General features: G+C 36.5%; 3 protein-coding genes across 3 annotated transcripts in view; 1 reads left to right on the top strand and 2 right to left on the bottom strand.

Annotated features, from left to right (window-relative positions):
- Nucleotides 1–42,665: 42,665 nt before the first annotated feature.
- LOC131659152 (uncharacterized) lies at nt 42,666–43,412 on the bottom strand. The gene is made up of 2 exons (XM_058928385.1): nt 43,045–43,412; nt 42,666–42,876 (listed from the first exon to the last, which is right to left on the bottom strand). Exons 1-2 carry the CDS (start codon nt 43,410–43,412, stop codon nt 42,666–42,668), a joined length of 579 nt encoding a protein of 192 aa, XP_058784368.1.
- A 37,099-nt stretch (nt 43,413–80,511) lies between these two features.
- On the bottom strand, nt 80,512–82,578 carry LOC131659151 (uncharacterized). The gene is made up of 3 exons (XM_058928384.1): nt 81,583–82,578; nt 80,797–81,192; nt 80,512–80,658 (listed from the first exon to the last, which is right to left on the bottom strand). Exons 1-3 carry the CDS (start codon nt 82,576–82,578, stop codon nt 80,512–80,514), a joined length of 1,539 nt encoding a protein of 512 aa, XP_058784367.1.
- A 13,472-nt stretch (nt 82,579–96,050) lies between these two features.
- LOC131659150 (uncharacterized) overlaps nt 96,051–138,639 on the top strand; it is a gene marked incomplete at its 3' end in the record, with an annotated part of 51,056 nt that continues 8,467 nt past the window's right edge. Inside the window, exon 1 of the mRNA XM_058928383.1 lies at nt 96,051–96,248. Coding sequence (XP_058784366.1) covers nt 96,051–96,248 — 198 coding nt within the window. The remainder of the gene's footprint in view (nt 96,249–138,639) is intronic.

The raw sequence follows: 138,639 nt of genomic DNA, 5'->3' as shown, positions 1-138,639 counted from the left end.
GGACATACAAAGGGTGCTAACACCTTCCCTTTGTATAACCTACCCCCTTACCCAGAATTTCTTAAAGGTCTTTTTTCTTGTTTCTTTTATAAACCTTTCTCTTAATTGGATAAATAAAAGTCGGTGGCGACTCTCTGATTTTCAAAACACAAAGCAGAAATAAAAAAGAGTCAGGTTTCGCGTATCTCTCCGCGAGAGGTATGGTAAAAAACGAGTGCATGACAGAACTGGCGACTCTGCTGGGGAATACTTTCAAAAAAAACAAAATGTCTTTCAAAGGGGTTACTTTTAGAGTTTAGATCACTTCAATGTTTTCAATTGCTTGACTTGATTGCTTTATTTTCCAAAGGTTTGTTTGGGTATATTTGCTTGTGTGAAAGATTCTAACCCGAATCTCGAGATACCTTAAGTATGTGGACAATAGACCAAGGAAACTGTACGCAATGTACCGATACGGTTGATCTGGTAGTCACCGTTAGTGCGATACTTTGGTTTATACTAATGTCCCTTAAAAACGATCAAGGAGTATATTAGGCTTCCGAAATGTCATTAAACACTAATTTGTCTTAGAAACCTTTTAGTTGAACTTGACTTGTGGCCTATTAAGTGGCTAGCTTTGAAATTGATCGAAGTTAGTTATCCTCGAGGAATATTTTTGATCGCCCGTCCGTAGCACCGTATTGAGAATGTTGTCTCCAAGGATCATAGAACTCGAATACTATTCTAGGACAGGTTTTAACCAACTCAACTTCAGTGGGGAGGGTATCACCTATGAAGCTTCATGCAAGAGCCTTTAAACTTAAGGCTATTGTTTGATTTGTTGTGTGTGCCACATGGTTTGACATCATAAGCATAATAAGCATCATAAGCATATCATTTTCTCACTAATCATTTCAGATCAAAGAGTTTACCTTTGTTCTGTTATTGCAGGTAATGGCTCCCGCCACCAGAGATTACATCGACTAATCAACATCTCAACGGTGCCATCTGAACTAAAAGACTTAGTATCAGAGTTCCCAGGAATGCTCAATTCATCGAAAAGCATGGTCACCTACTCCATTTGGTTACCTCAAAATTTGAAGAAGACATGATACGGGTCCCTGTTCCAGTTCTTTGATCCCGAACATCATTGCTTTACCTTTCCTGATTACCAGTTAGTACCCACCTTGGAAGAGTTTTCTGAACTAATTGGATTACCTGTTTGAGATCAATTACCTTTCACTGGTTTAGAAAGGATTCCAAAACCTGAAATCATTGCTGCTGCCTTACATTTGCGAAAGTCAGAAATCGAGTCCAATTGGGAAACAAAGAGTGGAGTCCAGGGTTTGCTTGCTAAGTTCTTAATGGAAAAGGCTCGATTACTACTAGAAAAAAAAAAGTTACCCAGCTTTTGAGGAGGTTATAGCTCTTTTGATCTATGGGTTGGTTTTGTTCCCTAATCCCGACCAGTTCATAAGTGTGCACATCATCAACCTTTTCTTAAACCCGTAACCCGGGTACCAACCTTGCTAGGAGACATTCTACACTCTCTATATACTCGTACATGAAGAAACGAGGAACTCTTATGTGCTGTATACCACTACTGGCTAGATGGTTTACATTTCATCTTCCCCGATTCAGTGTTGAGAAATGAACAAAGAATGCAATGGTCTCGCAGGATTATGTCTTTGTCTCATTCAGATATCCGGTGGAACAAACTTCTTTAAAAGAGACATTACTATCATTGACCATTGTGGAGAGTACCCTAATGTGCCACTACTTGGCATCAAGGGAGGCTATCACTTACAACCCCTCTCTAGCTTTACGCCAATTCGGATATGCACGGAGAAACAGGTCCTCATGACATGATTATCCGTGGCATTGTGTTTGATTACGAGAATGATTCCCACAGACACCGACGAAGGTTTATACATGCGTGGGTCAGTGTCTATAGAATAAGAAAGCAAAAATTTGGGGAAATGGAATTCTATTCCTATGGAACCTTACCTCAGATGGGGTGCGTACTCATGCTCAGAAGTTCATCATGCCATATCCCGCTATTCTACCTGTGACTATCGAGCCAGAAGTCGAAGGAGACGAACCTCGAGTTATTTTACATCCGGATATGCCAACTAATCTGGAAGAGTTGCAGAAATCTTGGGTTCAACTAAAAGAGGAAAGAGACACCTTCAAAGCACACTGTCAAGACTATGAGAGGAGATTATTGGAGCTCACCGGACAACTTCAAGAAGAGCAACAGATCAACACATTCCTGGGTGCAAAGAGAAAGCGTCCATGGGAGACCTGAGGGATCCTTCATTTTCTTTATTTTCTGTTTTGTAAGCCCGAATGAGACAAAGAAGAAAAAAAAGATAAATTGTTTGACTAACAAATGTTTGTTTTTCTTTTGTTTTAACAAATCTAAACTCTAAGATCCTTGAAAACATTGCATATACATTTTATTGCATATACATTTCATTCATAAACATTGCATATGCATTTCATTCATACACATTGCAATAACAGGTTCACATGACGGATTTCTCATCTCCTCGTTGTTTATTTCAGTTAGAAGAGATAGAATCTGAGACAAGCATCAAGAATCTAGAAGCACAGAACGCCCAAGTTCAAGTAGCAATTCTAGAATTGGCAAAGGGGCAACAAGAACTGAAAGCCCTAATAACCAAGAAGAAAAGAAGCCCAAAGGATCTGTAGGTTTGAGTCACCTGAAAAGGGAAGATCAAAATCCCAGTCAAAAAGTCCAAAAAACCACCGATCCCTGGAAATAGTCGGTGATGGTGAACAAGGGAGACAATCACAGCAACCAGGGTTCTGCTAAACCCTCCCTCTCTTCTAATGAAGAAGATTTTCATTCTGGAGACGAACAGGATGATGACAAAATACCAGCAGTTGGAAGAACGCATGAAAGCTATGGAGATACAAAAAATACCTGGTTTAGATTTTCAATGATCTGGGACTCGTCTCAGATGTTGTTATCCCTCCAAAGTTCAAAGTTCCTGTCTTTGCAAAGTATGATGGAGTTTCTTGTCCAAAACTACATCTGAGGTCCTATGTAAGGAAGATACAACCTCATACAGCAGATACAAATTGTGGATTCACTTCTTCCAAGAAAGCCTGCCGGGCTACACAACTCGAGTGGTATTACCAGTTGGAAAGTACAAAAGCTTCTACCTGGGAAGATTTAGCTGCTGCTTTTTACAAACAGTATCAATACAATGCTGATCTTGCACCAACCCGTACTCAACTAAGGGGCATGTCCATGGCACCAAAGAAAGTTTCAAAGGATATGCACAAAAGTGGAGAGATATGGCTGGAAGGGTACAACCACCTTTATCAGATCGCGAGCTAGTTGACATGTTCATGGGCACTTTAACTGGCCCTTTCTACAGTCATTTGCTGGGAAGCTCATCATCAGGTTTCACTGACCTGATATTGACTGGAGAACGTGTCGAAAGCGGCATTCAAAGTGGAAAAATTCAAATAGGCTCTCCTCTAGTACTACAAAAAAGGCCCATTAGTGGGAGGAATGAGGTCAATACAATGCAAAGTCTGAAAGGTCGCAAAAATGAGCATCACCAATCTGTAGGGGCAATTCTGATCTACGCATCTGCGCCTCAAAAAGATCAACCGCCAAAATATACGCGTCGACCAGATGCGCCAAGAAGAAATTTTACAGAATCAATATGCCAATCTCTCAAGCATTTGCAGCATTTGTTAAAAGCATATTTGATCACATTGAAAGACCCCTCTAAAGAACGTCGACACTCCCTCTCCGAGTTATCGCCCCGATGCAACATGTGCGTATCACTCCAACTGTCCAGGACATGACGCAGATCATTGTTGGGCCCTAAAAAAATAAAATACAAGACATGATAGATGTTGGGGAAATTGAGTTCGATCCCCCAGAAACGCCAAATGTCATCACTGCACCAATGCCGAAGCACGACAAGACCGTCAATGCTAATCATAGACACTGTTTACATCTATGATGTGAGGGAATTGTCAACTCCGCTCCTTGAAGTCAAAAGAAAGCTAATCCAAGCATGGTTACTTTCCAGGTTATGACCCTGATTGCTTTTACTGCACATACCTACCCAACGGTTGTGAAAAATCTGAGAATGGGAATTCAAAAGTGGATGGATCACCGTATCATTATGTTTGAGAGGCTCCCTTCTATGGACGTTTTATGCGAAAGTCTTTGCAAAACGGGATGAGAATAGAGGACGTCTCAGTGGTTTCCAACTTACCATTCAAAATCTCTGCCAAGGCTCCCTTCAAAATTTCTGCTACACTCAAAGTGGCATCAGTAATCATTGCTAGTCCAACTCCATTTCCATACTCACTCAGACAAAGCTGTCCCGTGGAGTTATGACACTAATGTTTATGTCCATGGAGTTAAGCAGGATACCTTGACTGAAGAGGCCACGAAGTTAACTGCTCCAACTGTTGATAATATTGTGGGTACCAGTAAGATTACGAGAAGTGGAAGGATCTTTTCACCAGAAATTTCTCCAAATGCTGCTGCTAATCCAGTCCAGGTCCCAATTCCTAATCAAGATGTCAACGCTCGAGGCAAAGAGCCACAAATTGAACCAGTTCAAATACCGGTGGAAGTCACTGTTGAGGATCCATCAAAGCAAGAAATGGAGGAAATATTGAATATCATCTGCAAGAGTGATTACAATATTGTCGAACAACTGGGGCAAACTGCTTCAAAGATCTCAATGTTGTCTCTGCTAAAGTATTCAGAAGCTCATGCCAAAGCACTAATGAAGTTCCTGAAAGCTGCCCATGTGCCTCAAGAGATTTCAATCGATCAATTTGAAAATGTGTGTTGCCAGTCTAACAGTAAATAATGGCCTCGGTTTCTCTGATGTTGATCTAACCCCTGCTGGAAAGAATCACAATAAAGCCCTACACATCTCCATTGAATGTAATGGCACCACTCTATCTCATGTGCTGGTAGATACGGTTCTTCTTTGAACGTATTACCAAAAATAGTACTAGAAAAGCTTGACTTCGAAGGAATTGTGTTACAACCAAGCGATGTTGTGGTAAGAGCCTTTGACGGGTCAACAAGAACAGTGTACGGAAAGGTGAATCTCCCAATCAGAGTGGGTTCTCAGATCTTTGATTCTACCTTTTACGTAATGGAAATTCACCCAGCATATTCCTGTTTACTAGGACGCCCTTGGATACATGGGGCAAATGCTGTAACTTCTACCTTGCATCAGAAGTTGAAATATCCAGTAAAAGGAAAGATTGTCACAGTTTATGGCGAAGAGGAATATGTGGTTAGTCACCTGAGTAACTCCAAGTACGTTGAGTTGGATGACGAATTCATCGAAACTCCCTGCCAAATCTTTTGAGGTGGTCTCTCCAGATGTCTCTACTACCAAGCCATACTTCTGCTACTCCAACTACAACTATGGCTTCTCTCAAAGATGCCAAAACTGTGATCGAAAAAGGTGGTTGCACAGTATGGGACAGCTCCCTCGATATACCTTACAAGTCCGACAAGTTAGGCCTGGGCTATGCTAATGGAAATCAAAAGAATGATAAAAGTCCTTGTTCTGGAGGATTAACGTCACATTTCATCAGCCAAGGAGTAAATGCTATTGAAGACGATGGAGTATTCTTGAACCATATCATCCAGCCATACCCAAATGAAGTTCCACCCCTTCCCATGGGAGTTTGGGATACTTTGGGAGAACCAAGCGGCAGATATAATTTTTCAGTATACCGCACCTCAGAGTTCTTTTATTGCTACGGAAGACATTACCCCAACTGGATGGGGGAAATCAATTTGAAAATGGCAAAAGTTTCACAAGTTTCCATCACTGAGCAATATCAAAGTCCACCTAAAGAAGTTTGGGATATTTTAGGAGAGCCAAGTGGCAAATATGACTTTATGGTGAAATATTCCGCTCCTCCGAGCTCACAAGTCGCCATTAAAGACATTGTCCCAACTGGATGGGATGAACATTACGACGACAATTTCACTCTTGAAGAAGCCAGGGAAACACCAAATAACGAGGGTTATTTTCCTGTCACAGTACACTACTCAGCAGAATGCATAAGTCTCCCTCAAAGACATCATCCCGACTGGATGGGACGACCTTATCGAGTATCTCGCTCAGCCAACAGAGGTACCTCAACCTGGATCCTCATATCCAACAGATCATCCTACTTATCCTGAAAGATCACCGACTCATTTCCCCACCAATGAAATCAATGCTGTGGAAGATGCAAAAGACAACTGCAACTGGAACAGCTGGATACTCCCTACTCACCACAATGGATTTGAACAACTGGAAGCTGAGGATGTGATCTCCTTTGATCAGGAGTAAATGCAATTCCCTGTTTTCGTTGTTTATATTGTGCAAAGATAAAAATGGTTCCTGTACTATCGAACCATGAACTTGAAAGCCGTGTGCCTTGCCCGAAGCACACTGGTCCTTTTATAAGGGTTTGTCATATCATGATCATGTGCATTCAATAAAATCATGGGACGTTTGCATATTCAAAATTTTGTGATCCTTTTTCTTTCTTTGTTTTCAAATAGCTATGTTTTCTTACACACACCCACATAAATAAATGCAGATTCACATTCACTTTGGATCTAGTCGATAAAGATTCTGCTATTGCCCGTCATGACTTTGAAAATCCGATCTACCAAACTGAGGACGAAAGTGAGGAAGATTGTGAGGTACCAAGAGAGCTTGCAAGGCTGCTAGAACAAGAAGAAAAGACTATACAGCCGCATGAAGAACCAATTGAGGTTATCAACTTGGGCAGCGACGAGAAGAAAAGAAAGAAGTCAAGATAGAGGCTGATCTAGAAAACAGTGGTCAAGCAAAGACTGATTCAAATGTTACAAGACTACGTTGAGATATTCGCTTGGTCCTATGAAGATATGCCTGGTCTTCGACGGACATTGTGGTTCATCGCCTGCCAATCAAAGAAGATAGCACTCCAGTCAAGCAGAAACTACGAAGGAGTAGGCCTGATATGTCAAAAAAGATCAAAGACGAGGTTGAAAAGCAATTCAATGCCGGTTTTCTGAAAGTTGTGAGTTATCCTCCTTGGATAGCTAACATAGTACCGATGCCCAAAAAAGACGGGAAAGTCAGAATGTGTGGTAGACTACAGAGATCTGAACCGGGCAAGCCCCAAAGATGATTTCCCTTTACCTCACATTGATGTACTGGTTGACAATACCGCACAATGCAAGGTATTCTCCTTCATGGATGGATTCTCAGGGTACAATCAAATCAAGATGGCACCCGAAGATATGGAAAAAACAACTTTTCACAACACCCTAGGGAACCTTTTGTTACAAAGTAATGCCCTTTGGTTTAAAGAATGCGGGAGCTACATATCAACGTGCAATGGTAGCTCTGTTCCATGATATGATTCATCAGGAGATAGAGGTGTATGTCGATGATATGATTGCAAAGTCCAACACCGAAGAAGGAACATCTGGGTCATCTACACAAGCTGTTTGACAGATTCAAGAAATACAGTTGCGACTGAATCCGAACAAGTGTACCTTTGGAGTAAGATCCGGGTAAACTCTTAGGTTTCATCGTCAGCAGCAAAGGTATTGAGGTTGATCCTGCCAAGGTCAAAAGCCATTCAAGAAATGCCTATACCCCGTACCGAGAAACAAGTCAGAGGATTCTTGGGACGTCTGAATTACATCGCCCGATTTATTGCCCATATGACTACTACTTGTGTGCCGATCTTCAAACTGTTGAAAAAAGATCAAGTAGAAAGGTGGAATGACAAATGCCAGTTAGCCTTTGACAAAATCAAAGAATATCTCCAAAAACCGCCACAATATTGTTACCACCAGTGGAAGGAAGACCTCTGATAATGTACCTAACTGTGTTTGAAGATTCAATGGGATGTGTGCTGGGGCAACATGACGAGTCCGGCCGAAAGGAGCATGCAATCTACTATCTTAGCAAAAAGTTTACCGATTGTGAAACAAGATACTCACTACTCGAAAAAACTTGTTGTGCTTTAGCATGGGCGGCTCGCCGACTAAGACAGTATATGCTAAATCACACCACTTTCCTAATCTCCAAAATGGATCCTATCAAGTACGTGTTCGAAAAACCTGCTCTCTCTGGAAGAATAGCACGATGGCAAATGATCTTAACAGAATATGACATTCAATACACTTCACAAAAAGCAATCAAAGGAAGTGTGATAGCTGATCATCTGGCTCATCAAGCAGTGGATGATTATCAAGCATTAAAACTTTGACTTCCCAGATGAAGACATTATGCTAGTCACTGACTACAAACAACCAGGACCGGAAGAAGGACCCGAGCCAGGATCCCGATGGACTATGGTTTTTGATGGAGCTTCTAATGCACTTGGCAATGGCATCGGAGCTGTGATCATTTCCCCTGCAGGAAGTTATACACCATTCACTGCCAGATTATGTTTCAACTGCACCAACAATATAGCCGAGTTCGAAGCATGTATTCTGGGTCTCAAAGCTGCAATTGATCTAAGAATCAAGTTACATGGAGGTCTACGGAGACTCGGCGCTTGTGATTTATCAAGTCAAAGAGGAATGGGACACGAAGCACCCGAACCTAATTCCATACAAAGAATATGTGCTGAGTTTGATTCCTTACTTTGAAGAGATCACTTTTGAACACATCCCGCGCGAAGATAATCAACTAGCTGATGCCTTAGCTACCATGTCATCCATGTTCAAAGTCAGGTGGGACAATGAGGCGCCAATGATCACCATTTACAGACAAGACGAACCAGCCTATTGCAATAAAGATCGATGCCGAAGGAACAGAAGACAAACCATGGTTCCATAAAATAAAAAGGGTATCTCGAAGCTCAGGAGTACCCTGAAGGGGCATCCATTAACGAAAGAAAGTTTCTAAGAAGATTTGCTGTCAAATTCTTCCTAAGTAATGGAACCCTATACAAACGCAACCATGACTCGACTTTACTTTGTTGTGTAAACAAGAAGGAAGCAGAACAGATTATGGAAGACATACACGATGGTGCCTTTGGTACTCATTCAAGTGGACATACGATGGCTAAAAAGATCCTAAGAGCAGGTTATTACTGGTCTACCATGGAGACAGACTGCCATCATCATTCCAGAACCTGTCACAAATGCCAGATATATGCCGACAAAGTACATGTACCTCCAGTCCCGCTAAACGTCCTGACGGCTCCTTGGCCTTTTGCAATGTGGGGTATTGATATGATTGGAGAAATCAAGCCTACTGCCTCCAACGGACATTGCTTTATCCTGGTCCCTATCGACTACTTCACAAAAATGGAGGTAGAAGCAGCTTCATTTGCTTCTGTCACCAAGAATGTTGTGGCCCGGTTTATCAAGCACAATCTCATTTGTCGGTATGGCATCCCTGAAAGGATCATCACAGACAATGGCACAAATCTAAACAACAGAATGATTACTGAACTCTGCACACAGTTCCAGATCAAACATCATAATTCCTCTCCATATCGACCAAAGATGAATGGCGCGGTGGAAGCTGCCAATAAGAACATCAAGAAAATCATACAAAAGATGACAGTAACCTACAAAGACTGGCATGAGATGTTACCTTTTGCTCTTCATGGTTATCGCACATCAGCGCGTACTTCAACAGGGGCAACTCCATTCTCCTTAGTCTACGGTATGGAGGCAGTTCTTCCAATTGAAATTCAGATTCCTTCCCTAAGGATGATGAAAGAAGCTGATCTAGACGAAGACGATTGGATTCAGACTCGGTTGGACCAGATAAACTTGATTGATGAAAAGAGGCTCGCAGCTATTTGTCATGGTCAGTTGTACCAGAAACGTATGATCAAAGCCTTCAACAAGAAAGTCAAAAGTCAGACATATCAAACCGGTGGCTTGGTTGTCAAACGCATCATCCTACCACAAGGTGACCCCAGGGGCAAGTGGACTCCCACTTATGAGGGACCGTTTGTAATCAAGAAAATATTCTCCGGCGGAGCCATGTTGCTTACCACTATGGATGGCAGGGATTTCCCACACCCTGTGAATGCGGACATAGTCAAAAAGTACTTCGCTTAAAGAACAGCTCGCTAAGTTGAAAACCTGAAAGGGCAACTTAGGCAAAAAATGAGCGTCTCAGTGGATTGAAAACCTGAAACGGCGATCCAGGAAAAAATTAGAGACTAAATAAATATTATCCCGGTAGGCTGAAAACCTGAAAAGGCGGCCTAGGCAAAAGTTAGGGAATAAAGTGTACAACTGTGTTCCGTTCAGCTGCCTACTCACCTTCAAGGTTCAACACATCAAAGACACCGATCAGTCCAACTACTTTCTTCCAACAAGTGAGGGATGAGATGCTCGAAGACAGATTGGCAATAGCATAATTGAAACTTGACTGGATTGTTTTCACATAGCTATTTCTCTTTATAAATCACTTTTCAAAGCTTTATGACAATTTTCCTACTACTAGGATTTTTGTCTCCTTGTACTATTCAGCCTATCATGGATCTTTTTCAAAATCAATGCAGCTCAATGCTCAAAATCAACATTTTCACTTTTTCTGTTTTGAATACGTAAACGTCCCAATGATAATTTTTGAATGAACATGTGCATTTGAATATGATTGATGTTTACCAGGAAAAAACAGAATAGCATTCAGGTAATGTTCCGATCATTTGGACATCATCCCGAAACCAGCATCAGAAGAAAAATCCCCAACAGAAATGCATTTCTCAGCAATTCCTCAATGAGATTTTTCCTCTCCCAACAAAGTGATTCGAGAAATCTTATTCCCCAGCAAGGCTGTTCCAGATTGCTATCCCCAGAAAGTGTGATCTCCACACCAGGACTTGGTCAAATAGTGCATCGGAGGGATTATGCATCTTCCTCATTTCCATTTTAAAAGGCATCAAAGTCAGAACTTTCAAATTACCTTTCATCCCCGAGCGGTAGTCAAAGATTCTTCAACAGAGCACCCTGGTTCTCAAAGAAGGTCCCCAGCCGAGTATACTCGAACAAGACGGCAAAGATCTTCCGCAATCACAATGCCATCGTTTCCAAAATGGCTAGCGGGGATTTATTTTCCCAACCAGAAGCTCTGATACGCTCAAGACGGCACAAGTCATACATAATACATCATACGCATATTCATACACATCATATAATGTTTCATGATAAACGCATACTGTGGACCGTCCTTTCGGGCCATACCCCTCCGTGGGTGGGATACGTGAACTGACTCTTTTTTGTCGATCGGACGCTTTCGCGTCTCTTTTGAAAAAAAGTTTACAGAGTCGCCACCGACCTTTTATTTTATCCAATGAAGGAAAGGTTTATAAAAGAAACAGAAAAAAGACCTTTGAGAGATTCGGGGTAAGGGGGTAGGTTATACAAAGGGAAGGTGTTAGCACCCTTTGTATCCATGGTTATCCATGGGCTCTTTAGTTTGCTTAGCTCATTTGCTTTACTTTTCAATTGATTCGGAATGCTTTACCTGTGTTTTTGAAATACCTTTGCAAATAGAATTTGTAATGATCCTTGTGCGGATATATACAAATGCTTGTTTATCTTTCGAAAGATGTTTTGAAAAGATCGTTAATTCTGTAATGATCCGTGTTTGGATGTATACAAAATATTGTCTTTTGGAAAATTCGTTTTAAAAAAACAACAGTGTATGAGAATTTTGTTTGTTTTGATTTTGAGCAAGCAAACTAGGAGGTCTACCCTGAGTTAGGAGGTCTTTATCCTTGTTCCCTTTAAAAATCTATCCATTCGTCGGATATAAACAAAAGGTTCGATTTTGTACTCGAAACAGTAGAAATGTAACTTTGATTTTGAAAAGAGTGAAAAGGGGTTACCCTAGGAGGTGCAAATGTGATTGTGATTGAATTCAGGTATTTATCTTTGAAGTTAGTGATCTGACGGTTCAGTTTTATCATTGACATACACGCAGTTTATATGGGTGCTGGAAATTAGAATGCGGAAATGTAAAGTGCAGAAAGTAAATCTACGCTATTACATCGATTGTGCGGGAAATGTAAACTAGCCTATTTACATGAATTTGACATCCTATACATTTATCTAGGAATTTTAAATTGCAAGAAATAAAAGGCATATTTTTTTGGATTTTTATGATTTATTTTAAATATAATTAATGCATGATTAATTAATTTTAAAATAAAGAAAAGATGAAAAAATGATCAAACTTAGAAAATAAGTTTAGAATATGTACAAAATGTTTGTTAATTGATTTTAGAACAAAACTAATTTTTTTTGGAATTTTTGAAATTGTTTTTTGGATTTTTTAAGTTAATTAAAACATAATTATATAAATAATTACACAAATAATTAAGACTTAATGATAAAATGATCCTAAATATGTACAAAATTAGTTTATGATATATAAACAATATTTAACACAAAGAAAATTTTTTTTATGATTTTTTGACTAATTAAAATAATTAATAAGCAAATATATAAATACATACTAATTAATTATGAAAAATATTGAAATTTTGAAGAAAAATAAAATATTTTTGTTTCATAAAATAATATATTATTTTAGAAGTTTAAAATATTTTTTGTGGAATTTTTGGAAGTTTTTAACTATTTTTAATTAATTTATCAAAGAAACTAAAATAAAAATAGAAAATAAAATTAAAAATAGAAAGGATACTGATTCAGTGTGGTGAGGAGCTGAGGCTCCATGGTGTGCATGCGTGTTATGATCATTGGATGTGTTTTTAGTGGAGATCAACGGATTAGATTGAGGAGAGCATGATAAGCTTGGGTGAGCTGTACGCGTGTGATCCACCAGAGTTTATATAAGTCAAGCTGGGACCCACATTTTTAAATGGCAACCAATCACGTTTTATCATTTTGCCACACAAGCGATGGACTTATTGACTAGCCAATGGAAATGCTGGAAAGAGCCACGCGTGCGCTGACCCTTGCCCTAAGACTCGCTGACTGCCGGAACAGTGATTCCGGTCGTCTTCTCCGGCGAGGTGGTTCCTCCAACTGCAAAAATACGTTAGCTAAACACCAAAGGAAGACCCTACCCCCCTAAATCGAGGTCTGGGAATCCATTGGTGGGGTTAGTTTGGACTAAAAATGCTTGTATTAAGAGATTCGAAGAGAAATATGAACACACGGTTGATCATGGCAACCTATGTTCTGGACGTTAGCACCCTCATGCTAGGGTTCAAACCTGGTCTAATGATCATTACAAGCTCAACCATAACCGTGAGACATGATAACAACAGATGAATAGAGAGTTTGAATTCAATGAAAATTTACCAAGTCGGAGAGTGAGAGAACTTGAGTTTCAGGCCTCTAAGAACTTGGTTATTGATCTGGACTTACTCAAGCAAGTACCAGGAGATGATTTAAGGACTTAGTTTGTATTGAAACTAGCTGCAAATTTGAATACGAATTTTTGAATTTTTTGATTATTTTTTGAAATATAAAGAGAGTTTATGCTATCTTCTTGCTATATTTCGTGTGTCTGTACATTGAGGAAGTATCCTAGCCTATTTATAAGCCAAAGGCTGCTTGGACACTAAGCTAAAAGCTTTGAAGAGCTTTGTTGAAATTTTGATTTTTAAAATATTAAAAATCTTTGAATTGTTGACCAAGCTTGACTCCATCCAATGCTCTTGTCTTGCTCTTCAATTCTTGCAGAAAAATGAAGGTTCCTTGAGGTGAGTCATACTTGGAGGCCAAGCAACCATTATCCATGCATTTTCTTTTAATTTTAATCTTAAAATAAGATAAAATTATGTCAAAAATGGATAATATAGATGTGGGCTTTGTCTTGGTCGTGGGAGGCCCATAGTAACATGGCAAAGATGTTTGGACCACAAAAACTTGGCATCTTTTGGAAAAAAAACATTTTTGAGCAATGTTGATTTCATGCATTTTCCCAAAATTTAGCCAACTTCAACAAGGTGTAAATCCTTCAATTTTTGTCATATGAAGGAGATCTTGCACTTTTTGGAAACCTCAAAGAGTCCTCTAACCAATGTCTTTGGTCTCATGTCAAAATGATTTTTGGTTCTCCTTGTGTGTCCATTTGAAAAAAGTGTCTTTTTGTTGACTTTGAAAATGACCTGTAATGTCTTTGGCCATATTTTTCAAATGGTGAATGCTATGACCATGGGATCAATTGCATTTGAAAGATAATTGAATTTCCTTCAAAATGAGCTTTGGTTGACATTTTTTGGATGAAGGATGAGAGAGTTATGATCAGTCAAAGTTGAGTTGACTTTTCAGGCAAAAACCCTAATTTTGAATCTTAGGGTTTTGTTGATTTTTGATCTTTCCTTGATGAATTGTGATCATCCAATGATCAAATGTTGAATCCTTTGACAAAATATGGACTTTGACAAAAAAATTCATTTTTGACTGTCAGTTGACTTTTTTGGTCAAACGGGTCGTCTGTTGACTGTTTGAGCTGCTGACGGTGCGTCTGAGTGAATTGAAGTTTGAAAATTTGTATGATGGTACTTTGAGATGTATGGATGTATATGAAATCCATTTGAGCTCTTAAAACTTGTTGCTCCTGTTAAAACAAGAAAAACCCTGATTAGGGACTGTCTGTATAGGAGGCAGTTAAGCGTACCTGATTTTTGTGCAGTGCTGAGTTTCTGCTAATCGCGTGATATTCAGAAGACTTCTAACACAAAAATCTTGGAAATTTGAATTTGTGAATGATTGATTTGATTGATTGTACAAATCACTGTGAATTGTACTGTCTGCAGTTTGTCTGTCAACTGACTGTTCGTGTACTGAAGCAGCAGTTAAAGTGAAAAATCAACCGTCAAAGTTAATTTTCTTTTTTTTTTTTGTTGTTATTTTTGTTTTTGTTTGGTGTGAAGCATGAAAATTTATTTACATGACTTGTTAGAAAACAGAAACATAATAAATAACTGATATTTACGGTATGCGGGCAAAATTACCGATAATAACCTGAAAATTATTTAATGCACAGAAATAGAAATATTTGACTGGCAGAAAATACACAAAATATTATCTTAGTAATTAAGCAATATTATGACAACTAGTACAACATTTAATACTGACAGTATAAATATTACACACTATATTGAACAGTACGACGAATAAACGGTACATTTAAGAAATAAGAAATACGGCAAATTTTAAGAATGACGATTGATGACCCATGCTATGAACAATAACATGTAGATGATTGGGAGCATAGCCATTGCAGGTCCACATTCCTCAAGACTATGTAGGCAGAAGAAAGTCATGATCACCGTAGCAATGGTGATGACTGTAAGAAACAGTGTCTCTATCCATTTTGCCATTCTTGTTAGGGAAGAAGAAATGATGGATTATGAGGTAGGAATTTGAAAGATGATTTAGAATTTGATGTGAGATTTGTGAAAAGAATGAGAGGTATTTATAGAATGGAAAGATGATAGAGACGTTGGGGAATGATGTGATTCCGTACAAATGGAAATTTTGAGTGGAAGTGAGATTTGAAAGAAAGTGTATGATATTGTTGGGAAAAGAGAGATGTGTAGAATAAAGTTGAGATTTGAATTGGAAAGAAGAGATTTGAAAAGATTTTGAAAATAATGGAATATAGTACAAAAGTTAGTGGGAAACCAAAAACAATTGTTACCAGTACAGTGTGAGTTTCCTGCTTTTGCGCCTGCAAAAAAGATTTAACCCTGCATGAACTGTGTTAGTACTATTTATCTGTAAAATAAATAAATAGTATTTGTGAAGTAAAGAACAGTATTTGGCGTTTGCGTAAGAATAAATTCCACTGTTAGCCAAGTTACTGTGTAAGAGAAATTCTGAAATTTAAGTACTTCATATGCTAGGATATTTGAAATAAAAATCCATGATTATATGAAACTCTTAATTTTCAGATTGGAGTTTTCTTGAAAAAAGATGTGGGCAAATTTTGGGGTATAACAGGGCCCAATGGTGACTGCATTCAAGATTGCGAAGAATCTGAATGAAGTTTCTTTGGAAGAGCTGATCAGTGCCCTGAGGAGTCATGAGATTGAACTTGACGCAAATGAACCTCAGAAGAAAGGTAAGTCTATTGCATTAAAATCTAATTTTAAAAAATGCACTAACGCTTTTCAGGCTGAAGAAGAAAATTCTGAAGAATCAGAATTGTCGCACGCTCGCGAAAAATGAACAGAGTCGCCACCAATATATTTATCCCATAAGGGAAAGGAATATCAGAAAACCTAACAAGGGAAGGAACAGGGTCTTGCGACCAGAGAATCAAGGTACGGGAGTCGGTTACGCGAGGGGAAGGTATTAGCACCCCTCGCACCCATCGTACTCGATGGTATCCACCTATGTTTGTTTCCAAGAGGTAAAACCTTTTGTCAATTTGAATAATCGGGAACTTGAAGACTTCAATTTCCAATGGTGTATTTCCTCCTTAACAGTGATAGGAATCTCAGCAATACTTCAGAAATTCTGATTCATAGGACCTTCTCTTGAGGTGAGTTTAACATTCCATTAGGCCTCTGAGGAACATGTCTCAATCATTCTTGTCAAAGAGAAAAGGCTTGAATAACCTCCATATACTGATTCATGTCAGTCTCCATTTATGTTCTCATCTCACTCAAAAACCTCACGGAGTTGTTCCAATGCTAACTTTCAAGCACATAACGGTGAGAAATCAAATCTGTTGTTGATGTCAAAGTCTGAATAGAAAGGGCTCCATAAGCTTCTGATAGAACCATGAAATGCATGATAGTATGTATGCATGTTTCATTTATGAGAGATCCTAAAGTCTTTTCATACACTTTCATTTTTCTTTTTTTCTGGAATCAAAGCTTCTCCTTTTTTGTATAGAATATCTTTTCTTTCTTTTTTTTTTATTTTTTTTCTATTTCCTTTTTTCTTTTTCTCTTTTTTTTGAAAATAGACTTTAGGATCCCCCATAAATGAAGTGGATAAAGAAATGATGTTATGCGATGCAAGCATGGGGTCAACGGTCCACATAATCTTAGTAACCACTGTACAATCCTCTGAATAACTGATATAGATTAGATGTCATGAGATCAAAGGTTCGGCCTTGTATCATGGAACCATAGGAACAATAGTCACCATCATAACAGAATAGTCACCAATGGTACCTGTCATGTATATCCCTCCCCACTCACAGGTGTGGTCTAGGTCAGGGTAGGTCAAAATGGCAACCAGCGTTATCAGTCCTCCTGAGGCACCAATGTTGTTGCATCTACATGCCAACAATGATACCCCATTTGGACCTCGACTGGGCGTGGGTCTCATGATCGCACTAGACAAGACCTGACATCTCATCGGCGTCATGACTATCCACTCTATCCTAGGTATCCTATGTGTCAACTCTGGCCTGGGTATTGGGCCTTTTACCTCATAGAACATCCCACCCAACCTGCAAAACAGAACAGAAGACCCCAAGGAACACAGAATATAATCCATATGCATGATGTGCAAACAGAAATAAACATGATATGCAAGCAGAAAAATAAACATGCAAACATATATACAAGGTATAGACATAAACAAATAAACACCCAGTAAATAAACAAACAAACGCAGGCTAGGATCGACTCACTAAGGATGGACCAGCAACAGGTCTAGCAACATCCCCAGCAGAGTCGCCAGCTGTCGCACGCTCGCGAAAAATGAACAGAGTCGCCACCAATATATTTATCCCATAAGGGAAAGGAATATCAGAAAACCTAACAAGGGAAGGAACAGGGTCTTGCGACCAGAGAATCAAGGTACGGGAGTCGGTTACGCGAGGGGAAGGTATTAGCACCCCTCGCGCCCATCGTACTCGATGGTATCCACCTATGTTTGTTTCTATCTAAAGGGTGTGTACTATGTCTATGTCTAAATGCGAAATGAATGCAAAATGTAGGGAAAATAAAGAATTGTACTCGCACGGGCCCTACCCCGCTGCCTACGTATCCTTTTCAGGAATCAGAGTTACCGTAGCTCGGCTCACGATTTTCTGTTTGTTTTTGTGTTTTTTAGTTGGGCGGCGTTAACGCTCACGCTCTGGCACAAGGGGACAGCCTAGGATGCAATGGAGCGGAGATAACTTGCCCTTAGAAAGGAGAAAAAGAGATTGGTTTGTATCTTTTAAGGGTAATTCCATGATGACGAGAACCCACTACAAGGTCTCGCATCACTTCCTCACTTTTGTTTTAAGTCTGAACATTTATTAGGTTTTTTGAAGTGTTTTTGGTTGGTGTTTTTTATGGGGATTTTAATTTGTGACTTAGATCATACCAAAAGAGTTTTGTTTTGCATATTTAGAGAACGCACATCGAGGCCTACGCCACAATCGTTTCTCTAAATAGCGGTTAAGAAATACACCGAGACTTCACACCTCAATCATTTCTTCTCCGCTAAGTAAACGAAATACAAAAAGAAGTTTTTGTGAATATTTAGAGAATGCACATCGAGGCCTACGCCACAATCGTTCCTCTAAATAACGGTTAAGAAATACACCGAGGCTTCACACCTCAATCATTTCTTCTCCGTTAAGTAGGAGAGAACATACATCGAGGCCTACGCCTCAATCATTTCTTTCCTACCATGAAATAAAGCAACGGTATGATCTTCATCGATATTTATTAAGTATTTTAAAAGTTGAAAAGAAAAAGGAAATGAGAAGGGAAACTAATTCTATGTTCTAATCTAAGTTGTCTAATTCTTATTTATGTACAAAAGGGATCTAAAAATAGGCCAAAAATATGGCCAAAGTCAAGTAACAAAGTTACACAAAATCAATCATACAAAAATAACATGGAACTAGCACAAAAACAATTCAAGCCTCAATGCAAGATTAAACTAGAAAACTACTAATTTTGTGAGTTTTTATGAGAATTTAAATGTCAAAATTAACCTAAAAAATCTACTATTTTTATGAGCTTTTTATGTGTTAAGAGAATTCTGATTCAAGTCAAAATTATACTAAAAAAACCTAAATGCCACTAAACAAAAAATGAATGATTCTAAATGTTATTATTATCTAAAAGTCTAACAAAAGATCGTGACTTCATACGCTTTTATCAACTAAAAAAATAGCAAAAAACTACGTGAAGAAAACTAAGATCTAATATGAAATAGTGTGGTCAGGGGGGTCCAAACCGAAATTAATGGTGCTGGAAGTAGTATGGGCGCAGGGCCCAATCAAACAGGCCCAAGATGATTATTCTTGTTATTCAGAAAAAAGGAAGTAGTGTGCATTGGCCAGAGGGGGTGTCAGCAGCGCTTTGGCCCAAGACTGTGTTATTTTTTATTTACAGATTTGCATATTGTCAAAAATGGATGAATGGGCCTGATGGGGTGAATTAAGAGATCCGTTCATGGCCTAATGCACATTGTTTGATCCACATTTCCTTCAATTACCAATAATAATGAAAAACAAATAAATGAAAATAAAAAAAAAAGAAATTGGAAAGGGATGTTAGGGTTACTCTGTGACGTTCCCAATTCTCTCTGCTTCTTCTTCACGATGAACGGCGCGGCTGCCTCACTCTCCCTCCGGCTAGAAGTCTCCACCGTGAATCGATAGGAAATGATCCATGTCTCGTATCTCTGTTTCGCTCTCCGCCTCAAATTTCAATCGCGTAATATCTCTGCAAACCGAGCGATGCCGATGATTCTTCGTTCTTGATGAAGACGAAGAAAGGAATCCGCGAGAAGTGCAAACATGGTATTCAATCGTTCCCTTCTTCCGGCTTCGTCTTCTTCTCTTCTAATCTGATGCCTCTATTTATGGCGTGAGGTTGATGTTGCGTTGTTGTCGTTTGCAGGTGAAGATGATGAATCAAGGTCTGAAGATTGAAGATGATGAACACGATTCAGAGGGAAGAGAATCAACCAAAGTTTGTTACACTTCTGTTAGAAGTTTGTTACTGATTTTTCTGCCAATTGAATGTTGAAGCTTGGAGAAGATGAAGGTGATGATTGAAGAATGAAGAGGACCGAGAGAGTTGAAGGTGTGGAGAGTGGATGAAGGTTCTGAGATGAAGAGTGGTTGAGAGAAAGTGGTGAATCCAGAAGAAAGATTGAGAGTGATGAAGATGGTATTATATAGGATCCTCAAGGTTAGCTCTGATTTTTGTTAATCGATTCTTTTCTGTTATGTATTAGAAAGTAGGTAGTTATGAATCCGTTTTGATGGTTACAGTCAGTTTTGACAGTTAGTTAGAACTGTTATGAGATGTTTGCAAGTTTGTTATAGGAGAATATGATTCTGTTTTCTGTTATGAGAGTTGGCTGTAGGTAGTTAGTAAACTGTTATGGTGGTTATGAGTTTGTTATGAATTAGTTCTGGCTGTTGGTTAAAGGGATTAGTTAGTATGAAAACAGTTAGACTGTTAGTTATAGGGCTGCGCTAGGTTGTTGGAAAAATGTGGAGTTAATAACAAATGGTTAATGTAGATTTTGAATGGGTTAAAGGTTAATAAACTGAAGCTAAAACTGTTAGTGGTTAGATTTTAAGAGTCGAACCGTTAACCTTTTCTGTTATTGGCAGCAGCTAGCCTAAATATTAGTAGACAATGTTTTGCTGTTAGTTGATGAGGTATGTTGAGTGTGAATGAATGATGTATGCAGGGCTGATTTAGTTAATGTGTGTGGAATTCTGAGTTAATGAAATGCTGTTAGGAGCTGTTTTTGGGATAGGTTTTTTTCTATGTAGGTGATGTGTATGATGCTGTTAATGTAGTGTCTTTTTGGTTTGATTTTGCAGCAAGGAGTTTGGACTGATATGAATTGTATGTTTTCTGCAGGCTTTATTTTGACTTGACGCAGGTTTGGAAACAGTGGGTTTGTGATTAGCGAATCAGCTTGGTAAGGGAATGTGGGCATGTATGAGGAGCTGGGGCAGGTTTTATGTACGCGGTCACGGTTCATTCATAAACATCACATTGTTATTTGATTGTCAACTTGCAAGGTCAGAAGGTTAGTTGAGAGTGAAGGCTGGATTGATAATATGTAGGGCTTGTTATTTTTCTTTGTATTTTGATGGTGTTTGAATTATGAATGCATTGTGGTTTTGGAACTGTTTCATTGTGTTTTTTGGGATGGAATTACAAGGCTGGTTTGAAGTATGTCAAGGAATTAATTGAATAGGCTGCAGTAGGTTTTATAGTGATTGGTTTGATGGTATGGACATGGTTTGAGTTGATTACTCTTTTTGTGACGCCCGTCTGTTTTGGTACTAAACTGAATTATGGACCGTTTTCCTTTACTTGAACTTCTTTTATTGCTGCAGGAATGATTTTGATCTGAAGTATGATGAAGTTGCATTGATGATATGAAGATGAAGAGGCTTGAAGATGGGGCAAGAAATGGAACCAAGGCTTGGCCACAAGAATAATGTTTAGAACAATTTTTTTGTATATAAATGGTGTAATGTGCAACTGAATATAGTTTTGATGTAACTGATTTTTTGGGTAATTTGTAAATGGATTTTGAGTGATATAATTTCTTTGGACATGAATATTCCTTTGATCCACACAATGTGCTCTAGATGCTTTGCCTCAATTGCAACTTCTCAAAATGAGACTTGGTATAAATGCACAAATGGAGAGTCAAGTAAGAGTACGGTCCACAAATGACTTTGGTCAAAAAGACAAAATTTCTATCAATATCTTTAAATCTCCAAAGTGATCCCACATGCTTCAACTTTCCCAAAATCTCTTGAATATCACTCCAGACTTGTATCATAGGCAATAAAACCATTCCTCAGTTGAAGACCATGTTTAAGCGTTAAAGGAAATTCCTTATAATGGTATGACCAGACACTTATTCTTCTGATACTCACGATCATAGAGAAATAAACTCTAATCCATGCTAGTCCACAATAACCATGAATCAGAACTTTAACTTCCAACCATAAGTGACGAAGAGACAACTCGAATCACTTTGAAAAGAGATGAGAGCCTCAAATCATCAGAGAAACCCTAACTCTTCAAGATCCTCGATCACGGTGCCAAGTTTATTGATGAATGCATGATGCGTTATATGACCTAATGGGAGGTATGTACATGAGATTATGAAATGGAAAACTAAAGCCAGTTAGAAATTAAAGGTAGGACAAATTTGGGGTATGACAGCTGCCCCTATTTAATCGTCTTAAACTTGAAGGTGAGATTGGCGTTAGCCTTTCGAACATTCGAGATAGAAGAAGATTAAATATCAAGACCTGAAATTTGTCCTGAATTGATGATATGATTGTTATCCTTATTTTTGTTTTGATATCTGCTGGGGAAAGAGAATTTTGTTTTTCTGGTGGAAATATTTACAGTGAATAATGGATTTGAATGGAGATAGCTTGTAACGTAGCCAAAGTGCCAATACAAGGTTCTCAAAGGAAATGTTTACTACATGGAAGTGGTCGGAGCAGAGGTATGTCTGGTAGGAAGGTAAGATAAGTGTTTTAAGGGGGATACAGACGAGTATCAAAAGAATGACACATACGAGCATCAAAAGGAGATACAGACGAGTATCGAAAGAATGACACATACGAGCATCAAAAGGAGATACAGACGAGTATCGAAAGAATGACACATACGAGCATCAAAAGGAGATACAGACGAGTATCGAAAGAATGACACATACGAGCATCAAAAGGAGATACAGACGAGTATCGAAAGAATGACACATACGAGCATCAAAAGGAGATACAGACGAGTATCGAAAGAATGACACATACGAGCATCAAAAGGAGATACAAACGAGTATCGAAGGAATGACACATACGAGCATCAAAAGGAGATACAGACGAGTATCGAAAGGATGACACGTACGAGCATCAAAAGGAGATACAAACGAGTATCGAAGGAATGACACATACGAGCATCAAAAGGAGATACAGACGAGTATCGAAAGGATGACACATACGAGCATCAAAAGGAGATACAGACGAGTATCGAAAGGATGACAGATACGAGCATCGAAAGATGATACAGACGAGTACCAAAGGAATGACACATACGAGCATCAAAAGGAGATACAGACGAGTATCGAAATAATGACACAGACGAGTGTTTGAGAAGCTTGGTAGATGGACTTACTGGGGATTGGGATTTAGTCTTGAAATGATTTGCCAGGACGGAAGGTAAAGGATACGCAACACGGGGGTTGGATCTGAAATATTTTCCCGTACGAGGGAAGGAATCACGGAGACTAGGGACGACTAGGCTCGGCAATAAGATGACAGTAACCACGGGCGATTACGGGGATATTGATGCTGACGAAGCATAAGAGTTACATTAATCCCTCAGGCCAAAGGCGGGGTGTAACTCTTCAAGAGTGGCAATCGTTCGAATCGCCACACACCAAGTATGATTATTCAAACGATTGAAAAATGAAATGGGTTGAATGCCCACCCTCATTCGCACTCTAATCTTCGCGCGGCACACGGGAAATAACCTCGGAGATAACGATTTTGACAAAGAAAGACATTGCATCCGATCCGTATTGGGGAGATTTCTTTTGGGGATTGAGAAAACCAAGTATCGGCACCGTGGATGGATGAGATTTGTAATGGAGTAGCAGATATCAATCGGAATTTGTAAGGACAACGTTTTATGTGGGGGAGTATCGTCGTCTTGAATGGGTGCGGATTTGTATTATCCGGCTTATGCTTTGTATGCATGTTTGAATTTTTCTATGGCGTAATGATCCGCTTTGACGGATATGCTACGCTTTTGAGGATGCAATGTTATATGCAGTGAACACTATATGCAGGATGCCAAATAAAGGCATTGGTGAGGTAAACACCAGGGAGAATCCCCTTAGTGTTAAGGATTATGTGGAGGTGCCAATAGAATATTGGACTTGGTGTTTGTAAGATGCTCTTTTCTTTGACTTGAAGAATGATTTATGACTTCTCACCATGTGCCACTGCTTGGAGGATTTTCAGTTTGAGGAGATCCCCTCGATTCACCATGTAGGGGATGAGGAATCCAGGTAATGAGCCTTGGTTAGGGAAGTAGGACGACTCCTAGGAGAAATAAACTCCTATGCTTGAGGAATGGAACAAACTCTCGGGAGAAATAAACTCCATGCTTGGGGAGAGACCAAGATTCTAGGAGAAATAAACTCCTATGGTCATGGAGCGACAAAAAAACTCAGAATTGTGCCCCAAGCTTCGTGACTTATGGAGGAATTTGCCCCAAAGGATCCTTGGAGAGATTTGTCGAATCTCGACGTAACTGCCCCAGATTGGTTGAATTTGAGAGATTCCTCGATATGATTGCCCCAGATTGACCAAAGCTTGAAGAGATTTATCGACATGATTGCCCCAGATTGATGGAATTTGAAGTCAAACAAACATGGAAACAACTTTACCACGCTCAACGGAGTTTTCAAACTCTTCCCTTCAAGGTAATCAAAGGAAGCATTAACTGTTCATGCCCAACGGAGTTTTTAGGGAATCTGCCCCTTGATGATCAACATTTGAAATGATTAGCTTTTACTCCTCGGAGTTCTCAAGTCTCTTGTATTTTGATATGATCAAGTTGCTCACTGATCCTCATCATGGTAATTTCCTTGATGTTAAGCACATATTTTGCATGCAAAAGAATGTTAATTCTAAGAATGATGATTCTAATGCAAAACCTATGTTAGTCTTGAAGTTGTAAAACTTTTTTATGAAAAGAGGTTGCGACCTCTTGTGACTGGATCACTAGTTGACACAACCTCGATTTTTGCATATAGAAGATAAAGCAAGCATACGATACCAACATGGAAATGAGTCTCGCTTCATTGGGAGTCAGTTAAACGCTATCTCATAGGAGTGTGCTTTCAAAATAACCCTACTTCAATTAGGACTTTTGAGGGTTGTAACTTGGCCAGGTTCACGGTTTTCAGAAAACAAAGGATTTTAGGCTCAAAATTATTTGGTACCCATCCCCTTCGTTATATTCTCCATTCCTAGGTTCAGTTAACTTGACACAAGTGTTCATTCCTCACAAGGAATTTGGGATGGTTGAGGAATCAACGAGGTTCTTTGGACGTGGCAGTCGCTCACCTTTCATTTTTGGTGTCTGATCACATGACTTTGTTCTTTTGATAAGGATTTTTATTTTGAAATCCTTATTTTTCGCTTCTGTTTTCCCTAACTTTTGCCTGGACAAATTCTCTTGAATTTTATTTTGGAGTCCAGCGGGATGCCCTAACTTTTGCCTAAGTCACTTATTTCAAGTTGTTGACTTAGCGGGCTCTTTATTTTTTTTTTATTCACCCTTTTTTTTTTGAACAAGTCGTGTGATCTTGAATCTGTGATTTGCGGGAGGTGATTGTGACTGCCTCGTTCTTTGATTGATGAGGGATAACCATCGTTGTTTTGATCTTTTTTTTTTGGGATCTTTTGACGGAATAAAGATAACCATTGCGGTTTTAAAATTCCTCAACCTTTTGAAGGATCACCATTGTTGTATCCTTAGATTCATACTTTTTGGTGAGTTCTGAACACTCGATCAAGTTAAATGAACACTACCCTGCCCCAAGGTTAAAATAAGGGTTTTTATGATTAGAAAAGAAACTCCTTCTCCAAGGCTCAAAGGGGTTAACGAGGGTCTATCTCCCTTATGTCTCCGGTGTTTGGGGATTTGAAATAATGCCTGTACATCCTCAGTAGGGTTTTTATTCAAAAACACATGATTAGAGATTTTGCATTTTTATTTTTCATCACTCTCCCTCAGCTTTTTGCATAAGCAAGCAATTAGTAAAGTTGGTATCGTAATGCCAAAACATTTTATGAGTGATAACGAATGGATTACTTCAAGACAAACATAGACAATGTATTATGATTTTCATTCAGAAATTAACAAGTTTTTTCATGCAATCAGTGCTTAAACAAACAATGAAATATTACAAGTGAGAATGCAATAAGAAACTAAATGAATGCCATTGTTGAGGAGACTTGACTCCGTCTGGACTTGTTGAGCTTGAATACTTTCTGCAGTTCCTTCCAAACACTTCAGATTACTTCAAAAGAGAACTCCAACGAAGTCACCCATGAGTCGTAAACTTTTGCCTTGCTTTAGGGATTCGAGCAATGCGAGAGACGCAATGCTCAAGATAAGAGGACGTCTTGCTTATCCCTCGTGCGGGAGCCCCAAGCATAGTTGCTAGAGTAGTAATCGCCATCATAAACGGGAAGAATCTTGTATGATCATCAACTCAAGAGAGCTACTTGTGGTGAAGAAGACCCAATACTAGAATCTTAACCAATTGTGATTCCAACAAACAAGGAAACGAATGAGCACAAGGCAATAGAATCACATCAATTTGTTTCTCATGTTCTTCTTGTCTCTGTTAACTAGCAAGGCCACTGAGAAGGAGATCCTGAGAAAAGGCAACTGATATATGAAGTAGAACCTTGAGAATGAGAAGCATTGTGAAAAACACTCTTGATTATCACACGGAAGAAGATTCTGACGAAGTCACCCAAGAATTTGTAATGCTTTAGGGATTCGAGCAAGGCGAATGATGCAATGCTCAAGATAAGAGTGCGTCTTGCTTATCCCTTGTGCGGGAGCCCCAAGCAACTTCCACATATGTACAAGATATGATTACCATTTTAGCTTCAATATCCATCATTAGGAGTGAGAGTGGATGATCCTTGCATTTCTTGATATCAGGCATTAGGCACAAACCAATAACATCTGAATCAGTGGAGTCACGACTTTTTATGGATTCCAAACTTTCTTCCAAGAGGTAAAACCTTTTGTCAATTTGAATAATCGGGAACTTGAAGACTTCAATTTCCAATGGTGTATTTCCTCCTTAACAGTGATAGGAATCTCAGCAATACTTCAGAAATTCTGATTCATAGGACCTTCTCTTGAGGTGAGTTTAACATTCCATTAGGCCTCTGAGGAACATGTCTCAATCATTCTTGTCAAAGAGAAAAGGCTTGAATAACCTCCATATACTGATTCATGTCAGTCTCCATTTATGTTCTCATCTCACTCAAAAACCTCACGGAGTTGTTCCAATGCTAACTTTCAAGCACATAACGGTGAGAAATCAAATCTGTTGTTGATGTCAAAGTCTGAATAGAAAGGGCTCCATAAGCTTCTGATAGAACCATGAAATGCATGATAGTATGTATGCATGTTTCATTTATGAGAGATCCTAAAGTCTTTTCATACACTTTCATTTTTCTTTTTTTCTGGAATCAAAGCTTCTCCTTTTTTGTATAGAATATCTTTTCTTTCTTTTTTTTTTTTTATTTTTTTTCTATTTCCTTTTTTCTTTTTCTCTTTTTTTTGAAAATAGACTTTAGGATCCCCCATAAATGAAGTGGATAAAGAAATGATGTTATGCGATGCAAGCATGGGGTCAACGGTCCACATAATCTTAGTAACCACTGTACAATCCTCTGAATAACTGATATAGATTAGATGTCATGAGATCAAAGGTTCGGCCTTGTATCATGGAACCATAGGAACAATAGTCACCATCATAACAGAATAGTCACCAACGGTACCTGTCATGTATATCCCTCCCCACTCACAGGTGTGGTCTAGGTCAGGGTAGGTCAAAATGGCAACCAGCGTTATCAGTCCTCCTGAGGCACCAATGTTGTTGCATCTACATGCCAACAATGATACCCCATTTGGACCTCGACTGGGCGTGGGTCTCATGATCGCACTAGACAAGACCTGACATCTCATCGGCGTCATGACTATCCACTCTATCCTAGGTATCCTATGTGTCAACTCTGGCCTGGGTATTGGGCCTTTTACCTCATAGAACATCCCACCCAACCTGCAAAACAGAACAGAAGACCCCAAGGAACACAGAATATAATCCATATGCATGATGTGCAAACAGAAATAAACATGATATGCAAGCAGAAAAATAAACATGCAAACATATATACAAGGTATAGACATAAACAAATAAACACCCAGTAAATAAACAAACAAACGCAGGCTAGGATCGACTCACTAAGGATGGACCAGCAACAGGTCTAGCAACATCCCCAGCAGAGTCGCCAGCTGTCGCACGCTCGCGAAAAATGAACAGAGTCGCCACCAATATATTTATCCCATAAGGGAAAGGAATATCAGAAAACCTAACAAGGGAAGGAACAGGGTCTTGCGACCAGAGAATCAAGGTACGGGAGTCGGTTACGCGAGGGGAAGGTATTAGCACCCCTCGCGCCCATCGTACTCGATGGTATCCACCTATGTTTGTTTCTATCTAAAGGGTGTGTACTATGTCTATGTCTAAATGCGAAATGAATGCAAAATGTAGGGAAAATAAAGAATTGTACTCGCACGGGCCCTACCCCGCTGCCTACGTATCCTTTTCAGGAATCAGAGTTACCGTAGCTCGGCTCACGATTTTCTGTTTGTTTTTGTGTTTTTTAGTTGGGCGGCGTTAACGCTCACGCTCTGGCACAAGGGGACAGCCTAGGATGCAATGGAGCGGAGATAACTTGCCCTTAGAAAGGAGAAAAAGAGATTGGTTTGTATCTTTTAAGGGTAATTCCATGATGACGAGAACCCACTACAAGGTCTCGCATCACTTCCTCACTTTTGTTTTAAGTCTGAACATTTATTAGGTTTTTTGAAGTGTTTTTGGTTGGTGTTTTTTATGGGGATTTTAATTTGTGACTTAGATCATACCAAAAGAGTTTTGTTTTGCATATTTAGAGAACGCACATCGAGGCCTACGCCACAATCGTTTCTCTAAATAGCGGTTAAGAAATACACCGAGACTTCACACCTCAATCATTTCTTCTCCGCTAAGTAAACGAAATACAAAAAGAAGTTTTTGTGAATATTTAGAGAATGCACATCGAGGCCTACGCCATAATCGTTCCTCTAAATAACGGTTAAGAAATACACCGAGGCTTCACACCTCAATCATTTCTTCTCCGTTAAGTAGGAGAGAACATACATCGAGGCCTACGCCTCAATCATTTCTTTCCTACCATGAAATAAAGCAACGGTATGATCTTCATCGATATTTATTAAGTATTTTAAAAGTTGAAAAGAAAAAGGAAATGAGAAGGGAAACTAATTCTATGTTCTAATCTAAGTTGTCTAATTCTTATTTATGTACAAAAGGGATCTAAAAATAGGCCAAAAATATGGCCAAAGTCAAGTAACAAAGTTACACAAAATCAATCATACAAAAATAACATGGAACTAGCACAAAAACAATTCAAGCCTCAATGCAAGATTAAACTAGAAAACTACTAATTTTGTGAGTTTTTATGAGAATTTAAATGTCAAAATTAACCTAAAAAATCTACTATTTTTATGAGCTTTTTATGTGTTAAGAGAATTCTGATTCAAGTCAAAATTATACTAAAAAAACCTAAATGCCACTAAACAAAAAATGAATGATTCTAAATGTTATTATTATCTAAAAGTCTAACAAAAGATCGTGACTTCATACGCTTTTATCAACTAAAAAAATAGCAAAAAACTACGTGAAGAAAACTAAGATCTAATATGAAATAGTGTGGTCAGGGGGGTCCAAACCGAAATTAATGGTGCTGGAAGTAGTATGGGCGCAGGGCCCAATCAAACAGGCCCAAGATGATTATTCTTGTTATTCAGAAAAAAGGAAGTAGTGTGCATTGGCCAGAGGGGGTGTCAGCAGCGCTTTGGCCCAAGACTGTGTTATTTTTTATTTACAGATTTGCATATTGTCAAAAATGGATGAATGGGCCTGATGGGGTGAATTAAGAGATCCGTTCATGGCCTAATGCACATTGTTTGATCCACATTTCCTTCAATTACCAATAATAATGAAAAACAAATAAATGAAAATAAAAAAAAAAGAAATTGGAAAGGGATGTTAGGGTTACTCTGTGACGTTCCCAATTCTCTCTGCTTCTTCTTCACGATGAACGGCGCGGCTGCCTCACTCTCCCTCCGGCTAGAAGTCTCCACCGTGAATCGATAGGAAATGATCCATGTCTCGTATCTCTGTTTCGCTCTCCGCCTCAAATTTCAATCGCGTAATATCTCTGCAAACCGAGCGATGCCGATGATTCTTCGTTCTTGATGAAGACGAAGAAAGGAATCCGCGAGAAGTGCAAACATGGTATTCAATCGTTCCCTTCTTCCGGCTTCGTCTTCTTCTCTTCTAATCTGATGCCTCTATTTATGGCGTGAGGTTGATGTTGCGTTGTTGTCGTTTGCAGGTGAAGATGATGAATCAAGGTCTGAAGATTGAAGATGATGAACACGATTCAGAGGGAAGAGAATCAACCAAAGTTTGTTACACTTCTGTTAGAAGTTTGTTACTGATTTTTCTGCCAATTGAATGTTGAAGCTTGGAGAAGATGAAGGTGATGATTGAAGAATGAAGAGGACCGAGAGAGTTGAAGGTGTGGAGAGTGGATGAAGGTTCTGAGATGAAGAGTGGTTGAGAGAAAGTGGTGAATCCAGAAGAAAGATTGAGAGTGATGAAGATGGTATTATATAGGATCCTCAAGGTTAGCTCTGATTTTTGTTAATCGATTCTTTTCTGTTATGTATTAGAAAGTAGGTAGTTATGAATCCGTTTTGATGGTTACAGTCAGTTTTGACAGTTAGTTAGAACTGTTATGAGATGTTTGCAAGTTTGTTATAGGAGAATATGATTCTGTTTTCTGTTATGAGAGTTGGCTGTAGGTAGTTAGTAAACTGTTATGGTGGTTATGAGTTTGTTATGAATTAGTTCTGGCTGTTGGTTAAAGGGATTAGTTAGTATGAAAACAGTTAGACTGTTAGTTATGGGGCTGCGCTAGGTTGTTGGAAAAATGTGGAGTTAATAACAAATGGTTAATGTAGATTTTGAATGGGTTAAAGGTTAATAAACTGAAGCTAAAACTGTTAGTGGTTAGATTTTAAGAGTCGAACCGTTAACCTTTTCTGTTATTGGCAGCAGCTAGCCTAAATATTAGTAGACAATGTTTTGCTGTTAGTTGATGAGGTATGTTGAGTGTGAATGAATGATGTATGCAGGGCTGATTTAGTTAATGTGTGTGGAATTCTGAGTTAATGAAATGCTGTTAGGAGCTGTTTTTGGGATAGGTTTTTTTCTATGTAGGTGATGTGTATGATGCTGTTAATGTAGTGTCTTTTTGGTTTGATTTTGCAGCAAGGAGTTTGGACTGATATGAATTGTATGTTTTCTGCAGGCTTTATTTTGACTTGACGCAGGTTTGGAAACAGTGGGTTTGTGATTAGCGAATCAGCTTGGTAAGGGAATGTGGGCATGTATGAGGAGCTGGGGCAGGTTTTATGTACGCGGTCACGGTTCATTCATAAACATCACATTGTTATTTGATTGTCAACTTGCAAGGTCAGAAGGTTAGTTGAGAGTGAAGGCTGGATTGATAATATGTAGGGCTTGTTATTTTTCTTTGTATTTTGATGGTGTTTGAATTATGAATGCATTGTGGTTTTGGAACTGTTTCATTGTGTTTTTTGGGATGGAATTACAAGGCTGGTTTGAAGTATGTCAAGGAATTAATTGAATAGGCTGCAGTAGGTTTTATAGTGATTGGTTTGATGGTATGGACATGGTTTGAGTTGATTACTCTTTTTGTGACGCCCGTCTGTTTTGGTACTAAACTGAATTATGGACCGTTTTCCTTTACTTGAACTTCTTTTATTGCTGCAGGAATGATTTTGATCTGAAGTATGATGAAGTTGCATTGATGATATGAAGATGAAGAGGCTTGAAGATGGGGCAAGAAATGGAACCAAGGCTTGGCCACAAGAATAATGTTTAGAACAATTTTTTTGTATATAAATGGTGTAATGTGCAACTGAATATAGTTTTGATGTAACTGATTTTTTGGGTAATTTGTAAATGGATTTTGAGTGATATAATTTCTTTGGACATGAATATTCCTTTGATCCACACAATGTGCTCTAGATGCTTTGCCTCAATTGCAACTTCTCAAAATGAGACTTGGTATAAATGCACAAATGGAGAGTCAAGTAAGAGTACGGTCCACAAATGACTTTGGTCAAAAAGACAAAATTTCTTTCAATATCTTTAAATCTCCAAAGTGATCCCACATGCTTCAACTTTCCCAAAATCTCTTGAATATCACTCCAGACTTGTATCATAGGCAATAAAACCATTCCTCAGTTGAAGACCATGTTTAAGCGTTAAAGGAAATTCCTTATAATGGTATGACCAGACACTTATTCTTCTGATACTCACGATCATAGAGAAATAAACTCTAATCCATGCTAGTCCACAATAACCATGAATCAGAACTTTAACTTCCAACCATAAGTGACGAAGAGACAACTCGAATCACTTTGAAAAGAGATGAGAGCCTCAAATCATCAGAGAAACCCTAACTCTTCAAGATCCTCGATCACGGTGCCAAGTTTATTGATGAATGCATGATGCGTTATATGACCTAATGGGAGGTATGTACATGAGATTATGAAATGGAAAACTAAAGCCAGTTAGAAATTAAAGGTAGGACAAATTTGGGGTATGACAAGAATCAGAAGAAGAAGAAGATGAATTGTCCATGATTTCCAGAAGAGTCAATCAACTCTGGAAAAGCAAGCAAAGGAGGTTCAGGAGCTTCAAAAGCTCAAAGAAGCCTGAAAGAGGAGAATCTTCTGGAGGCAAAAGAAATGACAAGAAAAAGGTCGTGTGCTATGAATGCAATGAGCCAGGACACTTCAAAAGTGAGTGCCCAAAACTTCAGAAGGAAAATCCCAAGAAGAAATTTCATAAGAAGAAAGGTCTTATGGCAACATGGGATGATTCAGAATCAGAATCAGACTCTGAAGATGAGCAGGCGAATCTGGCACTAATGGCCACAATGGATGACGGATCAGAATCTACATCAGAATCAGATTCTGAAGAGGTATTTTTTGAACTATCTAGAGAAGAGTTAGTTTCCAGTCTAACAGAACTTCTGGAACTCAAGTCTCAAATTAGTATCAAATACAAGAAGCTGAAAAAGCTATTTGAATTTGAAACTAAGAAGCTTGAAGTGGAGAATTCTGAACTGAAGGAAAAAGTTTTAAATTTATCCAAAAATACTGGATCTCCTTCTGTCTCTGAAAAATCTACTCCAAGTCTGAACAATATTCTGAAAGAATATGACTTAAGTTTCAGAAAGTTTTTATCTAGAAGTATTGGCAGAAGTCAACTTGCTTCTATGATATATGCTGTGTCAGGAAACAAAAGAGCTGGCATTGGTTATGAGGGTGAAATCCCATACAAGCTTGAATCTGTGGATGATATGAAAATATCATACAAGCCTCTATATAACCAATTTAAATTTGGCCACTCCCATGATATTAGGCACACATCACATGCTCAAAGCTTTCACATAACACACACCAAGAAGCATGTGACAAAACCTAAGAAATATCATGGAACTCAGAACATAAACTATCATTCTGTTCCTCCTATTTCATATAATGCTAAACCCAAGTTCAATCAGAACTTGAGGAAAACTAACAAGAAAGGACCCAAGAAGATGTGGGTACCTAAGGAAAAGATTATTCCTATTGGAGATATCCTTGGCTGCAAAGAAGGAAAAGCATAACATGTCATGGTACCTGGACTCTGGATGCTCGCGACACATGACAGGAAGAAGGTCTATGTTCCAAGACCTGGTGCTTAAATCTGCTGGAGAAGTGAAGTTTGGAGGAGATCAGAAGGGCAAAATTATTGGCTCAGGAACTATAAAGTCTGGTAACTCTCCTTCTATTTCTAATGTTCTTCTAGTAGATGGATTAGCTCATAACTTATTGTCCATAAGTCAATTAAGTGACAATGGTTATGACATAATCTTTAATCAAAAGTCTTGCAAGGCTGTAAGTCAGAAGGATGGCTCAATCCTATTTACATGCAAGAGAAAGAACAACATTTATAAGACAGATCTTCAGGATCTTAAGAATCAGAAGGTGACTTGTCTTATGTCTGTTTCTGAAGAGCAATGGGTCTGGCACAGAAGATTAGGACATGCTAGTTTGAGAAAGATTTCTCATATTAACAAACTAAATCTTGTCATAGGACTCCCTAATCTGAAATACAAATCAGATGCTCTTTGTGAAGCATGTCAGAAGGGCAAGTTCTCCAAACCTGCATTCAAGTCTAAGAATGTTGTCTCTTCCTCAAGGCCGTTAGAACTTTTGCACATTGATCTGTTTGGCCCAGTCAAAACAGCATCTGTCAAAGGGAAGAAATATGGATTAGTCATCGTTGATGATTATAGCCGCTGGACATGGGTAAAGTTCTTGAAACACAAGGATGAGTCTCATTCAGTGTTCTTTGAATTCTGCACTCAGACCCAAACTGAGAAGGAGTGTAAAATCATAAAGGTCAGAAGTGATCATGGTGGTGAATTTGAGAACAAATTCTTTGAGGAGTTTTTCAAAGAAAATGGTATTGCCCATGATTTCTCTTGTCCTAGAACTCCACAACAAAATGGAGTTGTAAAACGAAAGAATAGGACTCTACAAGAAATGGCCAGAATCATGATCAACGAAACCAATATGGCTAAGCACTTCTGGGCAGAAGCAATAAACACTGCATGTTATATTCAGAATAGAATCTCTATAAGACCTATTCTAAATAAGACTCCTTATGAATTGTGGAAGAACAAAAAGCCCAACATTTCATATTTTCATCCTTTTGGATGTGTTTGTTTTATTTTGAACACTAAAGATCATCTTGGTAAGTTTGATTCTAAGGCACAAAAGTGTTTCCTTCTTGGATATTCTGAACGCTCTAAAGGCTACAGAGTATACAATACTGAAACATTGGTTGTAGAAGAATCAATCAATATCAGGTTTGATGATAAGCTTGGTCTTGAAAAGCCAAAGCAGTTTGAAAATTTTGCAGATATTGATATTGATATCTCAGAAGTTGAAGAACCAAGAAGAAAAGTTTCAGAAGCTGAAAACCAAAGCAGCAAAGAATCAGAAGATCAAGTTGCTGCATCCTTGGAAAATATGAGAAGTTCTGAAGAACCAACTATCAGAAGATCATCTAGACTCACATCTGCTCACTCAGAAGATGTCATTATTGGAAAGAAAGATGATCCAATAAGAACCAGAGCATTCTTAAAAAGTGAGAATCATAATCTGCTCTCAGAAGCTAAAAACTAAAAGTCTTGTTGTTATCAGCATCTGAAAGCAAGACGACAACTGTAATCTGGTATCTTCTGGCTGTAAACTCGTGTTGGCTACAGGTAAAAGCGTGCATCTGAAGGGACGTCTTCCTAGGTAACTGTGTAAATCGTTTCAGAAGTCACTCTCTCACCTAACGTCATTCCTCATTAAATGCAATTGATTTTATTTGATTTTGTAACTGTTCACTGTCATAAAATGCATTACATTGTCTTTTCAAATTCGTGTCTATAAATTCATTTCAAATTCTTTTAGGGTTTCTTTTCGCTCTCTTTTCATTTTCCTTTGTGTATGCATTTCTGCAAACTGTTCTCTCTTTTGTCTAACCCTAAGCGAAAACCAAGTTCTTGTTCTTCTCTCAAAGTTGCTCAAATGGCTGCCTCATCATCTCTCAATGCGGGTCCCTCTGCACCCATTCATCCTCGCGAAGGAGAACAACCGTTGGTTCCGGTCATCACTTGCTCAATCCCTAAAGACAAGTTGGAAGTTATCTGTGAACTCATGGTTGATTTTGACAGTCTTGAAGAACATGAGTTTCGTCTTAAGGAGGACATGATTTTTCAGGGATGGACATCACTTTTTGCTGAGTTCTGTGGTCCTACTTACCCAGATTTAGTGAAGGAATTCTGGATTCATGCCGTCGTCACTCCTACCTCCATCCTATCTTTTGTTCATAAAAAATTTGTGGTGGTAACAGAAGCAATTCTGAGAATGATGTTTGATCTCAGAACCACTGAAGGAGCTTTTGAACTTAATAAAAGAGAAGACTGGGATGACGTTCTATCCACTCTCTATGATGGAGGAAAATACAACAAGCCTGTTAAAGATTTGAAGCTCATTTATCAAATCTGGACAAAGATTCTCTTGGGGTGTTTCTATCACAGGAAATCAACCCACTCTGCTGATTATGTGAACAAGGAGCAACAATACATTCTGTATTGTATTGCTACCCAGAAGAAAGTTGATGTTATTCACATCATTTTCAAACACATGTGTAAGGCTGTGAAAGAATCTAGGGATACTTTCAAATCGAAAAAGAGCTACATCATTCCGTTTGGAAGAATCTTTACAAATCTTCTGGTCCACTCCAAGATTGTGGAAAGTCTGGAATCAGAAGGAACCATTAAAGATCTTGCAGTTTGCTCAGGAAGCTGCTTGAATGCTCTTACCTTGAGAAAGATGAATGTAATCAGTTCTGTAAAGAATGTTCCTAAGCCTCTTTCTGGAGTTGAAGACAGAAGGGATCCTATTCTTGCTGAATTTGAATCCTTCTTCAGAAATGAGATTCCAGAAGAACTCTCTCAATGAAGAAGCTGTCCAAACTGTCCCTGAAAAAGGCAAAAGGAAAAGAGCTCCTTCTTCAAAAGCTGCTGACTTAGAAGAAGTCCCTGAACCTGCTCAGAAAGCTGCTGTCAACAAAGAAAGAAGGACTAAAAGGAAGCTTGACCGTTCCTCTGGTAGTCAGGATAAAGAAGTTCTTACAGAAGTTGTTCCTGTAGCTACTGACAGTTCTGCTACACTTGAAGCTATAGTTGAATCAGAAGCAGCGTCTGAGAAAACAGCAGAAAAGGAAGAAGATGTTGCTGTTGAGAAAAAGAAAAAGAAAAAGGCATCTAAAGTTGTTGTTGTTCAAAAAGTTGTTGAGAAGAAGAAGAGAAGAAGAATGATTGTGACTGATAGTGAGGAGGAAGAAGTTGCCTCAGAAGCTGTAGAAAAGGAAGAAGACAGTCAAATGGCTGCCAGAAGAAAAGAAATTGCTTCTGGAAAAGCAAAGGTAGTGGAAGAGAAGAAATCCAAGAAGCAGAAGCGCCGTGAAGCTGAACTTGCTGCTCTTCAGAATGTTTCTAAAGGTATTGTCTTCTCTGAACCTGTTTCTGCACCTGCTTATCAATCAGAAGTTGCACCAATATCTGTTGCCCCTCCTTCTGAACCTCTAAACCAACCAGAAACAGTCCCATCAGAATCACCCATTCTTGTCCATGCTCTCATTCCTCCCTCTCCTTCTCAAATAAACACTGTATCTGACCAAGTCATTGAACCCACTGTTCTTGACATACAACCCCTCCAAACTGTCATTCCTCTCACAACATCTTCACCCTCGTCTCTATCTCCTCCTTCTGAAAATAATGAACCCATTCTCTCCACCTCACTAAATAATGTTTCAGAAACCGTAGAAAATTTCCTTTTTCCACTTAACCGTGATCCGCAGCCCTACTCCATACTTAAACCAGATTTTGGTCTACACAAAATCAAACCTCGTCGTCCCTACAGTATTGGTGTACGCTTTACAATTGTAAAGCAGCTTGTAGACAGAGGTGTGGAAGTCCTTCGTGCAGCTCATCATGGTGGAATAGATGATGAAGCAATGCGAAAGATCTGGCGGTCCTTTAGATTCATGTCTGATGTAGCCTTTAAAGCCCTTCAGGAGTCTTGTGAATATCTTGCTCCAAGACCTAAAAGGTTTCTAAGGGATGCTGAAGATTTTTGGTTTACTAGTTGTAGTGGCCGATTCTGCTTTGAAGAGAAAAAATTCATTGATGAGCTTGAATTAGCAAGGCTCCTTGCAGAACTGGAAGCGAATCCCTGCAGAACTCTTGTGGTCTGGAGACCAAAGTTCATGGTTCTGACTGGTGACTTTCAGGGGCTGTTCAACTGGTTCAGAATGAACCCTTCTGAAAGTGCTCCTGATATGGACTTTCCAGTAGTGGTCTATCCTGCAGCTGCAGCTGGTCCTCCTTCTCCAACAAATCTTGCAACAATTCTTCAAGCCCTGGAAGATGGAAATTCTAAGTTCCCAGAACCAGAATATGCTGAAGCTATTTCTGAGTCTGACTCAGATGTAGAGATGGAAGATGCTGAAGAGATTGACTGTTCTCGTTCAGAAGATCATCCTGCTGAGAATGTGGTGGTACATTCTGATGATCTCCCTGAAAAGACTGCCATGGAAGCAGCAGTGGAGAATGATATGCCAGTCAACAGAAGTCTGGAAGTTTCTTCTTCTGGTGAACCCTCCTATCTGGTGTGGACTTTGGAGGCCATGCAGAAGAATCAAAATGACCTGGCTTCTCGTCTGGATAGGCAAGATGAGACCAATGCAGAGTTCAGAGCCTTCATGGCAAGGCAGACTGAGAGCAACAATGGGATCCATGAGACACTAGCCAAGATTTTGTCAAAGCTAGGGTCTTAGTCTTTGTGTCTTAGTTGTTTTCTGTTTGTTTGTTGCATCTGTTTTCTTTCTGCTTATTTTATCAATGACTATTTGGTTCTCTTTCCATTTGTCCTGTGGTTACATCTGAATCTTTTACATTCTTTTTGATGTTTTGACAAAAAGGGGGAGAAATAGTGATAAATGATTTGATTTATATTAGCAGTTGCTGGGAAGAAAGCCCCCACATTACTAACAGAAGCTGCAAGCTTCATATCTTTCTAAGTTGTTTTGCAGGATTGAAAGCTCAACATTAGAAGCAAAATCATGAGGAATCGCAAATTCTGTAAAAGGAATATGCTCATGGAAACTGAAGCAAGCTGAGTGCTATGAAGCTTCAGAATCAGAAGCAGGAAGAAAGAAGTGTGATGATATTCTGATAGAATATGCATTAACTTATTTTCTGTCCTTAACATGTTCTGATAATCCTATATCTTATCATATATAATCTGATGCATTGTGTATGTTCTGATATATATATGTGATAAGTTATGATTTATTCATGCTACAACGTTTGTTGTGGAGTTTGTTCTGTAACATTTCAGAATGTAGAAGATGCTCTGATGATGCTCAAATACATTCAATAATGTTATGATACAATCTAGCATGGAATAATTCAAGAAGAAATTCAAGCTCTGAAGCTGTCCGCTGGAAGCAAGAATCAGAAGCTGTGAATGTTCCGAGGATCAAAGAAATTCAAGTTCTGAAGCTGTTCGATGGAAGCAGGAATCAGAAGCTGTGAATGTTCTGAGGATCTAAAGAAATTCAATGTTCTGAAGTTGTCCTATGGAAGCAGAAATCAGAAGCTGTGAATGTTCCGAGGATCAAAGAAATTCAAGTTCTGAAGCTGTCCGATGGAAGCAGGAATCAGAAGCTGTGAATGTTCTGAGGATCTAAAGAAATTCAATGTTCTGAAGCTGTCCTATGGAAGCAGAAATCAGAAGCAGTGAATGTTCTGAAGTTCAAGCATATGTGAACGTCTCTACTGAAATACTCAGGGAAGTCTTTTATTTATAAAATTCTTCTAGTATTAATTTTAGGGGGAGATTATTCATCTCAGGGGGAGATTGTTAATCTCAGGGGGAGACACATTCACATTATGTTTATATGCTTATGCTATAACTGTGTAATTGTCTTTTGCCGTCTGTTATTCTGATTGCAAATTCATATCATTTATATATGTTTTTGTCATCATCAAAAAGGGGGAGATTGTTAGAACAAGAATTGTTCTGATCAATAATCTTAGTTTTGATGATAACAATGTATATGAATTTTGCTCAAGATAATGTGGTACTCTAATCCTATGCAATTTCCTTTTCAGGAAATATATAAAGAGTATGCACAAATCAGCGCTAAGAAGCTTTGACTCAGAAGGTTCAGTATGCAACTTCAGCACATGGTCTGGCAAGACATCAGAAGATGGTCAAGCAGAATCAGAACATGGTCTATTAGAAGCATCAGAAGAACTTGAGTTCAGAAGCAGAAGCACTGAAGTCATGGAATCATGCTCAGAAGCATATCAAGATCAGAAGATCAGAAGATGCTCTGCACCAAGCTGTTTGTACTCTGATGATATTCAACGTAGTATTTACAAAGAACAAATCAGAATCAAGTACTAGATGGCAAGCTACGCTGACTGACAAAAGGAACGTTAGAAGCTATTAACTGCAACGTCAGTAGTCACAGCAAACGCAAGGCTCGAGGTAGTTGACAAAAGAGTGAAACATTAAATGCAATGCTGTACGGAATATGCAAAGCATTAAATGCTCCCAACGGTCATCTTCTCAAAACGCCTATAAATATGAAGTTCTGATGAGAAGCAAGGTTACGAATTTTGGACGCACTTTGAACAAATTCTGAACTATCTCTGATACTATCTTGCTGTTCACTTCAAAAGCTATCAAACTTCATCTTCAACCTCACTACATTACTGTTGTAATACTTTAGTGAGTCGAAGCTTAAATCTGTAAGAGAAATATCACAGTTTGTGATTATCGCTTTTAAGAAGCAATTGTAATACTCTTAGAATTTGTTTACATTAAATTGTAAAGGACTAGAGTGATCGGGTTGTGATCAGTATACTCTAGAGAAGTCTTAGAAGGTCTCTAAGCAGTTGTTCCTAGAGTGATCGGGTTGTGATCAGTATACTCTAGAGAAGTCTTAGAAGGTATCTAAGCAGTTGTTCCTAGAGTGATCAAGTTGTGATCAGAAGACTCTAGAAGACTTAGAAGTTGTCTAAGTGAAAAACCATTGTAATCTCGTGTGATTAGTGGATTAAATCCTCAGGTGAGGTAAATCACCTTGTATAGGGTGGACTGGAGTAGTTTAGTTAACAACGAACCAGGATAAAAATACTTGTGCAAATTATTTTTATCTTACGAGTTTTTGAAACTACACTTATTCAAACCCCCCTTTCTAAGTGTTTTTCTATCCTTCAGAGCGACTAACCATTCATAATAAACTTCATTGTTCTCCAACAGACTTTCTTCATCATCTTGAGAAGGCTAACCATCTATTGGAACTTTTATAGTGAACTGTCTTCTTACACCGAGAGACTAACCATTCACACGTTTCTTTGATTGCTCCATAGAGACTGTCATCTTCTTTCAAGAAGGAAATCTGGGACATACAAGCTACTTAAATAAAGAAACCATTACTTGTCGTCAGGTAGTAATTGCAATAACAACTGTCGGGGATATAAATCCAACTTTCTGGGAACCACAAACTAGTTCTGGCTTGAGGATACCAAGTCTACAGTTGTGCAAAATAAATGCACTCTTAGAATCCAAGAAAGTTTATAGAGAATCCAAGATTTGCTTAATATCAGGCGTACACTGACGTCGGTTGAAAGTCTTCAGAAAGTATCTTCATGATGGTCGGGTTGCACTGGATGTGGTTACTTGCCATATTCCCTAATTTTTGCATGGATTATCTTTGCAGGTTTTCAATCCATCGGGGTAATCATTTTTTGTTTGTCTCTAATTTTTTCCTGGACCGTCTTTTCAGGTTTTTAGTCCATCGAGACGCTCATTTTTTCCTAAGTCGCCCTTTCAGTTTTCAACTTAAAGAGCCTTCTTTTTCTTTTTATTTAGGCAAAGTGATTCTTGACCATATCGGCATTCACAAGACGTGGGAATTCTTCACCATCCATAGTTGTAAGAGTCAAAGCACCACCTGATAAGGCTTTCTTAACAATATATGGGCATTCATAATTAGGAGTCCATTTAAAACTGAGATCTGGCTGAAGTGGTAATATCTTCTTGAGCACGAGATCACCTTCCTTGAATCTTCGAGGTCTGACTTTCTTTTCAAAGGCTCTTTTCATCCTTTCTTGGTAAAGTTGACCATGACACAAGGCGGTCATCCTTTCTTTTTTATTCAGCTTCTGATAACTTGGCTTCCATTAGGACTCTCATGGAGGGAATTTCAATCTCTATCGGGAGTACAACTTCTATGTCATATACCAAGGAAAAAGGTGTCGCCCTAGTTGATGTGCGGACTGTAGTACGATACCCATCAGAGCAAGAGGGAGCATTTCATGCCAGTCCTTGTAAGTCACAACCACTTTCTGGACAATCTTCTTAATATTCTTGTTAGTTGCTTCTACCGCTCCATTCATCTTTGGCCGATAGGGAGAGGGATTGTGATTCTCAATCTTGAATTCATCACACAGCTTTTTGATCATCTTGTTGTTCAGGTTGGTCGATTATCAATAATGATTCTGTTGAGTACGCCATAACAGCAAATGGGACTTTTTTTGATAAATCTTACTACCACTTGTCGAGTAACATTGGCGTAAGAAGCAGCTTCAACCCATTTGGTGAAGTAATCGATGGTGACCAAGATGAAACGGTGTCCATTTGAAGCCTTTGGTTCAATCATATCAATCATGTCAATTACCCACATGGAGAAAGGCCATAGGTAAGAGATGACGTTGAAAAGCGTCGGAGGCACATGGATCTTTTCAGCATAGATCTAGCATTTGTGGCACTTCTTCACATATTTTGTAGCAGTCAGATTCCATTGTCATCCAATAGTAACCAGCTCTTAATATCATCCTTGTCACTGCATGTCCTTTGGCATGAGTGCCAAAAGATCCTTCATGAATTTCTTGCTTTAACAGGTTTGCTTCGTGATTATCCATGCATCTGAGCAATACCATGTCAAAGTTTCTTTTGTAGAGCACATCCCCAATTAGGAAGAAATTACTAGACAATCTTCTTAAAGTTCTTCTGTCTTTGCTAGATGCCCCAGGTGGGTACTCTTGTTTCTGTAGAAAGATTTTGATGTCATGAAACTACGGCTTGTCATATGTGATAACTTCAACAATGAACACGTGAGTCGGCCTATCCAGGCGCATGATTCTAATGTTAGGAGCTTCATTTGGAAACCTCATTTGATACATGGAAGCCAGAGTGGCCAATGTATCTGCCATTTGATTTTTCCCATGAGGTATGTGATGGAACTCAACTTGGTTGAAGAAGGTCATCAGTCTTCGGGCATAATCTCTGTAAGGAATTAAGCAAGGATGACAAGTTTCCCATTCTCCTTTGATCTAATTAATAACTAGGAAGAAATCTCCATATACATCCAGAGTCTTGATTCTAAGATCAATGGCTTCCTTCAGTCCCATGATACAAGCTTCGTATTCTTCCATATTGTTGGTGCAATCAAACATCAGTCTTGCAGTAAATGGTACGTGAGATCCTTGTGGCATGATAATGATTGCCCCAATTTCTCGACCATAAGCATTAACAGCTCCATCGAATACCAGACCCCATCGAGATTCAGGATCTGGCCCTTCATCAAGTAAAGGCTCTTCATAATCTTTAGATTTCAAATACATGATCTCTTCATCTGGGAAGTCGTCTTGCAAGGATTGACCATCGTCAATGGGTTGATAAGCCAAATGATCGGCTAAAACACTTCCTTTAATGGCTTTTTGGGCACGATATTGGATATCGTACTCTGATAATAACATCTGCCAGCGGGCAATTCTTCCAGTCAAAGTAGGATTTTCAAATAAGTATTTAATCGGATCCATTTTGGATATGAGTGATGACACCGAATTGCACTATGTTTTTGACTCGAATATCACATGTTTTCCTTAGTTTTTATTATTGTTTTCTATCATTATGCCCTTGTTTCCTTTGTTTTCAGATCACATGTCCTTTCAGAGCCTTCCGTGAAGAAACAAGCAAAAACGCCAGAAAAATAGGATTTTCTCAGCAAAATACACACATGGCATCCAGCTCCTCCCCGGATACAGGGAACGTGATGACATGGCCCACTTTCACCCAGTGGCCAACTGCCACGTTCCCACGATCTTCATCTTTGTACACACCACACCTGCGATGAGGTGGCTGCGCCCGCAGCCTTCACAAATAGTTTCCCGCTCAAAAGAAGTTGAGGGGCATGCTGGTCTTTACATGGCTTCAAGGACCTCTATAAATAGCAAGTTCATTTCATTTTCGTTTTCCATCCAAGCTTAGTACTTCTTAAGCCATATACTATCAGTATCTATAAAGTGATAATCTCTTCACATCGGGGAGTTATTACGCTGTAGATTAAGTTTGTAATCTAGTTTGGAGCACTTTGGTTGAAGTTCATCATACCATCCTTTACTTTGTATCAGATTCAAATCTCCGATTGGAGTAAGGTTCTATTTAATCGCTTTATTTATTTATTTATCTTATTGCTCTTACCATAGTCTACACATTTTATAGACTTTAAATGCTCTTACCATAGTCTACACGTTTTATAGACTTTAAATGCTCTTACCATAGTTTACACGTTTTATAGACTTTAAATACTCTTACCATAGGCTACACATTTTATAGATTTGTACCTTTTACTTTCCGCTCTTACCATAGCCTTCATGTTTTACAGGCTCGCATTTATTTCTATGTCTGGCTAAATTTATAAGGATTAGAATGTAAGGACCGTATCACGATAGTGTTCCAATGTTTTATTAATGGAAGAAACTACTGAGGATGTTTTAACCTTTAATACTAGTTTACTGTATTTAATGTTTATGGGTAAGATCGAAAGTCGTTCATACTTAAGATCAAACTAGGTTAGTTCTTAACCAAACGGAAAGAGCGAAAGCCATTCGTTTGGTTAACTAGAGTCTTTTAACATATTTTTAGAAAATGATTTCGAAACTATTTTCGGACGCGTTTGTGGGTTTGAAATCCGATCTTTGGATAAACACCAAAAATCTCTTTAAGTTAAATTTCTCAAGTTAAAATCACTTTTCTACTAAGATAAGTAATTGATTTCTTAAAAATAGGTTCACTGCTTTAACGCAATGCGCACTTTTCATTACGTGACAAATGAAGAGATAGACTTAAAGGGTAAACTCGGTTCTTAGTACCCGAAAGCGACAAGTTCCCATTAAATCATTCCTTTCTATAAGTAGGAAATATTGCCTCAGAAGTAGCTCTATACATGTATAACTGGAACATTGTCTGCTTTACGTGATTTACATTCGATCCTGTTTGTCTTTATCTATTTAATTTAACTCATTTTTATTTCCTTATACTGCACTCATTCCCTTATATTGATATGCCTTAGATAAACACCTTAACAATTAAGTCGATAGATTGACGATCGGTCTCTGTGGTTCGATAATTTTATATATTACTTCAATAGGTTGTGCACTTGCAGTTCTAAATTTAGACTATACATAAACATCCCATCAATGAGATATGTCGTATGAGTCAACATGTACTGTCTTAGTCGGCGAGCAGCCCATACAAGAGTGCAACAAGTTTTTTCGAGCAGTGAATATCTTTTTTCATGATCGGTATACTTTTTGCTCAAGTAATAAATGGCATACTTTTTTCGACCAGACTCGTCTTGCTGACCCTGGACACACCCCATAGAATCTTTAAGAACGGTCAAATACATTATCAATGGTATTCCTTCTACCGGAGGGCTCAAAATTGGAGGTTCCTGCATGTATTCTTTGATATCATCAAAAGTTTTCTGACATTCTTTTGTCTATTTACATTCCTGGTCTTTACGGAGGAGCTTGAAGATTGTTCCATAAGTTGTAGTCATGTGAGAGATAAATTTGGAGATGTAGTTCAATCGTCTAAGATTTCCTCTGACTTGTTTTTCTGTTCTTGGTGGAGGTTGTAACACCCCTTTCTAATACCCCAAATATTTTAAACATATAATCAGAGTAAATAAGTATGCATATAAGCAAAGGGCGTCACATCGATGTTTCCAAAAACTAAAAGCTTTCAAAAACCAACATCATTCGTCATCAAATATACAATTACACATGGTCATCAAGGTAACACCTTTCACTTGTCATAATTCATCAAGAATATGCATTCACAGCGAAAATAATAAATACTCATGTATTTCATAAATGATCATATCACATACCATAATCATATCTCAATAATAATCCACAAGATAATATAACGTCATATCCAAGGTATTAGGCACTATGGCCTCTCAACAACAAATAATAAAACATACATGTTCATTAGATAATATCATAATACATATCCAAAATAAAATATGAGTTCAATACTACTAATCCCAACCCAGTGTTACATGACCAGAGCATTGACTCACTACCTAATCACACAACTAACAAACTCGGACGCTCTCCGGCTAAACCTCTCACGAGCTACTAAGCGGCTGAACCTGCACGCTACCAATAAAGGGCAACATTCAAACAGAAGGGTGAGAATTCAAATAATAATGAAGAAATTATAATCAAGTACATTGATTTAATTAACAATCATAGGAATTTAACACACTTCGCATAATCATGTAAATAGTATTATCCAATATAATTATCACCAAATCATATATCAAACATCACCAAATTAAATCATCACATCTCATACACACATAACAATCACACAATTGCATATATTCAAATATCACATAACACCAATGTGACTCGATGTAAGACATGTGACTCTATGCATGTGGTACCGAATGTGAACCCAAAGTTCCTCCGCTTTCCGATTCAATATCTAGAATCTAAGCCACGCTTCCGATCCGAACAAGACTGAAGTCCACCAAACGTAAACATATAGCTTACCGCTTCTATATCCATCTCAAGGATCAAGCCATCACTTCTATTTCAAAGCAAACCACCTCTATATCAAGGCAAACTATGTTATGAATATATGTACAATAATCACCAACACATATGCAATTAAGATCATCTCTACCATCTTAACATTCTGCATATCACGATAATTCAACTCTAAGGATTATCCACCATTTGTACATATACATATTTATAACAAATATACTATTCACATATATAGGCCAATTATTAAATACGAACATAAATTCCAATTAACACTAGTATCATACTATCTCATGTTAATTCACATTTGCCAAATATATATATGAATACACACCTTCACAATCAATCAACTAATCACTAGGATTCATGCCATACGGCTACCCATAGAGAAAAATATCAACACAACATCATTGACATAGAAATATATTATTCTCAATATAAATATTCAACCAAGACACAATTACGGTCAAATTCTCAAAATACCGTAATTTACCGATAAACCGAATAATCGATCCAAGTCCAAGTATATTTCAATCAATGTTATTCCCATTAATCACCAATTCTCAACATATATATACACACATACATCTCATTTTACACAATCACATAATGATTAAATCACCTACTACCAACAAAATTATTTTTATTGAAAAGAATATTGTGCTAGCTTTCTAACGCTTCGAACGGTACTCAAAACGGATTCACAGTTTGAAAGTTATGAATTTGTAAAGTTTAATTTCAATGAAAATGTAAACACCAACATCCTAAATAGACAACTCTAAACATGTCAGGGTTACACAAAACAATTAAAAGTATGACTCTTAATAACTTAAAAAAACTCTGACAACTTTGTGACAATTCTAACAACTCCATTCACAACTCTATCGGCAACTCTGACAACTCTATTAACAATTCTATCGGAATTGAAACTAACTAGTTAACCAGATAACTCATATTTATAACTAACCCAAAACTCCTAAAAATTATACTAATAATATTTATTATTATTATTAATAATAATTATACTAATAACATATTATATATAAAAACTTGAATGTGATTTTAATTTAATAATATTTATTATTATTATTATTAATAATAATTATACTAATAACATATTATATATAAAAACTTGAATGTGATTTTAATTTAAAAATATAAGTGCCTTATCAAATTGATTTCTAACATGATACATATTGTATAATTGGAACTTAGATTTTAATATGATGTTATCAAACTAGTAAACTTGAAACATACTATATATTTTGGTAAATTGAAACGTGAATGTAGTACCATAGCAATGATATATATATATATATAGGTAGACCTGAAACATATAATAGCAACTAGTTGCGCTACAGTATCAGCTCCTATGAATAAAGCTCTACAACTACAATATCAACTTTTATGAATGAACAATACATGGCATAGGAAATTTAACGCTACAATAATATATAATGAGGGTGATGCTGCAGTATTAGTTTTTAAACATATATTCCCCTCATTTACTTTATACTTATAAATCAATTTATAAATCAATTTGTGATTCTCAATCATCTCTCAATTTTACGCTACAATAATATATAATGAGGGTGACGCTGCAGTGGTAGTTTTTAAACATATATTCCCCTCATTTACATTATACTTATAAATCAATTTATAAATCAATTTGTGATTCTCAATCATCTCTCAATTTTACTAATGTACCAATTATTAACATCATAACATGTTTATAACATCAATTTCATGGATTATCAACAAAACCTACATGTCAAAAACTTAAAATTGAAGAACAAAATCCCTAAATCATGTAGCTACCCATTGACCCAATCATACTAACCCATAATAATAAGGATTCTCCCTCATACCTCTTGTTGATTTCTTGAAACTTTAGCTCTTTCTCTTCTCCTCTCTTAGTCTCCTTTCTCCTATTTCTCCTCTCTTGAAAATGACCAAATAAAATGTTATCTCTAACTCTCATCAAACCCTTACTAACTTATTTTCTTAATGGGTTTAAGAAAGTAACACCCCCAATTTACTTCTACTTCTAATAATTAGGCCCAATAGATATAATCCTCTAATAACTCAATGTCTCATATTTCCGGTCTAATATTAATTACTCGGAAAATTACCAAAACACTAAATATTAACTCATTAGTATTTCTAATACTAAAAAGATTAAAATTTTTGATTAAATATCGATCCGCTATCCCGAAATAATACCGACTAAATTGTCCCAAAACGCGAAAATTTCAATAAACATCACAAATGACTAAATTAAGCAAATAATTATTTTTTCGGGTGTTATAACTCTCCCCCACTTAAAATATTTTCAGCCTCGAAAATTACCTCAAACAAACAACTCCGGATACGATTCCTTCATCTTATCTTCGAGTTCCCAAGTGATATTGCCATCGGCGACTCCACCCCATATCACTTTCACCAAAGCAATCTCCTTACCACGAATCTTCTTCACTTCTCGATCTTCAATTTGCATAGGTGATGTATCAACCGTCAAAATATCTCTTACTTGAACATCATCTAATTGAACAACATGTGATGGATCCGCAATGTACCTTCTCAATTGAGACACATGGAATACATCATGAAGATTATAAAGAGACGATGGCAATGCAATCCGATATGCCACTTCACCTACCCTCTCCGAAATCTGATAAGGACCAATGAAATGCGGCATCAACTTATGCGACATCAAAGCTCTACCAACACCCGTTATTGGCGTAACTCGAAGAAACTCATGATCATCCTTCTCAAACTCAAGAGCCTCCCACCTCTTATCATGATAACTCTTTTGAAGACTCTGAGAAGCCTCCATCTTCTCTTGAATCATCTTAATCTTATTCGTAGTCTCTTGAATTAACTCGGGTCCAACCACGACATTCTCTCCCGATTCACACCAACACAAAGGAGTTCTACACCTTCTACCATAAAGAGCCTCACAAGATGCCATTCCAATACTTGAATGGAAATTGTTGTTATACGTAAACTCAATCAAAGGCAAGAAACTATCCCAATTTCCTCCTTGTTCCAAAACACAAGACCTCAAAAGATCTTCAAGTGACTGAATAGTCCTCTCCATTTGACCACCAGTTTACGGATGATACGCCGAAATCAAATGCAACTTCGTACCCAAAGCACTTTGCAAACCTCCCAAAAATATAGAAGTGATCCTTGGAACCCTATCCAAAACAATACTCGACGGAATACCAGGAAAACACACAATCTTCTAGATGTATAACTTAGCAAGTCTCTCCATCAAATAATCCATACTCATCAGAATAAAATGGGCACATTTTGTCAATCTATCCAGAATTACCCAAATCGCCTCATAATTACTCGATGTTCTCGGCAAACCCGAAAAAAATCCATAGAGATACTATCCCACTTCCACTCGGGAATAGATAACGGTTGCATCGAACCAGACGACTTTTGATGTTGAATCTTTGACTTTTGACAAGTCAAACATGAAAACAAAAATTCCGCTTATATCCTTCTTCATACCTTGCCACCAAAACATTTTCCTCAAATCTTGATACATTTTAGTAGCACCAAGGTGAATACTCAAACCACTTCTATGCCCTTACTCAAGAATCCTTTTTCTCAAATCCGCAACATCTGAAACACAAACTCGATCACGACACCTCATGACACCATTCTCATCAATCCAAGAGTCATCACCTTTGCCTTGTTTAATCAATGTCATAATATCGACCAATTTCAAATCTAATTTCTGACATACTCTAATCTCATCAAGAATGCCACACGTAAGCTTCAACATACCAAGCTTAACACACGAAGACGTCGCTTCACAAACCAAACTCAAATCTCTAAATTGTTCCAACAATTACAACTCTTGAATCATCAACATATACATATGCAATGATTTCCTACTCAATGCATCGGCTACAACATTATCCTTTCAAGGATGGTAATTCAAACCAAAATCATAATATTTAAAGAATTCCAACCATATTCTTTGCCTCATATTCAACTCTTTCTGATCAAACAAGTACTTCAAACTCTTGTGATTGTTATACACATCAAATCTAGATCCAAACAAATAATGCCTCCAAAGCTTCAACACAAACATAACGGCGACCAACTCTAAATCATGCGTCGGATAATACCTCTCATGAACCTTAAGTTTCCTTGAAGCATAAGCTACCACTTGTCGATTCAGCATCAACAACCTCAGCTCGAAATCACGTATCCAAGGAAACTCACTTCCTTCACTAAAACTCACACTTAGAAAACTTAGCAAATAACTTCATCTCTTTCAACACTGATAACACAATCCTCAAATGTTCAGCAAGATCATCCTCACTCTTAGAATCAAAATATCCTCAAGAAACGTCACCTCATAGAACCTTCTTTCTTCTTAATCGATAAAACAGGCGCATCCTACGGTTACACATTCAAACAAATGGCCCTCTTCTCAAACAACTCCTTAAGTTGACTCTTCAACTTCTCCTCCCTAGTCGCTTTATACACTACCAAGTTAGTAAGACAAGTTTATCCCATCCAATACGATTTCGTCTCCTATCAATAATAGATTAAGGTTGACCAGTTCCTTAATTTGTTAATAGTAGCCGACAAGCACGATGGAACATAAACCTTCGTTACTAAACTATAATAGTGTTCCTTTCAGAACTTGTACTCAAAATCACTTAAAGCACTAATGCCCAAAATCTCACTTAAGATTGCAATTACTCGATTTAACAACAAATAGTTCATACCAAGATTCTCATCAAATTGGTCTAACGGAAAATAAACTAAATCAATTCCCAAAATCTCTACCAAAGATAGTAAACGGACAATTCAAACACGCAAAAGAAATAGACACATAATCCATAGCAGGTGTATCAATAATCGTACTTCTACTCATAATAGGTCAAATAAGATCCAATCCCATAGCACAATCCAAAGAAATGAAAGAATGCGTTGCACCAGTATCAATAATAAAGCATGTACCTCATATTAACCTATCCTTAGCAGTGGTCTCAGCCCCAGACAACGCAAACACTTTTCCTTTCGCTTTCTCCTTCTTTGGCTTGTCGCACATGGCACTAATGTGTCCTTGCTCACCACAACTGTAGAAAATCCTACCCGAACCAACTCCATAATCAACAACCTTGTGACCCGACTTGTCACACTTAAAACACTTAATCGGAGTAGAATCTTCTCCCCCACTGTTTACCCAGAAAAATGGTAAACAAGCGCTAGTTTCCTTTTTAAAGGTTACTTTTGCGGAATCAACTAGAATACTCCAGGACTAATTGCTTTATTTTGTTATATTATGTGTATCTGGTTTGTATTGAATGCAACAGTAACTTTAAAGTAAAAGTAAACACTGAAATTAAAGGCTTTAAAGTAAATCAAAGCAATAAAAAAGCAGTAAATGTGCACTGAAAGATGAAATATAACGTAAAATGATTGCATTAATTAAACTGGTACGCATGCGTACATTCCAAAGTTGCACTCTTTACTCATTTTTGCACACAAATTTGAGTTTTACTTGTGTTTATGTAGAAAATGCGGACCCCTAACTATTCCTATGGAACTTGCTTAAATAGTAAAATAAAATAACTACTAATAACGGTCGACTGATTATCAGTCAACACGTGTCTTCGACATGCAAGATCTTCAACTGTGAGACCTCCACGAGTCTCTTGTAACTGCTGAAAACTGTCTCCTTTTAACTTCTAATACCTCTCGACTTCCACTTCAGTTTTTTCAGCAAAATTCTTAAGTCTTCGCATACTTCTGATCGAACACTGAAGCCTCTGATAATCTTTCTAGTCGAACAGCTTCGACTACTAAGCATTACTTAGTCGAACCACTTCGATCCAAATGGCAATGTAGTTATTTAATTGAGGCCCAATTACCAATTTAGGGCCTTTCTACCAAATTGAGGCCCAATTACCAATTTTGAGCCCCAGTTGCCCATTTATTGGTAAGTCGAAATCCTAGGGTAACAAATTGCCCCCAAGCGACTTCTTTCGACTGACTTTAGGAAAAAGAAAAGATGGCGTTTCATTTCTTTCTTGGGTTTCGACTTTTGTTAATTCCCATTACGCCATGATTACATTACATTTTCCCAGGCACTAATTATTACCTAAACACTAGGTAGTGGGCTGTTTACCTGTTCCCAACTTGCTTGTGTCAGTTTCCAAGATATTTAATATGACTCTTTGATTCTCTAACTTCCTTTCACACGTTTGTCTTGCTGAAGTAACTACATATTCTCTATATATATAGCCTCATTCCTTCCATTTCCTTTTGCCTTTCCCTACGCATAACATCTTAAACATTTTCATACCTCAATCTTTGTCTTCAAACCATGGCACAACCTTTAACAAATGCCCACATAAGATCCTGCATCAAGAAAGAATTTACACTTTCTGAAGAAGAGTTTGATGCGAACCACATCAATGTTCGTGCTCTCTATGCTGGTCAGGGACTTGAGTTTTATCCTGATATCTTAGATGGTAACATTTATCCCTGCATGCTGACTGAATTTTGGAGGTTTGCATCTTTGCGCATAGATCCAAAAGGGAGGACTACTATAACCTCCACCATTCGAGGGGCTCATGTCATCATCACTCCCTCAACAATCTCTGATTTGTTGAAATGCAGTGATACCGGTGAAACTTTTGGTGACAATATTTTCGACATGAACACTTCTAATATGTTAAGGGATCTCATGGACAATGACCCCTTTTGTGCCAAAGTAATCAAAATTTGGCACCAACTTTTGGTGGGCAACTTTTGTCCACGCAACCATGATGAAAATAGCATCATGGTGGAAGACTTGGAATTCATTTCCTATGCCCTTCAGGGGAAGAAAATCAACTTTCCTCTATTGATTTTTAAGCAACTTGTGGAAGCTGTCTCTTCGACTGCCTCTCGTCAAGGAGTGGTGACTTGTCTTCCTTATGGAAGATTCTTATCCTACCTATTCCTCAGGCAAGGTGTGGTGAGGAAAATGCGCAAGGCTGGACGTATGGATATGTTCGAAGCCGAAAGTCTGCCTCTACTATCCTTGAAAGACATCGACCGAAGGGTTAACTAATATTGGATATTTTAGTGACTTTGGTTTTTTTTTTATTGTATTCTTCGATCGCTCCACTTCTTTATGATTATCTTTGTAATAGTTGGCTACTTTTATAGCCATCTTTAATCTAATATTTCAGCTTCGGTCTATTATGCGTATTTCTTGAAGTGTAGGTTTATATTTTTTCAAATATTTACCATTCACCCTCAAAATTCGACCATCTGAATTTAATTCTTCAATTTCATATGCATTGTTTGAAAACACTTGCAAAATTTTAAACGGTCCTTCCCAACTTGGGGACCATTTACCCAATAACTTATTCCTTTGATCCATGGGCAGAATAACTTTCCATACATAATTACCTACCATGAATGTCTTTTCTTTGACTTTCTTGTTGTAAGCCTTCGCCACTTTTTCTTTTTGTCTTATTAACCTATCCAACGCTATTAGCCTTTCTTCGTCTAATTCTACTAATTCATCTAACATCATATTCCAGTATTCGTCAGACGAGAGACTATTTTGTCGTTGAATTCTTGTCGACTGTAGATGAATTTCTGCAGGCAATACAGCATCATTCCCAAAAGTCAAACGAAATGGGGTAGTATTTATTGCTTCCTTTGGTGACGTCCGACAAGCCCAAAGGATTTGGTCGAGCGTTTGATGCCAATTTCTTGGCTTTTTCCCCACATGCTTCTTTATCAAATTTATAATAACTTTATTAGCAGCTTCGACCTGACCATTGGCCTGAGCGTAATATGGAGTGGATGTTAGCAATATAAATCCTGTCTCTGCTGCAAAAGCTTGCATCTTTCGACCAACAAAAACTGATCCTTGATCAGTAGTAATAGTTTCTGGAATCCCATATCTGTAGATAATGTGTTTTTGTATGAAACTAATCACTGCTTCTTGATCAGCATTAACTAGTGGGATTGCCTCTATCCATTTAGTAAAATAATCTATTCCCACTAAAATGAATCTTTGTTGCTTAGAAGATGCAGGTTTGATTTCTCCTATTAATTCCAAAGCCCATCCTCTAAAAGGCCAAGGTTTGACAATGGCATGCAATTCACTGGCTGGAACATGTTGAATGCCTGAAAATTTCTGGCACTCTTGGCATCCTCTTGCATATTCAATACAGTCTTTTAGCATTGTCGGCCATTATAAACCTTATCTAAACAACAGCCATTTCATCTTATGGCCTGACTGATGAGCTCCACAAACACCACTATGAACCTCTGACACAGCCAAATATGCTTCAGCTTCACTTAAGCATTTCAACAATACACCCTCAGCTGTTTTCTTGTATAAATCATTTCCTAATATCACATAGTTTAGAGCTCTATATTTAATCTTTCGATCAGTTCCTCCGACTGGATTATTTAGGTATTGGACCAATGGGTTTCTCCAATCAGCATCAGTCATATTGTCGATGGCAAAAATTTCCAAGGCATACAAATCTTTACTTTCAACTTTGCTTTCAACATTATCACCTACCCCCTCGAATTTTGACGTCGACAATTGACCTAACTTGTCTAATACTTCATGGGTTTCTTTATTCTTGATCTCGACCATATCTTCTAACTTGTCTTTAGAAACTCTATACCCAGAAGCAATTTGTGCCAATTCATTGGCAATGCAATTGTTAGATCTTGGTACATGCAAGATCTCAACATGTTCAAATTTTTCTAATAAGCGTATCACAATTGCATAATACATTATTAGATTTTCTTTGATGCATTTATACTCTTTTTTGATTTGTCGAATTATTAGCTTAGAATCAGCTCGAATCTCAACTCGTTTTGCCCCTAAATCTATTAGTGCCTTCAAACCAGTTATCAAGGCTTCATATTCGACCTCATTGTTAGTGCATACTTCTTTCATTTTATAATGGAACTTTGTTGGAAGTCCTTTGGGAGAAATAATCAAGACTCCAATGCCTGATCCATTTTTGTGACTAGAACCGTCAAAAAACAGTTTCCAGTTAGTTCGTTCGACTTGATTTACAGACAATTCGACTAACCCATGGTCGACTATAAAATCAGCCACAACTTGTCCTTTCATATCTTTTAAAGGAACATATGTCAAGGAAAATTCAGTTAGCGCTAAGGCCCACTTACCAATTCGACTATGCAAAATTGGTTTAGACAACATATGTTTAACAACATCAAAATGAGAGGACACGTACACATCAACAGGCTTTATATATTGCTTAAGTTTATTACATGAGAAGTACAAGCATAAGCATAATTTTTCAATATCATTATACCTAGTTTCAGCATCTACTAGGGTTCGACTTAGATAATATATAGCTCTTTCGACGCCATTATCATCCTCTTGGGCTAACATACTCCCAATTGTCAAGCCTGATGCAGCTATGTATAATTTCATACTTTTTGTCCTATTTGGGGGTAACAAAATAGGAGGCTTAGTTAAATAAGCTTTTATTTGGTCGAACGCCTGTTGATGTTCTTGCTCCCATTTGAATTGATCTTGGTTCTTGAGCTTCACAAGTGGTGAAAATATCTTCGTTTTGCCACTTAGATTTGAGATGAATCTCCTCAAGAAATTAATCTTCCCCAACAATGACTGGAGTTGTTTCTTTGTTTCTGGCGCCTTTAGCTCCAAGATTGCTTTCGTCTTATTTTGGTTTATCTCAATGCCTTTCTTGTGAACCACGAAGCCCAGGAAATCCCCTGCATGTACACCAAAAGCACATTTTAAAGGGTTCATTTTGAGTCCATATTTCCTCATTCGTTCAAAAGATTGTCGAAGATGGTCTAAGTGACCATTTTCAGAGTTAGATTTTATTACAATATCATCAATATAAACCTGCATAAACTTGTCAATAAAATCATGAAACATGGAATTCATGGCTCGTTGGTATGTAGCTCCAGCATTTTTTAAACCAAAGGGCATTACCACCCATTCATAAGTTCCTAAAGCACCTGGGCATCGAAACGTCGTCTTAGGTACATCTTCGTCAGCTATAAAAATTTGGTTATAGCCTGAATATCCATCCAATAAGCTGAGATATTCAAACCCGGCTGCAGAGTCGACTAACATTTCAGCAACCGGCATGGGATATTCATCTTTAGGGGTAGCCTTATTTAAATCTCTGAAATCTATGCATATACGAAGGCTACCATTTTTCTTTATGACAGGCACTATATTAGCTAACCATTCGACATACCTTGCAGTTCGAATAAACTTGCTTTTCAGCAATCTTTCGATTTCTACTTTGATTTTTTCCATAACCTCTGGCGCAAATCTTCTAGGAAGCTGCTTGATAGGTTTCTTGCCTGGGTTTAATGGTAGTCGATGCTCCACCACATGTCGACCCAACCCAGGCATTTCATGATAATCCCAAGCAAAACAATCTTTGTAATCTTTTAGGAGTCGAATCAACTTGGTTTTTAAACAACTTGCAAGCTTCGTGCTCACATATGTAGGCCATTTAATGATCCCATCACCCAAATCAACTTCTTCCAGGGGATCTTGAGCTTGCATTCTTTTGACTGATCCTAATGGATCCATTTCGAAACCTAAAGGTTCGTCATCATATATTCCATCAAGTCGTTCGACTTGGTGATCGACTTCAGGATTGTCTTCATTTTTTACCAACATGGCCTCAATAGCCATATTTTTCTCTAATTCGGCTTCTAAAGCCATTCTTTCTTTGTTTTCGGCCAAATAAGCCGTTATTCGAGCCAGGTATTCTAACTCAGTGGTCATCATCTTTGACTGATGTCCTCTGCTCTGGAGGACTTTCATGGTTCAATGGTTCATTAGGATCTTCTTTATTCCAAATGAAACCATAATTTGGGTCTTAGTTCAGATATACTTAGACACACTTTCATCAGAAGAATACACCTCTTCTGCTTTGTAGCAAGGAGCTACATTTTCCAGATGTTGGTCGAAATGTCTACGACCACTTTCAGTTTTGTAATAACTTTGGTCAGCTTCAATATTCTCCACTATACCATCTGGCCTCCAAATGGCCACACGCTGATGTAAGGTCGAAGGAACTGCCCCTATTCCATGGATCCATTCTCGACCCAATAGTAGTTTAAAATTTGCCTGCGATGCAATCACCATAAAGATGGTTGACCTGACAGTCGAACCAACAACTAGTTTTACTTGAATCACTCCAAGTATTCCACTTGTCTTGCCCTCATAATTAGACAACACCATATTATGGGGCCTTAAATCTTTGTCAGATTTACCCACTTTCTGAAGTGAGGAATAAGGCATTAAGTTTACAGCAGCTCCACCATCGACAAACACTTTGTTTATTGGAACATCATCCACTTTCGCCCTTATGAATAAAGGCTTCAAACGATACATCATTCCTCGACCTGGCCTCTCAAACACAGCCTTTTGCTCTTCTACCACTCCTTTTCCCATTACATAGTAACAGACAGGAGTTTCTTCCACGTTCTCGTCAGGAAGAAAATCATCTTCGTTCTCAGATACCTCAGATACTCTGTCGAACTCTGCTGGAAGTACATAGACAATTCCACAGTCGATTAGCAACTCATCTTACTCTATGTCAAAGTTGTCGTCGACCTCTTCGTCCGACAGTGGAGAATACTCAGGCTCTTTTTCTGTATTGAGGATCGGAGCATCATCATCAACCAATTCTTTAATCAGTTTCTTTCCTAGGATCATTCCTGCAGCCAGTCTTTCATTTGCTATTTTAGCCTGCTCTTCAGTCAACTTCCTGTGAAAAGGCTTTGGATGATAGTGAGAAAATCCTGCCTGCACCATTTTCGAATTTTCCTGTCCATTCTTATGGCTTCTTTGGTAATGCCTCCACTGCGTTCGAGTCATGGGGTTCTTTCCTTTGTAGTTTGGAGATATGTAATCTTTTCTTTTAGATCCACTATCCATCCAAGAGCCTTCAGCATTGGTTCCATCGCCTTGAATCTGCCATTCTGGGCGTTTACCTCTGAAGTTAATGGGTTTCACCCATTTATCTTCAGGGACATCCGTCTTGGGACGGAAAGTCCTTGGTTTTTCAAACATCTTCCTGTATTCTCCAGCCCTTCGACCACTGTTTTCTCCTGTGTACATGAATTGACGATTCTTGCCCCGACGAGGATCGAACCTCACTTTGTTTGCAGCATCGACATTGAAAACAGCATCACACCTTGGGCATAATCCAACTTGAGAGTTGTTATTGTGGCATCTCTCAAGTAATTTCAAAAGACTTTCTTTTGGTTCATGATAAACCATGTTCAAAACTTTGCCATCAGTAGCGCCGTTTTGCTTTCTAACGAAACCATCAGTAGTCTCGACCATCATCACATCAGCAAGCTCAGTATAGTGAGCCTCTTCGACTTGCAAAGGATCAATATCAACTTGCATTGATGATTTTGGCTTTTCTCCAAACTGTAGCCTTCCTTCTTTCAAAGCTTTTTGCACCAAATCCCTGAAAAGGACACATTGAGAAGTTTTATGACCCAAGAAATTATGAAATTTACAAAATCCTCTTTTTTTCTTTTGTTCAAGAGGAGGATTTTTAAGTCCTGGGGGTACTATGATTTGTCCATCAGAAACCAACAAATCGAATATTTCATCACATTTTGTTATATCAAATGAATACGTTTTACTAGAAAATTTTTCATTTTTACTTTCAATCAGATTTTTATCTTTTGAGGGCTTGAGCAATTTACAGATATATGGTGGTCCTGGCTTTAATTCAGCCACGTTGACCTCTCCCTCTTCGTATTCACTGTCGCTATTAGAGTCGAACTCACTTGTAGTAACATAAGCTATCTTTTCTTTCTTATGATATTTACTAGCTCTGGCTTTTTCAGCTTTTAGCCTTTCGACCTGGCGTACTCTATCTGCCAGTTGTGCCATATCTCTCAAATGTTGGGTGTCTAATTTCTTCCTTATGGAATAATCTAACCCACCTGCAGCCATTTCGACTAACTCATGTTCAGGAATTTGTGTGAAACATCTAGCTTTCAGTAACCTAAAACGGTTTAGATAGTCATCGACTGGTTCTGCACCCTTTCGCCTAACTCCAGCTAATTCTTTCAAACTAATTTTCGACTGTCCCATATAAAATTGTTCATGGAACAATCGTTCTAATTGGTTCCATGAGAACAAAGATTGTGGAGATAAGGTCGTGAACCAAGTAAATGCATTTTTTTGTTAAAGAACTTGGAAAATACTTCATCTTTAGATTTTCATTGTTTGCTATTTCTCCAGCCTCTGACTGGAACCTAGCAATATGTTCGACCGTCGACTCGCCAGTCTCACCAGCAAATTTGGTGAATTTTGGGACTTTCCACCCCCTAGGCAATTCTGTTTGCCTTACATATTCTGACAACGGGGAAACGAAATTTGGTCTATGCAAACCTACATTTATTTTATTCTGAACTAAAATTTGTTCGACTACATTAGAGATATTATTGTGTCCAACATTGACATCTTGCTGGATGTTCCTAAGAACCTGGTCAGCATCTTGATGCCTTTGTACTATTCTAGAGATCTCTTTCTCAATTTGATCTCCTTGTCCTATAGGTTCGACCCCTCTCACATTCGACCCTTGAGTAGTCGAAAGGTTTGGTTGTGGGGGCGCTCCAAAGAAATCTGCAATTCTGGCCATTTGTCCAGCCAATATTTCATAACTTTGGTTCGTGTTATTTATCATGGGAGTAAAAACAGTTCCCATTTGTTGAGTAAGGGCATTCACCATTTCATGATTACTTTCGTCTATTTGTTGTCGAATTGACAACATTGACGTAGTACTTAAAGATGGCAAAGCCTGGTGATTATATCCTATGCCTATAGGTCGACCCCCTTGATTTGATGTGCTTGTAGCCATCATGCTGTCAGAATATAATGAAGGATTTGTGTGCAAACCTTGTATCATAGACGTGGGCATTCCAAACTGAGGGTTAAAACCTGGTGGAGGCATCATTCCATGAAACGGCGGTCGTAATGGATTAAACGGTGACCGTACATTCGTTGGTGATGATACCAATATTGCTGCCGTCGATCCACCAGTATTTGTTGTTCTAACTGTGGATGAATCTGCGGCACTTTGTGGTGTTGTTCCGGTCAGAACAACCCCTTGATTTCCAGAAAGATCAGAATTGTTTGTATTAACTTCAGCCATGTTAGTTAATTTCCGACCACTTCTTAATATCATACATAACTATTATACTAACAAATATAAAACAAACAGCAATTGACGGGTCCCACTGGGCGTGCCAATTTGTTTACCCAGAAAAATGGTAAACAAGCGCTAGTTTCCTTTTTAAAGGTTACTTTTGCGGAATCAACTAGAATACTCCAGGACTAATTGCTTTATTTTGTTATATTATGTGTATCTGGTTTGTATTGAATGCAACAGTAACTTTAAAGTAAAAGTAAACACTGAAATTAAAGGCTTTAAAGTAAATCAAAGCAATAAAAAAGCAGTAAATGTGCACTAAAAGATGAAATATAACGTAAAATGATTGCATTAATTAAACTGGTACGCATACGTACATTCCAAAGTTGCACTCTTTACTCATTTTTGCACAGAAATTTGAGTTTTACTTGTGTTTATGTAGAAAATGCGGACCCCTAACTATTCCTATGGAACTTGCTTAAATAGTAAAATAAAATAACTACTAATAACGGTCGATTGATTATCAGTCAACACGTGTCTTCGACATGCAAGATCTTCAACTGTGAGACCTCCACGCGTCTCTTGTAACTGCTGAAAACGGTCTCCTTTTAACTTCTAATACCTCTCGACTTCCACTTCAGTTTTTTCAGCAAAATTCTTAAGTCTTCGCATACTTCTGATCGAGCGCTGAAGCCTCTGATAATCTTTCTAGTCGAACAGCTTCGACTACTAAGCATTACTTAGTCGAACCACTTCGACCCAAATGGCAATGTAGTTATTTAATTGAGGCCCAATTACCAATTTAGGGCCTTTCTACCAAATTGAGGCCCAATTACCAATTTTGAGCCCCAGTTGCCCATTTATTGGTAAGTCGAAATCCTAGGGTAACACCCACTTGGCATCTTGCCAAAACAGATTTCTTCTTCTTGTCATCATATGGTCTCCCACTGGATTATCCTCTTTCTCGTTTCAACTTTAGAAATATCACTTTTTTCTTTCCACGCACATCTTCTAGAAAATAGTTTTCCAAAAATGCATCACGGAAAAGAGTCCAAGTAAATTCAATACTTTCCTCATCAAATCTCTGCACAACATTACTCCACCAATCCTCAGCTCCTTTCGTCAGCATGTGAGTGCCAAACCGTGCCTTATGCACATCAGTACAATACATGACTTGAAAGATTTTCTCAATTTCTCTCATCCATGCTTGTGCTTTGTTCGGTCCATACTATCCTTCAAATATCGGCGAATGATACCTTCAGAAGTCTCTAAAAGCACGGAACTCATCATTTCCTCCATTAGCAACACTCTCGTGCGGCGCTTGTCCAATCGCACCAGCCCACCTCGTTACTGCCTCGACATTAATGTCACCATTCCTTCCTACAACCATTGTCCTAAGACATCCAACAACCAAAACAGACAAAACAGTATTGATCGTGTCAGATACACAAATCTAATACAACAGGAATAAGGACATTAACGGCTTTGACCAAATGGTCGACCATGCTCTGATACCACTAATGTAACACCCCTTTCTAATACTCTAAATATTTTAAACATATAATCAGAATAAATAAGAATGCATATAAACAAAGGGCGTCACATCGACGTTTCCAAAAACTAAAATCTTTCAAAAACCAACATCTTTCATCATCAAATATACAATTACACTTGGTCATCAAGGTAACACCTTTCACTTGTCATAATTCATCAAGAATATGCATTCACAGTGGAAATAATAAATACTCATGTATTTCATAAATGATCATGTCCCATACCATAATCATATCTCAATAATAATCCACAAGATAATATAAGATCATATCTAAGATATTCGGCACTATGGCCTCTCAACAACAAATAACAAAACATACATGTTCACAAGATAGTATCATAATACATATCCAAAATAAAACAAGAGTTCAATACTACTAATCCCAACCCAGTGTTACATGACCAAAACATTGACTGACTACCTAATCACACAACCAACAAACTCGGACGCTCTCCGGCTAAACCTCTCACGAGCTACTAAGCGTCTGAACCTGCACGTTACCAATAAAGGGCAACATTCAAACAGATGGATGAGAATTCAAATCATTATAAAGAAAGTATAATCAAGTACAATGATTTAATTAATAATCATAGGAATTCAACAGATTTTGCATAATCATGTAAATAGTATTATCCAATATATTTCTCATGTTCAAGTATGCAACGAAACTCAATAGTATGAAATTCAAAAGGATTCAATACTATTATTCCAAATATGCACATAAACCATCATTATCACATATTCCCATTTATCACCGAATCATATATCAAACATCACCAAATTCAATTATCACATCTCATACACACATAACAATCACACAATTACATATATTCAAACATCACATAACACCAATGTGACTCGATGCAAGACATGTGACTCTATGCATGTGGTACTGTGATACCCCAATTTTTGACCCGCATATTTCATTCATCTTTGGTTTGTCGCATTTTTTTTATTTATTTCGTATGTATTCATCGTTAAAAAAATTGAATTTTATTAAAATCAACAAAAATGACTTGCATTTCGCATCTTTGCATATTTTTGTTTGGATTTAGTATTTATTCGAAATTTTCATTTTTTTAGACAGTAAGAATATATTTGTTTTTATTATTATTATCTTTTTCAAAAACCTAAAAAAAATGTTTTTTTTATTTATTTAGTTTAATTCTTATTAAAAAAGTATTTAAAAAATGATTAGTTTTAGATTTTAGTTTAATTTTTATTTGTTTTTTTATTTTTTTTATTTATTATTTTTGTTTGTTTATTATTAGTTTAGATTAATTTTTTATTTATTTCTTTATTAGTCAAAATGTATTAAGAGTTGTCTTTTTCTTTAAAAAATTTCACTCTTGGGTCCCTTTTAATCTTTGTGCATGTACAACAAAACTGTCCAAAAAAACTTGCTGTCAAACCAACCACCCTGTTGCATCAGCCTGCATATGGAGTCCAAAATTTACACTCAAATGTTCACACAAATCTGCTGCAAGACAAGTGAGGAAATCAGTTCCTTCAAATGTCACAGGAAACTTAATAGACAAGGTTTAATCATGGTCGTTGATGAATCTGTTTGAATACTGATTAATATTATATAAAGGGAGACTCGGCACAAGTGCAAGGGGAGAGGAAAACAGCCACGAAGAGGAAAGATACATACCAAAAACTATGTTATACATCTTCCTCCAAATGAATTTTCTGAGAAAAACTCTCCAAAACCTGCAAGAACAGAGCCACAACATCCTAACACCCTAATTGAACCATTCTCAAACATATACCTTCCATCTCCATTATACATCCATTCAATAACCTCAACTCACCATAACCTTCAGTTTCATCACCACCTGAAACCTCTTTCTTTCAAAACATATGGCAACATCACTTCATTGAATCAATTCTCCAAACTTCACCTCAAAACTCTTCCCCAAACCTCTGCACTAACCTTCACTCTTACAACACAAACCCTTCACACAACTTCACTCATTTGTCCTAGCACAAGCCCTCGACCTCACCACCAACCTCTAAACCAACCACTCACGCCACGGTTCATCACCCCAACGATACACACACATTCATTCTCAGATTTAATAAGGAATAGAAACATAATCATTCATCAACTCATATCATGCCATCATACCATCATACCTGAGAATCAAACTGAGCTCATAACGACATCTTTATAGCATCATCATCAACGATCAGATTCCATCGTTTTGATCAAGAGCTTCAACACAAACGTAACAACAACGCTCAATAACAATCCAGATTCAATAACTGATTTGAATCGCCAACACAAAGATCTTCGACTCCATAGATGTTCCGACTCAAGCGTTTCATAATTTCGCGTGGAATCATTCCTTGGTAACATCCGAGGCGGTATGCTTCTTTTACTTCCGATTGCCATTTCTTTTTCTTACGAGTTATTTGTTATCGGTATCTAAAATAATTTTTTTATTAGGACTTGTATTTTCTCTTTTATTGTTAAAAATACCAAAAACATAGATTAATCAATCTTTCAATCCAAAAACTAATAAATCTTGGTCCAACGCCAAGTCGTCACAATAAACTTCTCGATTCGACGTCGAGTCTCTTCTTTACGAAAAAAATCTTTTTTTAACTACACCGAAAGATTGAGTGACTATTGGTTAACACCTTTTGAATACCTCAATTCTTTTGGATTAAAATACATTAAACAACATTTTTTTTACAAAACCTTTCTTTAATCAAACCAAGAGATCAAGTGACAAGAGGAGTACACCTCTTGAATATCTCGATCTTTTGAATCAATAGCTTTTACAAAAATCTTTCTTTAAACCATACTGAAAGGTTGAGTGATAATTGGTGAACACCTCTTGAATATCTTGATATTTTGAATCAAAATACATTAATTAAACTTGGATAACAAGTGACAATTGGACTCGCTTCCTTTGGAATATCTTGGGTAAAGACGCGCTAGGTGAACACCTATGCTTAATCCTTTACTAAAAGTCCACGAATATCATTTTTATTAACTTGGATAACAAGTGACATTTGGACTCGCATCCTTTTGAATATCTTGGGTAATGACACGCTAGGTGAACACCTATGCTCATTCCTTTGCTAAACGTCCATAAATATCTCCTTACCAACTTGGATAACAAGTGACAATTGGACTCACATCCTTTTGAATATCTTGGGTGAATAACGCGCTAGGTGCACACCTATGCTCAAAAGGTTCACTGAACATCCCTTTAAAAAACAATCTTCGATTTCATTCAAACCTTTTTCCTTTTGGCCTTTTTCATATTAAAACCTCTTTTCATAAACGAGACACTTAATCAATTTCATATGCGAACATACTTCCACATGTGAAGATCGAATATCTTCCACTCGAACGCGATGATGGCAAAAATCTCGTCTTACTCTTGATTTAGTTATCCATTCTTGTAGTGATCCCATATCCATGTGCGCGTAGTATTGTTTCCATTTGAAAGCGATCGAATACCTCTCGCTAAAATCAACCAACAAACTTTTCGTGGTTCTTCGCCCGAACTATGATTGCTCTGACTTTCCCATTGCACGAGGGAATACGTAGGCACAAGATACATTTGTCTTGGCGGGCATACTAATAAAAAAAACCATTTCTTTTTCTTCATAATAATAAAAACCCTAAAAATCTTTTCTCTTATCTTTTCTCGATTAATAAGCTAAAGAATGCAAACATCACACTGACACTCAAACACGAAACTAACTAAATGAGTCCCATCGAGTACGATAGAGGTGAGAGGTGCTAACACCTTCCCCATGCTAAACCGACTCCCGAACCCTAATTTGGTTGCGATGACCATCTTATCCATTTCCTTTTTATTCGTGGGTTTTATCTATATTTTCCCTTTCCTTTTTGGAATAAATAAAATTTGGTGGCGACTCTGTTGTATTTCGAGCGTGGGAACAGCTCGAGTATTTTTTTACTGCTACAGTAAGTGGCGACTCTGCTGGGGAATATCCTAAGAGAGTCAACCCTAGTTTAGTTTGTTATATGTTTGAGTGTTTGGTTTTGTTTGTCTATTCCTGTGTTCTTTATGCTTTTGCTCTTTATATTTACTCTTATGTTATTTATGTTTCTTTACTCTTGCTTTACCGCTTTTTATTTATTTGTGTATATACTCATCTGTGGATATGGGAATAATACTTGAGTGAAGCTCTTAACCCGAGCTTTTGAAAAACAAGAGAAAAACATAAGTTAGGAGGTAGTTGTGTAGTGTTAGTCCCCAAGGTAAACACCTTTAATGGCTAATACGAAGACCCCACTTGGAGGAGATTTATTCATGAAATTTGTCATAAAATGGTTAGCCCATTGCATGACAGAAATCTGATTTGATCGTTAACTCCAAGGATCTTTAGAACCCGTTCCATCTAAATAATTTATGTATTGATCCTCAAGGTGCACACCTTGTACGATTTGTATGATAACCTCGCCTAGAGGATGCGTATTCATGAAATTTGTCATAAGATGGTTCACCTGTCGCATGATGAAATTTTGATCATGCTCAGATGCCTCTAGGAACCATTCTGATCAAGTTCCCAACTAAAATGTATACAATCGGCTTGTCTTCAACAATGCACAGCGGAAAGATAACGTCTGACGAGGTCTTCCTACCAATTACTTGTCCTTAGTCTTCAAAGCAATCCATCAAGCAATCTGTCTACTTCTAACCTGCTCCTGAAAAATAATAAGAGGATTGGGGTGAGATTTCTAAATCTTAGTGAGTTCCCCTATCTTACGAGTTCGCTCAGTTCTACAAGGCGCATGCAAATAAACGGATTCACCGAGAATCCAGGTTTACCTCACGGTCTTGTACAAATACACAACAAGGGCAATATCATTGTTGGTAGTCCCATAACTAGCCGACGAGATAGCAAACAAACAGGCACACAACCAACAACAAACAAATATGCAGACCCACACCCATGTACGAGGAATCCAGAAGTAAGTTTACTTGCCTGCTACATAGACTACGCATTCACACCCTCGGTGAGTTACACCCATGCATCGCATCAAGAGACTTGCACAAGCACATCGCAAGACCGATCAGATACTCCTCCTAAATGGAATTCATTTGAGATAGGTATACACCGTAACATTGCCTAAGTGGCGTCTGACCCTATCATGATCTCTACGCCGATGAGTTAACGTCGAGTGCAAACACGCCATCTTGACAACACGAGCCCACCGGGAGAAAGCCTAGTGATTGTCTAAGTGACATCACTAGAGGTGAGTTCCCCGAGAAGTGCATCCTATATGGTACCACTATCTCACCATACCAAGCACGCAGATGTTTACATGCTAGAGGAAACACCCTAGAAGACCCTCTCAGCGTCATTACAATGGTAGTGCAGGTGCGTAACACAATACCCGGATCACACAGCTAGGTATCCAAGATCACACAGCATGGCACGCACTAACGATCACACATCATTAGTCGTGGTCTTAAGCAATTTACCATCTATTGGCCAGGCCTACTCCGATTCAAGCATATACACACATCACCGAGATCACATAGCACGGTATAAGCCATCACACAGGCAATCACACCCGAATGTTCAACCGGAACAAACGGGAAACAATGCATAATTATACATAACATTACATGTAATTCATAACTCATAAAACATGCATACCAATGTCATAACCATAGTGTAATCATGCATTTAATCATCATAGAAACATATATCTAATCAAGTGATTCCATGATAATTTTCAGCCCATAATACGAGGCTTTTGATTCCCGATTCGGAACGAAACGGCACTCAAGAGGGAAGAATAAAAATTCTGTATCAGACAAGTTCGCTATGCGAAAACCAGCGAAGCCCCGATTCGCTACAGCGAGTAGTAGCGAGCTCCAGCGAAAAAATCAAATCAAATCCCAGACTTATTCGCTACCAGTTCGCTACAGCGAACCAAAGTTCGCTACGCGAACTTTGTTACACACAAAAGGTTCAGAACTTCTATTTACCTCTACCATTCCTAAATATGATCAATGGTCCAATACTCTGGTTAGGATGACATTATACAGCTTAATAGTTAAGGTAACATCCTGGTTTAAATTCAACACAAGGATAACATCTTATTGACATAAACTCAATGCTATGACGGTGCTCCGTTTCGAGTTGTAGAACTCAAGTTATGGCCGTTTTAGTGAAAACACAATGATGCCGTCTGCAGGCATTCGCTGCAGCGAACACATAGTTCGCTGTAGCAAACCTGACAGTGCAGAACACTGATTTTGAGTTCTAACATCCATTCTTTGCATTCCAATCCACCTCAATCAAACCCTAACATGTATCAACATACCAGAACATGCAAGGACATCAAAAGAACACATTTTATACTAATTGATCAAGCATGCAACAACAATCATCCAAACACTGACACATTCAGGCATGGTCTCACTAACCCAATCAACATGTAATTAATCCCCATTCCTACCCAAGTTCTATCTAATGGAACTCACCTGACTTAAATGGAGATTAGAAAGGCAAGCTTGCTGCATTAGAACTCCCATCAAGGCCATAACTCTTCTTCCATCATCACCAAATCCGTAGCACACCCTTATCCACTTCCAGCAATAATGCTCCATGTATAAACATGTTTTTCTCCATGATAAAGAACATGCAAGAGGCGATCCATGTATGCAAATTATAGAGAAATTCGTAAGCTTTCCAACAAGACCTGAATCAGCTCAATCGGAGTCACGAGTGAAAAGTTATTACCTGTTTAGTGAGGGTTGTACCATAGTTGCGAAAATGAAGATAATGATCAAGACTTCTTCCTTTTCTCTCTTGCCCCCAAGCTCTTCCTCTCTACTACTCAAATTCTGAAATTATGCAGCCAAACATCCCTTAAGTCACTCATACTTTAGGTGGAAATGACCATATTACCCTTCAATCATGCAATATTTATTGGTTTGCCATTTGGTCCAATACTAACTATGTCTTTACATTCCCAACTACCCTTTATTCCCATGCTTAGAGAAATTGGGATGTTACATTCTCCCCCCTTAAATCGAATTCACCCTCGAATTCCTTCCAATAACCATGATAACAAGTTTCTCGCATCTTCTTCCAACGAGGGGATGAATGTTCCTTACATTCCTCCTTTGGATAAACCTCACAACTTCCGTTGAAGGCCATTCCATCCAAGAGAACAACCCACTTATACACTTGTGTTCGAATATCCTTGACTGGGATCTTAGTCCTCACAAAACACATCTCTTCTGGTACTCCGCCTTAACATATTTCGGAACGATCTCTCCAAGGTTCACAACCTTACTTCTTTGTACTGAGTCTGCGTTGCTTCAAAATTCTTGGTAATTTATCTGGTTGGATATTCCTCGTCCTCAATATTTACCAAGTTCAACCTTGCTCAGCATCTCCCAATGGTTTCCTACTCTTGTCCTTGGTCTTGATTTCCAAGCCTAAATTCTTTGTATAAATAAGATGTTTGCTTTGATCCTTCATTCAGTCTTAGACCACATCACTGTCACTACAAACCACAAGGGAGTAGAATCCCATAACTACAACCTTAATATCCGACAATTTCCCATAAAGATCCACTGACAAAAGGGTGAACTTTAACAGCGGTCCTACAACCATCATCCAAGTGTTCACACACGCTCATAAGTGCACCAAACATATCCATGATGAATTTTCGTCAAGTAAAATCCTTCACTTGACTTCATCATTCCAAAGGTCATAATACTCACAAGTCCGATCGTCGACCAGGGGAACATCTGATCACACATCAATCATGAAGCCTCCTCTAAGCCAGTCCATCAACAGTACCTCTCAAGATTATGGTGGATCACTAAGAGATAGAAACAAACAAAACATTGCTCTAGTGAGTTCTCTTAGGAAGATATCTCTATTCCAACATAAAATCCTACAAGTAGTTCGTCCATACCCACTACATAATCATCTGGTTCTGCCTATCCGTTGCACTACTCTGATCTCCACCAGTCACACACTTCTTGGAATCCTCTAAATTACACTTTGTCCATGGTCCACTTAGTTCCTTTACTACACCATACTTAGTCTCTTAGTAGCAAAAAATCCTCCTCGGCATTCTTCCAAATACAACACACGCCAGAATCTTAAACACACTCATCGCCCACTACTCCTCGAGGTTGAGTGATTCAAAAAATCAAGTCACCAAATCTTCCATTATTCTGGATTAGATCTACTTGAACACAAATTAGTCCACATGCTTCGGTTCAAGAACTCCCAAAGCCAAATACTCTCTCTGATTACGAGTTTGCCTTATCTTACCGACTTCCACATCTTACAGCTGCTACGATAACTCTCCCCAACCATACGACTTCACACCGTTGGTGTAACAATACTTCTAATAACTCATGCGACTTGACTGATGTAATAATCCTTTCTCAGACGCGCTTCAATCACACAGTCATCTAATGCCTTTCGTCTCTGAATATGACACAAAACTGACCCCCCCTCAGTTGTATTCCCCAATGCGGCATTTCTAACGGCTAAGGTGCAATTACAATACAAGGGATCATACTGGGTGCCTTGGACATCTCTCTTCGAAGTCCACGACACTACCAAAACCAATGTGCCTCAACCTTTCCAAGTCCGACATTGTCTATGTTACTGAGGATCTACCAATACTCCTCTAGGTATGTCCCGCATCGAGCTAATCCAAGATACGCTTCATCCACTCCAACACTGTTCACCAAGGTTATAGAATTGCCACGCATTGTGCTGTCTAGGATACATTGTTCACACATATCTCAAATCTCGGACACTCAAGCGCAAAGGTTCACCAGTCTGACAGATCAAGGAACATGCACGATGTAGAAACCTAAAATTCTCACATGACCACAACCACCCAAGGTCTCCTCGTAAGCGTAGCATTAGAATCTAATCCATCTCATTCTCACCCGCTCGCATAATCCTGAATCATCGAGTGCGACATATGGATTCTTATTCCACCTACCTTATGAGAATTTTGGGTTCACGTCGCATGAGTACCAATCTGAATTCAACCTCGAGTTTCAGATCAGCATCGCCCCGTCACTGTCGGAAAATATGACTCACGCAAATCGTGTACGAAAGCGACACTATTACATCATACCTGTCTGGTAGTACTAACATAGTGGTCCAACTCCGAGGCCATGCATTCAAGTAATTTACCCAGTAGCGTATAACGATCTCCACTCGTATTCTATCACCACAACCGACAATAACAGGACAGGTCTCAACTAAGGTCATCATTCCTCAAGTTCTTCCAGTCACACTCCTCAGGATGCTGAAACTTTAAAGTGTTACACGTTCAGGGTTAAATTCCTCTAAATGTATCAAGCTAGATTTGACTTGATAAGAATCCATTTCAAGTTTCTATGCCATGTGGGGACTCATTCACACAGGGCACGTGCGAGATTTCCAAAGGTAACTCCCACCGTATAGGAATATCATGGCTACAACAACAATCACACACTGCGATCAACCCGCCAATGTTGTAGATAGCCACTAGTTCAATCCACCTAAGTACCCAACACTTAGCGTAGTTCTACGGCTTCACTTGGGGTTAGATGAATCACACTAGTAGAGAACAAGGATCACGGCACTCTGCATCTTCATTCATTCAGCTGCCTCCTAGCGTAGTTCTAGGACTCACGCATTTCAGAATGAGCATGGAGATGCAGTAGTTCCTTCCACAAGAATATACGTCCAAGACTTCCCCAATTGAAGATCACCATTTCCACTGTTCTATTAGCCCTTAATTGGGTAACTATATACTACTTATAGTACACCAGAACGAGTTAGAGTGTAGCTCCTTATCCATCAAAGTACTGCCCAAGCCAGAGTGACTAAAAGATATAATATCTCTGTCCAAACTCCCAGAAGTCTTCCATTCAACCGTTTCTCTATCCACATATGCTATTGACACCATGATAGAGCAACAAATTCCTTAACTGCCACAAGCTGGGCTTTATCACAGAATTACCCGACTCTATTCCTACACCAGTGCTTCGTGGATTTCCTTTACTACTACAAGAATCCAGAGAAAGTCTACTCCGTCTAATACAAATCCTTGGAACTTCCAGTTGTCTCAAACCCTTATATGACAGTTGGGTTGTCCACGATTCCTCGACACTCCTCCTACTCAACTGGCCTCTACCACTTTATGTCGAGTCGCTTCGGGTCTTACGCGTCCTCGTGGTGGCTCCACCGTGATCTCATCTATCGCATGTACAGTCAGTGAGCTGGCCAGGCTCAACGAATGGATACTACGATAGTAAGAATCAGGCGAGCAACACACACATGTGAGGGAGAAGAGTATTTCTAGTGATGTCTCATGGCTGGGACAAGAATTACCCTGCTTTGATACCAACTGTAACACCCTGTACATATTTGTCTAGAATAATATGCAGTGATGCTATAAATGGTACAAGAAACATACATGAGTGAGAAAGACAAGAAATTAAAATCATATACAATTCAAGTTCCCAACTAAAATGTATACAATCAGCTTGTCTTTAACAATGCATAGCGGAAAGATAACGTCTGACAAGGTCTTCCTACCAATTGCTTGTCCTTAGTCTTCAAAGCAATCCATCAAGCAATCTGTCTAGTTCTAACCTACTCCTGAAAAATAATAAGAGGATTGGGGTGAGATTACTAAATCTTAGTAAGTTCCCCTATCTTACGGGTTCGCTCAGTTCTACAAGGCGCATGCAAATAAACAAATTCACCGAGAATCCAGGTTTACCTCACGGTATGGTACAAATACACAACAAGGGCAATATGATCGTTGGTAATCCCATAACTAGCCGACGAGATAGCAAACAAACAGGCACACAGCCAACAACAAACAAATATGCAGACCCGCACCCATGTACGAGGAATCCAGAAGTAAGTTTACTTGCCTGCTACATAGACTACGCATTCACACCCTCGGTGAGTTACACCCATGCATCGCATCAAGAGACTTGCTCAAGCATATCGCAAGACCGATCAGATACTCCTCCTAAATGGAATTCATCTGAGATAGGTGTACACTGTAACGTTTCCTAACTGGCGTCCAACCCTATCATGATCTCTACGCCGATGAGTTAACGTCGAGTGCAAACACGCCATCTTGACAACACGAGCCCACTGGGCGAAAGCCTAGTGATTGTCTAATTGACATCACTAGAGGTGAGTTCCCCAAGAAGTGCATCCTATATGGTACCACTATCTCACCATACCAAGCACGCAGATGTTTACATGCTAGAGGAAACGCCCTAGAAGACCTTCTAAGCGTCATTGCAATGGTAGCTCAGGTACGTAAGACAATACCCGGATCACACAGCTAGGTATCCAAGATCACACAGCATGGCACACACTAACGATCACACAACATTAGTCGTGGTCTTAAGCGATTTACCATCTATTAGCCAGGCCTACTCCAATTCAAGCATATACACACATCACCGAGATCACATAGCGCAGTACAAGCCATCACACAGGCAATCACATCCGAATGTTCAACCGGAACAAACGGGAAACAATGCATAATTATACATAACATTGCATGTAATTCATAACTCATAAAACATACATACCAATGTCATAACCATAGTGTAATCATGCATTCAATCATCATAGAAACATATATCTAATCAAGTGATTCCATGATAATTTTCAGTCCATAATACGAGGCTTTTGATTCCCGATTTGGAACGTAACTGCATTCAAGAGGGAAGAATAAAAATTATGTATCAGACAAGTTCGCTACGCGAACTGCCAGCGAAGCCCCGATTCGCTACAACGAGTAGTAGCGAGCTCCAGCGAATAAATCAAATCAACTCCCAGACTTATTCGCTACCAGTTCGCTACAGCGAACAAAAGTTCGCTACACGAACTATGTTACACACAGAAGGTTCAGAACTTCTATTTACCTCTACCATTCCTAAATATGATCAACGGTCCAATACTCAGGTTAGGATGACATTATACAACTTAATAGTTAAGGTAACATCCTTGTCTAAGTTCAACACAAGGATAACATCTTATTGACATAAACTCAAGGCTAATTGTGCTTATTCTAATACCAAGCAACACCTAATCATGTGCCGTGATTTATATATGCATCAAAAGCATGTTATCTAAGCAATATCACATAAAGCACTGAAAGACCTTTCCAACGCTTCTTACTGTGCTCCGTTCGAGTTGTAGAACTCACGTTATGGCCGTTTTAGTGAAAACACAATGATGCCGTCTGCAGGAATTCGCTGCAGCGAACACAGAGTTAGCTGTAGCGAACCTGACAATGCAGAACACGAATTTTGAGTTCTAACAGCCATTATTTGCATTCCAATCCACCTCAATCAAACCCTAACATGTATCAACATACCAGAACATGCAAGGACATCAAAAGAACACATTTTATACTAATTGATCAAGCATGCAACAACAATCATCCAAACACTGACACATTCAGGCATGGTCTCACTAACCCAATCAACATGTAATTAATCCCCATTCCTACCCAAGTTCTATCTAATGGAACTCACCTGACTTAAATGGATATTAGAAAGGCTAGCTTGCTGCATTAGAACTCCCATCAAGGCCATAGCTCTTCTTCCATCATCACCAAATCCGTAGCACACCCTTATCCACTTCCAACAATAACGCTCCATGTTTAAACATGTTTTTCTCCATAATAAAGAACATGCAATAGGCGATCCATTTATGAAAATTGTAAAGAAATTCGTAAGCTTTCCAACAAGACCAGAATCAGCTCAATCGGATGTACGAGTGAAGAGTTATTACTTGTTTAGTGAGGGCTGTACCATAGCTGCGAAAATGAAGATAATGATCAAGACTTCTTCCTTTTCTCTCTAGGCCCCCAGCTCTTCCTCTCTACTACTCAAATTCTTGAAATTATGCAGCCAAACATCCCTTAAGTCACTCATACTTAATGTGGAAATGGCCATAATCCCATGCTTAGAGAAATTGGGATGTTACAAAAGAATACTCTAACCATAAATGAAACTAGATGAGACGAATTTCTATGTTTTAATGTATGATAATTGGAATGGAACGCTTACAAGATATACAGATGTTACTTATTTTTTAAAGATTTTTTTTGTTGGATATTTAAACAATTAAGAGAATTTTGATAAATTTTAAAAAAATATGACAAAAAAGAAAGTTTCATCATTAGCATGTTTTAATTTGTTAAAAAAACATATTTTAAATGAAATGATTGAAAGGTGATATGATTTTAGATGCTTTCATTTTATCATATTCTTTATAAACTTTGTGTGGTGGGTGTGTGAACTTTAAAATTAGTATAAAATGAATACTCAATATAATTTACAATTATACAATACTATAGGAATATTGAAAAATAAATATATAATGGTGTTCAACAAAGAACAAATTATCATATACAACGAATAGAGTGACCTTAAAAGTTATAGAATAAAAATGAGGTAAAGTTTGAAGTACATTACATTATGTTCATATTCCGAGATAAGTATAAGACGAGGGCGCTAGGTAGACCTGCAAAGATATCTTTTTGTATGAATATTTGATAAAAGATTTGATAATTTTACGGATTTGTAGATATATCGAAAGTGTGAGAAGAGTTTAGTTGGGAGTCTACAATTTTTTCTATGATCTCAAAAGGGAGAGTGAATATTATTGAATGGAGAAGTAAATCTTTGGCATTGTGTGATAATGTCAATTTGAGTAGTGTTTGCTACGAGGACGTGTAACCAAGAGAATGCTGAAGTAAACTGAAATGGTTTCAAATTAAAAACAAAGGGAGAATGACATTAAGGTAGTTAGAATTGGTGGAAAAGTAAGTTACATAAAAATAAGCCCTTTCAAGTTTTGTTAAAAATTATTTGATATTTTTCATACTAAGAAATCATTAAAATTTTGGTAAGAATTTTATTATATTTCTTTATGTTTAAATTTAATTATTTCATTTAACTTTGAAATATCTAAAAAATAATTTACTTAAATTATAAAATATTAATATAATAACTTTAATATGGTACCAAACCAATTTTGGTAATTTGAAAATAATTGTTTATCCAAAATTTAAAATTTATATATGGTAATTATTTTTTAATAATTTTAATGAAATTAACATGTTAAAATTCAATTTATTATCTTTTAAATAACTTTCCTATATGAATAAAGAAAAATTTATGGAAAATTAATTTTTAAATGAGTCAAATACGTGACTTAATTCAAATAATGTATAGGTTTTTTCTATTAAATGATAGTATAATATATAGTGGGAGGCTTTTTCAAAAAAAAAATTACAATTGTGTAACACCCCATACATACATTGCCTAAGATATACGTAAATGGCATTATAATGGTATACGAAAATCGTAAAAACATATGCAACGGAATAGATAATGTATAAATACAAGTACAAAAGCCCAAACTGTCATGGCCAAAATACATGAGTTCCAACTGGTACAAATACATATCCATGGTACAAAAGATCATAAACTATGACAGACGCATCACCAAGAAACATCAACTCGAAGCTAAGTCATCTTACCCTTGCCTCGATCCTGCCTCGAACCACCTGTGAAAAGAATAATTGGAATGGGGTGAGATTACTAAATCTCAGTGAGTCTTCCTATCTTACGGGTTCACTCAGTTCTACAGGGAACATGCAATCAGCGGATCCACCGAGAATCCGGGTTACCTCACGGCTAGGTACAAGTACAAACAAGGTACACCACCATTGGAAGTCCCATAACTATCCAATATGGCCACAAAGATAGTCACGTAGTCAAAACCACCATATGCAAACCCGTACCCATGTACGGGGAATCTAGGAGTAAGTTACAGCCCGCTCATTAGGCTACGCAATCCACACCCCCGTTGAGTTACACCCGTGCATCGCATTAAGAGATTTGTACCGGCACACGGCAAGATGGAACAAATGAGTCCTAAATGGCACACCGTTCGTGACGAGTTACAGCGGTGACCTTTCCTACGTGGCGTCACAGCCTCGTCAACCAACAAAACACACGTGTGAGGGACACATCCAGCTCAGTACAAAATGCCATCTCGACAACACGAGCCCACCGGGCGAAAGCCTAGTGATCTTGCCTACATGGCATCACTAGAGGCGAATCGAAAGTAATGTTACCTACATGGCATTACTTCTCCATCATACAAAGCACGTCGATGTGTAACCGCTAGTGGAGAAACACCCTATAAGACCTCCACATACACATCGCAATGGTAGCTCAGGTCTGTAGAACATACCGAGAACGCTGATGTGTATTGCAAGGGTGGAAGTGCCCCCTTCGGCCCTCACAAGCACATCGCAACGGTATCAAGTGTTCTATGTGGTTTACCCCCTAATAGCCTAGGCCCACTCCGATTCAAACATACCACAACACAATCAAGCCACACAGGCAAAGCGTCTCTGAACGTTCAATCGTAACGAACGAGAAAAACAATGATCACATCATAACACAATCAACAATTGCATCTCTCAAATATACATGCATACAAGTAAGATGGTGATCATATCATAGTCTCATACACTTAAAACATGTACTAGCATATCATACAAGTCATACGAGGCTTTCGGTTCTCGATACGTAACAAACTGCACTCGTTAGGGGAGAAATACCAATTCTGCATCAGACTAGTTCGCTACAGCGAACTTCTGTTTGCTACAACGAACTCAAACAGAAGCAACTTTCTTCAAATCCAGGTCAGTTCGCTATAGCGAACTCCCAGCGAAGCCCCGATTCGCTACAGTGAATGAAAGTTCGCTACAGCGAATAAATCAATTCAACTCCCAAGTTTATTCGCTACACAGTTTGCTACAGCGAATCATTCGCTACAGCGAATGAAAGTTCGCTATAGCGAACTCTGCAAAATCAGCAAAATGCAGAAACGCGTTTGGGGTCCCCAAACCCCAAAATTTCACATGCATTCATTCTTGATGGAGTAATAAGATATGGCAATAGTACATACACAAATTTCTACTAGAATAAAGTCTAAAAACATGCATGAGTATGAAACATATACTCTCAATCCCTTAATTCCCTCATTGACATAAACCCCAAAATTTCCCCCAAAGTTTCTATCTATGAGACTCACCTGAAAATAGGGAAAAAGGAAGCTGCTAACAGGTTGCCTGATGATGGATTAGAGCTGAGATGATGATCTTCTGAACATGCAAGGTGAATGATGAAGTTTTGATATGGGTTCTCTTCTTCCTTCTTCCTTGTTTCACGTTCTCTTCCTCTCCCTCCACAAAATTTTGTTTTTTTTACAAATGATCAAAGACAACACAAGCCAAACACTCCCTTAAGCCTTAGTTATTGGGTGTAATGACCAAAACACCCCCCAACTAGATTCTATTTACCATGATGCCACTTAGTTACATCTCAACTAAATGCAATTCCTATTATTAAATCTCTTGAAATAAAATTAGGATAATACATTCTCCCCCCCTTAAATAGAATTCGTCCTCGAATTCGAAAACTTACCAGAACAGGTGAGGATACAACTCCCGCATCTCTGATTCGAGCTCCCAAGTAGCTTCGTCAGGATGCGACTCTTCCCACAACACCCTGACAAGAGGTATCTCCTTGCTTCTCAAAGACTTACTAGCATACTCCAGAATACGACACGGTTTCGGTTGGAAAGAAAGATCTGGTTCAACTTCAATCATATCCGGTAGGATAGGATGAAACGAATCTGGCACAAACTTTCACAACTGAGATACGTGGAATACATCATGCAGCCCTGATAGTGAAGGAGGCAACGCTAACTGGTATGCGAATTCACCTATCCGTCTCATGATCTGATAAGGTCCTACGTATCTCGGGCTAAGCTTGCGCGTCTTAAACGGTCCTTTCAACCTCAACCTCGGAGTCACCTTCAAGAACACATGATCTCCTACATCAAACTCCAACGGTCTCCTTCGTTTGTCCGCATAACTCTTCTGTCGATCTTGAGCTTGTTTCATCTTATCTCGGATCATCTTAACCTTCTCCGTGGTTTCTTGAATTATCTCCGGTCCAACAATTCCCTTCTCACCAACTTCAGACCAACATAAAGGTGATCGACATTTCCGGCCGTACAAAGCTTCGTATGCTGCCATTCCGATACTCGCATGATAACTGTTGTTATACGCGAATTCTATCAAAGGTAAGTTATCTTTCCAACTTCCACCAATTTCCAAGATACATGCCCTCAGCATATCCTCAATGGTCTGAATAGTCCTTTCGGTTTGTCCATCTGTCTGAGGGTGGTTAGAAGTGCTCAAATTCAAATCTGTACCCATCTCTTGACGAAAAGCTTTCCAAAATCGGGAAGTGAACTTCGGATCTCTATCAGACACAATGCTAGAAGGTACACCGTGCAATCTCACAATCTCCACTACAAAAAGCCTCGCAAGGTGAGAAACCTTGTGAGTTGTCTTAACCGGTAAGAAATGTGCGGACTTAGTCAAACGGTCCACTATCACCCATATCGAGTCATGCCCACCTAATACCTGTGGTAGTCCCACAATGAAGTCCATGGATATACTGTCCCATTTCCAAACAGGAATATCCAATGGTTGTAACATACCACCGGGCCTTTGGTGCTCTATCTTCACTTGTTGGCAAATCACGCACTGCTCTACATAATCAGCCACATATCTCTTCATACCAGGCCACCAAAAATTTCCTTTCAAGTCTTGATACATCTTGGTCGATCCGGGATGGATGGTGAATTTGCTTTTGTGAGCCTCATCCAGAATTAACCTCCTTAACTCCGCGTCATTTGGCACACACATCCTTCGTCCAAAAAGAATGAGTCCATCAGATGTACGAACGAAATCTGGAAGGTTTGCTTTAGCCTGCAATTCAACATCATTCCACTGTGCTTGACGGATCCTTTCCCGCAACTCATTCTCAATACACAAGTTACTTATCAACACACCCGTTGGTGCCCACTCAAATTGTAAATCCAAATTTCTGAACTTCTCCATAAGGCCAAATTCCAACATCATCAGTTCTGCAACTTTAATCTCTTTTCTAATCAAGGCATCCGCTACCTTATTAGCTTTACCGGGATGGTACTTCAAATCAAAATCAAAGTCCTTCAAGTACTTCATCCATCTCCTCTGACGCATGTTAAGTTCCTTCTGATCAAAGAGATACTTCAAACTCTTATAATCGCTAAACATCTCAAAGTGAACTCCATACAAATAATGTCGCCACACCTTGAGCGGGAACACAATTGCAGCGAGTTCAAGGTCATGAGTAGGATAATTCTCTTCATGAGATCTCAACTATCTAGATGCATAAGCTACAACCTGTCCATCTTGCATCAACACTCCACCCAAGACTTTCTTAGAAGCATCGTAGAACACTTCGTAAGATCGGTTTGGATCTGGGATCACCAACACTGGAGCAGTAGTCAGTTTCTCCTTGAGTTTCTAAAAACTCTTCTCACATTCTGAATTCCATTCGAATGAAACTTCCCTCCTTGTAAGTCTAGTCAAAGGTAATGCCAATTTGGAAAAGCCCATAATGAACCTTCGATAGTAACCTACCAAGCCTAGGAAACTACGGACCTCAGTTGCATTCTTGGGTCGATCCCAATTTATCACTGCTTCTACCTTTGAAGGGTCTACAACTACGCCGCCGCCAGATATGACATGTCCAAGAAACTTAACTTCGGACATCCAGAACTCACACTTAATAAACTTTGCGAACAACTGCTTCTCTCGAAGAACCGACAACACAATCGTCAAATGCTCCATGTGCTCTTCGATAGTCTGAGAGTAGATCAAGATGTCGTCTATGAAGATTACCACAAACTGATCCAAATATGGTTGAAACACCCGGTTCATGTAATCCATAAAGATAGCAAGAGCATTGGTTACCCCGAATGGCATAACCAAGAACTCATAATGACTGTATCTCATCCTAAAAGCAGTCTTAGATACATCCGAACTCTTAACCCGAATCTGATAATATCCCGACCTGAGGTTAATCTTCGAGAACACACAGGCTCCTTTCAATTGATCCATGAGGTCATCAATCCGCGGTAGAGGATACTTGTTCTTTATGGTTACCTTGTTCAACTGACGATAATCGATGCACAAACGCATACTACCGTCCTTCTTCTTTACTAATAAGACTGGGGCTCCCCATGGAGAAACACTAGGACGAATGAAGTGTTTCGCCAACAACTCCTCTAACTGACTCTTTAACTATCTTAGCTCTGTAGGAGACATCCTATAAGGGGCAATCGAAACTGGAGCGGTACCCGGAACAAGATCAATAGAGAATTCAACTTCCCTTTCCGGCGGAAGAGAAGTGACATCCTCCGGAAAGACGTCAGAAAATTCACACACAATCAGAATCTCCAATACACCCTTCTTGTCCTTGGAGTCAGACGTAAGAACCAAAAGGAAAGACTTCTCTTGAGCAAAAAGGTAATTGATCATGTTAACCGTACCTTCAAGAAGATGTTTAATGGCATCGGTTGGTGTAGTCTCCTCAGTAGGGATGAAGATAGCCTTCTCTTTACAACCGATGTACACCGAGTTAGTTGACAACCAGTCCATTCCCAGCACTACATCGATCTTCTTAAGCGGCAGACAGATAAGGTCAATAAAAAATCTGTGACCATTGAAGGTAATAGAACACTCCTTACAAACGTCTCGAGCTTCTACTACATCATCAGTAGGCGAAGAAAAAACCATAGGATTTGGAAGAAAACTTGTTTCAAAACCAAGCCTCCGCACACAATGATAAGAGATAAAAGAATGTATCGCTCCACAATCTACTAATACAAACAAGGGTTGATTATTGACATAACACGTACCAGCAACAAGGTTGGGGTTTCCTTGAGCCTTCTTCGCATCCAAGGTGTAAACACGACCTTTAGTCTTCTCAGGAACATCTGGGGCAGTACAATCCCTCGCATAATGCCCTGGTTGATGGAACCTGTAACAATTTCCAAAATCCGGCCTACAATTCCCATGATGCTTCTTGTTGCACTTGCCACACCAAGGAGGTTGAGTTAAGTTACCACCATGGGTCTGTTTCTTCACCGCTGGAGAAGTACGGGGTTTCAAATGCTGTCCCGACCTTCCGTGATCCCTGCAAACCGGCCTGTTCTGCTCTCTCTCCTCTTGGACCCTCTTCAATGTGTTCTCAGCAACATAGCATTGTCTCAGACATTCTGCATAAGTGGTAAACTCCCTTTGAGACACACTGTGTACAATATCAGCATTCAGCCCCATGAGAAACTGATCAATCTTCCACAACTCATCTGGTGCATAAGCTGCTTGTCTAGAATAGGCAGCCATGTCTTCAAACTTCTCAGCATATTCAGACACCGACATGTTGCCTTGTTTGAAGGACTGAAACTCATGCTCCTTCAAAGCACGCACACTGTGGGGTAGTACTTCTCCAAGAAAGCTGTCTTGAAATGTTGCCAATCCTTTGGGATTCCTTGATTATTGAAATACGTAGATTCCGTATTCCACCATCTACCTGCCGGTCCCTTCATCTTCTGAGCAACAAAGATTACCTTCTCCTCCTCCGTACACTGGATGGCCTGAAATATCATCTCCATACCATATAACCAATCATGAGCAACCACAGGATCCAAGCCACCCAAGAACTCTGGTGGATCCATCCGGAAGAAAGCACGAAAGTCAAGCCATGCCGCAGCCTGAGGAGTAGGAGCAGGAGCGGTTGGTTGTTGTCCTTGCATGCCTTGTATCATCTGCATCATCATTTGATTCTGCTTTTGCATCTGTTGCATTATCTGCACCCAAGGCACACCCGCATTCTCAGTTTCAAGCTCAGAATCCACATTCCTCGTCCTGGGCCTTCTGGGACCTCTGCGTTGTTCAGCCATCTTCCTGTTTTTCCTACACACGGAATCAAGTTGATTAGGCTTAATGCCATAAGTAAGACATAAGGAATCATGCCGACACTACACATATGAGGCAGAATTATGCTGACTTATGATGTTTCATGGCAAAGCCAAGGTTCGACCTGCTCTGATACCAACTGTAACACCCCATACATACATTGCCTAGGATATACGTATATGGCATTATAATGGTATATGAAAATCATAAAAACATAAGCAGCAGAATAGATAATGTATAAATACAAGTACAAAAGCCCAAACTGTCATGGCCAAAATACATGAGTTCCAATTGGTACAAATACATATCCATGGTACAAAAGATGGAGATACAAAAGATCATAAACTACGACAGACGCATCGCCAAGAAACATCAACTCGAAGCTAAGTCATCTTACCCTTGCCTCGAACCACCTGCGAAAAGAATAATTGGAATGGGGTGAGATTACTAAATCGCAGTGAGTCTCCCTATCTTACGGCTTCACTCAGTTCTACAGGGAACATGCAATCAGCAGATCCATCAAGAATCCGGGTTACCTCACGGCTAGGTACAAGTACAAACAAGGTACACCACCATTGGAAGTCCCATAACTATCCAATATGGCCACAAAGATAGTCACGTAGTCAAAACCACCGTATGCAAACCCGTACCCATGTACGGGGAATCTAGGAGTAAGTTACAGCCCGCTCATTAGGCTACGCAATCCACACCCTCGGTGAGTTACATCCGTCCATCGCATCAAGAGACTTGTACCGGCACACGGAAAGATAGAACAAACGATTCCTAAATGGCACACCGTTCCTGACGAGTTACAGCGGTAACCTTTCCTACGTGGCGTCACAGCCTCGTCAACCATCAAAACGCACGTGTGAGGGACCCATCCAGCTCAATAAAATCGCCGTCTCGACAACACGAGCCCACCTGGCGAAAGCCTAGTGATTTTGCCTACATGGCATCACTAGAGGCGAATCGAAAGTAATGTTGCCTACATGGCATTACTTCTCCACCATACCAAGCACGCCGATGTGTAACCGCTAGTGGAGAAACGCCCCATAAGACCTCCACATGCACATCGCAATGGTAGCTCAGGTGTGTAGAACATACCGAGAACGCTGATGTGTACTGCAAGTGTGGAAGTGCCCCCTTCGGCCCTCACAAGCACATCCCAACGGTATCAAGTGTTCTATGTGGTTTACCCCCTACTAGCCTAGGCCCACTCCGATTCAAATATACCACAACACAATCAAGCCACACAGGCAAAGCGTCTCCGAACGTTCAATCGGAACGAACGAGAAAAACAATGATCACATCATAACACAATCAACAATTGCATCTCTCAAATATACATGCATACAAGTAAGATGGTGATCATATCATAGTCTCATACACTTAAAACATGTACTAGCATATCATACAAGTCATAAGAGGCTTTTGGTTCTCGATACGGAACAAACTGCACTCGTTAGGGGAGAAATACCAATTCTGCATCAGACTAGTTCGATACAGCGAACTTCTGTTCGCTACAGCGAACTCAAACAGATGCAACTTTCTTCAAATCCAGGTCAGTTCGTTATAGCGAACTCCCAGCGAAGCCCCGATTCGCTACAGCGAATGAAAGTTTGCTACAGCGAATAAATCAATTCAACTCCCAGGTTTATTCGCTACACAGTTCGCTACAGCGAATCATTCGCTACAGCGAATCATTCGCTACAGCGAATCATTCGCTACAACGAATGAAAGTTCGCTACAGCGAACTCTGCAAAATCAGCAAAATGCAGAAACGCGTTTGGGGTCCCCAAACCCCAAAATTTCACATGCATTCATTCTTGATGGAGTAATAAGATATGGCAATAGTACATACACAAATTTCTACTAGAATAAAGTCTAAAAACATGCATGAGTATGAAACATATACTCTCAATCCCTTAATTCCTTCATTGACATAAACCCCAAAATTTCCCCCAAAGTTAGGATATTACAAATTGTAAATGTATAGTAATAAATAAATGTTTACCATACGAAAATAATTTTATATGTTATATACATACAACATAACTAGAACACAATACATTCTTTACGAGTTATAAACAAATAATATCCTAATATTTTAATTTTTTTTACGCTCTCTACACATTGATTATATTTGATTACACTAAATGAAAACAAAAAAATAAATTTAACAATTTCCCATGTATTTAACAATACTATTTTAAAATACAATATATAATATCAATAAAAAACAGATTAAACAATATATTATACTTTCCCAAGTTTGAATTAATTTGTCTTAAAAATGATTTGATAAATTTCTCTATAACGTTTTAAATATTTTTAATGTGTAGCTATAATTTTACTAGAAAAAAATTTATAAAAAAAGTTATTATATATTTTATTTTTATACTATAACTTACTAGTTTTTAATATTATTTACTTTCTGATATTTACATAGATGAGGTTTATATAGCAAGTTCTAGAATGAAAAGGACCTCATTTTTTTGAAATGATAGATTCCTCCAATTTGAGTTTAATCTATATAATTTTTTTATTCTTTGATATATTTTATTGGGTTTAAAAAATATTATTACAAATATTTGAAATAAGAATTACTTATAGTGTATTTTATTGTGATAACTCTTGTTTTAAAAAGTATCATATTTCTCTTTTGTAGATGTTATTATATTTTTTATTTGGAGGCTTTGAAATTACACCTGATAACAATAGTGTTATTTTATGATGGTTAGTTAAAGGTATACTTTTCATATGAAAAGCTTTGGTGTATAATAAGATATTTTATAAGAATTAGGAAATATGGTTTAAATAGTTAACAAGAAAACAATATATTTCAAGATTTTCATTTCAATAGAAATAATGTAAAAAGAAGTCACTATCATTTTTCAGTTTTTCACTTAAAAATTATATGCGAAAGTATCTTGATATAAATAGTAAAACAAGTCTTTTATTGGGTAAATAAGAAAATGATTGGAGGGGTTTTCCCAAACAATTTAGACTCTTTGTTTTAAATATAAAAATAGGATCACTAGAAAGAAACAAAAATATATTAAAAGTCATAATTTATTTAAATTGAAAATAAAATTATTAATTAAAGAAAATAAGATATGACTTATAAGTGTTAAATTATAAATTTGACTCATATAAGTTTGACAATTCGTAACATTCTTCCCAATAGTTTTTTTTTTTTATTTAGTGTTTTCATTTCTCACCTGCATAACGCAAACTTTTAAACTCACGTGTACTATGATATATTTTTAATATACAAGCTATATTAATATTTATCATATAAATATACGTAAAAAAATTTAGGAATTTATATAGTAACATGAAAAGAACTTAATTAGTTTATAAACACAAGGTTATTTTAAATTTGATTATTCAAAAGAAAACATTAAGGGAAATTAATTTTCAAGTCTACTATCTATTTAGTTGGATTGATATAATCATAAAAAATAATAAGTTTTCTAATCTATTATTATTTTAATGTGAATTAAAATCCAAAAGTAAATTTATTAAAATATAACATATCTATATATCAAACAAATCAAAACACAAACAACAATGTGTAATATTTCTTCATGAAAAATGAAAACAAATAAGTAAAAAGTAATATAGGATTGTAAATTGTAAATTTTAAATTTTAATTCTAATTAAAATTCCATGATTTAAATACCTAATTTTTTAAACTAAAAAATTGAAATTTTTTAAAATTGAAAAAATAAAGAATACGTCAAATTTTAACAAATAAAATACTTCATTATCAAATTAGGAAATTGTTGCAACAATAACACGACTATTACTATTTGTAATAAAAAAATTAATGATAACGACGAAGCAATCATTGAAATATGTTATTAATAAAATGTTACAAATAAAATATTCCACCGTGTAGTTTTTCTTACCTCCCAGATGAAGAAAATAGATAATGAACAAAAACTCAATGAATTAAGCAAAATAACTTTCGACATAACCATTCTAGCTCCAAATCTATCCTACATAGTGGGCAAAAGTTTTTATAATTATTATCAAATTCATCTGTGCACCATTTAATTTCCAAATCTTTAAATGTGTATGTACATCCATTGCATGTAGATTTAGACTTGCACAAGGATGGTAATGCTTCTTCTTGGCTTTCCCTTAATCCTATATACCTCAAATTAAAGTATTTGTATACTTTTTCCCTACATGATGTGAAACAGAATCCATTTTGCAGTTGTATGAGAAGTTTTATGGCCATTGGTCTTGAATCTTCACGTCCTTTTATAATGAGTAATAGCGCAAACAAATAAGTGCATGCGGGGTGGCCTTTTTCGGCCCCTACCTTTAAATTTTCTAAATTATTCTTCAAATTTATGTAATTTTTCACACCGTTTTCCAACATTGCTACTGAGTCTCTCAATATGATTTCACTATTTTGACCCTCATGCATTCTTCCTTCAAAATTTAGTTGTGCTTCGTCATGAGTATAATTTACCACTCATTGATACAAATGAACATCGTCTATGACATTTACTTCATTGTACACTTCTGGTTCTTCTCCTACATTATAAAGGGTCTTGCATGTTGCCTTAAAAGTTAACATGTCAAGAATGGATTGTGAAGCAACCCTGCACATTATATTCTTCTGAATATCCTTTGGAATATCTTCAACAATTGACATTGTCAAGGTAATAGAACAAAATTCCTTTTATAAATTTTTTTGTTTATTTTTTAAGCCTTATGTCCATGAAAATCCAGTGGACCTTTCTTTTAGTATAGAGAACAGTTCTTACATACGTTGCCTTCCATTTCCATTCATTTCTTATGTCTTCGAACTTTAACTTTTGATATGTCTTGCTTCTCTGAAATTTTAGAGTCGATATGACCATTAACTTTAAATACTGTAATAATATTTTTTATAAATTAGTAATATATTAAAGAATACTCTAACCATAAATGAAACTAAATGAGACTAATTTCTATGTTTTAATGTATGATAATTGGAATGGAACGCTAACAAGATATACAGATGTTACTTATTTTTTAAAGAATTTTTTTGTTGGATATTTAAACAATTTAGAGAATTTTGATAAATTTTTAAAAAATATGACAAAAAAGAAAGTTTCATCATTAGCATGTTTTAATTTGTTAAAAAAACATATCTTAAATGAAATGATTGAAAGGTGATATGATTTTAGATGCTTTCATTTTATCATATTCTTTATAAACATTGTGTGGTGGGTGTGTGAACTTTAAAAATTGTATAAAATGAATACTCAATATAATTTACAATTATGCAATACTCTAGGAATATTGAAAAATAAATATATAAATGGTGTTCAACAAAGAACAAAATATCATATACAACGAATAGAGTGACCTTAAAAGTTATAGAATAAAAATGAGGTAAAGTTTGAAGTACATTACATTGTGTTCATATTCCGAGATAAGTATAAGGCGAGGGCGCTAGGTAGACCTGCCAAGATATATTTTTGTATGAATATTTGATAAAAGATTTGATAATTTTACGGATTTGTAGATATATCGAAAGTGTGAGAAGAGTTTAGTTGGGAGTCTACAATTTTTTCTATGTTCTCAAAAGGGAGAGTGGATATTATTGAATGGAGAAGTAAATCTTTGGCATTGTGTGATAATATCGATTTGAGTTGTGTTTGCTACGACGACGTGTAATCAAGAGAATGCTGAAGTAAACTGAAATGATTTCAAATTAAAAACAAAGGGAGAATGAAATTAAGGTAGTTAGAATTGGTGGAAAAGTAAGTTACATAAATATAAGCCCTTTCAAGTTTTGATAAAAATTATTTGATATTTTTCATATTAAGAAATCATTAAAATTTGGTAAGGATTTTGTTATACTTCTTTATGTTTAAATTTAATTATTTCATTTTACTTTGAAATATCTAAAAAACAATTTACTTAAATTATAAAATATTAATATAATAACTTTAATATGGTACCAAACCAATTTTGGTAATTTGAAAATAAATATTTATCAAAAATTTAAAATTTATATATGGTAATTATATTTTAAGAGTTTTAATGAAATTAACATGTTAAAATTCAATTTATTATCTTTTAAATAACTTTCCATTATGAATAAAGAAAAATTTATGGAAAATTAATTTTTAAATGAGTCAAATATGTGACTTAATTCAAATAATGTATAGGTTTTTTCTATTAAATGATAGTATAATATATAGTGGGAGGCTTTTTCAAAAAAAAAATTACAATTGTAAATGTATAGTAATAAATAAATGTTTACCATGCGAAAATAATTTTATATGTTATATACATACAACATAACTAGAACACAATACATTCTCTACAAGATATAAACAAATAATATCCTAATATTTTCATTTTTTTACGCTCTCAACACATTGATTATATTAGTTTACACTAAATGACAACAAAAAATAAACTTAACAATTTCCCATGTATTTAACAATACTATTTTAAAATAAAATATATAATATCAATAAAAAGCAAATTAAACAATATATTATACTTTCTCAAGTTTGAATTAATTTGTCTTAAAAATGATTTGATAAATTTTTCTGTAACGTTTTTAATATTTTTAATGTGTAGCTATAATTTTACTAGAAAAAAATTTTAAAAAAATTTATTATATATTTTATTTTTATACTATAACTTACTAGTTTTTAATATTATTTACTTTCGGATATTTACATAGATGATGTTTATATAGCAAGTTCTAGAATGAAAATGACATCATTTTTTTGAAAGGATAGATTCCTCCAATTTGAGTTTAATCTATGTAATTATTTTATTCTTTGGTATATTTTATTGCATTTAAAAAAATAATATTACAAATATTTGAAATAAAAATTACTTATAGTGTACTTTATTGTGATAACTCTTGTTTTAAAAAGTATCATATTTCTCTTTTGTAGATGTTATTATATTTTTTATTTGGTGGGTTTGAAATTACACCTCATAACAATAGTGTTATGTTATGATGGTTAGTTAAAGGTATACTTTTCATATGAAAAGCTTTTGTGTATAATAAGATATTTTATAAGAATTAGGAAATATGGTTTAAATAGTTAACAAGAAAACAATATATTTCAAGATTTTCATTTCAATAAAAATAATGTAAAAAGAAGTCACTATCATTTTTTCAGTTTTTCACTTAAAAATTATATGCGAAGGTATCTTGATATAAATAGTAAAACAAGTTTTTTATCTTGATATAAATAGTAAAACAAGTTTTTTATTGGCTAAATAAGAAAATGATTGGAAGGGTTTTCGCAAACAATTTAGACTCTTTGTTTTAAATATAAAAATAGGGTCGCTAGAAAGAAACAAAAATATCTTAAAAGTCATAATTTATTTAAATTGAAAATAAAATTATTAATTAAAGAAAATAAGTTATGACTTATAAGTGTTAAATTATAAATTTGACTCATATATGTTTGACCAATAGATTTTTTTTATTTAGTTTTTTCATTTCTCACCAGAATAACGCAAATTTTTAAACTCACATGTACTATGATATATTTTTAATATATCATCTATACTAATATTTATCATATAAATATACGTAAAAAAATTTAGGAGTTTATATAGTAACATGAAAAGAACTTAATTAGTTTATAAACACAAGGTTATTTTAAATTTGATTATTCAAAAGAAAACATTAAGGGAAATTAATTTTCTAGTCTACTATCTATTTAGTTGGATTGATATAGTCATAAAAAATAATAAGTTTTCTAATCTATTATTATTTTAATGTGAATTAAAATCCAAAACTAAATTTATTAAAATATAACATATCTATATATCAAAGAAATCAAAACAACAAATCAAAACACAAACAACAATATGTAATATTTCTTCATGAAAAATCAAAACAAATAAGTAAAAACTATTATAGGATTGTAAATTTTAAATTTTAATTCTAATTAAAATTCCACGATTTAAATACCTAATTTTTTAAACTAAAAAATTGAAAATTTTTAAAATTGAAAAAAATAAAGAATACGTCAAACTTTAACAACTAAAATACTTCATTATAAAATTAGGAACTTGTTGCAACAATAACACAACTATTACTATTTGGAATAAAAATATTAATGATAATGACGAAACAATCATTGAAATATGTTATTAATAAAATGTTACAAATAAAATATTCCACCGTGTAGTTTTTCTTACCTCCCAGATGAAAAAAATAGATAATGAACAAAAACTCATTGAATTAAGCAAAACAACTTTCGACATAACCATTCTAGTTCCAAATCTATCCTATATAGTGGGCAAAAGTTTTTATAATTATTATCAAATTCATCTGTGCACCATTTAATTTCCAAATCTTCAAATGTGTATGTACATCCATTGCATGTAGATTTAGACTTGCACAAGGATGGTAATGCTTCTCCTTGGCTTTCCCTTAATCCTATATACCTCAAATTAAACTATTTGTATACTTTTTCCCTACATGATGTGAAACACAATCCATTTTGCAGTTGTATGAGAAGTTTTATGGCCATTAGTCTTGAATCTTCACGTCCTTGTATAATGAGTAATAGCGCAAATAAATAAGTGCATGCAGGGTGGCCTTTTTCGGCCCCTACCTTTAAATTTTCTAAAGTATTCTTCAAATTTTGATAATTTTTCACACCGTTTTCCAACATTTCTATTGAGTCTCTCAATATGATTTCACTATTTTGACTCTCATGCATTCTTCCTTCAAAATTTAGTTGTACTTCGTCATGAGTATAATTTACCACCCATTGATACAAATGAACATCATCTATGACATTCACTTCATTGTACACTTCTGGTTCTTCTCCTACATTATAAAGGGTCTTGCATGTTGCCTTAAAATTTAACATGTCAAAAATGGATTGCGAAGCAACCCTGCACATTATATTCTTCTGAATATCCTTTGGAATATCTTCAACAATTGACATTGTCAAGGTAAAAGAACAAAGTTCCTTTTATAAATTTTTTTGTTTGTTTTTGAAGCCTTATGTCCATGAAAATTCAGTGGACCTTTTTTTTTTAGTGTAGAGAACAGTTCTTACATACGTTGCCTTCCATTTCCATTCATTTCTTATGTCTTCGAACTTTAACTTTTGATATGTCCTGCTTCTCCGGAATTTTAGAGAAGAAATGACGATTAACTTTAAATACTGTAATAATATTTTTTATAAATTAGTAATATATTAAAGAATACTCTAACCATAAATGAAACTAAATGAGACGAATTTCTATGGTTTAATGTATGATAATTGGAATGGAACGCTAATAAGATATACAAGATATGCATATGTTACTTATTTTTTAAGAGAATTTTGATAAATTTTTAAAAAAATATGACAAAAAAGAAAGTTTGATCATTAGCATGTTTTAATTTTTTAAAAAAACATATTTTAAATGAAATGATTGAAAGGTGATATGATTTTAGATGCTTTCATTTTATCATATTCTTTATAAATTTTGTGTGGTGGGTGTGTGAACTTTAAAAATTGTATAAAATGAATACTCAATATAATTTACAATTATACAATACTCTAGGAATATTGAAAAATAAATATATAAATGGTGTTCAATAAAGAACAAAATATCATATACAACGAATAGAGTGACCTTAAAAGTTATAGAATAAAAATGAGGTAAAGTTTGAAGTACATTACATTGTGTTCATATTCCGAGATAAGTATAAGACGAGGGCGCTAGGTAGACCTGCAAAGATATCTTTTTGTATGAATATTTGATAAAAGATTTGATAATTTTACGGATTTGTAGATATATCGAAAGTGTGAGAAGAGTTTAGTTGGGAGTCTACAATTTTTCTATGTTCTCAAAAGGGAGAGTGAATATTATTGAATGGAGAAGTAAATCTTTGGCATTGTGTGATAATGTCGATTTGAGTTGTGTTTGCTACGAGACGTGTAACCAAGAGAATGCTTGTAATACTCCGTTATTTTCGAGTATGCCCGACGCCTTACTGGACGAGAAATTAATGGCATTATATTAATCTAATGTTGATTAAGATAATTGATGCCAATCCCTTATTAGTTGGACTAAGTGGTGGATTAAGAAGTTATTAGAGATAATAACTCTAATTATCTAAGAGTGGCATCATTAGTAAATATGTATTAGAGGCAAGGGCAATTGAGTATTTGAGAATGGCATTATATAAACCCAAGACAAGACCAAGTCTCACTATATTTTCTCATTCTCTTACTCACTAGAATTCAGAATTTGGAGGAAGGGTTAGAGGAGAGGAGAGAAAATCAGAATAGAGCAAGAGAAAAAGGGAAAGACAGCTTGTGGAAGAGGGCAAGGAAGAGAGTAGTGCAGCATCTTCATCAACCTTGTCTTGCATGCAAGAGAATGGTGAATTTGGAAGGAGAATGATGAACAAGTGTGAGAGCCATCATCATCTTCTTCAACTCAGCCCTAATCAGCATCCGTTGTCATCATCAAACTCATAATATCCTCTTAATCAAGGTGAGTTCTATAGTTAGAACTTGGGTAGGATTTGGGCTTTTGAGAAATTGCATGATTAAGGGTTTAGATAGTGATAAATACCTTGCATGTTGATTTAATCGGTCAAATATCTGTTCTTTTGATGCAATTGTATGATATGGACTGTTAATATATGATGGGATTCATATTTGGATTGTTGAGGAACCTATGGATGAGTTAGAACACTTTTGGGACTGGTTTTATGCAAGAAAAATGTGATTTTTGCTTCTGGTTCAGTAAGCAATCGATTGTAGGGGTCAAGCAATCGATTGCACTGTGAAAATTTGGCATTCTGCGCTTCTGGTTCAGTGAGCAATCGATTGCACACCGGTGCAAATCGATTGCACCTGACAGAAAATCATCTCTTTATCGTTTTGACCATAACTAGAGTTTCGTAACTCGAAATTGGGCGTTGTCAGAGGCATTGGAAAACTAACGGAAAGGGCTATGAGATGCTTGAGCTTCCACAACCTTAGAATAATCTAAATTACCAATCAAATTCATGTGAATATCCTTTTACCTTGGTTACTAAAGATAATGCTCGGATAATGGATTCGTTAACCGTTCTAAAGGCCTTGGTGCCCAAGTGTTCCTTTAATTTGGTCATAGGCATCATGGAATAAGAGGTGATAGGAATCAAAACTAGCCTTGTACAACAAAAATGTCGAGGTCTTAATGCTTGTGAAGCTAAGCATGGGAACCAAGAGGCGAGGAGGTCTTACAACTTGGTGTAACTTGTGTACGTCGATTAACAAAATATGGATATGGTAAGGTGAACCTTAGGATACCTAAACCAAGAGGTATGAATGGATGTTAACCTGATATTCCTTTTTCCTTTCAAGCGACTACCTTCGAAATCCTATAGTCTAATGGTGTAGTAAGTATGAGACAAGGGGTTAGAGACCAGACTTAAGGATAGTAACTGCGAGTAGGCATGTTACATATATGTTGGCTATTTCTTGTGAATTATTTCCAAGGATGCCCCTGTGCCATATATATTGCAGGCATTCCTCGAGTGTGTGATCTCAGGAATGGGCCGTGCTCCATAGTCCAGGAGCTATTCTTCGGGGATAAACTCCCAGAGATGTGGGCCACACCTTCTCCTTTTGTCATCTCCTTGAGGGTGAATTTCTATGTGAGATTCGGGCCCTGGGATATTGGAGGAGTTGAATCGTGTGATGCGACTCAATGTCGATTCCATGGTTCTCTATAGTCATATGAGTTACTTACCATGTAGATTGAAAAGGTATGTTTTGGGGTCTTGTTTCGAGAGCAGATAGGCAGGTAAACCCAGAAGACCAGACCTTGAGGGTAGCTCCCGACAGAAGGTTGGCAGGTAAATCTGGAAGACCTATTCTGGAGGAAACATGTAACTGATATCCGAACATGTGATATGTTCTCATAGAATTCAATCGGGTGGTCAGTGAACACTCTATCGTGGTGCTACGAGTTAACATGCTTTCCTATATTCGGTAGTGAGGAAACCTTAGGATCTGAGATGGATTTTTAGTTTATGTATGTAACCTGTAGAGCCGAGAGGACCCATAAGATAGGGGAACTCACTGAGATTTAGTAATCTCACCCCATTCATCTTATTATTTTTCAGGTACCGTGCAAGATCGAGTTTTGCTAGATGCTTGGATTAAGGGCTTTTGATCGGATGCGGTGAAGACTGTGCCTGTTCTTTTCTTCTACTGTGTATTATTATCTTTGTGTATACATATTCATGGTATCCATCTTCAAAATTATTTTGAAATGTATACATCTTACGTCATTATTCCTGACTTTTGTATGTATTCAGTACCAATTATTAGTATTTCCTGATATGATTCTAGACACATATTGGTAGGGTATTACAGTTGGTATCAGAGCAGGTCGACCCTCGACCTAGCTATGAGGCATCATTAGCAAACCTATTTCTTCCTCATATGTGTGTGTTTCTAACTCGATTCTACTGTCATGTTATTCAGTTGCTGAACTTGATCAACTCACCAACTGGATATGTGATAGGCAGGATCGTGGTAGAGCCGCCATGAGGATGAGTTAGCCCCGAAGTGACTCGTGTGGTGACAGAAGTTTAGTAAGGAATTGTGGAGAATTGTCAGATGTGGATAATGCCTCATATGCAAGTTATTTGCGATAATAGTCTCCATGGGAGAAGTCAGGGGAGTCGGAATTTCTAAAACACCTTTTTGGACAAAGAGAATCTTTCAGACGAAGTGTATGTTAGAGGAATCACTTGAAGTGGTAGAAATCGGTTAAATTAGGACAATGTTGGGATTGTCAAACGTAAGAGAATAATTTTTTTGCAGAATGGTTGACAACTCAGCTGTCGTGGTAAAGTCTAAGACAACTAGAAGTTCCTAGATTTCGGTTGGATGGAGTGAACTTTATTTGGATCTCGATAGCAGTATAGGAAATCCATGAAGCACCTAAGTAGGAATGAAGTAAGGGAATTCCGTGATGGATTTGAGCTTGAAGCCGTTAGGAATTCGTTACTCGAACATGGTGGCAGTAGCAGACATGGACAGAGAAGTGGATGGATGGAAGACTTTGGAAGTTGGACAGAGGTGTTGGATCTTTCTAATTACTCTAGCCTAGGTAGTACTTTGAGGGACAAGGTTGTTAGACTCTGACTCGTTCTAGTGTACCTTAAGATGTGGGTAGCTAACTAGTGAATGGTTGATAGCACGAGTGGAAGTAGTGATCTCCAAATTGGGAAATCTGGGATTCCTGACTGAGTGAAAGGATTTACTGCATCTCTTTGTTTATTCTGAAATGTGTGAGTCCCCGACTACGCTAGGCGGAAACTGAATGGATGGATATGCAGAGTGTAGTAATCCATGTTCCCTACTAGTTGTGAATCATCTAATCCCGAGTGAAGTCGTAGAACTACACTAGGTGTTGGGTACTTAGGAGAACTACACTAGTGGTTGTCTAAAGCATCAGTGAGTTGACCGCAGTAGGTGACTGTTATTTGTAACCATGATATTCCTATATGGTGGGACTTATCATTAGGAATCTCTTGTGTGTGCCCTGTGTGAGTGAGTACACACCTGGCATAGGAACTCGAACTGGATATGTTGTGAGTCAGATCTAGTTTATTGCGCTCAGTGGAGGTTAACGTTAAACGTGACTAGAAGGATCTAAGTAGCGATGACCTCAGTTGAGACATGTTCAATCATCGTCAGTCATGGCTATAGGATACGGGTGGTGATCGTTATACGCTATTGGGTAGGTTACTTGAGTGCATGGCCTCGGAGTGGGACCAACATGCTAGTACTATTAGATAGGTATTGCGCCACAGTATCGCTATCGTGCACGAGAAGCGTGAGCCATTCTTTCTTACAGATGTGGGACAATGCTAATCTAGAACTCAAGGTAGGATGAAATTGGTATTCGTGAGATGTGAATCCGAGTTCTCATAAGGTAGGCAAGAAGGTATCCATATGTCGCACTTGATGATGGAGGATTATGCGAGCAAGAGACGTTAAAGTGGATTATATTGTAATGCTACACTTATGAGGAGACCTTGGGTGGTCAGAATCGCTTGAGAATTTTTAGATTCTACATTGTAGATGCTTCTTGTTCTGTTAGAGTTAGTGAGCCTTTTATGCGTAATATTCGAGATGGGATGACTGTGCGATCGTCATATCCCAACCAGCGCATTATATGACTATTCTTTAACATTGGTGATTAATGTTAGAATGGACGAAGTATGTCTTGGGTTATCTCAATGTGAGAAGTATCGAGGGGAGTATCTGTAGATCCTCAGAAGATAAATAAGGTCAGTCTCGGTAAGCAGAGACACATTGGTTTTGGAAGTGTCGTGGAATTTCAAAGGAGAATGTCCAAGGCACTAAGTATGATTCTTGTATGGTAACCATGCTTTTCCCATTAGAAACGCTGCATTGGGTAATGCAACCAAGGAAGTCAGTTTAGTGTCAGATTCGGAAACAAAAAGGCACTAGATGACTGTATGAGTAAATTGTGACTATGAAAAGATTGTTATATCGGTTAAGCCATGTGAATTATTGGGAGTGTTGTCACACCAACGGTATGAAGTCATATGGTTGAGAAGAAACTATGGAAAAGTTGGGAAGAGTTATCGTAGTTGTACAATGTGGAAGTTGGTAAGGAAAGACGAACTCCTGTTCATCAAGTATCAAGATATAGATGTCCTGTAACCGAAGCATGCGACCATGTTGTATTTAAATGGACCTAACACAAAATGATGAGGCAGTTAGTGATCTGATTTTGGGATACTACTCAACCTCAAGGAGTAGTTCGCGATTATTGTGTTGAGGGATGCGCGTAGTGTGGGTGGACGTCGAGGAAAGATAGTTGATGTTGAGAGAGTAAGGGTAAGAACGACTATCATTTGAGTCTACTACGGGATCAATTCAATTTACAATGGATGCACATCGATTTGGTCTTTGGGAAATGAGTTTTGGGCAATAATGCAGCCAGCAAATCGATTTGCATAAGGTGCAAATCGATTGGTGTCTGACTGGTAATGGAAAATCAGCAAGTTGTTGCTTATGATGACTTTATTGGTTCGACCCTAACTTGAGCAACACATCAAATTGGCATATGGTTATTATTTCAGCTCGAGGTATATGGTGGGTGTACTAGTGGTTACTCAGAAGGTAGAACGGTGCCACTGTAAGAGAGTTGAGGATGTACTCGGATTTTGGAATAACGAGGCTTCTATAAAGACTATTGTTGTAGAATTGTATACCCTTGTGCATTGCGATGGTAATTATGTCATTTCAGATTGAAGGACAAATCGAAGTAAGAAGCCTGATAGTACAAGAAGGTCGACATGGAACGAGTCAATTTGAGCATCTAGGAAGTAGAAGTTTGGGCGAAGGAATTCAACGAGCCATGTATGATACTATGTGGAATCGTGTAGAAGCAAATCTGGAATGTTGTCATTAGAGAGAGATGTTGCAGTATAAATGTAAGGGTTTGAGATAATGCAAGGAGCATTTCTCAAGTATGTCGAGACAGAATATCAAAAGGAGTATATGCTTGGAAAAGTGGTCGAACTTGTATTATGTGAGGGTTAAGGTTTCCGGTGAAGAGCGTTAGAACACAAGTGTAATGGTGGACTGTGTTTCTTTGGATGGAACAACTCTCAGACAGAATCGCGAGAATTATACATGTGAAGAGTGTAAGTAAAATTTCATTCCTCGCTGGAAGAGATATGGAGAGTTTTATTTCTTGGTGATTGGAAGGAATTCGAGGGCGAATTCTATTTAAGGGGGGAGAATGTAATACCCCGTTATTTTCGAGTATGCCCGACGCCTTACTGGACGAGAAATTAGTGGCATTATATTAATCTAATGTTGATTAAGATAATTGATGCCAATCCCTTATTAGTTGGACTAAGTGGTGGATTAAGAAGTTATTAGAGATAATAACTCTAATTATCTAAGAGTGGCATCATTAGTAAATATGTATTAGAGGCAAGGGCAATTGAGTATTTGAGAATGGCATTATATAAACCCAAGACAAGACCAAGTCTCACTATATTTTCTCATTCTCTTACTCACCAAAATTCAGAATTTGGAGGAAGGGTTAGAGGAGAGGAGAGAAAATCAGAATAGAGCAAGAGAAAAAGGGAAAAACAGCTTGTGGAAGAGGGCAAGGAAGAGAGTAGTGCAGCATCTTCATCAACCTTGTCTTGCATGCAAGAGAATGGTGAATTTGGAAGGAGAATGATGAACAAGTGTGAGAGCCATCATCATCTTCTTCAACTCAGCCCTAATCAGCATCCGTTGTCATCATCAAACTCATAATATCCTCTTAATCAAGGTGAGTTCTATAGTTAGAACTTGGGTAGGATTTGGGGTTTTGAGAAATTGCATGATTAAGGGTTTAGATAGTGATAAATACCTTGCATGTTGATTTAATCGGTCAAATATCTGTTCTTTTGATGCAATTGTATGATATGGACTGTTAATATATGATGGGATTCGTATTTGGATTGTTGGGGAACCTATGGATGAGTTAGAACACTTTTGGGACTGGTTTTATGCAAGAAAAATGTGATTTTTGCTTCTGCTTCAGTAAGCAATCAATTATAGGGGTCAAGCAATCGATTGCACTGTGAAAATTTGGCATTCTGCGCTTCTGGTTCAGTGAGCAATCGATTGCACACCAGTGCAAATCGATTGCACTTGACAGAAAATCATCTCTTTACCGTTTCGACCATAACTAGAGTTTCGTAACTCGAAATTGGGCGCCGTCAGAGGCATTGGAAAGCTAACGGAAAGGGCTATGAGATGTTTGAGCTTCCACAACCTTAGAATAATCTAACTTACCAATCAAATTCATGTGAATATCCGTTTACCTTGGTTACTAAAGATAATGCTCGGATAATGGATTCGTTAACCGATCTAAAGGCCTTGGTGCCCAAGTGTTCCTTTAATTTGGTTATAGGGATCATGGAATAAGAGGTGATAGGAATCAAAACTATCCTTGTACAACAAAAATGTCGATGTCTTATAGCTTGTGAAGCTAAGCATGTGAACCAAGAGGCCAGGAGGTCTTACAACTTGGTGTAACTTGTGTACGTCGATTAACAAAACATGGATATGGTAAGGTGAACCTTAGGATACCTAAACCAAGAGGTATGAATGGATGTTAACCTGATATTCCTTTTTCCTTTCAAGCGACTACCTTCGAAATCCTATAATCTAATGGTGTAGTAAGTATGAGACAAGGGGTTAGAGAACAGACTTAAGGATAGTAACTGCGAGTAGGCATGTTACATATATGTTGGCTATTTCTTGTGAATTATTTCCAAGGATGCCCCTGTGCCACATATATTGCAGGCATTCCTCGAGTGTGTGATCTCAGGAATGGGCCGTGCTCCATATTTCAGGAGCTATTCTTCAGGGATGAACTCCCGGAGTGTGGGCCACACCTTCTCCTTTTGTCATCTCCTTGAGGGTGAATTTCTATGTGAGATTCGGGCCCTGGGATATTGGAGGAGTTGAATCGTGTGATGCGATTCAATGTTGATTCCATGGTTCTCTATAGTCATATGAGTTACTTACCATGTAGATTGAAAAGGTATGTTTTGGGGTCTTGTTTCGAGAGCAGATAGGCAGGTAAACCCAGAAGACCAGACCTTGAGGGTAGCTCCCGACAGAAGGTTGGCAGGTAAATACGGAAGACCTATTCTGGAGGAAACATGTACCTGATATCCGAACATGTGATATGTTCTCATAGAATTCAACCGGGTGGTCAGTGAACACTCTATCATGGTGCTACGAGTTAACATGCTTTCCTGTATTCGGTAGTGAGAAAACCTTAGGATCTGAGATGGATTTTTAGTTTATGTATGTAACCTGTAGAGCCGAGATGACCCATAAGATAGGAGAACTCACTGAGATTTAGTAATCTCACCCCATTCATCTTATTATTTTTTAGGTACCGTGCAAGATCGAGTTTTGCTAGATGCTTGGATTAAGGGCTTTTGATCGGATGCGGTGAAGATTGTGCCTGTTCTTTTCTTCTGCTGTGTATTATTATCTTTGTGTATACATATTCATGGTATCCATCTTCAAGATGATTTTGAAATGTATACATCTTATGTCATTATTCCTGACTTTTGTATGTATTCAGTACCAATTATTAGTATTCTGCTGATATGATTCTAGACACATATTGGTAGGGTATTACAGTTAGTAATAAATAAATGCTTACCATGCGAAAATAATTTTATATGTTATATACATACAACATAACTAGAACACAATACATTCTTTACATGTTATAAACAAATAATATCCTAATATTTTCATTTTTTTACGCTCTCTACACATTGATTATATTAGTTTACACTAAATGACAACAAAAAATAAATTTAACAATTTCCCATGTATTAACAATACTATTTTAAAATAAAATATATATATATATATATATATATATATATATATATATATATATATATATATCAATAAAAAGAAAATTAAACAATATATTATACTTTCCCAAGTTTGAATTAATTTGTCTTAAAAATGATTTGATAAATTTCTCTGTAACGATTTTAATATTTTTAATGTGTAGCTATAATTTTATTAGAAAAGAATTTAAAAAAAATTTATTATATATTTTATTTTTATACTATAACTTACTAATTTTTAATATTATTTACTTTCGGATATTTACATAGATGATGTTTATATAGCAAGTTCTAGAATGAAAATGACATCATTTTTTTGAAAGGATAGATTCCTCCAATTTGAGTTTAATCTATGTAATTATTTTATTCTTTGATAGATTTTATTGGGTTTAAAAAACTAATATTACAAATATTTGAAATAAGAATTACTTATGGTTTACTTTATTGTGATAACTCTTGTTTTAAAAATTATCATATTTCTCTTTTGTAGATGTTATTATATTTTTTATTTGGAGGCTTTGAAAATTACACCTCATAACAATCGTGTTATGTTATGATGGTTAGTTAAAGGTATACTTTTCATATGAAAAGCTTTGGTGTATAATAAAATATTTTATAAGAATTAGGAAATATGATTTAAATAGTTAACAAGAAAACAATATATTTCAAGATTTTCATTTCAATAAAAATAATGTAAAAAGAAGTCACTATCATTTTTTCAGTTTTTCACTTAATAATTATATGCGAAGGTATCTTTATATAAATAGTAAAACAAGTTTTTTATTGGCTAAATAAGAAAATTATTGGAAGGGTTTTCGCAAACAATTTAGACTCTTTGTTTTAAATATAAAAATAGGGTCGCTAGAAAGAAACAAAATATCTTAAAAGTCATAATTTATTTAAATTGAAAATAAAATTATTAATTAAAGAAAATAAGTTATGATTTATAAGCTGTAAATTATAAATTTGACTCATATATGTTTGACAGTTCGTAAAATTATTCCCAATAGATTTTTTTTATTTAGTTTTTTCATTTCTCACCAGAATAACGCAAATTTTTAAACTCACATGTACTATGATATGTTTTTAATATATAATCTATATTAATATTTATCATATAAATATACGTAAAAAAATTTAGGAGTTTATATAGTAACATGAAAAGAACTTAACTAGTTTATAAACACAAGGTTATTTTAAATTTGATTATTCAAAAGAAAACATTAAGGAAAATTAACTTTCTAGTCTACCATCTATTTAGTTGTATTGATATAATCATAAAAAATAATAAGTTTTCTAATCTATTTTTATTTTAATGTGAATTAAAATCCAAAAGTAAATTTATTAAAATATAACATATCTATATATCAAAGAAATCAAAACAACAAATCAAAACACAAACAACAATGTGTAATATTTCTTCATGAAAAATCAAAACAAATAAGTAAAAACTATTATAGGATTGTAAATTTTAAATTTTAATTCTAATTAAAATTCCAAGATTTAAATACCTTATTTTTTAAACTAAAAAATTGAAATTTTTTAAAATTGAAAAAAATAAAGAATACGTCAAATTTTAACAACTAAAATACTTCATTATCAAATTAGGAACTTGTTGCAACAATAACACAACTATTACTATTTGGAATAAAAATATTAATGATAATGACGAAACAATCATTGAAATATGTTATTAATAAAATGTTACAAATAAAATATTCCACCGTGTAGTTTTTCTTACCTCCCAGATGAAGAAAATAGATAATGAACAAAAACTCAATGAATTAAGCAAAATAACTTTCGACATAACCATTCTAGTTCCAAATCTATCCTACATAGTGGGCAAAAGTTTTTATAATTATTATCAAATTCATCTGTGCACCATTTAATTTCCAAATCTTCAAATGTGTATGTACATCCATTGCATGTAGATTTAGACTTGCACAAGGATGGTAATGCTTCTTCTTGGCTTTCCCTTAATCCTATATACCTCAAATTAAAGTATTTGTATACTTTTTCCCTACATGATGTGAAACACAATCCATTTTGCAGTTGTATGAGAAGTTTTATGGTTATTGGTCTTGAATCTTCACGTCCTTGTATAATGAGTAATAGCACAAACAAATAAGTGCATGCGGGGTGGCCTTTTTCGGCCCCTACCTTTAAATTTTCTAAAGTATTCTTCAAATTTTGATAATTTTTCACACCGTTTTCCAACATTGCTATTGAGTCTCTCAATATGATTTCACTATTTTGACTCTCATGCATTCTTCCTTCAAAATTTAGTTGTGCTTCGTCATGAGTATAATTTACCACCCATTGATACAAATGAACATCATCTATGATATTTACTTCATTGTACACTTCTGGTTCTTCTCCTACATTATAAAGGGTCTTGCATGTTGCCTTAAAATTTAACATGTCAAAAATGGATTGCGAAGCAACCCTGCACATTATATTCTTCTGAATATCCTTTGGAATATCTTCAACAATTGACATTGTCAAGGTAAAAGAACAAAATTCCTTTTATAAATTTTTTTGTTTGTTTTTGAAGCCCTATGTCCATGAAAATTCAGTGGACCTTTTTTTTTTTTAGTGTAGAGAACAGTTCTTACATACGTTGCCTTCCATTTCCATTCATTTCTTATGTCTTCAAACTTTAACTTTTGATATGTCTTACTTCTCCGAAATTTTAGAGTCGATATGACGATTAACTTTAAATACTGTAATAATATTTTTTATAAATTAGTAATATATTAAAGAATACTCTAACCATAAATGAAACTAAATGAGACGAATTTCTATGTTTTAATGTATGATAATTGGAATGGAACGCTAACATGATATACAGATGTTACTTATTTTTTAAGAGAATTTTGATAAATTTTTAAAAAATATGACAAAAAAGAAAGTTTGATCATTAGCATGTTTTAATTTAAAAAAAACATATTTTAATTGAAATGATTGAAAGGTGATATGATTTTAGATGCTTTCATTTTATCATATTCTTTATAAACTTTGTGTGGTGGGTGTGTGAACTTTAAAAATTGTATAAAATGAATACTCAATATAATTTACCATTATACAATATTCTAGGAATATTGAAAAATAAATATATAAATGGTGTTCAATAAAGAACAAAATATCATATACAACGAATAGAGTGACCTTAAAAGTTATAGAATGAAAATGAGGTAAAGTTTGAAGTACATTACATTGTGTTCATATTCCGAGATAAGTATAAGACAGGGGCGCTAGGTAGACCTGCAAAAATATCTTTTTGTATGAATATTTGATAAAAGATTTGATAATTTTACGGATTTGTAGATATATCGACAGTGTGAGAAGAGTTTAGTTGGGAGTCTACAATTTTTTTTATGTTCTCAAAAGGGAGAGTGAATATTATTGAATGGAGAAGTAAATTTTTGGCATTGTGTGATAATGTCGATTTGAGTTGTGTTTGCTACGACGACGTGTAACCAAGAGAATGCTGAAGTAAACTGAAATGATTTCAAATTAAAAACAAAGGGAGAATGAAATTAAGGTAGTTAGAATTGGTGGAAAAGTAAGTTACATAAATAATAAGCCCTTTCAATTTTTGATAAAAATTATTTGATATTTTTCATATTAAGAAATCATTAAAATTTGGTAAGGATTTTATTATATTTCTTTATGTTTAAATTTAATTATTTCATTTTACTTTGAAATATCTAAAAAACAATTTACTTAAATTATAAAATATTAATATAATAACTTTAATATGGTACCAAACCAATTTTGGTAATTTGAAATCAAAAATTTAAAATTTAAATATGGTAGTTATATTTTAAGAATTTTAAGGAAATTAACATGTTAAAATTCAATTTATTATCTTTTAAATAACTTTTCATTATGAATAAAGAAAAATTTATGGAAAATTAATTTTTAAATGAGTCAAATATGTGACTTAATTCAAATAATGTATAGGTTTTTTCTATTAAATGATAGTATAATATATAGTGGGAGGCTTTTTCAAATAAAAAAAATTACAACTGTAAATGTATAGTAATAAGTAAATGTTTACCATGCGAAAATAATTTGATATGTCATATACATACAACATAACTAGAACACAATACATTCTTTACAAGTTATAAACAAATAATATCCTAATATTTTCATTTTTGTACGTTCTATACACATTGATTATATTAGTTTACACTAAATGGCAACAAAAAATAAATTTAACAATACTATTTTAAAATTATATATATATATATATATATATATATATATATATATATATATATATATATATATATATATCAATAAAAAGAAAATTAAACAATATATTATACTTCTCCAAGTTTGAATTAATTTGTCTTAAAAATGATTTGATAAATTTCTCTGTAACGTTTTTAATATTTTTAATGTGTAGCTATAATTTTACTAGAAAAAAATTTTAAAAAAATTTATTATATATTTTATTTTTATACTATAACTTACTAATTTTTAATATTATTTACTTTCGGATATTTACATAGATGATGTTTATATAGCAAGTTCTAGAATGAAAATGACATCATTTTTTTGAAAGGATAGATTCCTCCAATTTGAGTTTAATCTATGTAATTATTTTATTCTTTGATAGATTTTATTGGGTTTAAAAAACTAATATTACAAATATTTGAAATAAGAATTACTTATGGTTTACTTTATTGTGATAACTCTTGTTTTAAAAATTATCATATTTCTCTTTTGTAGATGTTATTATATTTTTTATTTGGAGGCTTTGAAAATTACACCTCATAACAATCGTGTTATGTTATGATGGTTAGTTAAAGGTATACTTTTCATATGAAAAGCTTTGGTGTATAATAAAATATTTTATAAGAATTAGGAAATATGATTTAAATAGTTAACAAGAAAACAATATATTTCAAGATTTTCATTTCAATAAAAATAATGTAAAAAGAAGTCACTATCATTTTTTCAGTTTTTCACTTAATAATTATATGCGAAGGTATCTTTATATAAATAGTAAAACAAGTTTTTTATTGGCTAAATAAGAAAATTATTGGAAGGGTTTTCGCAAACAATTTAGACTCTTTGTTTTAAATATAAAAATAGGGTCGCTAGAAAGAAACAAAATATCTTAAAAGTCATAATTTATTTAAATTGAAAATAAAATTATTAATTAAAGAAAATAAGTTATGATTTATAAGCTGTAAATTATAAATTTGACTCATATATGTTTGACAGTTCGTAAAATTATTCCCAATAGATTTTTTTTATTTAGTTTTTTCATTTCTCACCAGAATAACGCAAATTTTTAAACTCACATGTACTATGATATGTTTTAATATATAATCTATATTAATATTTATCATATAAATATACGTAAAAAAATTTAGGAGTTTATATAGTAACATGAAAAGAACTTAACTAGTTTATAAACACAAGGTTATTTTAAATTTGATTATTCAAAAGAAAACATTAAGGGAAATTAACTTTCTAGTCTACCATCTATTTAGTTGTATTGATATAATCATAAAAAATAATAAGTTTTCTAATCTATTTTTATTTTAATGTGAATTAAAATCCAAAAGTAAATTTATTAAAATATAACATATCTATATATCCAAGAAATCAAAACAACAAATCAAAACACAAACAACAATGTGTAATATTTCTTCATGAAAAATCAAAACAAATAAGTAAAAACTATTATAGGATTGTAAATTTTAAATTTTAATTCTAATTAAAATTCCAAGATTTAAATACCTTATTTTTTAAACTAAAAAATTGAAATTTTTTAAAATTGAAAAAAATAAAGAATACGTCAAATTTTAACAACTAAAATACTTCATTATCAAATTAGGAACTTGTTGCAACAATAACACAACTATTACTATTTGGAATAAAAATATTAATGATAATGACGAAACAATCATTGAAATATGTTATTAATAAAATGTTACAAATAAAATATTCCACCGTGTAGTTTTTCTTACCTCCCAGATGAAGAAAATAGATAATGAACAAAAACTCAATGAATTAAGCAAAATAACTTTCGACATAACCATTCTAGTTCCAAATCTATCCTACATAGTGGGCAAAAGTTTTTATAATTATTATCAAATTCATCTGTGCACCATTTAATTTCCAAATCTTCAAATGTGTATGTACATCCATTGCATGTAGATTTAGACTTGCACAAGGATGGTAATGCTTCTTCTTGGCTTTCCCTTAATCCTATATACCTCAAATTAAAGTATTTGTATACTTTTTCCCTACATGATGTGAAACACAATCCATTTTGCAGTTGTATGAGAAGTTTTATGGTTATTGGTCTTGAATCTTCACGTCCTTGTATAATGAGTAATAGCACAAACAAATAAGTGCATGCGGGGTGGCCTTTTTCGGCCCCTACCTTTAAATTTTCTAAAGTATTCTTCAAATTTTGATAATTTTTCACACCGTTTTCCAACATTGCTATTGAGTCTCTCAATATGATTTCACTATTTTGACTCTCATGCATTCTTCCTTCAAAATTTAGTTGTGCTTCGTCATGAGTATAATTTACCACCCATTGATACAAATGAACATCATCTATGACATTTACTTCATTGTACACTTCTGGTTCTTCTCCTACATTATAAAGGGTCTTGCATGTTGCCTTAAAATTTAACATGTCAAAAATGGATTGCGAAGCAACCCTGCACATTATATTCTTCTGAATATCCTTTGGAATATCTTCAACAATTGACATTGTCAAGGTAAAAGAACAAAATTCCTTTTATAAATTTTTTTGTTTGTTTTTGAAGCCCTATGTCCATGAAAATTCAGTGGACCTTTTTTTTTTTTAGTGTAGAGAACAGTTCTTACATACGTTGCCTTCCATTTCCATTCATTTCTTATGTCTTCAAACTTTAACTTTTGATATGTCTTACTTCTCCGAAATTTTAGAGTCGATATGACGATTAACTTTAAATACTGTAATAATATTTTTTATAAATTAGTAATATATTAAAGAATACTCTAACCATAAATGAAACTAAATGAGACGAATTTCTATGTTTTAATGTATGATAATTGGAATGGAACGCTAACATGATATACAGATGTTACTTATTTTTTAAGAGAATTTTGATAAATTTTTAAAAAATATGACAAAAAAGAAAGTTTGATCATTAGCATGTTTTAATTTTAAAAAAAAACATATTTTAATTGAAATGATTGAAAGGTGATATGATTTTAGATGCTTTCATTTTATCATATTCTTTATAAACTTTGTGTGGTGGGTGTGTGAACTTTAAAAATTGAATAAAATGAATACTCAATATAATTTACCATTATACAATACTCTAGGAATATTGAAAAATAAATATATAAATGGTGTTCAATAAAGAACAAAATATCATATACAACGAATAGAGTGACCTTAAAAGTTATAGAATGAAAATGAGGTAAAGTTTGAAGTACATTACATTGTGTTCATATTCCGAGATAAGTATAAGACAGGGGCGCTAGGTAGACCTGCAAAAATATCTTTTTGTATGAATATTTGATAAAAGATTTGATAATTTTACGGATTTGTAGATATATCGACAGTGTGAGAAGAGTTTAGTTGGGAGTCTACAATTTTTTTTATGTTCTCAAAAGGGAGAGTGAATATTATTGAATGGAGAAGTAAATTTTTGGCATTGTGTGATAATGTCGATTTGAGTTGTGTTTGCTACGACGACGTGTAACCAAGAGAATGCTGAAGTAAACTGAAATGATTTCAAATTAAAAACAAAGGGAGAATGAAATTAAGGTAGTTAGAATTGGTGGAAAAGTAAGTTACATAAATAATAAGCCCTTTCAATTTTTGATAAAAATTATTTGATATTTTTCATATTAAGAAATCATTAAAATTTGGTAAGGATTTTATTATATTTCTTTATGTTTAAATTTAATTATTTCATTTTACTTTGAAATATCTAAAAAACAATATACTTAAATTATAAAATATTAATATAATAACTTTAATATGGTACCAAACCAATTTTGGTAATTTGAAATCAAAAGTTTAAAATTTAAATATGGTAGTTATATTTTAAGAATTTTAAGGAAATTAACATGTTAAAATTCAATTTATTATCTTTTAAATAACTTTTCATTATGAATAAAGAAAAATTTATGGAAAATTAATTTTTAAATGAGTCAAATATGTGACTTAATTCAAATAATGTATAGGTTTTTTCTATTAAATGATAGTATAATATATAGTGGGAGGCTTTTTCAAATAAAAAAAATTACAACTGTAAATGTATAGTAATAAGTAAATGTTTACCATGCGAAAATAATTTGATATGTCATATACATACAACATAACTAGAACACAATACATTCTTTACAAGTTATAAACAAATAATATCCTAATATTTTCATTTTTGTACGTTCTATACACATTGATTATATTAGTTTACACTAAATGGCAACAAAAAATAAATTTAACAATACTATTTTAAAATTATATATATATATATATATATATATATATATATATATATATATATATATATATATATATATATATATATATATATCAATAAAAAGAAAATTAAACAATATATTATACTTTTCCAAGTTTGAATTAATTTGTCTTAAAAATGATTTGATAAATTTCTCTGTAACGTTTTTAATATTTTTAATGTGTAGCTATAATTTTACTAGAAAAAAATTTTAAAAAAATTTATTATATATTTTATTTTTATACTATAACTTACTAATTTTTAATATTATTTACTTTCGGATATTTACATAGATGATGTTTATATAGCAAGTTCTAGAATGAAAAATGACATCATCTTTTTGAAAGGATAGATTCCTCCAATTTGAGTTTAATCTATGTAATTATTTTATTCTTTGATATATTTTATTGGGTTTAAAAAAATAATATTACAAATATTTGAAATAAGAATTACTTATAGTGTACTTTATTGTGATAACTCTTGTTTTAAAAATTATCATATTTCTCTTTTGTAGATGTTATTATATTTTTTATTTGGAGGCTTTGAAATTACACCTCATAACAATAGTGTTATGTTATGATGGTTAGATAAAGGTATACTTTTCATATGAAAAGCTTTGGTGTATAATAAAATATTTTATAAGAATTAGGAAATATGGTTTAAATAGTTAACAAGAAAACAATATATTTCAAGATTTTCATTTCAATAAAAATAATGTAAAAAGAAGTCACTATCATTTTTTCAGTTTTTCACTTAAAAATTATATGCGAAGGTATCTTGATATAAATAGTAAAACAAGTTTTTTATTGGCTAAATAAGAAAATTATTGGAAGGGTTTTCGCAAACAATTTAGACTCTTTGTTTTAAATATAAAAATAGGGTCGCTAGAAAGAAACAAAATATCTTAAAAGTCATAATTTATTTAAATTGAAAATAAAATTATTAATTAAAGAAAATAAGTTATGACTTATAAGTGTTAAATTATAAATTTGACTCATATATGTTTGACAGTTTGTAAAATTATTCCCAATAGATTTTTTTTTTTATTTAGTTTTTTCATTTCTCACCAGAATAACGCAAATTTTTAAACTCACATGTACTATGATATGTTTTTAATATATAATCTATATTAATATTTATCATATAAATATACGTAAAAAAATTTAGGAGTTTATATAGTAACATGAAAAGAACTTAATTAGTTTATAAACACAAGGTTATTTTAAATTTGATTATTCAAAAGAAAACATTAAGGGAAATTAACTTTCTAGTCTACCATCTATTTAGTTGGATTGATATAATCATAAAAAATAATAAGTTTTCTAATCTATTATTATTTTAATGTGAATTAAAATCCAAAAGTAAATTTATTAAAATATAACATATCTATATATCAAAGAAATCAAAACAACAAATCAAAACACAAACAACAATGTGTAATATTTCTTCATGAAAAATCAAAACAAATAAGTAAAAACTATTATAGGATTGTAAATTTTAAATTTTAATTGTAATTAAAATTCCAAGATTTAAATACCTTATTTTTTAAACTAAAAAATTGAAATTTTTTAAAATTGAAAAAAAATAAAGAATACGTCAAATTTTAACAAATACTTCATTATCAAATTAGGAACTTGTTGCAACAATAACACAACTATTACTATTCGGAATAAAAATATGAATGATAATGACGAAACAATCATTGAAATATGTTATTAATAAAATGTTACAAATAAAATATTCCACCGTGTAGTTTTTCTTACCTCCCAGATGAAGAAAATAGATAATGAACAAAAACTCAATGAATTAAGCAAAATAACTTTCGACATAACCATTCTAGTTCCAAATCTATCCTACATAGTGGGCAAAAGTTTTTATAATTATTATCAAATTCATCTGTGCACCATTTAAGTTCCAAATCTTCAATTGTGTATGTACATCCATTGCATGTAGATTTAGACTTGCACAAGGATGGTAATGCTTCTTCTTGGCTTTCCCTTAATCCTATATACCTCAAATTAAAGTATTTGTATACTTTTTCCCTACATGATGTGAAACACAATCCATTTTGCAGTTGTATGAGAAGTTTTATGGCCATTGGTCTTGAATCTTCATGTCCTTGTATAATGAGTAATAGCGCAAACAAACAAGTGCATGCGGGGTGGCCTTTTTCGGCCCCTACCTTTAAATTTTCTAAAGTATTCTTCAAATTTTGATAATTTTTCGCACCGTTTTCCAACATTGCTATTGAGTCTCTCAATATGATTTCACTATTTTGACTCTCATGCATTCTTCCTTCAAAATTTAGTTGTGCTTCGTCATGAGTATAATTTACCACCCATTGATACAAATGAACATCATCTATGACATTTACTTCATTGTACACTTCTGGTTCTTCTCCTACATTATAAAGGGTCTTGCATGTTGCCTTAAAATTTAACATGTCAAAAATGGATTGCGAAGCAACCCTGCACATTATATTCTTCTGAATATCCTTTGGAATATCTTCAACAATTGACATTGTCAAGGTAAAAGAACAAAATTCCTTCTATAAATTTTTTTGTTTGTTTTTGAAGCCTTATGTCCATGAAAATCCAGTGGACCTTTTTTTTTTAGTGTAGAGAACAGTTCTTACATACGTTGCCTTCCATTTCCATTCATTTCTTATGTCTTCGAACTTTAACTTTTGATATGTCTTACTTCTCCGAAATTTTAGAGTCGATATGACGATTAACTTTAAATACTGTAATAATATTTTTTATAAATTAGTAATATATTAAAGAATACTCTAACCATAAATGAAACTAAATGAGATGAATTTCTATGTTTTAATGTATGATAATTGGAATGGAACGCTAACAAGATATACAAGATATACAGATGTTACTTATTTTTTAAGAGAATTTTGATAAATTTTTAATAAATATGACAAAAAAGAAAGTTTGATCATTAGCAAGTTTTAATTTTAAAAAATAACATATTTTAAATGAAATGATTGAAAGGTGATATGATTTTAGATGCTTTCATTTTATCATATTCTTTAGAAACTTTGTGTGGTGGGTGTGTGAACTTTAAAAATTGTATAAAATGAATACTCAATATAATTTACAATTATACAATACTCTAGTAATATTGAAAAATAAATATATAAATGGTCTTCAATAAAGAACAAAATATTATATACAACAAATAGAGTGACCTTAAAAGTTATAGAATAAAAATGCGGTAAAGTTTGAAGTACATTACATTGTGTTCATATTCCGGGATAAGTATATGCAAGGCATGTTCAACACTTCGATCAATACTCATTGGTGTGTTCCAATCAATACGAGTCTAGGAATGACAGCTACTATAACCACTGGGGGCAATATTCAACTCATCCATGCCTTCCCACAGAGCCGGTTTCAAAAGATCATATCCCCACAGAGTAATCCTCAAGAAGATATATTCAAACGTTCTTGTCCCAACAAGGACTTAGTTCCTCAACGGAGTTTACATCTTCGACATTGCCGGTTCCTCGACACTTTTCTCTTCTCCAAACAAGGTTATTCATCTCTTCTATCCCTATTCAGGGTACATCAGGATCAATCATTCAAATTGTTTTCATCCCCAAGCAGAAGTCAAAAATCCCCAGTTGAGCATCCTCGAGAAGGAAGCGGGAGTTCCTACTAAAAAGGGAGACCCGTACTTTGTATTCTCCACAACAGACATGGATTTATTTTCCGCGACAGACGCTACTACAATCTAAGATCATCATTAACAACATTTTGCATTCATACATCATACGCCTCATGGCATACACATAACATACATACGCCTTGTTTTGAAATTGTTTGGAAATAGGAGGTGTGAAAAGCATTTGATTTTTAGTTAAATGGAGCAAGCAATTAAGAACTAACTACCCTAAGTTCGTCTTTCTTGTTCTTTAAGTCTTTCGGGCGAAAGGATCTATCCATACCATGAGAGGGCAGGAAGTCTTTCAATTGGATGTGCGGGTCATCGAGAATAATCGTTCGCCATAAGATTGTTCCTACCATGCAGAGGGCAGGTAGTCTAAGGGAAGGATATAATAGTCATTAGGCAACAGTAAGGACTCCTTAGCATTTGAAGGGACGATCATCATTTATCGAGGCAACATCGAGGGACGAGATCATATTTATCGTAGGCAACTCGAAGGGACTATAATCTTTATATCGAGGGACTATGATGATTTTATCGAAGGCAACAGGCTAAGGAGTCCCTACGCTCGAAGGGACTTGACTATTTGATCGAGAAGGCAGCATAAGAGGTTTTACCTTAGAGGTGGGTGTGTGTAGCAATCACGTGAGTTAGATTCGAATATTTATCTTGAGTTAGTGAGCTACCGTTCGCTTAATTAGTCTTGTCATTCCCTAATTTACTAACCATGCAATTTAATATATACAGAAAATTAAAAGGCAGAATTTAAAAGTTCCTACGCTATTACAATAAACACCTGTGGGCAGAAAAATAAAAGGGCAAAAATTAAAAGGCAAATGATAAACCCTAATTAAACTATTACACCCTGTGAGCAGTTACATAATATAATAGCAAGCAATAGTATTGAGGCAAACAAGAGGATAAATAATATAAACCAGCATTAATAAAGAGAAAATAAAGGCATGCGACAATCATAGAGTATGGGATGAGAAGAGAAATTCGCGGTGATAAAGAAATTCAACGTTTGATTACAAAAGGTGTTTATGGTGATAAATCTTAAATCTTAAGGTTAAGAGAAAACCTAAAATTATGATTATAGTTAATTCTAACAAGCCTAAAAATAAAAAATCAAGGTTAAATATTATAAACCTAAAAATTAAAATAGTTAGCCTAAACCCTAATTTGATTAAAACCTAGTAACTAAATTAAAGTTAGCTAATTAAAAAAACTAATTTTAATTACTAATTAATTTAACTTAATTAACTAATTAATTAATTTAATTGTTAAATGAAATAAACAAAAAAAAACAAGGAAAGAAAGAAAAAACAACAAAAAAGCTGAAGGAGAAAAAAGAAACCTGGGCGTGGGATTTGGTGTGAGAAGCCCCTGAGGGTGTATGGAGGAAGAGCATGTCTGGAGCATTAGATCTTTGAAGCGGAGAGATCTCATGGTCAGCGTTGAAGATGTACCGTGGAGACGTGTGGGAGCATGCGTACATGACCTGCAAGTAAGTTAGTTCAAATAGGAAAATAAAAATACCCTGGGGAGCTAAGATTCGAACCCCTGTCCACTGGGTTGCTATATTGCTTACGTCTGCCAGTTGTGCCATGGTTGTTAATTGATAATTGCATGGAAACAAAACTTTAAATAAGAAGGAACATGATAAATGGAAAAGTCAAAAAGGCTGTCAGCGTGGGACCCGCTGTTATGCATACAGCCTATCGTGAATGGAGAGATAAAGAGGGACCGTTTCACCGTCCAATGAGAGCGGAGGGAGAACTTGAATGCGCTGACTGGCTAATGGAAAGAGGCCACGCGTCTGGTCCAATTCCAACTCATTAATCTTCATCTTCAACCTCTGCACCTGCGGATTTTCTTGCAGTATTAGCTGTGGAATTACCTGCGGATTTTCCGCAGGTTTTATTTCTAATTTTTTGACCTTTGAAACAACCATGGATGACGTTGCAGGGATCCCAATCGCGCCCAGATCCACTAACCTTGACCTTCTGAATTCAATGAAGGTGGTTTGGAGGTCTGGATCGATCTAGAAACCTGGATCCGAATGAGTCCTTTTTCAAACCCTAACCATGGTGTTTTGCATTCTACGCTCCAAAGCTCCAGTATATGAGTTCCAAACTGTCACAAACATTAACATGAATTCATACAAGGGGTTAGTTTCGATTAAGATATATTGAAACTTGGTATACGAATCAAACAAGAATGCGTGAACAATGTTAACGTGATGTAACCATCCCTGGGGTCATGGAGCCTTGTTGATGATTCAGCATCGTCCTAAACCATTCTGTGAAGAGGTTGAGATGATGTTTTGGACTTGAGAATGTCTGGAAATTGTTGTTGCAAATTACCCTAGAACTTGAAAATATATTTGGAGGCTTTGGAACCCTATTTTCTCTCCAATCTTCGTCCCCTAGGCTTGTGGTTTTATTGTGCTTATATAGAGGATCAAATTAGGGTAGCAAACTTGGAATGAAATCAATGATTGGAAGATTAAATTTTATATTGAAGATTTGATCCGAAAACTTCTATTTTTGCACCCAATCTTTCCTAAGCTAATTTCCACGAATTTACTTTGATTGATAAGTTATTTTATGGCACAAATCTGATGGCAAATCATGACCATGCATCTCTTAATTGATTTTCATGATTTAATTGTTTTAAATTGAATTAAAATGTATAAAATTCAAAATAAAATGAATAAAAATCATGAGAAGTGAAGATATGGATTTATGGGCCCTAAATATCATCACCACCATGTTTAGGAACGAAGACCTAGGCCCATTAAGTGAAAAATCCAATTTTGCTCAATATTCACTTCATACCCTACCCCGAAATTGGTCAACTTTAACAAATTTTAGCTCTCTTGATTCTTATCATATGGAGATATTCTAGGACTTTTTAGAAAGCTTAAAGAGTCCTCTAAAATCTCCCTTTGGTTTCATCTCAAAATGATTTTCCATGCTTCTTATCTGTCCTTTTGAAAAAAGTGACTTTTTGTTGACCTTTGAAAAGGACCTATAATGGTTTGGTCCATATCTCTCAAATGAAGCATTTTTAGACTTGGCATGTGAGAGACAAAAGTGTAGAAAATCAAATTTCCTTCAAAATAAGCTTTGGATGGAAAATTTCTGATGTTCCATGTGAGAGTTATGGCTGGTCAAAGTTCAGTTGACTTTCTCCTATGAAAACCCTAATTTAGAAACTTTAGGTTTTGTTGATTTCTGAACTTTTCTCGATGAATCACGATCAATAATTGATCAAATGATGAATGATACTTCATAATGAGGGTGTTAACCAAAAATCAGAAGTTTTGACTGTGGTTTGACCATAGTTTGACTTTTAGGTCAACCAGTCGATTATCGATCGTTTGGGCCATTGAGTGAGCAATCTTTCGAATCAGGACTTGAAACTTGGCATAGAGATTCTTTGAATAGTATGAGAGGCCATGGGATTCATTTGAGGCCTTAGAACTTGGCTTTACTTTGAGATATACAAAACCCTAGTTTTGGTCCTTATTGCTTAGGAGAGTGTGCATCCACTTAGATCTTGAGTTGTTGATACTTGGATGAGCTTGAGTATAAAAATGTGATGGGCAAATTTTGGGGTATGACAATAACACTCATTCATTTCAAAAAATAAACATTACAATACATGCATCACGACATTGCATAAAACTAATGTTGCTTTTTCAGTTTATTCCTATAAATCAAATGAACATTATCTTCTAGATATAATGCAGAGATAATCAAGTCAACGGTTTAATTCTGAAACTCATTCTAGACAGAGATTTAGTTCTGACACTTAATTTTGGATATCTTCCAAAGATAGTTCGAGATAATCAAGACATTGATTTAGTTCTGATACTTAGTTCCGGGTATTCTCCAGAAATAGTTCAGAGATAATCAAGACAATGATTCAATTCTGATACTTAGTTCCGAGTATTCTCTAGAGATAGTTCAGAGATAATCAAGACAGAGATTTAGTTCTGATACTTAGTGCCGGATATTCTCTAGAGATAGTTCAGAGATAATCAAGACAAAGATTTAGTTATGATACATAGTTCCAGATATTCTCCAGAGATAATTCAGAGATAATCATCTTCTAATATCTAAATTGGTTACCCCACAAGGTGCCGAGACGATCAACAATTCAAGATCTAAATTCATCAATACAAACGGCGGAGACGATCGACATTACAAGATCTAAATTGGTTACCCCACAAAGTGTTGAGACGATCGACATTACAAGATCTAAATTGGTTACCCCACAAGGTGCTGAGACGATCGACATCATAATATCTAAATCAGTTACTATATATAGTACTGAGACGATCGACGATCCAAGATCTAAATCTATCCTTACAACGGTAGAGACGACCATTTTCTTAAGATCTAAATCAGTTACTACAAAAGGTACTGAGACGATCGACATTCAAATTAATCTAACAAGTTAAGTGGCATCTTTAAGCCCATCTCTAACAAGACACTTCTCAACACACTGAGCTCAGATACAGCCTAACGTACTGCTCATTCTGGTACTTCTCAATACAAAGGATCTGGTCTGATGTACGACCCATCCTTCAGCCTAACATACGGCTTTCCAGACATTTATCAATGCAAATTGGATCCGGTGTAACGTACGACCCATTCCTTCAGTCCAACGTACGACTTTTCCAGACATTTAACAATGCAAACTGGACCCAGACTAGCGTATGACTCATCCTAAAAGTATAGTCTAACATAAGGCTTACTTTGACACTTATCAATATAGTGGATTCAGTCTAGCGTACGACTCATCCTAAGTATATCCTTCAGATACGGTCTAATGTATGACTCAATCAGACACACGTCAATACATCAACTGATGGCATTGGTAAGCCCATCTCCAACAACACTTTCCTAAATGGCATCTTTAATCCCATCTCCGACAAACACCTCTCAACATTTCAAGCTCGGATATAGTCTAACGTACGACTTATTCTGACTTTCGTAGTTATCCAGATCATATAGCATCTCTAATAGGAGTTGAACAGATTCCAGATAGAGTTGAACAGATTCTGATAGTTCTTCCTTGAACATCTGAGGGAAGTCAGCAACTGGAGTTCTTCTAGTCAGAATATCAGGAATCACCTTCGGAGTGGAGATCACCTTTTTAATCAACTGCATTCTTCTCAAAGACTGAGCAGTCTTAGTACTCCCATGAACAACAGTCAGATCTTGAATGGATCCAGCTGCTCTCAGAGTATCAATCAGACCACTCTCAGTCAGAATGTCTGATACCAATCTTCCCATAAGAATGGTATTCTTCTTAATTTTAGGATACGTCAAACGTTATGCCTCCCTTGATTCTGTCACATGAGTACACAGATGATTAAACAGAACTTGAGGCAAGTTTATTCTCATACCCTTTCCAATGCACTACAGAAGGAAGTGCTGATCTTTACTGATGTAGGTTGCAGAATTTGTAGCTTTTCTTTGATTGAAAGATCCTAGAATAATCTTCGCCCAAACTCTGTAGGAAGGCTTCAGATCTGTAGAGTGAGGTGAGCCTTTTCAAGAAGTAAACAACTCTGGATGAACTTTGTCCCAATCTGTTCTTCCAGGGAGAGTGTCATACCCCAAAATTTGCCTGCCACATTTTTATATTCAAGCTCATATGAATGTCCAAGGCTCAAGACTTGACTGAATGAGCACTCTCCCAAACAACAGCCCTCCAACTAGGGCTTTGATCTTCTCAAAGATCAAATAAAGTTCTAAGATCTCAAATGGATCCCATGGCCTCTCATATTCCTTAAAGAGTCCTCACATCAAGTTTCAAGCTCTGATTCACAAGATTGCCCAGACAAAAGCTCAAATAGTCAACAGTCGACTAGTTTGACCTAAAAGTCAATTGTGGTCAAAATACAGTCAAAATTCCTGATTTTTGGTCAACACCCTTATTTTAAAGTCACATTCATCATTTGATCAAGAATTGATCATGATTCATCAAGAAAAGATCAGAAATCCACAAAATTCCAGGTTACTAAATTAGGGTTTCTAGGAGAAAGTCAACCCAACTTTGACTGATCATATCTCTCTCATGCTTTAGCAGAAATGCCCCAACCAAAGCTCATTCTCAAGGAAATTCAATTCTCTACAACTTTAATGTTGGGTCCAAGGTCAAGAAATGCTTCCGCCTAAGAGATATAAGTCAAAACATTACAGGTCCTTCTAGAATCTCGCAAAAAGCTGGTTTTTATCAGGAGCCATATCATCAAGATAAAATCTCCGAATGCAAAAAAGGTTCCAAAGTGGCTTGTAGAGGACATCTTAGGCTTTCCAAAAAGTCCTAGATCATCTCCATACGACAAATATTGAATGAGTTATGGCTTGCACAAGTTGGGAAAAATTTGACAAATGCTTGAAACTATAATTGACAAAATTCATGTTTTGAGTATTGGGCCTATGGTTTTGGGTTTCTCACGTGGTTATAAGCTTAAAATTGGCCCAATAACCAATTATCCTTCATTTCTTGATTTTATGTTATTTTTATTTGAATTAAATCAAGTAAATTCAAATAAAATCAAATGAAATTAGGATTAAATGATAAAAGATTGAGAGATTAATTTTTCAATATTTGTTTCAATCTAATATTACCTAGGGGGTCCAAAAAATAAGCTCATGACATGCTATGGTTTTTATTTCCTTTATTTTTGAATTTATTCATATAAATTCAAAATTAAATCAAATAAAATCATTCAAAATCGTGTGATCAATTTTCTAAGATCATAATTAATTCTTGAAGGTAGTAACACGTGAAAGAAAGTGCAAAAATAGCTGGAGACTCAAAATAGTAAGATTGGGTGCAAATAAAATCAAATATTCTCTCAAATATTTTTCTCATCAATTACATGGCTTTCTCTCCAAGTTTATAACCCTAATATCACTATTATAAATATAACAACATACTCAGCACAAGGGTTCACGCAACCTTACTCTACTAAACTCGTTCCAAGCTTCAAAATTTCCTATAAACTAGGGCAAGGTTTTTTCTTGGCACGGACACTCTCCATCCAAACTAATCGTACCAATCTCTTCCTGAGATAAAAAGGGTAAGTACTGATTGTTAGACAGGTCCTGAAACACGCAGAACAAACACGCATGTTTCTTCGTGTTCCTCCATGTTCAATTTTCGTTTTGTTATCATTACCATGATTTAAGGTAAACTAATGTTTCTAACGTGTTCTTGGTGCTAATTAGAACAGGATAGAACCCTTAAATCAAAGCTTTAGCGTCCATAGCTTAAAACGCCATTGTTAGGGCACAGAAAAAGCTTGCTTCGGTTTGTACGACCCAGGCCGTTTTAACTCAAAACAACCTCACCATTGAACTCGCCATGTTTGTTTTAGTAAATCTGGGCATTTATGTTACTTATCTAACGTTGTTTCTTTGAGTTTCCTAATTATGCAAAGCTGATACAAGAAATCGCAGCAAATTCCAAAGGAAATTCCATTGCAAAATCCGCAGGTAAATTCTAGAAGATGATGAACAGTACTCCCTAGCCTTGACCGCATGCGTGGCTGCTCCTCACTCGTGGGTTAACTCTCACGATCTCTCTCCTCGTGCGTGTGCTAATCTGATTGGCTAGTCAAAGGTCAGTTATTCCTCTCTCCACGCGTGATTGGTTGAAGCGAAGTCCCTAGGCCCACGTTTGACTGGGGTTTGAATTCACGTCACGTTTTCATATCATATTTATTATTGATAATTCATTAACAACTAATAAACCATAGCATGATTGGTAAGACAGCGTTCAGGAATCTTTGAACCGGAGGACACAGGGTCGATCCCTGGCACTTGGAGAACTTTTTTGCCTTTTATTTTCTTCTAAGTACATTGCAGATTCAGCACAGGGGTGTCATACCCCAAAAATTTACCCAATACATCTATGTATATTTGATTCATCAGGATTAAAAAAAATAAGGGTCATAGGATCTAATACTGTACTAGTTAAATTCGACCTCTTATAAAGGTGTACTAAAAAATAATAAGGGGGTGTATTCAAGTATAGAGGGGTATCGCCATATTGGGTGTTTGGGCCGGCCAAAGTGTTAAGCCCATTCTGAAGAAAAAAAAACCTCTAATCCAAAAGTAGGATGCTGTTATACCCCAAAATTTGCCCACATCTTTTTTCAAGAAAACTCCAATCTGAAAATTAAGAGTTTCATATAATCATGGATTTTTATTTCAAATATCCTAGCATATGAAGTACTTAAATTTCAGAATTTCTCTTACACAGTAACTTGGCTAACAGTGGAATTTATTCTTACGCAAACGCCAAATACTGTTCTTTACTTCACAAATACTATTTATTTATTTTACAGATAAATAGTACTAACACAGTTCATGCAGGGTTAAATCTTTTTTGCAGGCGCAAAAGCAGGAAACTCACACTGTACTGGTAACAATTGTTTTTGGTTTCCCACTAACTTTTGTACTATATTCCATTATTTTCAAAATCTTTTCAAATCTCTTTTTCAAAAATCAAATCTTAACTTGTGTGTTTTCTGCCAGTCAAATATTTCTATTTCTGTGCAGTAAACAATTTTCAGGTTATTATCGGTAATTTTGCCCGCATACCGTAAATATCAGTTATTTATTATGTTTCTGTTTCTAACAAGTCATGTAAATAAATTTTCATGCTTCACACAAAACAAAGACAAAAATAACAACAAAAAAGAAAAGAAAATTAACTTTGACAGTTGACTTTTTCACTTTAACTGCTGCTTCAGTACACGAACAGTCAGTTGACAGACAAACTGCAGACAGTACAACTCTCAGTGTTTTGTACAATCAATCAAATCAATCATTCACAATTCAAATTTCCAAGATTTTTGTGTTAGAAGTCTTCTGAATATCACATGATTAGCAGAAACTCAACACTGCACAAAAATCAGGTACGCTTAACTGCCTCCTATACAGACAGTCCCTAATCAGGGTTTTTCTTGTTTTAACAGGAGCAACAAGTTTTGGGAGCTCAAATGGATTTCATATACATCCATACATCTCAAAGTACCATCATACAAATTTTCAAACTTCAATTCACTCAGACGCACCGTCAGCAGCTCAAACAGTCAACAGACGACCCGTTTGACCAAAAAAGTCAACTGACAGTCAAAAATGAAATTTTTTGTCAAAATCCATATTTTGTCAAAGGATTCAACATTTGATCATTGGATGATCACAATTCATCAAGGAAAGATCAAAAATCAACAAAACCCTAAGATTCAAAATTAGGGTTTTTGCCTGAAAAGTCAACTCAACTTTGACTGATCATAACTCTCTCATCCTTCATCCAAAAAATGTCAACCAAAGCTCATTTTGAAGGAAATTCAATTATCTTTCAAATGCCATTGATCCCATGGTCATTGGATTCACCATTTGAAAAATATGATCAAAGACATTACAGGTCATTTTCAAAGTCAACAAAAAGACACTTTTTTCAAAAGGACACACAAGGAGAACCAAAAATCATTTTGACATGAGACCAAAGACATTGGTTAGAGGACTCTTTGAGGTTTCCAAAAAGTGCAAGATCTCCTTCATATGACAAAAATTGAAGGATTTACACCTTGTTGAAGTTGGCTAAATTTTGGGAAAATGCATGAAATCAACATTGCTCAAAAATGTTTTTTTTCCAAAAGATGCCAAGTTTTTGTGGTCCAAACATCTTTTCCATGTTACTATGGGCCTCCCACGACCAAGACAAAGCCCACATCTTTATTGGCCATTTTTTGCATAATTTTATCTTACTTTAAGATTAAAATTAAAAAGAAAATGCATGGATAATGGTTGCTTGGCCTCCAAGTATGACTCACCTCAAGGAACCTTCATTTTTCTGCAAGAATTGAAGAGCAAGACAAGAGCATTGGATGGAGTCAAGCTTGGTCAACAATTCAAAGATTTTTAATATTTTAAAAATCAAAATTTCAACAAAGCTCTTCAAAGCTTTTAGCTTAGTGTCCAAGCAGCCTTTGGCTTATAAATAGGCTAGGATACTTCCTCAATGTACACACACACGAAATATAGCAAGAAGATAGCATAAACTCTCTTTATATTTCAAAAAAATAATCAAAAAATTCAAAAATTCGTATTCAAATTTGCAGCTAGTTTCAATACAAACTAAGTCCTTAAATCATCTCCTGGTACTTGCTTGAGTAAGTCCAGATCAATAACCAAGTTCTTAGAGGCCTGAAACTCAAGTTCTCTCACTCTCCGACTTGGTAAATTTTCATTGAATTCAAACTCTCTATTCATCTGTTGTTATCATGTCTCACGGTTATGGTTGAGCTTGTAATGATCATTAGACCAGGTTTGAACCCTAGCATGAGGGTGCTAACGTCCAGAACATAGGTTGCCATGATCAACCGTGTGTTCATATTTCTCTTCGAATCTCTTAATACAAGCATTTTTAGTCCAAACTAACCCCACCAACGGATTCCCAGACCTCGATTTAGGGGGGTAGGGTCTTCCTTTGGTGTTTAGCTAACGTATTTTTGCAGTTGGAGGAACCACCTCGCCGGAGAAGACGACCGGAATCACTGTTCCGGCAGTCAGCAAGTCTTAGGGCAAGGGTCAGCGCACGCGTGGCTCTTTCCAGCATTTCCATTGGCTAGTCAATAAGTCCATCGCTTGTGTGGCAAAATGATAAAACGTGATTGGTTGCCATTTAAAAATGTGGGTCCCAGCTTGACTTATATAAACTCTGGTGGATCACACGCGTACAGCTCACCCAAGCTTATCATGCTCTCCTCAATCTAATCCGTTGATCTCCACTAAAAACACATCCAATGATCATAACACGCATGCACACCATGGAGCCTCAGCTCCTCACCACACTGAATCAGTATCCTTTCTATTTTTAATTTTATTTTCTATTTTTATTTTAGTTTCTTTGATAAATTAATTAAAAATAGTTAAAAAATCCCAAAAAATTCACAAAAAATATTTTAAACTTCTAAAATAATATATTATTTCCTGAAATAAAAATATTTTATTTTTCTTCAAAATTTCAATATTTTACATAATTAATTAGTATGTACTTATATATTTGCTTATTAATTATTTTAATTAGTCAAAAAATCATAAAAAAAATTGTTCTTTGTGTTAAATATTGTTTATATATCATAAACTAATTTTGTACATATTTAGGATAATTTTCTCTTTAAGTATTAATTATTTGTGTAATTATTTGCATAATTATGTTTTAATTAACTTAAAAAATCCAAAAACAATTTCAAAAATTCCAAAAAAATTAATTTTGTTCTAAAATCAATTAACAAACATTTTGTACATATTCTAAACTTATTTTCTAAGTTTAATCATATTTTCATCTTTTCTTCATTTTAAATTAATTAATCATGCATTAATTATATTTAAAATAAATCATAAAAAATCCAAAAATATGCCTTTTATTTCTTGCAATTTAAAATTCCTAGATAAATGTATAGGATGTCAAATTCATGTAAATAGGCTAGTTTACATTTCCCGCACAATCGATGTAATAGCGTAGATTTACTTTCTGCACTTTACATTTCCGCATTTTAATTTCCAGCACCCATATAAACTGCGTGTATGTCAAAGATAAAACTGAACCGTCAGATCACTAACTTCAAAGATAAATACCTGAATTCAATCACAATCACATTTGCACCTCCTAGGGTAACCCCTTTTCACTCTTTTCAAAATCAAGGTTACATTTCTACTGTTTCGAGTACAAAATCGAACCTTTTGTTTATATCCGACGAATGGATAGATTTTTAAAGGGAACAAGGATAAAGACCTCCTAACTCAGGGTAGACCTCCTAGTTTGCTTGCTCAAAATCAAAACAAACAAAATTCTCATACACTGTTGTTTTTTAAAACGAATTTTCCAAAAGACAATATTTTGTATACATCCAAACACGGATCATTACAAAATTAACGATCTTTTCAAAACATCTTTCGAAAGATAAACAAGCATTTGTATATATCCGCACAAGGATCATTACAAATTCTATTTGCAAAGGTATTTCAAAAACACAAGTAAAGCATTCCGAATCAATTGAAAAGTAAAGCAAATGAGCTAAGCAAACTAAAGAGCCCATGGATAACCATGGATACAAAGGGTGCTAACACCTTCCCTTTGTATAACCTACCCCCTTACCCAGAATCTCTCAAAGGTCTTTTTTCTGTTTCTTTTATAAACCTTTCCTTCATTGGATAAAATAAAAGGTCGGTGGCGACTCTGTAAACTTTTTTTCAAAAGCGACGCGAAAGCGTCCGATCGACAAAAAAGAGTCAGTTCACGTATCCCACCCACGGGAGGGGTATGGCCCGAAAGGACGGTCCACAGAACTGGCGACTCTGCTGGGGAATACAAATTCAAAATGTTTTCAAAAGGGGTTACCTTTAGAGTATAGATCATTTCGATGTTTTCAATTGTTTGATCTGATTGCTTTACTTTTCACAGGTTTGCTTGGGTACTTTGCTTGTGTGAAAGATTCTAACCCGAATCTCGAGATACCTTAAGTATATGACAATAGACCAAGGAAACTGTACGGCATGTACCGATACGGTTGATCTGGTAGTCATCGTTAGTGTGATACTTTGGTTTATACTGATGTCCCTTGAAAGCGATCAAGGAGTATATTAGGCTTCCGAAGTGTCATTAACACTAATTTGTCTTAGAACCTTTTAGTTGAACTTGACTTGTGGCCTATTAAGTGGCTAGCTTTGAAATTGATCGAAGCTAGTTATCCTCGAGGAATATTCTTGATCGGCCGTCCGAGCGCCGTATTGAGATGTTGTCTCCAAGGATCATAGAACCCGAATACTATTCTAGGACAGGTTTTCAACCAACTCAACTTCAGAGGGGAGGGTATCACCTATCAACCTCATGCAAGCCTTTAAACCTAAGGCTATTGTTTGATTTGTTTTTGTGTGCCACATGTTTGCATCATAAACACATCATTTTTCACTACACATTTCAAGGATCAAAGAGTTTACTTTTGTTTTTGCAGGTAATGGCTCCCGCCACCAGAGATTACATCCGAATCAATATCTCAACGGTGCCATCTGAACTCAAAGTCTTGGTAGCAGAATTCCCCAGGAATGCTCAATTCACTGAAAAGCATGGTCACCTACTCCATTTGGTTACCTCAAAGTTTGAAGAAGACATGATACGGGTCCTGTTCCAGTTCTTCGACCCTGAACATCATTGCTTCACATTTCCTGATTACCAGTTGGTACCCACTTTGGAAGAATTCTCTGAATTAATTGGATTACCAATCCGAGATCAATTACCTTTCACTGGTTTAGAAAGAAAACCAAAACCTGAAGTCATTGCTGCTGCTTTACATCTGCAAAAGTCAGAAATCAAATCCAATTGGGAAACAAAGAGTGGAGTTGAGGGTTTGCTTGCCAAATTCTTACTGGAAAAGGCTCGACTACTGCTAGAAAACAAAAGTTATCCAGCTTTTGAAGAAGTTATGGCTCTTTTGATCTATGGGTTGGTTTTGTTCCCTAATTCCGACCAGTTCATAAGTGTACACATCATCAACCTTTTCCTAATTCGCAACCCGGGTACCAACATTGCTGGGAGACATCCTACACTCTCTACACACTCGTACCACGAAGAAGCGAGGAACTCTCATGTGCTGTATACCACTACTGGCTAGGTGGTTTACATGTCATCTTCCCCGATCAGTGCTAAGAAATGAACAAAGAGCACAATGGTCTTACAGAATCATGTCTTTATCTCATTCAGATATCCGATGGAACAACTTCTTTCAAAGAGACATTACTATCATTGATCATTGTGGAGAATACCCTAACGTGCCACTACTCGGCATTAAAGGAGGTATCACTTACAATCCCTCTCTAGCTCTACGCCAATTCGGATATGCAAGAAACAACGGTCCTCATGACATGATTATCCGTGGCATTGTGTTTGACTACGAGAATGACTCTCACAGACACCGACGAAGATTCATACAGGCTTGGGACAGTGTCTATAGAATAAAAAGCAAAACTCTGGGGCAATGGAATTCTATTCCTATGGAACTTTACCTCAGATGGGTGCGTACTCATGCTCAAAAACTCTTAATGCCCTATCCCGCTGTTCTACCTGTGACTATCGAATCAGAAGTCGAAGGTTACGAACCTCAAGTTATTCTACACCCGGATATGCCAACTGACTTGGAAGAGTTGCAAAAATCCTGGGTTCAACTCAAAGAGGAAAGAGACACCTTCAAAGAACACTGTCAGGACTATGAGAGAAGGCTATTCGAGCTCACCAGACAGCTTCAAGAAGAACAAAGAATCAACGCATTCCTGGGGACAAAGAAAAAGCGCCCACGGGAGACCTGAAAGATCATTTATTTTATTTTCTGTCTTGTAAGCCCAAATGAGGCAAAGAAAAAAGAATAAATTGATTAACTAACGTTTGTTGCTTCTTTAACAAATCTAGACTCTATGATCCTTGAAAACATTGCACACATGCATTCACATGCATTGCATACACATTGCATTTCATACATTGCATTTCATACATTGCATTCATATACATTGCATACACATTGCATACATGGCATCCAGTCATACACATTTCATAACAGGTTCTCATGACGGGTTTCTCATCTCTTCGCTGTTTATTTCAGTCAGAAGAGATGGAATCTGAGGCAAGCATCAAGAATCTCGAAGTACAGAATGCCCAAGTTCAAGTGGCAATTCTGGAACTGGCAAAGGGGCAACAAGAGCTGAAAGCCCTGATACTCAAGAAGAAGAAGAAGCCCAAAGAATCTGCAGGCTTGAGTCACCTGAGAAGGAAGATCAAGATCCCTGTCAAAAAGATCAAAAAGCCACCAATCCCTGAAATAGTCGGTGATGGTGAACAAGAAGATAATCAAAGCAACCAGGGTTCTGCTAAACCCTCTCTCTCTTCAAATGAAGAAGAAGATCATTCTGGAGACGAACAGGATGATGACAAATACCAACAGTTGGAGGATCGTATGAAAGCTATGGAAATACAAAAAATACCTGGCTTAGATTTCAATGATCTGGGACTCGTGTCGGATGTTGTCATCCCTCCAAAATTCAAAGTTCCAACCTTTGCAAAGTATGATGGAGTTTCTTGTCCAAAACTACATTTAAGATCTTATGTGAGGAAGATACAACCTCATACAACAGATAACAAATTGTGGATTCACTTTTTCCAAGAAAGTCTGTCAGGTACACAACTCGAATGGTACTACCAGCTAGAAAATACCAAGGTTCATACTTGGGAAGAATTAGCTGCTGCTTTTTACAAACAGTACCAATACAATGCTGATCTTACACCCACTCGTACTCAATTGCGAGGCATGTCTATGGGACCAAAAGAAAGTTTCAAAGAGTATGCACAAAAGTGGAGAGATATGGCTGGAAGGGTTCAACCACCCTTATCTGATCGCGAACTAGTCGACATGTTCATGGGCACTTTAACTGGCCCATTCTATAGCCATCTGCTGGGAAGTTCATCATCAGGTTTCACTGACCTAATACTGACCGGAGAACGTGTCGAAAGTGGCATTCGAAATGGAAAAATTCAAGTAGGATCCTCCTCTGGTACTACAAAAAAGCCCATCAGAAATGAGGTCAATACAGCGCAAATTCAGACAAGTCACAAAAGTGATCAGCATCAATCTGTAGGGGCAGTTATGATCTCCGCATCTGCACCTCAAAAAGATCAACAGCCAAAATATACGCATCGACCAGATGCACCAAGAAGAACTTTCACCAAAATCAACATGCCAATCTCTCAGGCATTGCAGCACTTGCTAAAAGCAGATTTGATCACATTAAGAGGTCCTCCGAAGAATGTCAACACTTCTTCTCTGAATTATCGCCCTGATGCAACATGTGCCTATCATTCAAACTGTCCAGGACATGACGCAGATCACTGCTGGGCCCTGAAAAACAAAATCCAAGACATGATAGATGCTGGGGAAATTGAATTCGATCCTCCAGAAACTCCAAATGTCATCACAGCACCTATGCCAAAGCATGACAAAACTGTTAATGCTATCATAGACACAGTTTACATTTATGATGTGAACGAAGTATCAATTCCACTCCTCGAAGTCAAAAGAAAGTTCATCCAAGCTGGTTACTTTCCAGGTTGTGATCCCGACTGCTTTTATTGCTCACGCCAACCCAATGGTTGTGAAAATCTAAAGATGGGAATTCAAAAATACATGGATCACCGTATCATTATGTTTGAGAGGCTCCCTTCTATGGACATGTTGGGCAAAGTCTTTGCCAACGGGATAAGAATGGAAGACGTCTCAGTGATCTCCAGCTTACCATTCAAAATCTCTACCAAGGCTCCATTCAAACTTTCTGCTACACTCAAAGTGGCATCAGTAGTCATTGCTAGACCAACTCCATTTCCATACTCCTCAGACAAAGCTGTCCCATGGGGATATGACACTAATGTTTACATTCATGGAGTTAAGCAGGATCCCTCGACTAAAGAGGACGCAACACTAACTACTTCAGCTGTAAGTAACATTGCAGGCACTAGCAAGATCACGAGAAGTGGAAGAATCTTTTCACCAGAAATTTCTCCAAATATTGCTGCTAGTCCAATCCAGGTTCCAATTCCTATTCCAGATATCAACACTCGAGGCAAAGAGCCACTGATCAAACCAGTTCAAAATCCGGTAGAGATCACTGCTGAGGATCCATCAAAGCAAGAGATGGACGAAATATTGAAAATCATCTGCAAAAGTGATTACAATATTGTCGAACAACTGGGGCATACTGCTTCAAAAATCTCAATGTTATCTCTGCTAAAATATTCAGAAGCTCATGCTAAAGCTCTAATGAAGTTCCTTCAAGCTGCGCATGTGCCTCAAGAAATCCCAATCGACCAATTTGAGAATTGTGTCGCCAGTCTTACAGTGCCCAATGGTCTTGGTTTCTCTGATGTGGATCTAACTCCTGCTGGAAGAAATCACAACAAGGCCCTGCACATCTCTATCGAATGCAACGGCACCACTCTGTCTCATGTGCTAATAGACAATGGTTCCTCTCTAAACGTGTTACCAAAGGTAATACTGGAAAAACTTGACTTCAAAGGAGTTGTGCTACAACCAAGTGATGTGGTTGTAAGAGCTTTCGATGGGTCAACAAGAACGGTGTACGGAAAAGTTAAGCTCCCAATCAGAGTGGGCTCTCAAACTTTCGATGTTATCTTTTCCGTAATAGACGTTCTTCCAACATACTCCTGTTTACTAGGACGCCCTTGGATACATGGGGCAAACGCTGTAACTTCTACCCTGCATCAGAAGTTAAAATACCCAGTAAAAGGAAAGGTTGTCACAGTCTATGGCGAAGAAGAATATATGGTCAGTCACTTGAGCAACGACAAGTATGTTGAGATGGAGGGCGAATCCATCGAAACTCCGTATCAAGCTTTTGAGGTTGTATCTCCAGATATCTCTACCACCAAGCATATTCCTGCTACTCCAGCTACAACTATGGCTTCTCTCAAAGATGCCAAAGCCATGATTGAACAGGGTGATCGCACAGTATGGGGACAACTCCCTGATATACCCTACAAGTCCGACAAGCTAGGTCTGGGCTATAATGGTGAAAATCAAAAGAATGATCAAAATCCTCGCTCTGAAGGGTTAATATCACACTTCGCCAGCCAAGAAGTAAACGCCATTGATGATGAAGGAACATACTTGAACCACATCATTCAGCCATATCCAGACGAAATTCCACCCATTACCATGGGAATGTGGGATGCTGTGGGAGGACCAAATGACGGTTACAACTACCAGTATATCACACCTCAAAATTCTTACATTGCTCTGGAAGATCTTACTCCAACAGAAGAGGGTAATCAAAATGACGGAAGTATCACAAGTCCCGTCACTCAGCAATATCAAAATCCACCCAAAGAAGTATGGGACACGCTAGGAGAACCCAGCGGCAAATACGACTATATGGTGAAATATTCCGCTCCTCCGAGCTTTTCAACTCCCATCAAAGACATTGTCCCGACTGGATGGGACGAACAGTACGACGACAACTTCGCTCTTGAAGAAGCCAGGAAGATGCCAAACAACGAAGGTTATTTTCTGTCACAGTACACTCCTTATCAGGATGCACAAGTCTCTATTCAAAACATCATTCCTACTGCATGGGACGGCCTTATCGAGCATCTCGCTCAGCCAATAGAGGGACCTCCACCTGGATTCTCATATCCAACAAATCATCCAACTTATCCTGAGGAATTACCTACGCATTTTCCCACTAGCGGAATCAATGCTACGGAAGACGAAAAGAACAACTGCAACTGGAACAGCTGGGTGCTCCCTGCTAACAACGGTGGATTGAACAACTGGAAAGCAGAGGATGTGATCTCCTTTGATCAGGAGTAAATGCCATTTCCTGTTTTCTTTGTGTATATTGTGCAAAGATAAAAGTGGTTCCTGAACAGTCGAACCATGAGCTTGAAAGCCGTGTGCCTTAGCACAACGGTCCTTCTATAAAAAGGGTTTGTCATATCATGATTATGTGCATTCAATAAAATCATGGGATGCTTGCATGTTCAAAATTTTGTGATCCTTTTTCTTTCTTTATTCGCTTTCAAATAGCTATGTTTTTCTCTTCATACACACTCACATATCTACCATGCAGATTCACATACACGCTGGATCCAGTCAATAACGACTCTGCTATTGCCCGTCATGACTTTGAAAATCCGATCTACCAAACTGAGGACGAAAGTGAGGAAGATTGTGAAGTGCCAAGAGAAATTGCAAGACTTCTAGAACAAGAAGAAAAAGCCATACAGCCTCATGAGGAGCCGATTGAGGTCATCAACTTGGGCAGTGACGAAGAAAAGAAAGAGGTCAGAATTGGGGCTGACTTAGAAAACAGTGTCAAGCAAAGACTGATTCAATTGTTGCAAGACTACGCCGAGATATTCGCCTGGTCTTATCAAGATATGCCTGGCCTTGACACGGACATTGTAGTTCATCGCCTGCCAATCAAAGAAGGAAGCACTCCGGTCAAACAGAGACTGCGAAGGAGTAAGCCTGATATGTCAAAAAAGATCAAAGACGAGGTTGAAAAACAATTCAATGCCGGATTCCTAAAAGTTGTAAGTTATCCTCCTTGGATAGCTAACATCGTGCCTGTACCCAAAAAAGACGGGAAAGTCAGAATGTGTGTAGACTACAGAGATCTGAACCGGGCAAGCCCTAAAGATGATTTCCCTTTACCGCACATCGATGTACTAGTTGACAATACCGCACAATGCAAGGTATTCTCCTTTATGGACGGATTCTCAGGGTACAATCAAATCAAGATGGCACCCGAAGACATGGAAAAAACAACCTTCACAACTCCCTGGGGAACCTTTTGTTACAAAGTAATGCCCTTTGGTCTAAAAAATGCTGGAGCTACCTACCAACGAGCAATGGTAACACTATTTCATGATATGATTCATCAGGAAATAGAGGTGTATGTCGATGACATGATCGCAAAATCCAACACCGAAGAAGAACATTTGAGTCATTTACACAAGCTGTTTGACAGACTCAAGAAATACAGATTGCGACTGAACCCGAACAAGTGTACCTTTGGAGTAAGATCCGGTAAACTCTTAGGTTTCATCGTCAGCAGTAAAGGTATTGAGGTTGATCCTGCCAAGGTCAAAGCCATTCAAGAAATGCCTATACCCCGTACCGAGAAACAAGTCAGAGGATTCTTGGGACGTCTAAACTACATAGCCAGATTCATTGCCCATATGACTCCTACTTGTGTGCCAATCTTCAAATTACTGAAGAAAGATCAAGTGGAAAGATGGAATGACAAATGCCAGTTAGCCTTTGATAAAATCAAAGAATACCTTCAAAAACCGCCAATCTTGTTACCTCCTGTGGAAGGCAGACCTCTGATAATGTACCTAACTGTGTTAGAAGATTCAATGGGGTGTGTACTCGGACAACATGACGATTCCGGTCGAAAGGAGCACGCAATCTACTATCTTAGCAAAAAGTTTACCGATTGTGAAACAAGATACTCACTACTCGAAAAAACTTGCTGTGCCTTAGCATGGGCGGCTCGCCGACTAAGACAGTATATGCTAAATCACACCACTTTCCTGATCTCCAAGATGGATCCAATCAAATACGTGTTCGAAAAACCTGCTCTCTCTGGAAGGATTGCAAGATGGCAAATGATCCTAACAGAATATGACATTCAATACACTTCGCAAAAAGCAATCAAAGGAAGTGTGGTAGCTGATCATTTAGCTCATCAAGCAGTAGATGATTATCAGGCATTGAACTTTGACTTCCCAGACGAAGACATTATGCTAGTCAATGACTACAAACAACCAGGATCCCGATGGACTATGGTTTTTGACGGAGCTTCTAATGCGCTCGGCAATGGCATCGGAGCTGTGATCATTTCCCCCACAGGAGGTCATACACCCTTCACCGCCAGATTGTGTTTCAATTGCACCAACAATATAGCCGAATACGAAGCATGCATTCTGGGTCTCAAAGCTGCAATTGATCTAAAAATCAAATTCCTTGAAGTCTACGGAGACTCGGCCTTGGTAATCTACCAAGTCAAAAGGGAATGGGACACAAAGCACCCAAATCTAATTCCATACAAAGGACATGTGTTGAGTTTGATTCCTTACTTCGAGGAGATCACTTTCGAACACATCCCACGCGAAGAAAATCAACTAGCTGATGCCTTAGCTACCATGTCATCCATGTTCAAAGTCAATTGGGACGACGAAGCTCCTATGATCACCATTTACAGGCAAGACGAACCAGCCTATTGCAATGAGATCGATACCAAACAAATGGAAGACAAATCATGGTTCCATGAAATACAAAGGTATCTCGAAACCCAGGAGTACCCTGAAGGGGCATCTATTAACGACAGAAAGTTTCTAAGGAGATTTGCCTCCAAATTCTTCCTAAGCAATGGAACTTTGTACAAACGCAACCATGACTCGACTTTACTTCGTTGCGTAAACAAGAAGGAAGCAGAACAAATCATGGAAGACATACACAATGGTACCTTCGGTACTCATTCCAACGGACATACAATGGCTAAAAAGATCTTGAGAGCAGGTTACTACTGGTCTACCATGGAGACAGATTGCCATCATCATTCCAAAACTTGTCACAAATGCCAGATATATGCCGACAAAGTGCATGTACCTCCAGTTCCATTAAACGTTCTGACGGCTCCTTGGCCTTTCGCAATGTGGGGTATTGATATGATTGGAGAAATCAAACCTACTGCTTCCAACGGACATCGCTTTATCCTGGTCGCTATTGACTACTTCACAAAGTGGGTAGAGGCAGCTTCATATGCTTCTGTCACCAAGAATGTGGTAGCCAGGTTTATCAAGCACAATCTCATTTGTCGGTACGGCATCCCCGAAAGGATCATCACTGACAATGGCACGAATCTAAACAACAAAATGATTACTGAACTCTGCACGCAGTTCCAGATCAAACATCATAATTCTTCTCCATATCGACCAAAGATGAACGGCGCTGTCGAAGCCGCCAACAAAAACATCAAGAAAATCATACAAAAGATGACAGTAACCTACAAAGACTGGCATGAGATGTTACCTTTTGCCCTTCATGGTTATCGCACATCTGCGCGTACTTCAACGGGGGCAACTCCATTCTCGTTAGTCTACGGTATGGAAGCAGTTCTCCCAATCGAAATCCAGATTCCTTCCTTAAGGATCATGAAAGAAGCCGATCTAGACGAAGACGATTGGATTCAAACTCGTATTCGACCAAATACACTTGATCGATGAGAAAAGACTTGCAGCTATCTGTCATGGCCAGCTATACCAAAAGCGCATGATCAAAGCATTCAACAAGAAAGTCAAAAGTCAAGCATACCAAACTGGTGGCTTGGTTATCAAACGCATCATCTTACCACAAGGTGATCCCAGAGGCAAATGGACCCCCCACCTACGAGGGACCATTCATAATCAAGAAAATATTCTCCGGCGGGGGTGCCATGTTGCTTACCACCATGGATGGCGAGGATTTCCCACACCCTGTGAATGCGGACATAGTCAAAAAGTACTTTGCTTAAAAAAAAAAAAAATAAAAAAATTCAGCTCGCTAAGTTGAAAACCTGAAAGGGCAACTTAGGCAAAAATGAGCGTCTCTGTGGATTGAAAACCCGAAAGGGCGATCCAGGCAAAAATTAGAGACAAAACAAATACAATCCCGGTAGGCTGAAAACCTGAAAGGGCAGCCTAGGCAAAAATTAGGGAATAAAGCATACAACTATGTCCCGCTCAGCTGCCTACTCAACCGACAAGGTTCAACACCTCAAAGACACCGATCAGTCCAATCACTTTCTTCCAACAAGTGAGGGATGAGATGCTCGAAGACAGATTGGCAATAGCAGAATTGAAACTTGACTGGATCGTTCTCACATAGCTATTTCTTTTCATAAATACTTTTCAAAACTTTCTGACAATTTCCTACTTCTAGGATTGTTGTCTCCCTATACTAATCCGCCTATCACCGGCACCTTTTCAAAAATCAATGCAGCTTATAACTAACATTTTCATTTTTTCTGTTTTGAATACGCGAGCATCCCAATGATATTTTGAATGAACATATGCATTTGAATATGATTGATGTTTACCAGGAAAAACAGGAATAGCATTCCGGACATGTCCCAATTATTTGGACATTATCCTAAACCAGCATCAGAAGGAAGTTTCCCCAATGGAGACACATTCCTCAACAAAATCCCTCAAAAAAGATTTTTCTTTCGAAAGAAGTCTTATTCCCCAGCAGGGTTGTTCACAGATTACTGTCTTCAGAAGGTGTGATCTCCGCACCCAAACTTGGTCAGATAGTGCATCGGAGGATTATGCATCTTCCTCATTCCCACTCCAAAGGGCGTCAGAGTCCGAACTCTCAAAAACTACTGTTCATCCCCGAGCAGTAATCAAAGATCCTTCAATAGAACATCCTGGTTCTCAAAGAATTTCCCCAACCCAGGGTACTCAAGCGAGACAGAAGATCATCAACAACCACGATGCCTTCACTTCCAAATGGCTAGCGGAGGGATTTATTTTTCCCAATCACAATGCCTTCATTTCTTGACGACTAAGCTGGGATTTATTTTCCCAATCAGGAGCTTGACACGCTCTAAGCTGCATAAACCATGCATCACATTCACACTCATATTCACATTCACAATCATGCATCATACGCATATTCATACACAACATAACTTGCATATTTCTCCTCTAGCTCGAGGATCTCATATCATACATGCATCATAGACATCGCATATTATTAACTTGAGTTTTCAGGTAGACAGATGTCTTCAGCAAAGATGTTCTCACTCACATGCAGTGTTCATCCTGAATCTTATTCAGACAAGCAGTCCTTTTCAGATACAATCAAACCAAAGATTCACTCTGAAGAACTCTCATTCTCAACTCATTTATCATCTAACATTGCTAGTCTAAAGCGATACCTCAGACGGTTCCAGAACGATCTAGCATTGCAGATCTAAGACGATACCTCCGACGGTTCCAGAACGATCTAAGCATTTCGGATCTAAGGCGAAACCTCAGACGGTTCCAGAACGATCTAGCATTTCAGATCTAAGGCGATACCTCCGACGGTTCCAGAACGATCTAGCATTTCAGATCTAAAGCGAAACCTCAGACGATTCCAGAACGATCTAACATTGCAGATCTAAGGCGAAGCCTCAGACGGTTCCAGAACGATCTAACATTGCAGATCTAAAGTGATACCTCAAACTAGTATCCCCCACAATGATCAACTTTCAAATCCTTCATCAAGATATAATCAACGGATTCATTCTGATGAACAAACCATCAACACATTTTCCAGGTGGCATCCGAAAGCCCATCTCAGGTAATGTTTCAATCTGCCAACAACATTTCACAGACAACATTCAAATGCAACTTCCAACATCTTTGCTGATCAAGGTAAGTGCAAATTTTCAGGGCATCTATTTATTCAATCATCTTCTACCCTTCAGATTTCAGACAATCTCTTCAGGTTTAAGAAGATTGAATAGGGGCAACTGTTATACCCCAAAATTTGCCCACTTCTTTTTTCAGGAAAGTTTCAATATGAAAATTAAGAGTCTCATATAAACATGGATTTTTTCAAAATATCCCTGACATATGAAGAACTTGGTTTTCAGAATTTTTCTTACACAGTAACTTGGCTTACAGTGGAATTTATTCTTACGCAAACGCCAAATACTGTTCTTTACTTCACAAATACTATTTATTTATTTTACAGATAAATAGTACTAACACAGTTCATGCAGGGTTCAATCTTTTTGCAGGCGCAGAAGCAGGAAACTCACACTATACTGGTAACAATTGTTTTTGGTTTCCACTAACTTTTGTACTATATTCCATATTTTCAAAATCTTTTCAAATCTCTTTTCAAAAAATCAAATCTTAACTTGTGTGTTTTCTGCCAGTCAAATATTTCTATTTCTGTGCAGTAAACAATTTTCAGGTTATTATCGGTAATTTTGCCCGCATACCGTAAATATCAGTTATTTATTATGTTTCTGTTTTCTAACAAGTCATGTAAATAAATTTTCATGCTTCACACCAAACAAAAACAAAAATAACAACAAAAAAAAAAAAAGAAAATTAACTTTGACGGTTGATTTTTCACTTTAACTGCTGCTTCAGTACACGAACAGTCGGTTGACAGACAAACTGCAGACAGTACAATTCACAGTGATTTGTACAATCAATCAAATCAATCATTCACAATTCAAATTTCCAAGATTTTTGTGTTAGAAGTCT

This window comes from Vicia villosa, linkage group LG3, assembly GCF_029867415.1.
Source record: "Vicia villosa cultivar HV-30 ecotype Madison, WI linkage group LG3, Vvil1.0, whole genome shotgun sequence".
Taxonomy (NCBI): Eukaryota; Viridiplantae; Streptophyta; class Magnoliopsida; order Fabales; family Fabaceae; genus Vicia; species Vicia villosa.
Note: the sequence above shows the minus strand (reverse complement) of the source record. Positions and strands in the feature narration are given on the sequence as shown.

Coding starts and splice junctions, on each gene's coding strand:
- LOC131659152 (XM_058928385.1), bottom strand. CDS start 43,412: ATGGATCCGATTAAATACTTATTTGAAAATCCTACTTTGACTGGAAGA. Junction 42,877..43,044: donor CCATTTACTGCAAGACTGAT/GTTTGATTGCAC, acceptor AATTCCTTACAG/AGATTATGCCCGAAGACTGA.
- LOC131659151 (XM_058928384.1), bottom strand. CDS start 82,578: ATGTCGGTGTCTGAATATGCTGAGAAGTTTGAAGACATGGCTGCCTAT. Junction 81,193..81,582: donor GTGTATTGGAGATTCTGATT/GTGTGTGAATTT, acceptor GGATATTATCAG/ATTCGGGTTAAGAGTTCGGA. Junction 80,659..80,796: donor GACCCAAGAATGCAACTGAG/GTCCGTAGTTTC, acceptor AAGAGTTTTTAG/AAACTCAAGGAGAAACTGAC.